The following is a 144,179-nucleotide window of genomic DNA, read 5'->3' as shown; positions in this document are numbered from 1 at the left end:
ACTTACTGCTATTTTATGAAATGCCTTAGAGGGTGTAAAAGAGTTACTAAAGCTTTTAAATATTGCTGTGATGACCTTCTTGGGGGCATTTAGCTCAGTAAGTACTAGATCAACCCACCAACTTTTGATATTGCTTAATACATATTAACATCACCATTCCAGGGAAACCTTACAGGATCAAGCTTTGCAGGGAATAATTAAATGTGTCTTAGTAATTTTGGTTTATTTTATTTCTCATATATGGTGGCTTAAAGTGTGGGACCAATGTGCTGTGATAGTACACTGTTATCAAAATTAAAAAAAAAAATAGTCTATGTTTGCGTAACTAAGACCAGTTCAATTTTGCGAGCATATGGGGCTAGTCTTCCTTCACTCTATTTCTTCTTTACATCTTCCTTCACTCTATTTCTATGGAGCCCAAATTTAAACTTTATTTACTTACAACTATATGAATGTATAATTCCTCCCATCTTCATTGCTCCCACAGATAACAGCTTTATGCAATTTTCTGTGCTCAGAAAATTAATTTATACAGAATTATTTAAAAAGTAAAAACAAAATTTCTTATAAAAGTGCTTATTAATTTAACTCATACTCATTATTCTTGATATAAAGTCAATTAAAAATAATAGCAAACATATGATCCTGCAATTCCATTTCCACATGTATATTTAAAAGAATTAAAAGCATGGACTCAAGTGGATATTTGTATACCAAAGTTCATAGCAGCATTATCAAAATAGCCAAAAGGTGGAAGCTATCTTAACGTTCATCAACAGATAAATGAATAAACAAAATGTGGTATATATATATGCAAGTGACTATGACTCAGCTTTTTTTTAAAAAAAGTGAAATTCTGATAAAGGCTACAAAATGAATGGACGTTGAATCATTATGTTAAGTGAAATAAACCAGAATCAGAGGCAAATGGCAACTATTCTTTCACTTCTCTTATGTGCATAAATAGTCAAATACATAGATACAGAACATAGAATAGAGGTTACAGGGGTCTAGAAACAGAAGGGAATGAGAAGTTGTCTAATGGGTACAGAGTTGCAGTTTGGGAATATGAAAAAGATGTGGAGATGTGCAGTAGTAGTCATGGTTGCACAAGGTAGTGAATGCACTTAATAACACTAAAGTACACATTAAAGGGTGGATAAATAGTTAATTTTATGTTACATATATTTTATCACACACAAAAAAATGTAACAGTACAAAATGACCTAGATCAATTTGTTTGTGGCAAAATAGTGTTTTTGAGCTTTTTTCTTTTATAGTTTGAAGTGGGCTTTACTATCAAAAAATCTCCTTTTAAAAATAGATTTACTTTCTTTGTGAAATATCCCTACATTCCATTGATAAGTGTTACTTTTTCTATTTTCACATATATACACAATAATAAAATATTAGATTATCTAATGTCCCTTTTCTAATAACATTTGGGTTCCTGGACTTCATGAAACCGTTGCTACTTTCTCATGGAACCATTCACTGGTCATAATCCGTTGGTTTTAAGCCCTAATATGGCTTGCACCACAACTGTATAGTGCATTGTTGTATCCGCAATGCTTAACACAGCTCTAGTCACATAATAGTTGCTTAATGAATACCTGTCTACAAAAATAAACTGACACACACTACTAATGATGGTTTTATTTCTTGCCCTTATTTTCTTGTTCTGGTCACCATAATACATATTCCTTTGCCTTTTCAGATGGAGTGTTACATTTGGTAGAAAAGAAAAAAAGAAGAGGAGGATAAAAACACTACAGACAAGCAATGAGAACCCAGTTGAGGGTGGCAATAAACAGGGTCTTCGTGAAAAATACATGGAACATTTCAAGGTAATTGTATATTATAAAAAGAGAACAAAATCTAAAACTAAGTTAAAACTGACAGATTTACCTAAACATGAAAAGTAGTTGTTCTATGGCACTCTACTCTCTCCTAGCAGTATTATACAAAAACTTTTTCTTTTCTTTTTTTTTTTTAATTGCATTTTAGGTTTTGGGGTACAATGTGAAGAACATGTAAGATTGTTGCATAGGTACACACATGGCAGTGTGATTTGCTGCCTTCCTTCCCCTCACCTATATCTGTCATTTCTCCCCATGCTATCTCTCCCCACCTCCCTACCCCGCCGTCCCTCCCCCATTTCTCCCCAACGGACCCCAGTGTGTAGTACTCCCTTCCCCGTATCCATGTGTTCTCATTGTTCAACACCCACCTATGAGTGAGAACATGCGGTGTTGGATTTTCTGCTCTTGTGTCAGTTTGCTGAGAATGATGGTTTTCAGGTTCACCCATGTCCCTACAAAGGACACGAACTCATCTATTTTGATGGCTGTGTAATATTCCATGGTGTATATGTACCACATTTTCCCTGTCCAGTCTATCATCGATGGACATTTGGGTTGGTTCCAGGTCTTTGCTATTGTAAACAGTGCTGCAATGAACATTCGTGTGCATGTGTCCTTATAGTAGAACGATTTATAATCCTTTGGATATATACCCAGTAATGGGATTGCTGGGTCTAATGGGAATTCTATTTTTAGGTCATTGAGGAATTGCCACACTGTCTTCCACAATGGTTGAACTAATGTACACTCCCACCAACAGTGTAAAAGTGTTCCTATTTCTCCAAACCCTCTCCAGCATCTGTTGTCTCCAGATTTTTTAATGATCGCCATCCTAACTGGCATGAGATGGTATCTCAATGTAGTTTTGATTTGTATTTCTCTAATGACCAGTGACGACGAACATTTTTTAATATGTTTGTTGGCCTCCTGTATGTCTTCTTTTGTAAAGTGTCTGTTCACATCCTTTGCCTACTTCTGAATGGGCTTGTTTGTTTTTTTCTTGTAGATCAGTTTTAGTTATTTGTAAATTCTGTGTATCAGCCCCTTGTCAGATGGGTAGACTGCAAAAATTTTTTCCCATTCTGTTGGTTACCGATTCACTCTACTGACTGTTTCTTTTGCCATGCAGAAGCCGTGGAGTTTGATTAGGTCCCATTTGTCTATTTTGGTTTTTGTTGCCATTGCTTTTGACGTTTTGGTCATGAAGTCCTTGCCTACGCCTATGTCCTGAATAGTTTTGCCTAGATTTTCTTCTAGGGTTTTTATGGTGTTAGGTCTGATGTTTAAGTCTTTAATCCATCTGGAGTTAATTTTAGTGAAAGGTGTCAGGAAGGGGTCCTGTTTCTGCTTTCTGCACATGGCTAGCCAGTCATCCCAACATCATTTATTAAACAGGGAATCATTTCCCCATTGCTTGTTTTTCTCTGGTTTGTCAAACACCAGATGGTTGTAGATATGTTGTGTTTTCTCTGAGGCCTCTGTTCTGTTCCACTGGTCTATATCTCTGTTTTGGTACCAGTACCATGTTTTTTTTATTACTGTAGCCTTGTAGTATAGTTTGAAGTCCGGTAGTGTGATGCCTCCTGCTTTGTTCTTTTTGCTTAGAATTGGCTTGGCTATGCGGGCTCTCTTTTGGTTCCATATGAAGTTTAAGGTGTTTTTTTTTTCCAGTTCTGTGTAGAAGGTCATTGGTAGCTTGATGGGAATAGCATTGAATCTGCAAATTACTTTGGGCAGTATGGCCATTTTCACAATGTTGAGTCTTCCTAACCATGAACATGGAATGTTTCTCCATCTGTTTGTGTCCTCTCTTATTTCGTTGAGCAGTGGCTGCTAGTTGTCCTTGAAGATGTCCTTTACATTCCTTGTTAGTTGTATTCCTGGGTATTTTATTCTCTTTGTAGCAATTATGAATGGCGGTTCGTTCTTGTTTGGCTCTTTAAGTCTGTTACTGGTGTATAGGAATGCTTGTGATTTTGCACGTTGATTTTGTATCCTGAGACTTTGCTGAAGTTGTTTATCAGTTTCAGGAGATTTTGGACTGAGATGATGGGGTCTTCTAGACATACGATCATGTCATCTGCAAATAGAGACAGTTTGATTTTCTCCTTTCCTATTTGAATACCCTTTATTTCTTTTTCTTGCCTGATTGCTCTGGCTAGAACTTCCAGTACTATATTGAATAGGAGTGGTGAGAGAGGGCATTCTTGTCTAATGCCAGATTTCAAAGGGAATACTTTCAGTTTTTGTCCATTCAGTATGATATTGGCTTTTGGTTTGTCATAAATAGCTTTTATTATTTTGAGATACGTTCCATCAATACCTAGTTTATTGAAGGTTTTTAGCATAAAGGGCTATTGAATTTTGTCAAAGGCCTTCTCTGCATCAATTGAGATAATCACATGTTTTTTGTCTTTGGTTCTGTTTTTGTGGTGAATTATGTTCATGGACTTGCATATGTTGAACCAGCCTTGCATCCCTGGGATGAATCCTACTTGATCATGGTGGATAAGCTTTTTGATGTGTTGTTGCAATCGGCTTGCCAGTATGTTATTGAAGACTTTTGCATCTATGTTTATCATGGATATTGGCCTGAAGTTTTCTTTTCTTGTTGAGTCTCTGCCGGGTTTTAGTATCAGGATGATGTTTGTCTCATAAAATGATTTGGGAAGGATTTCCACTTTTTGGATTATCTGAAATAGTTTCAGAAGGAATGATACCAGCTCCTCTTTGTATGTCTGGTAGAATTCAGCTGTGAACCCATCTGAACCTGGGCTTTTTTTGGGTGGTAGGCTCTTAATTGCTGCCTCAACTTCAGACCTTGTTATTGGTCTATTCAGGGTTTTGACTTCTTCCTGGTTTAGGCTTGAGAAAATGCAGATGTCCAGGAATTTATCCATTTCTTCCAGGTTTATTAGTTTATGTGCATGGAGTTGCTTGTAGTATTCTCTGATGGTGGTTTGGATTTCTGTGGAATTTGTGGTGATATCCCCTCTATCATTTTTTATTGCATCAATTTGGTTATTCTCTCTTTTCTTTTTTTGTTAATCTGGCTAGAGGTCTGTCTATTTTGTTGATCTTTTCAAAAAACCAGCTCCTGGATTTATTGATTTTTTGAAGAGATTTTTGAGTCTCTGTTTCCTTCAGTTCTGCTCTGATCTTAGTTATTTCCTGTCTTCTGCTAGGTTTTGAGGTGTTTTTTGTTGTTGTTTGTTTGTTTGTTTGTTTGTTTGTTTTTATCTTGAACCTCTAGCTCTTTCATTTTTGATGATAGCGTGTCAATTTTAGTTCTCTCCTTTCTTCTCATGTGGGCACTCATTGCTATATATTTTCCTCTAGAGACTGCTTTAAATGTGTCCCAGAGATTCTGGTATGTTGTGTCTTCGTTCTTGTTGGTTTCAAAGAACATCTTTATTTCTGCCTTCATTTCATTGTTTATCCAGTCAACATTCAAGAGCAAGTTGTTCAATTTCCATGAAGCTGTGCATTTCTGAGTTAGTTTCTGCATTCTGAGTTCTAACTTGATTGCACTGTGGTCTGAGAGACTGTTTTTTTTATGATTTCCGTTCTTTTGCATTTTCTGAGGAGTGATTCATTGCCAATTATGTGGTCAATTTTAGAGTAGGTGTGATGTGCTGCTGAGAAGAATGTATATTCTGTAGATTTGGGGTGGAGAGTTCTGTAAATGTCTATTAGGTTTGCTTGTTCCAGGTCTGAGTTCAAGTCCTGGATATCCTTGTTGATTTTCTGTCTGGTTGATCTGTCTAATATTGACAGTAGGGTGTTAAAGTCTCCCACTATTATTGTGTGGGAGTCTAAGTCTCTTTGTAAGTCATTAAGAACTTGCCTTATGTATCTGGGTGCTCCTGTATTGGGTGCGTATATATTTAGGATCGTTAGCTCTTCTTGTTGCAGTGATCCTTTTACCATTATGTAATGTCCTTCTTTGTCTCTTTTGATCTTTGTTGCTTTAAAGTCTATTTTATCAGAGATGAGAATTGCAACTCCTGCTTTTTTTTGCTCTCCGTTTGCTTGTTAGATCTTCCTCCATCCCTTTATTTTGAGCCTTTTGTATCCTTGCATGTAAGATGGGTTTCCTGGATACAGCACACTGATGGGTTTTGGCTTTTTATCCAATTTGCCAGTCTGTGTCTTTTGATTGGATCATTTAGTCCATTGACATTTAGGGATAGTATTGTTATGTGTGAATTTGATACTGTCATTTTGATGCTACCTGGCTGTTTTGTTGGTTAGTTGATGCAGATTCTTGATTGTGTTGATGCTCTTTTACCATTTGGTGTGTTTTTGGAGTGGCTGGTACTGGTTGTTCCTTTATATGTGTAGAGCCTCTTTCAGGAGTTCTTGTAGAGCAGGTTTGGTGGTGATGAAATCTCTGAGTGCTTGCTTGTTCACAAAGGATTTTATTTTTCCTTCACTTATGAAGCTTAGTTTGGCTGGATAGGAGATTCTGGGTTGAAAGTTCTTTTCTTTAAGGATGTTGAATATTGGCCCCCAATCTCTTCTGGCTTGTAGGGTTTCTGCTGAGAGATCCGCTGTGAGTCTAATTGTCTTCCCTTTGTGGGTAACCCGACCTTTCTCTCTGGCTGCCCTTAGCATTTTCTCTTTCATTTCAACCCTGGTGAATCTGACAATTATGTGCCTTGGGGTTGTTCTTCTTGAGGGGTATCTTTGTGGTGTTCTCTGTATTTCCTAGACTTGAATATTGGCCTGCCTTTCTAGGTTGGGGAAGTTTTCCTGGATAATATCCTGAAGAATATTTTCCAGCTTGGATTTATTCTCTCTGTCACATTCAGGTACACCTATCAAATGTAGATTAGGTCTTTTCACATAGTCCCACATTTCTTGAAGATTTTGTTCATTCCCTTTTGCTCTTTTTTCTCTGTTCTTGCCTTCTCCTTTTATTTCATTGAGTTGATCTTCGACCTCTGATATCCTTTCTTCTGCTTGGTCAATTTGGCTGTTGAAACTTGTACATGCTTCATGAAGTTCTCATGTTGTTTTTTTCAGCTCCATCAATTCACTTATAATCCCCTATATGTTGTCTATTCTCATTAGCACTTTGTCCAGTCTTTTTTCAACGTTTTTAGTTTCTTTGCATTGAGTTAGAACATGTTCTTTTAGCTCACTGTAGTTTCTTACTACCCCATTCTGAAGTCTGATTCTGTCATTTCATCACACTCCTTCATCCGGTCTTGTTCCCTTGCTGGTGAGGAGTTGTGATCCCTTTTAGGAGAGGTGTTCTGGTTTCGGGAGTTTTTATCCTTTTTGCGCTGGTTTCTTTCCATCTTTGTGGGTTTATCTACCTCTTGTCTTTGTAATTACTGTCTTTCAGATTGGGTTTCTGAGTGAGCTTCCAGTTTGTGGATGCTGAAGTTACTTCTTTTTTTTTTTTTTTTTTTTTTTTTTTTTTTTTTTTTTTTTTAATCTTTCCTTCTAACAGTCTGACCCCTCTGCTGTAGGACTGCTGAGATCCACTCCAGGCCCTGCTTCCCTGGGGATCACCTGCAGCAGCTTCAGAACAGTAAGGGTTGCTACTAGTTTCCTATTCTGCTTTGTCCCAGAAGAATGCTTGCCAAATGTCAGTCCGTTCTCTTCTTTATGAGGTGACTCTTTGGATCTATGGTGGTCAGGGAGCTGCTTGAGGAGACAGTTTGTCTTTTATTGGGGCTCAAGTCCTGAGCTGTGAGCTCCATTGTTCATTCAGAGCTGCTGAGCAGGTACGTTTAGGTCTCTGCGGCTGAACTCATAAACTGCTTTTTATTCCCAGGTGCTCTGTCCCAGGGAGTTAGGGCTTTATGAGTTTTCATTGTGCTGCCCCCTTTTTTTTTTTTCTTTCAGGGCTGCCCTGCAGTTAGGAGTCCACCTAGTGTCTTTCTGCCTGCAGAGGCTTTGCTGAGCTGCTGTGGGCTCTGCCCAGCTGCCGTGTGATCTTCCCTTCAGTCCTGTTTATATGGGTGTAGTTAGAACTGCCTCAGCTGTGGTGGCCCCGCCTCTGTTATGGTGGACTCTCTGTAGTGGCAGGTTGCCTCAGCAGCGGCGGGTTGCCTCACCAATGGCTGGCTGCCTCAGCGATGGCAGGCTGCTTCCGCAGTGGTGGAGTGTCTCAGTAATGGTGGACGCCCCTCCTCCATAGAGCCAGACCGTTCTTAGTTGTCCATCTTCCCAGCAGTCCCTGTATTATCCAAAATCTTTTGTCCAATTATGGGCACCAGATATAAAGAGAGGCATTGACAAATTCCTGAACTGAAGGAAGTTGGATGTGTTTTCACAATGTCAATTGAGTTTGACAAGTGGGAAATAAATGTTTGCAGAGCAGGGAGAGAATATTTGAAGTCCAGAGGAATTGATTACAGAGATGACCCCAAGAACCAAGGTGAATGAGGCTGTGCTTATGAGATGAACCTTCCTTTTGCACTTTGAACACTGGAATATTGCTTTGATTGTTCTGACAAAGTACAATCATTCTCAATGTTCTTAAAAACTTCTATTAGGATTCATAGGACCAAGAAGGCTGAAAAGCAATTATTGGCATCTAGTGTTCATTTCCCTGACAATTCTGTAACCCCTATTCACCTGCCCAGCCACATATTCCCATTCAAAGGTCCATGCTTCTCTCTTGCATAATCATTTAATAACTCAATTTCCTACATCCAACCATTTGTAAACTTCCTCACCTAATATTATTTATAAAGCAGTGATACAGACATAGTAAAAATCTGAATATTTTGTAAAGTTATATTAAGATAATTTAGTTATCTTATCAAGGGAAGCAACAGTCTTACTAAACTTTCTGATCAGACAGTATCTGTTATGTGTTACTCTTGGGATACAAATTTTATGAGACACTTTGGTAAATTAGTGTCTAGAAAAAAAAAAACTAAAAGCATCTGAAAGAGAAGACATAAAAGAAATGACTGAGTAGATTAGGAATGTTAACTTTGAAAAGGCAATACTTAAGTGACATGTTAGCAGCATTCAAATATTTGAATTGCTTTTCAATAGCAGAAACAGTGAATCCATTCTGTCCCCCCAAAGTAATATACCAACAACAGTCATTGAAAATTACAAAATAAGATAAATTTGGCTCATAATAAGAATGATATTTTTAAATATTTTTGATTTTCCAGAAGCAAAACATTTAGTCTTATGAGGTGAGTTCACCAGATGTTCAATGTTTTAGCCGTGATCAGATTACTACATATGCAAGATTATGAGAAATAGATTTTTAATATATTGTAAGTGGGATATTGGAGCATATTTTTGTAATGTATTTAATTTTTACTGTAACTTAATAACTTCCTATAACTCAGCAGAAACTCTTAAGTAGCTAGAAAAGTCTATACCAGTAATGAGTGATAGAACCTGAATTTTATTTGAGTTCTCTGGGACCATAAACATTTTCCTTTTAGCCACATACTATACAGCACTGGAAAACTTTAGAAAGAAGAGAAACAAAATGGTAATAGCAATTTTCTCTGGGTAATAGAATTAAATTTTTATGCTTTTACTTACATATATTTAAAACAAATTTTCTCCAGTAAATATTTATTATATTAATAAAAGTATGGCTATGTTGTTTTAAGGCAGATAAGAGAAGAATGCCTTATTTAAACTAATCCCTTCTAATTGCATATATTTTTATTATTTCATTTCAGGAATTTCTCTTCCAAATACATTATTTTAGTTTCTTTTTTTTATTTTGAAATAATATAAATAAACAGAAAAATAGCAAGATTCAAAGAGTTTCTACATCCAGGAGTTTTACTGTTGTAATTTACATTTGTTTTTTCTTCTCTCTCTTCTCTTTGTATGTGTGTGCATATATTTTATATCGGTGTGTAATCTGTCTATCTATCTGTCAATCAATTAATTATCTACCTATTGCCTTCCTATCACTACCTTTAAAGTTCTACTTCAACACCACGGGATTCATTCACATCTTCTTTCAATTTTGTAAATTTCTTTATTATTGAAAAATATGGTTCCCATGTTGTCCAAACCATTATTTATTTATCTGATCAATCATTGTATATGTGACAAACATCCAAACTACAAATGCCATTTTCTTAGTCCCAATCCAACTGACCCCTACCATGCCTGTTTCCACCTCAGTCAGGGCCCGCTCCATCTATCCCATCAAATAAGTGTAGTGCTCAATTTTGCCAAATTCTCAGCCTGTTCAGGGGCTAGAATGACGTAAAGAAGAAAGGGAGGCCACTGCTCAGTATACATTTGATTTTTATAATATTTCATATATTCTGTTCTTTAAAAAAAAATTTCAGGAACATATATTGTCCAGACGTTGGATCTTTGTTATCCAGGCTTTAAAACAATCACGTCTTTTATGATTTTCATCTCTGCTTTTCTTTTGCATTGTCATAGGGCTTATTTGTTTGTCTGTTTGTTTGTTTGTTTGTTTGTTTGTTTTTGAGACAGTATCTCCCTCTGCCAGGTTGGAGTATAGTGGTAAATCTTGGCTCAATGCAACCTCTGCCTCCTGGGCAAGGGATTCTCCCAGCTCAGTCACCTGAGTAGCTGAGATTTCAGGCAGTCACCACTAAGCCCATCTAATTTTTGTATTTTTAGTAGAGATGGGGTTTTGCCACATTGGCCAGGGTTGTGTCTGACTTCAGACCTTAGGTGATTCATCCACTTCGACCTCCCAAAGTACTGGGACTACTGGCATGAGCCACTATACCCAGCCTTCTTACAGGACTTTTTTTTTTTTTTTTTTTTTTTTTTTTTTTTAGCCAGAGTTTTGCTCTTCTTACCCAGGCTGGAGTGCAGTGGAACGATCTCGGCTCACCGCAACCTCTGCCTCCTGGGTTCAGGCAATTCTCCTGCCTCAGCCTCCTGAGTAGCTGGGCTTACAGGCAGGTGCCGCCATGCCCAGCTAATTTTTTGTATTTTTAGTAGAGACGGGGTTTCACCATGTTGACCAGGACGGTCTCCATCTCTTGACCTTGTGATCTACCCGCCTCGGCCTCCCAAAGTGCTGGGTTTACAGGCTTGAGCCACCGCGCCCGGCAGGACTTTTAAAATGTATACTCCACTCCAATAATTTGATTACCTGAAGTTTCAATTGTGTTTATGATTGCCTTCAATAATTGTATTTTAATGTTGCTATTACATGTGGTTAACTTGCAGAACTTACTTACATCAACATTCATCTCAATAGAAATGAAATCATATGTTTATATTTAGTATAATTTATGTATCTGTGTTTAGTACATATAATATGTACATGTATGTATGGTAAATATTTTAAAAATACATATTTCTTCTCCTTCCATTGCCTGGAAATGGCGTTTGTCTCAGATGTCATACATGAAAAGTCCCATTTTCTTGCATGTACTGCATTTCTCATGCTTCTTGCCTATGTTTCTGTCTACTTGTTTAAAGGCACTGTTGGTGTATTGGTGACGGCTCACACAGGCTTTCAAAGAGCCTGTTGAGCACACTTCTTTCCAACTACCTGTACATGAATGATACACTGGTTGCTTAAACAGGAACATTGTGGAAATATGGAAATAGACAAATAATACAAATGAGAGCTTGCATTTCTACAAAGCCTGTTTTTAAAAACAGTCACTAGAGTGCCACCAGATCAACACCGTTCCCTACCTCCTATTAAAACAAAGGAATTTCCATTTTTAAGATGAGTTTCTGGTCTGAAACATGCAAAGTGTAGTTCTCATTTAATTGCCATACAAATAGTAGAACAACAAAAATCCTTCACCAATTCAATAATTTGTATTTTAATTTATGTGTTATTATAATTACAAAGATTTTATTTTCATAGAAAACCTGAGAGACTAAAAAGTGGGAAAATATTTAAAATACATTTATTTTCCTGTAATTTCAAGTCTAGCAACATTTTAACTTAAAATATTTAATTAAAATTTATTTTAATGATTTTTGTATAATTATTAATAGAAGTGATTTGTTATAGTTATCCTTCCAAATGCAAGTGCAAAAGTGTTATTATCAAACATCTACTTGTAGGTAGAAAGGAGCAGGAAATTACAACATGCTATTACTTTATTTATTTTCTGTCTTTTACTTTTTAATGGTTATAAATTTCTGAATATTGAAAATAAAGTGTAGATTTTAACTTTCACAACAGGATTGACCCACATTCTATTCCTTTTAAATAATACAATAATTCATTTGTTGCCAAATATTTGGTGTAGGTGCAACAAGTATTCAGAGCTTCATGTTGCTATCATTCTGTTTGGGAATTTTCACTTTAGAATATTATTCACTTGTTTATTTTGGGAAAATGGCTTTACTTCACTTTTTTAAGTCCATCTATTCCTAAAACCTGATTCTGCTAGTAGCATTTTGTTATTGACAATATATTCAGCTTTTACATCCTAGCTTGCTTTAGGCAAAGGCAATAAAGACAGCATCAGCTGAATCATTTAAAAAATATGAAAGAATATCTCTTTCCAAACCTCTGTGGTATGCAATTTGCTTCCACATAAACAGTCCTCTTGTAAAATAAACATACCAGTTAGCATGACTATATACACAGATACTTGTTTATTCATTTTGTTTATGTCAAAATACGTGTAAAGTATCTATAAAGAATATGTGTAAGGCATATGAATTTAGCAGTTTTCCTTCTTACAATGGTCTTTGTTTTACAAGTATCTTTGGTTGGTACCACTGGGCTTTGAGTACTTTCTAAGGTCAATAATGTTAATGAATACCATGCAGAAATCTTCTTGCAGTATGTATTTCTGGATTAATTTTTTGTGTAAGTAAGTGTGTGTGTGTATGTGTTTGCTTTCCGTGTGTGTGTGTGTGTGTGTATCTGTGTTTAATAACAGAGGCATAAGAACAGGAATGAGAAGTGTTTACTATCTACAGTTATACTGCAATCAAAAGATACATGTATACAAAATAAAACTACTCTCTGATCTGAGTGCTCTTTCTAACCTTTCCCTGTAAACACTAGAAAACCTAGAAAGAAAATATAATGTTTTAAAAATGTATGAATGATCCTACCAAAAGAAAAAAAGAGAAAAAGAAAAAGAAAACAAATCTTCAGATATTGTAGATAGACAAACCAACAACAGAACTGCGGGCTTATGAGTTGACAATATGAGGCCACTGGTCAGTGTGGGAAGGGGTAGAGGAGAGTGTAACCTAAACAAAATCTAAGGTCTAAAAAAAATTATGACTTGTAACTGTATTGTATAGTGTGAGAGTAAAGATCTTGGCATAGTGGTGGGACTTACAAAAAATTGTGCCTTTAAGAAAAGGAGAATAAGCCATTACTTGTGTGGTCAGGGAGGTGGCACAAGATTTATCTCTACCCAATTCTGGATAGACAAAAGTCTACTGTGAAAAACAATGAAATAATTAAAAACCAATCGTACATCAACAATAAAGCTTAAGTCTATGTTACAAACTTTCTTCATGGAGGAGAACAACAGGAAAACATTTAACATAAAATTCATAAAGGACTTCACTAAAAATAAACATTACTAACTACTGTGAAGGGACAGAGCTACAACCCGAAAAAACATTTTGTTCATAGAAAAGACATAGAAAAGAAATATCTGCCAAAAATGAGTTTACATTAAAAACTTACAAGCCATCATGTTCCAAAATCAGTTAAGAGTAAAAAGTAGGAAAATTAGTCCTTCAGTTCTCAACTGTGTAAGATAATGGAACAATCTGAAAATGATCACCAAAAATATCTTGTACCTGACCTCTTCTTTTAGCCATCACTAACACAATCCATTCTAAGCAACTATCATCTCTTACAGAAATTATTGAGGTCTCCTAAACCGTTTTACTGCTTCTGCAGTGTCAACTATGAACTTTTCACATCTTAACAGACAAAGGAAACATGCAAAAACTTTAGCGAATTAACCCCTTTTCTCATAATCTTCTGTTAGTTTTGTTGCTCACAAATAGCAAGAACTGAGATTTTTGGCAATGGCTTAAAATGTCTGACATGTTATGCCCCCTACCTCTTGCCTCACTCATTTCATTTTCTTTTTCTCTTCCCTTTGTTTGCATCTCACAAGCCACAATGGCCTCCTTGCTATTCCTTGAGTATGTAAGGAAATTCCAGGTCTGGATCTTTGCATTTGCTGTCCTTTCTGTTTGATACACTTTCCCAAAGGATTTCTCTCAATTCCTTCAAATGTTTACTCAACTGTCTCCTTCCAAGTGAGGTCTTATTCCTATCCAGTTTAAAATACAAAATACTAACCCAATGCCCACCTCTCTCTTTACCCTTTGAGCTTTCCCCCGCTATTTTACATACTATCTAATAAATTATATCTTACACATACTTATTTCCTTTTTGTCTTTCTGCTAGAAGCTAAATTTAATGAAAGCCAAATTTTTGTATTTTTTTCTTTGTGTTTGGCAGCACCAAGAACAAATCCTAAAATATTTGTGTTCAATATATTCAATAAGCACACACTGAAACATTATTTATGCAAGAATGTATAAACATATAAATCCATATATCAACCACAGACAACTAAAAATCATCAAATAACAGTTATGATAGCAAAAATAAAGACATATTATTACATTAATGGAAAGATAATCTATTAGGAGATGGAAAAGTTATCTATGAAAATTATACAGTTTTATTAAAAGAGATAAAAGATGAACATAGAGATATGAATAATTTCCATGAGTTGGAAGGTTTTACACAGTAAATATGAAAAATTTTCCCAAGTAATCTCTGAACTCAATGTAATTTCACTCAATATACAAACATGACTTATCCAGGGTTATTATAGATAAATCCAACTTAAAATTCATACAGATGATAAAAGCAGCCATATTGCTAAGAAATGTTTGAATTAGATAAAAACAGTAGAGAGAATGCAGGATGTGTAGACCTGCTCCAACAAACATGATCTTTTGAATGAAAAATGTTTAAGATAGGTATTAATTGGGCACAGATAGAAAAATAATGCCTTAGAAGAAAAAATGAACCTAGAAATGTTTTCAGATATTTTTTAGAAATTGATGCATGTGGTAGGCAGAAAACTAGTCCCCAAAACATTCTCACGTCCTAATCCCTGCAATATGTGCATATGTTACCATATGTGGCAAAAGAGAATTTGCAGAAGTGATTAAGGTTCAGATTTTGAGATTAAAAAAATTATCCTAAGTTATCTGGGTGAGCTCAATGTAATAAATAATAAAGATCCTTCTAAGTGAAAGAAGGAGGCAGAAGAGTCAATGAAGGAGATGTGTGATGGAAGCAGAAACCAGAGTTATACCATTGCTAACTGGAAGGCAGCCACAAGCCAAAGAACAAAGGTGATCTTCAGGCAAGAAAACAATTTCTCCTTTAAAGCCTCCAGAAGGAATAGAGCTCTGCATATTTATTGATCTTAGCCCATTGAAACCCATTTTGGACTCTGGAATTCTATATCTGAAAGTTTATAAACTGGTATTGTTTTAAAACAGATAGTATATGATAATTTGTTAAAGCAGAAATAGAAAACTAATGCAGTTTAGAATAAAAAAGACATTACAAGTTGGTAGAAATGGGATGAATGATTCGATCATGAAGACTTCCTTGTGAAAAGCAAAACTTTAAAATTTAGTTATTAGAAAATATGTTTATGACGTCCAGGCAGAGAAGAATTTATTAAAGAATATGTAAAAAGTCTAAATCAAAACAATAGATCTTGGTATTCACAAATAAATGATGAGAAGATGGCATCTGTTTGTCAAAAGCCACCATATCGAAACAAAAATAAAAGCTGTAAATGGACTGTATTAGTCTGATTTCTTACTAATATAAAAAACAGCTCAAAACAGGGTAATTTATAAAGGAAAGTGGTTTAATTGACTCACAGTTTATTGTGTCTGGGGGAGCTTCAGGAACGTTACAATCATGGTAGAAGAATGCAAGGCACCTTTTTCATAAGAGGACAGGGAGGAGAGGTACTGATCAAAGTGGGAAGAGCCCCTTATAAAACTGTCACATCTTGTGAGAACTAACTGTCACAAGAAGAGCATGGAGGAAACCACCTTCGTGATTCAAATAAGTTCACCTTGTCTCTCCCTTGATTCATGGGAATTATGGTCATTACAAGTCAAGATGAGATTTGGATGGGGACACAAAGCCTAGCCATATCATGAACTAAAGTAAAATGAATAATAAAATGACAAATAATGAATTTTCAGAACATAGTAATGCATACAAAATTGAACCAAATATATAAACAAAACATTTTCAGCAGAAATAAAACAAATGACTAATGGATATATAAAAAGTTACTCAAATTCAAATTGTCATGAAAATTTGAAAGTTACAACAAAATAACATTCCATCATCTTAAATGTATACATATTTAAAATATATTAAATGAACTTGTTTTTCATAGCATAAACCTACCTGGTTAATATCTTACTTTTTTAAAAAAAATTTTTTTTCAGATGCCTATTTGATATTTACTTCTATTTTATACTGTGGTTACAGAACATACTAGAGTAATTTTTGTGTTTTTTATTTTGATATTTTGTCTTTATTATTGAACCATTTGCTTATTTTATGCCTGTGTAGTCTTTTAAATTGTATAATAGAGATTTGTAGTGTAGATAATCAAAATATGCCACCCAATATGCTCCCCATATACCAATTTGGTATAACGATTATTTTGAGCTGAAGACATTTAAGGCCCAATAGATACAGAAAGGACTCTTGGAGTTTCCATTATCTAACTAAAAGCAGAAACTTCTAATAAATTAGAACTGCTATTAATCCTTTTTCCCCAGGTAAATTTTATGAAGAAGATGAGAGGGACCTACAGAAACCTTTCTTCTCAATGAGTCCATCATATGTTTACTCTCCCACTGTTTGCTGCCCCTGAAAACCTAAATCCCTTTTTCTTTCCTTTTTACTTCTCTAGACGTTCATTGTACTTGTTTAGAATGCTATACCAAGTCCAAGTTCTAACACCTTTTTGAATAACAAATCATTGACTGCAGGTGCTCTATTTGTTTTGTTCTTGTTAATCTGTCTTTTGTCAGTGTAATTTGCCAAACCATATTTGGAAAACCTACAAGGACAAAGGAAGAAGTTTATGTTTTTTTCCCTTCAATGCAATAGATCCTGTATGTTGAAATTATGGAAAAGACTCCAAACTGGGTCACTCATGCAGATCACGTCATGGATTGGTTTTAGACTTTGTTAGGACAGGCCTAGAGGAGTCTTCCACAGTGTGGTCCTTATTCTTGAGGTATTCAGTTTTGGTGTCCTAGGTGGATGCCAGGGGTATTAACACAATTTCTATCCCTTGACTATGCTGCAATTTTAATGTATTCTAGTAAAGCTGAACATCTATAATTTTTTTCATCATTCTTGGTCTTATAGCAGTCATTCTCTACTAAGACCTGCAAATATTAAACTCAGCTCTTAGACAAAGAATAGTAGAAAAACAATCTCCCACTGCCCACTCTACTACCATCCTTCTCTCCAGTGCCACACCTCCCAGTTTCTAAGCACCTCAGTGAAAGTGAATGCTAATCTCTGCCTATTTTTCTTAGTGGCCCCACTCTGCTCTGTTTTTCTTCAGCTCCTTGCAGCAAAGTTGGGAAAATATTCCCAGGTAGAGAGGTGAACAAATTTAGGGTTTGTTTCATGAGATTCCTTTCCTCAGGTGGATTGTAGTCCTACATTGTTTTTGTTCAATAACTGAAGTTACTTTATACAGCTGTTCAAGGGCTATAGTTGTTTATGTCAGGAGGTGTAACTCTGTGCCAGAATTTACGGAAGTCAATTTATTTACTTCTGAACATATTTTATAAACTTTGTAAACAAATATTTATGTATATCTAATTTGCATGAAGTTCAGTATTAAGTATGTGATGATATTGTGGTTAACAAGATGAGTATGGTTCCTGACCTAATGGAATTTGCCAATTAGTAAATTTAATGCAGTTATATAAATATATTCATATAAGTTTAGTCTCAATGAATTATGTTGCCATTACTGAGGATTCTGTGAGTAATTTATATGATTTTCTCCCTAAGTTTGAAGGAAATAACTGATGACAAATAGTTACCTGTAAGTTTTCCCATCTAACAAAAGAACCTAAAAGAAACAGGTTTAGGAAGAAGTGCTATTTTTTTTTTGTTTTTTGTTTGTTTGTTTGTTTGTTTGTTGTTTTTAATCAATGCATGTGTTATTTTTCTAAATGTCTTTTAGGATTATATCATCATATACAGTACATTTTAATAAGATTATTTCAGTTTTTCAAGTATCATCTATTCCATTGTAAATAATAACCTACATCACCATTTCACCAATACTGATAATCACATACACAACCTTTTAAAGTATTGAATATTTAACTAAATTTGAAGCCTTTGTTCAGTAATAAAAGTTAAATTTCTTAAGCTGATCATGCTCTTTGTTTATTTCACTGAATAGAAGTATATTGTGGGCATTTCAAGAAAAAATATATTCAATGTAGTACATAAGAAATTAATCAGATTTTCTGTTCTTGTGTCAGTTTGCTGAGAATTATGGTTTCCAGGTTCATCCATGTCCCTACAAAGGACGTGAACTCATCGTTTTTGATGGCTGCGTAATATTCCATGGTGTATATGTACCACATTTTCCCTATCCAGTCTATCATCCTTGGGCATTTGGGTTGGTTCCAGGTCTTTGCTATTGTAAACAGTGCTGCAATGAACATTCGTGTGCACGTGTCCTTGTAGTATATATTCTCACTCATAGGTGGGTGTTGAACAGTGAGAACACATGGACACAGGGAGGGGAACACTACACACTGGGGTCCGTTGGGGGGAAATGGGGGAGGGGCGGTGGGGTGGGGAGGTGGGAAGAGGTAGCATGGGGAGAAATGACAGATACAGGTGAGGGGGCGGAAGGCAGCAAACCACACTGCCAAGTGTGTACCTATGCAACAATCTTGCATGTTCATCACATGTACCCCAAAACCTAAAATGCAATTAAAAAAAAAAAGAAATTAATCAGAAACATTATTTCTATAAAAAGTATTCCCACAGAAAATCCTGTAAGACTTGCAACTCTTCTTTGTTAATAATATACATATTTTATCTAGGGAGCAAAATCAAGATTAATTGAATGGGAATATCCAAGTTTAAGACTGTAATAGAATCATGACTTAATTAAAATCAAAATCTCATGATCTCCTTCAAGTGACACCATAAAGAACTATCAGTAGAGAGGAGTATGAAATTAATTAAACATCACAGTGAATAATAACCCACATATACCTTTAGTAAAATAAGCTGCAGGTTAAGAAGAAAATAGAAATTTTGCTTACTTGTGGATAAAATAAACATTTAATGTTTGATAATATTGTGGGAATATTTTTATTGAAACATACATAATTGTTTCAAGCTATGCCTAATTATTTTACTAATTATTTTACTAATGATCAAGAAGTCTTATATTACAGTATTATCCTTTATTATCTCCATATTTTACATTGAGGAATACTTGAGGCAAAAAGGATTAGAAAATACAAAACCAATATTACAATCTTATTTCTGAGTTTTTGGTCCAGCACAAAGTTATGTGACTGAATGTGTATGTCCTTCAAAATTTTCGACAATAGACTATAATTAATTATCTTAAAGTTTGACCTTGGGAAAATTGGCTATTCCACTTACCAGCTTCACTGATTTCAGCAAACTGGTTAACCTTTCTGTTTCATTTTCCTCATCAGTGCTAAATAAATACTGTTATTTATATTTAGGATTAACAAAATTAAAATAAGAGAAATAATGAAAATACATATTGTTTTTCTTTTTTCAATAAATATCCTCTCCACTAGTCTTCCTTCTCTTAGAAGAGATTTAAATACAATTGCTCACTTTTTCTTTCTCTTTTTTTCTCTCTTTCCCTCTGTTTGATGGACACATATTTATATTTTATGTCTAATTTACTGCAAGCCTAAAAATCTGCATTGCCACCTGTGTCTCTATTGACCCAATGACTTAAACATAGACTTATTGTTGGCCACATTCTTTACTGATATTCAAATGTCATCTTTCAAACTAAAAGAATATATATATATATGTTCTGTTTGCTTGGCAACTTCTCAAAGGGAACCTCTCTGCTTTATTCAGTCTTTTTTTGCTCTGGTCCTGAAATTGGTCTCTCTCAAGCCCCACTGTATCCCTTGTGTTTCTTTCCATGTGTGTATTGCTTACCCACCTCTTCTCAAAGGAATCCAATTCTACCTTGCCTCAGGGTCTAGCTTAAATTCCTTTTTGACTGACTGCTAGTACCAACTGACAGATGCTCGTATAGACATTTTCTAATTATATGTCCTATTTCTGTGTGACTGAAATATAAGTTTCTTGAAATTAGTCTATGAATTAGGGTCTTTTGGTTTCAACTAACAAGGAATTAACTTTGCTCAACTTTAATGAGAGAGAGAGAGAGAGAGAGAGAGAGAGAGAGAGAGAGAATATTTATGAGAGAATTTATTGCAAATATTTTGGAAAGCATATTATATTTATTAGATAGGTTTACAACTTGCAAAAAGGTTAAGAAACAGAGCAGATACTGTCTGGCTCCCTTTCAGGTGTAAACTCAGGATTGCCTGCTGTGTTTTGTTTTCAATTGTCCTTCAATTTCTCCATTAAAAATTCAGCCCCAGAGGGGAAAAATAGTTAAGTTAGCTGAGTTTGGATTATACTCTTTTTCCTCTATTTATGTACCAGGATAATCAGAAGACATTTTTTGACCAAGATAGCTTCCAGATCCTTTTAAACTTCTGAAATGGTAGGACAGAGCTACTTTGTTTACTAAAGCACTAAGACTGCACACAATATTAGGAAGGAAATTCTCACAAAGGAAATTAATATGTTCTTAAGAAAAAATACACTAAAAACAAGAAGAACAAACACTACTAAATGTAGGAAACAATTTTTTTGCTCATATTTTAAGTATGAGCTTTTCATCTCGGCTATAATCTAATGAGATACCGTTAGTTCATATTGTATTGCCATAACAGACTATGACAGACTGTGTAACTTAAAGGAAAAAAAAAAAAAAAGGCTCCATGTGCTGGCTCAAACCTGTAATCCCAGCATTTTGGGAGGCCAAGCCAGGCAGATCACCTAAGGTCAGGCATTCCAGACCAGCCTGGCCAACATGGTAAAACCCTGTCTCCTCTAAAAATACCAAAATTAGCTGGGTGTTGTGGCAGGTGCCTGTAATCCCAGCTACTAGGGAGACTGAGGCAGGACAATTTCTTGAACCTGGGAGACTGAGACTGTGCCACTGCACTCCAGCTTGGGTGACAGAGTGCAACTCTGTCTCAAAGAAAAATAAAAAAATTCTTAGGATTCTGGAAGCTGGAAAGCCCAACATCAAGATGTCAGCATCTGGGCATCTGGTGTAGATCTTCTTCCTGCATCATTCCTGAAAAAGGTGAAAGGGCAAGTGAAAGAGAAGGGAGGCCTAACTCACCCTTTTATCAGGGATCCACTCCCAGCATAACTAACCCACTGCTGAGATAATTGCATCAATTCATTCATGAAGGGGGAGCCTTTATTATCTAATCACTACTTAAAGGTGCTACTTCTTAATACTGGTTAATTATGGATTAAGTTGCCAATGCATGAATTTTGGGAATCAAATTTGAACCATAGCAGATGCCATTTCTGCACTGTTATTGGTAAATACACTATTTAATGTGTTTAGAGAGTGATTGTTGAGGGAACCTGGAAGAGCGTTACTAAAATAGGCAAAGGTAGCAAGGATCACTTTTAGGTGTTACAACATATTACCTAAAGGAAACATTACCTAGTATTTATTCAAAACTCAATCAGTTTATTCTTGTTAAGTCAATGAATGTGTCTATTTGGAAGTGTTGATTAGAAAGCTTATAATTATTTCAGTTTATAATCCATAGTTATATCAGCCATTGTTAGAGGCAGACTAGTAATCAATAAAACCTGACTAATCTAAGAAGATACCCTCACTTCTCCCACATCGTTTTTTTCTACCACTACCACTGAGGGAATGTGTTCTCTTTCTGAGTCCACAAGGGGGCGTAGTTTTAACGGCAAGAACTTCCCAGTGCCATGTCCCCCTGCCATCTCTCTCCATCCAGGAGATTTAATGGTTTATGTTTAAATTTTGTGGACGTGGGAAGAAACAAAAAGTAAATCACTCCAGCGGAAGTTCCAAGGAACTGCTTTCATTGGACCACTGTCTTAGAGAAGGTAGGAGTTCCTCCCAGGTGAAAAGTTCCCTTCTTCCACACCCCTTTGGACTCCATGTTTGGGTCCCCTTCCACGAACACTCATGGAAGTTGTTTTCCTCTCCTGGATTCCATCTTTTTGGATTCTCTCACTCAGTGTGAAAGTTAGCTGTTTCTTTCTCTCTCCTTCTCCTTTTTCTCTCTCTGCTTAAATAAATCACTTTCTACAAACTCTTTGGAGTTTGGCCTTTACTGTGCACAGTGCTGTGATCCTCTCTCTCATTCTTGAGAGGGCAGGAGACCAAGAACCTGGAGAAATGTCCTCTCAGTGGAGCTTAGGGCACCCTGAACCCCTGAACCCCAATATAACACCACCGCTTATATAATCTACCCTCTCACCTATTATTATAGATGAACTATTTCTACTCCTATTCAATGCCATACATTTTTCTTGGGTGCTACATGTCCACAACCTCAAGCCAACTCCAGACATGGCCCCAGCTACTCTTTCCTCTTCTGTCTTTACCAACAATGTTCCTTCCTATGGAGTCATTTTTACCAATGTATATGGAAGACTGAAAGATTCCTCCTAACATATCTTCATCTTTATCCCCAGAAATTGTAAATATGTTACCTTAGATGGCAAAAGAAACTTTCAGATGTGGATAAATTAAGGGTTTTTAAATGAGCAAATATGCTGGATTTTCTAGGTGGATCTGATGTAATCACAGAACTCCCTATAAGAGAAAGATAAGAGATCAGGCCATGTGATGTTAAACACAGAGAGACATTGAAGATAAAATGTTAATGGCTTTAAAGATAGATGAAGGGGACATGAGCCAGGGAATGCAAGAGATACAGCTCTAAAAGCTGGAAAAGGCAAACAAATGCATTCTTCCTTAGAGATTTCAAAAATAATTAGAGATTTCAATAATAATAATCTCTGTCAGTACCTTGGTTTTAGCCCTGTATGACTTATGTCATATTTCTGACATCCAGAATGTGTAAGAGAGTAAGTCTGTGTTGCTTTAGCCCAGTATATTTGTAGTAATTTGTTACAGAAGCAAGAGGAAAATAATTATACTGTAAAAGCATGCTTTTATCACTATTTGTAAAAAATTGCAAAAAACTTTACTTAGACTAAAGTTTCTCCGCTTGTTACCACCCAATTTCTAAATCCCTCAGTGGCAACAACAACAAAATCTCTTCAAAAGACTTGTTTGTTTTGTCCTCAACTCATCTCCTCCCATTCACTTCTTAACTCACATCTATCAGGTTTTCATGCTCATTTCTCATGTTAAAGTTGGTGTTGGCTTACAGATTGCTAAAGTCAGTGGTCCACAATTCAGTCTTCATCTACTCTAATCTCTTTGCAGAATTCAATAGTTTTGATATTCTTTTTAAAATCAAGTTGAGGAATAAAATAATCTTGTTTCATTAGTAAGTCATTTGTCAATTTTTCTTGATACCACTTTTTTCTATTCCTCCTAAATCTTAATATTAAAGTATTCCAGGACTGAGTCCTTAATACTATTCTCTATATAGTCTTCCTCGTTGGGCAATTATATGGAGTGCACTGGTTTCAAATGCCATCTCTGTGCCTGTAACTCACTATTTATATCTGTACCTGATCCCTCCTCTAAATTTCAGCTACATATATATCAACTTTGACTTAAATCTTGAGCAGTTATCCCAAACTCAATAAATACAAATCTGAATTCCTCATTTTCCTTTCCTACATACCACAAATTGATTTTCTAGTAGCCATTCTGGTCTTAGTTGATAACAAATGCACCCAATCCCTTGCTCAGGCCAAAAACTTTAAATTACCTTTATTTATTTTGCTCATATCCCATCCAGTTTGCCAGACTGTCCCTTCTCAATCCTTTATCACTTATGTTCAAGTCATCATTATTGCTCTTATATTGTTTGTAATAACTGACTCTTCTACCTCAATTCTCTGATCTCTGCAAGCTGATTCTTGGAAACCAGAGTAACCCTTTGCCCTACGTTTTGTGGTGTTTCCTTTTCCCTTAGAGCAAAAGTCAGAATATTCAACAGCAACCAAATAATGTATACTTCCTCCCCCATATCCTTAATTCTCTGACCTTATCTCCTACTACACTTTCATTTGCTTATTCTCGTTAATTCCCACTGCTGCCTTGACCTTTGTTGAACGTATGACACATTTCCACCTTAGTGACTTTGCACTGACTGTGAGTTTTCCCCTCCAGAGAAATACCCCTACTCATAGTAATCTACAATGTTAACCTATTTGAAGGCTTTTCTAAAATCTTATTTTGTCAATAAGACTTAATTTGACCATGTTCTTTTGTATTGCCATCTCAATTTCTACCCTACATTTATTAAAATATTTCTTGCATTACATAATGCACACATCCAGAAACAAATCTTGGCTTGGAAGGCTTTACTCAAGAAAAAAATTATAGTTCAATAACGTAAAACATATACCAAATATAATAATGCTATAATGATGCAGAAAGACCAAATCCAGAAATTTCTTTCTTACAACTCAATCAGATTTTTAGCAACAAGCTAACCCATTCATAGTCTCTTCTACCCCAAAGCCAATGAAAAGCACATTCAAGAAGAGAGCAAGTAAACAAGAATTTTCATTTTAAGTAGGCAATAGAGAGAGTGAAATTAAAAAGCTAAAGTCATCTAGTAGGTAGGAGAATCACATTTATTCTCATGTCTGTGTGACTCCAAAAGGACTTCTTACAACTGATGAAGTATAGCATCATTAAAACTCAATGAAATATTTTATGATAATGTTGATTTTGGGGTATGCATATTCTGTACACACATACACAGAATTATGTATTCTTTTCATAGGCAGGTCCTGAATGCTAAGAAGCATGCATAGTTGTGCTAAATATTTACTTTGAAAAATCCATTACGAACTATCAAGTAAATAATAACTGTCTTAAAATGCCTGCAATTAGGCATTTACACAATAATCCATAATGACTCCACTGGAGTCTTTACATAGGATAGAGTAAGTAATGCACAGCGTGTTAGTGATTAGGTATTTACATAATAGTATACAACAGCTCTGAAAAAACCGTCACAGACTATCAACTAAATAAAGCAGATTTTTGAAATATGTAATTTACTATTTACTAAATTTTGTCAACTCTTGTAAATACATGTAATAAGCATCCTTATCTTTTCACTTTTGAGAGATACTAAGCACTGCAAAACTATGCCAAAAGTTTAAACTACAACTTTAATCCTATATCTTTACTCCTCCTTATGAAATACTCTGAGACAGCTGTCTAAATTCACTTTCTCCACTTCCCCTTTCCCAATTCTGTTTTTAGCACACTGTAAGTATACTTTCATGCTTATTGGTCTGCTGAAACGAGTCTTAGCAAGGTCTCCTCCTGCCAAATCCATTATTTATTTTCAGCTCATCTTACTTGAATTATCAGCAGTTAACACATTTGATCATGTGGCTTTTCCTTGATTCAATTCCATAACTGGTCTTTAAGAACTATGTATTTTTCTATTTTACTGGCATCTCCTTCCAAATCCCGTTAGAAGACTTGTCCTCTCCCTGGCTTTAGTGTTGCAGAGTACTAGGTTTAATTATATACTCCTTTCTATCTTTAATAACCCAAAATATCTCAATAAACCCTTTGAATTTAAATACCATTTATAGTTTAATAACCTGAATTTGTACGTCTGAGCCCCAGTTGTGAGTAGTATCTGCCTAGTTGAATTCTCTATGTGGATGTTTGCTAAGTAGTGTGGTATAGGGATTAGGGATAATTTCTGCCAAAAAGGAGCTCAGCAATACAGATTAGATATATTCTGGAAACTATATAAATGCCCCATTGAAAGAGATGGTGAAAATGAAGGGGTTTGAATTCCCATTCTTGCTCATTATGTTCAAGTGAAGTCAAACTAGTTGTGACCTCTTGAAACCTGGGCTTTCTCATTTTCGACACTTCACTGATGACCCTCTCAGGGCATTATACAAAAATGTTCTCTCTACTCATCTTACCGACCAGACTTATAATGACTCCACGTTTTGAAGGTGATAGAGGAATGTGCAATGATCTTTCCATGGCCTAGAAACCTATGCTGCTACAAAGGTGCAGTAATGCAGAGATACTTTTTGTAGAAAAGACAGATTACTAATTTTTTTTCTTAACTTCTGATACACTTGATTTTTTTTTCATCTTTTTTCTTCCTTTTATTTTCTATAATTATGTAAAGTCTGCCTCATAATCAAATTCAATTCAATTTGCTGCATTGTCTGAGCAATGTACTGGCATTCTTGGGACATGGGAATTGATATTTAGTATTCTGAAAGCCTGATTCTGTTTCCAAATAAGACTCATCCAGATTAAACACAGAACTAAAAATGCTAAAAACATTACACCTGGGAATCACATCATAATATTCATAAATTAATCCAAGCTTTGATGTATTTGATGTTCTTTGGACTTTTTATTCTCAACTCAGTGTTAGCACTGAATGAGTATTCATATGCAACCATATGGTTTTAAATAGTTATAATGCTTTTCTGATTATCCAATATTTGAATATTTCTATAATTAGGGGATATGTCATGAATAAATTTCTACATATGTTTATCAAAATAGAAGTAATTTTCAAAGTAGTTTATTAGGTTAAAATTGATGCCCTATTAAGTTCAGCATATATAAACCTTTAATAATTTAATGACATTTTCTTATGAACTACATAAACAATTAAATATTTTTTAAAGCTAATAGATGAATATTGAATTGAGTTAAAATCTATTTAAACTATTATAGACAATTGTAAGACATTTTTCACACTGTTCTATGACAAGAGGTTAATGTTAAGGATCTAAAATATGAATATTTTTATTGAACCAAAATACTGCAATAAACGAATTATATTTCTCAAGTGTTTAAATATTTAAAAGATTAAGGCTATTTTATCTTTAATGCATATAAGTATCTATGTTAAAGTACTTGTAATGTTATCTGTCAATAATGTTCATTAATGAGAAATTTTAATAAATTTTAAAGCATGAAGTATTTAATTAATAACTTCATGATATTGACCTGAAAAAAGATGGGTTTGTAAATCAAAAGCACTAAAAAAATCATAAGCACTACAGTTGATTGGCTGCTTGAGTATTACTAAGACTACAATATCTCTGTTTTTCAAATTATGAATCATATTAGTTGCATGAAATAAATTTACTGGGTTCTCTCCAGCATTAAAATATAAATTAACACATTAGAATAGGGTATAGTCGAATAAAAAATATCCTAGTTTACTGGTAAGTGTAAGGATTGTTTTGTATCATTCTTGTTTCACATGCATGTGTATGTCCATGTCTGCACCTGAACCTTACATAAATGTTTTTCCTTGGTTTCAATCAACATATTTTGAGAAATATGTATTTAGGTTTTATGTATTTGTTTTATATTTACTTTCCCTGTTCCTTTAAATTGTAAGTTAATTTGACATTCTATGACAGTGTAAAGATACAAATGTTTGATAAGCAATATATAAATATTTTAAAATTATCTATTTTGAAGGACAGTTAGAGAGTAAGAGAAACTTTCCAAGAAGATATCTTCAGTTGGCCAGAATTATGACATGTGCACGTTTGCAACAATCACTTTGCAAGGAGAGTAGATTAACAAGATTGTAACACCTCTGTTAAGTTTTAACTGATTGAAACGAGAGGGTCCCAGTCTCTTGAGAAGCAAATCACTGTTAGGGAATGAACACAATTGATGTTCTACTGGAAATAAGGAAAGATAGTCAATGTCTGTTGGATTGAAGAAGGACAGTGTCTGATAAAAACAGCTGAATGATAAACATTTTAAGAGCTTCATTAGTGAATATGGTACATTAAATAAAATCTGTGCATCACTAGTATGTAGTTTAATGAGTTTTGAAATGTGTATAGAATAGTGCAATCATATAGAACATTTTTATAACCCCAAAAAGTTTATTTTTGCACTTTTGGTTCAGTACCTTCTCCTGTTCTTGTGACCAGGCTACCATTAACACAGCTTCTAGTTTTTCATATAAATGGAACCATACAGTATATATCCTTTTGTGTCTGGCTCCTTTTTAGCCTGCTTTTGAGATTTATTGATGGTTCATTTACCCTGAGTTCCTTTTTGTTGGTGAGTAGTATTCTAATTTGTGTTTATAGCACGATTAATCTATCCATTTGTTAGTTGATGTTTATTTGGGTTATTTTCTATTTCTTTCTAGTGAATAAATCTATAATGAATATATGGATATGATTATTTATTATGGGCATACATTTGTGCTTATTTGGAAAAATATCTTAAAATCAGATTGGTGGGTCACCTAATAAGTATATATTTAACTTTATAAAGACTTACCAAACTATTTCTTTAAGGAATCCTTTATTTTGAATTGCCACAGTGATATTGAAGAGTTCAAAATACTCTGAAGTCTAAAAAATATTTGTTGTTGTAAGACATTTAAATTTGAAGCATTCTAATGAATTGTGTGTGTGTGTGTGTGTTTTACTGTGGTTCTACTTTGCATTGCCCTAAGGACTAATGATATTCCATGTAGTTATAAGATCAACTGGGGATAATGACGTAGCATTTTTGGCTTTTATTCCATTCCCAATTTTTGAGTTGTTTTATTATGAAATAATGCTTTTTTACAAATAAATTTTCATATTCAATTGGAATGATCATTTATTTTCTTATATAGTTTATAACTATGCTGAAATACATTGATTCATTTTTGGGTTAGACTACTCTGCATTCTTAGGATGAATCTTAATTCATTATTTTTTTCTCCTACTATACTGCAATATTTAATTTGCTAAAATATTTTTAAGTATATATTATTAATCATTCTAATGAAAATAGGTCTGTTTTCTTTTATGTAAGGCATTTTGTTTTTCTGATTTTGAGTATGAGAATAATGTTAGCCTCATAAAATAACCTGGATAGTGTTTCCTTCTTTTATCTTCCAAAAGAGTTTGTGTAGAATTAGTGTTGTGATTTATTTAGAATTGTATAATGTAGGTATCTTTTAAAAACTGATAGAAATCACCAATGAAATTGCCTTGTCCCAGATTTTAATTACTAGGGAAGAATTTCATCTACTAAATCTCAATAATCATAATCATAACAACAGATGATAGGGCTATTCAGATTATTTCTTTCTTTTTGAACAAGTGTTAGTGTCTTTCAAGATTTTTTTTTCATTTCAAGTAAGTTGAATGTATCAACAGTATATGTGTATTCATTATAGTAATCATGATCATCAATTGTCTAAAAGGGCTCTTGTAAGATATTCTCTTTTATTTCTGATATTGGTATCTTGTGTTTTCTCTTGTTTCCTTGATCAGTTAGGCTAGAGGTTTATTAATACTATTGATATGTACAAAGAATCAACTTTCGGTTTCACTTATTTTCTTCGTCTACTTCCTATTTTATTGATTTTTCTCTTCTATCTTTATTGTTAGCATTTTGTTTACCTTAGACCTAATTTTCTCTTCAATTACTATTTTTTCAGCTGTAAGTTTATATTATACACTGCTTTGTCTTTATCCTACAAATTTTTGTTTCACTTTTAGTTTAAAATTTTAATTTCCTAATTTTCCTTTGTGATTTAATATTAAAAATATTTTCAGATTTTTGTCAATATCTATTTTAATTATATTTGGGTCCAGGGACATATATAGTATAAATATATTTTAAAATGTATTGAAACATATTTTATGGCTTAAAATTTGACTGATCTTGGTGAATGTTTTGTGTATACGTGAAAATAACACTTTTTATGGTGAAATGTTTTCTTTAAATGTTAATATATTTAACTTCATTGATAATATTTTATTATAATATTTAAAATGTTATTTTTCTAATTCCATTAACTAAAAGAGTATTAGAGTTTCCTAATATAATTGTGAATTTTTCTATATTGACTCACCTTTATAAAGATCTATCTAGTATCATTTTCCTTCTGCCTGCAGAAATGCTTTCAAATTCTCTGCACTATATTGATGATAAATTCTAAGCTTTTGTTTATCTGAAAAAAGTCATTATTTTTAAAACATATTTTCACTGTATATAGAATTGTAGGTTACAAATTTTGTATGTATGTTTGTTTTTTTCCAGTATGTGAAATATTTGGTTCTACTGGTTTCTGGATTGAATAGTTTGTGATAGATACTGTGCTGTCATTTGTACATGTGTTTGTTCCTGTGTGCATAATGTCTCTCTCTCTCTCTCACTCTCTCTCTCTCTCTTTTTTTTTTTTTAGTTTGGTTGTATTTTAGCCAAAGCCATTTTGTTTTCTTAGCAATAGAATTTAGGATTATAATTTGTCAAGCCATAGTTTTCTTTATGATTCTTCTGCTTGAATTTTTAGAGTAAACTTTCAAAATGCACACTGGGCCAAGCACAGTGACTCACACCTGAAATCCTGGAATTTTGGGAGTCCAAGGTGGGAGGATAACGTGAGACCAGGAGATCAAGATCAGCCTAGCCAACACAGTGAGACCTCATTGCTAATAAAAATAAAAATATTAGCCGAGCATGTTAGTTCTTACCTGTAGTCCCAGCCATTCAGGAGGCTGAGGAAGGAAAATTGCTTGAGCCCAGGAGTTCAAGATTGCAGTGAGCAATAATCATGCCATTGCATTCCAGCTGAACAATAGAGTGAGACCCTGTCTCAAACAAAACAAAACAAAAACAAAAATGCACACTGATTTAAATACATACTTCAAAGCTATAGTAAACAAGACAAGTAATCCAGGGTAAAAGGTAGACACATAGCATAATGGAACAGAAAAACAAAGCCACCTGTACATATATGGTGAGTTGAATGTCAACAATACGGTAAGACGGATAGACTTTTCAACAAATGATGCCAAAAAATTTTTGGACATTTTAATGTAGAATAAAGACCTCAATTGATCCTTGTATTAACTTAAATGGATCATCTGCTCAAGTAAAAATCAAAATTATATAACTTATTGAAAGAAACGTAGAAAACAACTTTGAAACCTTGAATTACTCAAATATTTCTGTAATATGACAACAAAATCATGAGATATAAAAGAAAAATGCTGACAAATTAGATTTTTTCAAGATTAAAAAAACTTGGGAATTTTTAAAGATAGTCAACATGAGAAAATAGGAGAAATAGACTCAGAGGAAAAAAATTGCACATCTAATAAAGGATAGAATAGAATAAATTTGCATATATATGTGTGTGTGTATATATATATATATATATATATATATATATATGTATATACAACATGCACACACACACATACACACACAGCCATTATAATGAACATTATAGTTAACAGGCATTATAATGAATGTGGGAAGGTTGAGATCAAAAAGAGGACACCAAATGTCTGAAGCTGAGAAAAATCTATTTAGAAAGGAAACGTTTTATAGTGATATTGGGTTTATGTCATAAATTTGTATAAAAACACTAACCAAATTATTTCCCACAGTTTTTTATTCCTAACCTATATTCTCCATTTTCCTTTAGCTGTATGAAACCTATAACCTTTCTAAGTCTTATCTCTATTTAACTTGCCTCTCACAGTTACAGTGGGTGTCTGTCTTTTGTTTTATTTCTCAGCATCAGGAGCAGGAGGTACTTGAGTCACTCTGTTGTAGCCTATAGTGTCTGAGAATAATAAACTAATGAATAAGCATAATCTTCAGGCTGTCTATATGTGCTGTTTACCCTTTCCCAGAAATTACATTGTTCTCTCTCTCCTCCTCCCCAGCTCTCTCCTTTTGCAATGCATAGATTGCAGAACTGTTCTTAAGCAAGATAAAGTGTACTCAAAAGGAGATACATGATATATGGATGACTGTAGGAAGAGTTATAAATAAAGTTTGTATGTGATCCTTTGGTCCTTTCTTGCTCTGATGTTTACATGCCAGCAGGGCTTTGGGTGACAGCTAACTTGAGCTTTGATGTTTGAGAATGTTCTTGGTATCTCTGCTATATATGCGAATTTAGTTGACTTCCTTCTGCTACTTTAGATAGGTAAACACTCTTGAACATAACCCTAATTTTCTGAGATTTTTCTATTCTGAATAATTCATATTTGCTATAGAAATCTGCCAAAAGAGTGAAAGTACAATTTTCTTCTGTGAAATTATAGAATACTTTAAATCTGCTTCTCTCCATAATTATGGAAAATTTTTTATTAGAGTGGTTAAACAAAAATCTGAAATTTTGCCTTCCAGGGTTTTGCGAACATTAGAAAAAAAAATATGACAGACACCTGTCACACTGACTATTGATAAATTAATGTTGCTTTTTGTTATTTTGAAGAAGAATTTTGATACAGCACAAAAAGTACAAATTTGTGAGCCAGATGGCTCTTAAGTTGAATATCAGCTTCTCCATTTACTAGTTGCATTGCATTTTTGAGTTTTTGCACTCTCTCTTCTAAACCAGATATTCTAGTAATTATTTACTCCCTAAATAATTGAATTTCATTTAAATACTGACATCATATAAGGAACACACAAGAGAATCGAGAACATGCTCTGTAACTGACAAATATTATTTTTTCTTCCACACCACAAGTAATTTTTTTTAGTAATCAAACTCTTGTGAGAAAGGAAAACTTAATAAAAAGTTGAATTTCAATTCACCAGACTTTAAAAAAAGATATTTGCACATGCTGCATTAGAATAAAAGGTTATATTATAATTTTTATTCTTGCCTTATAATTTTTGCAGCTAACATTTTTACCAAAATTAATTTAATCATTCTTGACATGTGTTAGTTCAGTGATAATAGAGGGGAAGAAGTTTTCCTCCTTATTCTTAATAAAAATAAAATATTCTGACATTACTGGAAGAGGAAATGTCACAAGGATGCAAAAACAACAGTGACCTGGAAGCATCCAGTAAAGGCATACATGTTATTAAATACAATATTTATTGAACAGTGATATGGTTTGGCTGTGTCCCCACAAATTCTCATAGTAAATTATAGCTCCCATAATTCCCGCATGTCATGGGGGGGACCCAGTGGGAGGTAATTAATCTTGTGGGTGGGTCTTTCCTGTGCTGTACTCATGATAGTGAATAAGTCTCACGAGATCTGATGTTTTATAGCAGGGCAAAGGGGCTCCCCTGCACATGCCCTCTATTGCCTACTGCCATGTAAGACATATCCTGCTTCCCCTTCACCTTCTGCCATGATTGTGAGGCCTCCCCAGTAATGTAGAATTGTGAGTCAATTAAACCTCTTTCCTTTACAAATTGCCCAGTCTCTGATTTGTCTTCATTAGCAGCATGAGAACAGACTAACACAAACAGGTTTATAAAAGTTGATCTGATTTTCACGGGAAGAACCTCGCTGAGTAGGTAGATGCATGGTGTACAGGATACACTCAAACCCGTAATTATTAATCTCCCTCTTTCCTATCTTTCTAGAATGTATCTGCTGTTCATTAGCATTTGGAAGAGCAACATATTTTATAAGCTATAGATACATTGTTTTCTACAAAATATTTTTCTGCATTTAATACATGGGAACAAGAAAACACATTCATTTTATTTCTGCTGACCTAAATATGAAATGGAGTTTTTAAAAAAATGTAGCTCATATTCCCTGATATTAGGTTGGCAAAACTAGGTAACTGAATAGCTACTGCATCCATATGCTTATTTCAATACAAATATTTGAATTTGTCATTATCTTTTAATACATTTTTTTAAATTTCCATGACTTAACAAGATAATTTGGAGGACTCAGAAAGCAGTGTGTCAAATCTTATTGTCTCTATTACCTGTGAGTGACTACATACATTTTTGTCAACAAGGATACGCTTTATTTACATGATAAGAAAGTGAATAATTAAATGCAGATGGTACTAATAAGATTTGTGAATGCTATATTGCATATTCAAGCATAGCATTAAACTTGAAAATATATGCTATCTTGGAGAATTGAAAGAGTGACCAGATGGGAGCACTACGGTGGGTAGGGGCTGCTGGCTCATCACTCTAGTTCTTTTACTGGTTTTCTAGGAAACTGGAGATGCATTGAAAAGTTAAGCAGGGGACCTTTCTTAGTAACATTGACAAAATGGATGGACTTGTGCAAACACATTAGTACTTATAAACTATTTTATATGTTTTTGTTATTTTCTGTCATTATCTCATAATGACATAAATTATGGCCAATCAATTTAATTTTTCATTACAAGACTTTTTTTCTCCAATTTCTCAAGAGTAATTGAGGCAAAGACTCTGGCAGAATATTTTATCGGGGTGGGAATGGGAGATATGCAGGATTACTTCAGGTGGGAATAGAAGTAAACAAACAACAGTGGAGTGCCGTAACTCATACCTGTAATTCCAGCACTTTAGGAGGCCGAAGTGGGTGGATTGCTTGAGCTCAGGAGTTAGAGACCAGTCTGGCCAACATGACAAAACCCCAACTCTACTAAAAATACAAAAAATTATCCAGGCATTGTGACATGCCTGTAATTCCATCCACTTGGGAGGCTGAGGCATGAGGATTGCTTGAACCCGGTAGGTGGAGGCTGTAGTGAGGTATGATCATGCCGCTGCACTCCAGCCTGAGTAATACAGCAAGACTCTATTTTAAAAAAAGAAAATAAAAGATGACTGTATTCCATAGAGTAATGTTCTTAGGATGGCAATTGGCAGTGGAACATCTGTTCGGAGGGTTTAAGAAGGTGTCTGTAGGAGGAACAAAAGGGAACCTATCTGTAGATCATGATAAAAACACCCTGGTTCTAAAAATGAGATATTTGAAAGGGAGTCATCTTTATTTGGGTTAGAACAAAAATCCCTATATTGTACATACTCATATACAGGTGACTCTTAAACAACACAGGATTTAGGGGAGCTTTGTAGTTGAGTCTCACAATTTCACTATTAATAGCCTATTGCTGAGCAGAAGCCTTACAGATGACAGACAATATATTAGCACACATTTTGTATGTTGTACGTATTATATACTGTATCCTTCAATAAAGCAAGCTAGATAAATGAAAGTTTATTAAGAAAATTGTAAGAAAGAAAAAATATATTTACTATTCATTAAGTGAAACTGGATCATCATAAAGATCTTCAGCCTGACGAACTTCATGTTCAGTAAGCTGAAGAGAAGGAGGAAGAGGAGGCCGTTGGTCTTGCTGTCTGAGGAGTCTCATAGGCTCAAGAAAATTCATGTATAAATGGACCCACACAGTTCAAATTCATGTTGTTCTAGGGTCAACTCTATTCTATTAATTCTATTACATATGATTTATACTTGCCATCTATATTTGTAGTCACAGACTCCTGAGCCTCCACAAACTTGTTGTTTGATGTGTTCCATGTTTGTACACAGTGCAAATATTAATTCTTTCATGGCTTATTAATGGAATTTTTAGATTTCTCTTTTAAAGCACGATGTCAGTTTTCACCTTAATAATTTCAAGTTTTAATTTTCTCATTCCAATTATTTTGCATGAGAATGATTTACATCCCAGATATATTTCTCTGTTACATTTATTTTCACATCATTTGAATTGAGTCCAAAAATTTCTAAACTTTTTGTAGTGTTTAATTACCTATCAGATTTACATGTTTTACTTTCTTTGTGTGTAATAATGGAAAAACAGGACATAGAAAAATATGGTTTCTGGTTATTTCTTCTGTTCTCTATAATTATGCTTAAATATTGTACTCTATTATAAACCTACACCTTGAAAGTAATATAAGCAAACTCTAATATATTCAGAGGAAATTGACAAATTTTTTAAGAGAACTTAACACTTCCCCATATGGGGAATAACTGAAGGAAAGGAATAGTAAACAGAAGAAAAGAGAATTCTTAAGGAGTCATAAAAAATGTACCAAATGTAGCAATACGTAAAGGTATTTATCTTTCTTTCTTTTCTTCATAGTTTTAATGTTACAACTACATGTGTGAGACAAAATGGTTAAGAGAGCTAGGCATTTTAATTTCTATTTACCTCTAGAAACTTGCATGTAAATCTAGTGTTAGGCTTTTTGTGTTTATGTGTGTGCATGTGTGTGTGTGTGTGCGCGTGTGTGCATGTGTGTGTGTGTGAGTGTGTGTGTGCGTGTGTGTGTGTGATGAGCTTATTGAGGTTGACAGCTTCATCCTGTACAGCTATGTTAAGTGACCCAGTTGGGGAGAATGACATAGCAACATCTTCTTCCTCCCTCTCACAGCATCAATATCAAGATTATCAATATCATCTTCATCATCATAAAAACATGAATAACAAGCTTGTTTCAGGGTAGATATTGATAATGGCCCTTTACCATAAGCATAATTATTAGCCAAATATGATGATAATTGTATTTTCTTGCAAGTTTTTTTTAGTATTGTGCAAGTACGTTAAAGCCACATAATCATAAATTCAAGTATAGGAGAGTCACAAAATACAAGTTAGGTATTCTAAACCAAATCTATCTACAAATTCGGAGATATGATAGATGATCAGTATGGGTCTTTTTTAAAATAAATAAGTGAAAGACAGTAAATAAATAAATCTTGCAATTTTTTTAACTGTGTACCTTACCCGTGAGACTATCATCTATTCTTCATGATTTTTGTCCAAATATTTTATTATCCCAAATATAGATCTGTGTACTTCAGTTCTACATATTGATCCTCCAAATGTGTTAATGTTGGTGGCATTTCCTTTGCCGTTATACCATCTAAATATAAATGAATGAAACGTGTAAAATCAGTAAAAATGTTGAGGTAATACCTTCAACAAGTTAACTGTATTTGAGTTAACTTGTGTTTCCTCAAAAGATCTAGCTGTATATAGGAGTAAAAATGCAGATTTAGGGCAGAAGTTACAGCAATAAACAGCCTTTTCCTGGAACTAAAGATATTTTATGGCATGCAATTCTCCTACCTTGTCTTTTTCTGTGTTATTTCAGAGTTAGAATTATGCCAAAATAACAACTTTATATCTCTCCTTTACCTCCTCATGAACACAGTTCTATGAATATGCACTATTCTTTTTCTTCTGTTTGTAAGCAAACTGTAGTCTTCATGTCTGAAATTCAGGTACTTTTAGCATAAGGATCAGCAAGATAAAGAGCTTCACTTTCTTTGTCTCTCTCTCTCTCTGCCATTCCATCACTCTTCCTCTTTATAACACATTCCTTCGAACCGTTTACTTATATACAAATAGATTTAAAAGATTTTTTCTTATTTTATCCATATAAGACAGATTTTAAAGTTCCATGTGTCTGTAATAATATTAGAATAAAAAATGATGACAGACAACTGGTTTATATTTGCAGTTGCAATCCATCGCTTCTATTTTAATGTGAGAATGATTTCATTTGGGATTTGTTTCTTTCAAGCATCAGGCACCAATTTATTTTTCTTTTGTAGATAACAAAACAGCACCATTTATGTTTTTATTTCCTAGGGGAGATACAAGGAAAAGTAGAAAACAAAATATGGTCTCATTTGGACAATAAGTACACACTATGCCAGCTGAGACCCTCTGCAGGGAGACAGAATGGGTCAGCACATTGTCTCATCAGCATTTCATTCACCTGGCTTGGCTGCAACGGAAACAGACTAGATGAGACCTTTGATAACAAATTGTATTACTAAGAAGATAGCTTTTTAACTTAGTGTTCTAGTTAAGTTTTGTTTTCAAATGTAATATTACCACCTTTAACAAATCTTTTGTGGAGGGCGGTTTCATTGATGAGGTATTTATTATCAGGAGGGAGTGTTGTACAGTGGAGAGATAATGGGGGTTAGAATGAGGCAGACCCTGGTATAAATCCTGGTTGGTCCACTTGCATTATCAGGGTAGCTACTATATTAATTTATAGTAATTGTCATTGACTTAATGGTAGGCATATGGCATGCCTGGCATAAAAATTTTACATGATTATCTCGTTTATCTTAGATTCAAAGCGTAATAAAAGCTTTGTATATGTGAAAAATATGAAAAAGAAAAAAAAACTGACAGTAGTTGAGTCAATTGTGCAGAAAGCCATTTTTGTTAAAGAGCCAAGGTAAGATTGAAATTCTAACATTCTGACTCCAGGTTTCTCTTTGATAGAAATAGTAATAGCAAATATACAACTTGATGGTTTCTTTAACAGAAGCAGAAATATGTGATAACTTGACATGATTGCATAAATGAGTAGGAATTTCGATCTTTAAAATCTTTATTTTTCTTAAGATGGTTTAGAACAAGTAGCCAGTCCCTTCATGAAAGTATTATCTATGGTGAAATGACCTTATCCTGTGACCTTCATGACAATAGTTTATTCAGTACAATTATTCCAACTTATTGATGTTAGCAATAAAGGCATATATTAATCAACTATAAAATAATATTTGAAAAACCTTTTTTTAAAGATATATATTTATATGTTTCAAGTCTCAAGTCATTCATGATTATAAAATATTTTCTAACATCTAACAAAATAAAGTAGGCAGTGAAACATTCACAAGAGTGAAAGAAAAAAGTTCACATAGAAATCAAATTCAAAACTTGGCATGCTGGACTGTAGTACTAGATTAAACGTAAGTATAGAACTAAGTGCTTAGAAGGCTAATTCAGGTTTGGTATCTCATGTAATTAATCAACATATTCATATTCTGGAAAGGTTACAGTAGGCTGGCTGTTCATAATTTTATGAGAATACTTATTACTGCTGCTTTGGAAATCAGTTTTCCATTGAAACAATATCCTGTTTCAATTTTCATGAACAAATTTGTATCTATTGAAATCCTTCCAGTCTTCAAAAAAAGTTATAATTTTTACTTGCAGTTGGATTTGTATTTTTAAAATGCATGCTGATTGATATTATTAAGATTCATCATTCTGGGACTCTTTTCAAAATAAGTGTGTTCAGCTACAATTCTATATAATTTTTTGCTAGATAAGAAATTCACATCATTGAACTTTTTTTTTCCTAATTTATACTATTATATGCCTGGTTTCATTGCTAACATTTTTAGCAAAGGGAAATGATTATTCTCCTCTAGTATGCTATGAAAAAGTAAAAATAATTCTCTTTATTTTTGTGTTTCAAATGATGCAGAGTTAATTCTTAAGCACCTGATTTGTTTTTATCTGTGACAGACTTTATGTGGGGAATGGAGAATTGAGGTAATTCTTTTGACTAGAATGACAAAAGATTCCACATACAAACATTTTTAGATAATTAAAACATTTGTTTTTCTCACATTTTGGGTATAACATCACTAATTATGTAATTATTTTGGTCTTTATAAACACCTTATCATGTTTTGAAGTTTATGTAAAATAAAGCTCATGAAATAAGTATCAAACCATCTGTAGAAAAAGTTATATAACTTCCCTTGTAAGCAAGTGACTTAATATTGTTATCATCTTTTACATACCTTATATTGTGAGTTATAGAACTTTTTCTTAAAGTTCTTTATGACTTATTCATAATTTATTCATTTGTCAATTTAAGATATAGGTCAGAGTTTATACATTTAGGAGCCAATGTTGATTTTTACTCTTGGTATTTGTTCACTTAAGCATTGTAGCTAGAATGTCAACTGGAATGTCAGATGGGTTCTGCCCCTTTGCCTAAATTCTGGAATTAAAGATGCATGGAGCAAAGCCATAGCTTTGCCACAGGGATGTACAATATTAATGAGTTAAACTTTTGTGGAAATAATCCTAGGAGGTTCTTCGATTTTTTATTACTACAACATAATTTAACTAAAGATTACTTTTAGACCTAGTGTCTCAATTTATGAACTTTAGTTCTCAATGGATTTGTATGTCTAGGAACTAACCAATACTATTTTGCCCTTAATTTCTCCTGTACTTTGCTTGTATTTGTTGACTATTGTGTACTATTTAATTTTTACAACAGTATAATATTTTATATTTTCCAAACTAAATTTTTAATAGATAATGTGATAATGCAAAAGTCACAAAGTTAGAACTGTATAAATCTAGGATTTGAATCTAGATTTAGATAGTTCAAACAGTATCCAATTTGCTATATTGCATGTACAATAGATGTTAAAGTATTTTTAATTTATTTATAATTTTTTTGTAAAGATAGGGTCCTGCTATGTTGTCCAGGCTCATTACAAACCCTTGGTCTCAAGTGATGCTACCACTTTAGCCTCCTAAAATGTTGGAACCATAGGTGAGAGCCACTGCACCAGGCCTACAATATTTGTTGAATGAGGAAGTTTATGAAAAAATAAGTGAATGTCTAATTTAATGCTGTGTACTAGAAACACAGAGAATAAGAATATAATTCCCGTGTAATTAAATAACTCATAATCTTTGAGGGGAGGCTTAAAGTCAATTTTTGTTAGAATAAAATGCAATAGGAAATGGAGAGGCATATGAACATGGTTCAAAGACACACCTGCTGAAAAATTTCACACATTATTTCTTTAGTATTCTTAACCATCTCATGGAGTAAGATATAACTACATTTATTTAAGAATTCAAGCTATGACAGTTAAAAAAAAAAATAAAACTAGTTCAACTGCCAATATGGCCAAATCCAAATTTAATTTACTCAAAAGTTCATGTTTAGATTTTTCAGTACAAATAGTCTGCTAGATGCCTTTAATAAATAGGTGTTATGATTTGGCTGATTCAAAATGCCTCATATACTCAGTTCATTTTCCTTGTAACTTTCAATATAGTCTGAGAAAAATTGTGTGAACTGTTTGCTCTCTGCCCTGGCAACTTGCATTCTGAGTCAATTCATGATGAAATCTAGCCGGAAAAGTCAGAGCTCACTTCAAATAGATGTGGAAGTGCTTTTTCAACTGCCCAGTATGATCCTATGGTCATTTTGCATCTTTATTAGCCTTAGTCTGAGAAACCATAATAATGTATGAAGAAATTTATAATATGGAAGAAGAAGACAGAGTCAAATAAAATAGATTTGTTTCTCTTTCAAAGGCTGGCCAGTCACAAGTTATTTAGGTTACTCAATCTCAGTTATCTATCACAATATTAAGGGTAAAATATGATACAAATATACTATTTCTTTGGTCTTTTTAAGCATCCTACATTACCAAATACATATCAAATAGTATTTCATTGTAAAACTGGCATAAAGCTCTACTCTTTTACTCTACTTACCATTAATAAAATATTAATATTATTGATAAATATTGTCAAAATAAAAGGCTTACTGGAAAGTGCAATATTTGATAAAATATTATCAAAATAAAATATTAATGATACAGTCAATGAAATTATTTATTGCACCCTTCATTTACCTCAGTGAGTGAATAACAACCTTCTCCCCTTAGGACAATTCAAGTAACAAATTGATGGTGTGCAATGGATGTCATGGATCAAGAGATAGTATGTGTCATGTAAGCATTACTGTCAGAAAACCTTCTCTGGAGAGTGTTCATAGTGCTTTGAGATGGCAAGTAGACTCACATTTTCTTTTTCTAAATATATTATTCTACCACCATAAATCCTAAGTTTAAACTGATTTCTAACTATGTACAGATATTTGTCCATGAAAAGGTGTATTTAGGGAAAAATGCAGTTTTAATCAGATTATTAATTCAATGTTAGAAGCATTTAAAATAAGGGTGTATTACAAAATGATAGCATTAAAAAAGACTCTCCTAAAATGAAACTCTTTTAAAAGAATTGATAATACAAATTCTGCTAAATTGTTCAAGTTTGTAGATTATTCCTAGAAAATAAGATATATTTTCTAAGGAAGAAACTAACTCTTAAAATGCTTTATTGTGTTGCAAAAGATATTTGCTACCTTGAATATCCATTGCTATGCTTATAAAGAAAGCCTGGTGATATTAGTAATCATCTCTAATATTTGCACTGAACTTTACAGTTTATAAAGATCCTATACCTGTATTATTTCAGTTAATATTAATTGAAACTTCAAGTATTAATAGATGTTCAACACATATTTCAACATGAATTAAAGCCCTCTTATTTAATGAAGAGAAAATTATTGATCTGTTTATTCTTGTTCCATGGAGCTTGAAAATTGTCTCATTTATGGTTCATAGTCTGTTTTTAGCAGCCTGAATAACACATTTATTTGGTTTTTCAGTACAGGGAAAGAATAGGGTAAGTCAATAATCATAGTAATAAAAATGACTATTTCCAGGTATAATACTAAGAACTACACAGGCATTAACACATTATGCCCACTAAAAACACATGAGATGAAGGTAGATATTATTATTTATCCATTTAATGAATTAGTATCCTAAAACTAGGAGATCTCAAGTAATGTGTTCAACTCTTACTGCTAATAAAGACAGGAATGCAACTGGAAACCCAGTTCTTCAATCAATAGGTGTGTGGGCAGGGCACGAGGAGAAAGTGTGCACTTTCCAGTAAGCCTTCTAGACAAATTCTAAAAGAACTGTAATGTTACAATCTCTATCATTCAAATCTTATTTTATTTAAAAAATGTTAAAGAGCACATTAGGCTTTGCCTTATTAAAAAATTTTAAAGAGCACATTAGGCTTTGCCCTACATCAGCACTTTTTTTTTTTTTATTGCATTTTAGGTTTGGGGGTACATGTGAAGAACATGCAAGATTGTTGCACAGGTACACACATGGCAGTGTGGTTTGCTGCCTTCCTTCCCCTCACCTGTATCTGTCAGTATCTGTCATTTCTCCCCATGTTACCTCTTCCTACTTCCCCACCTCCCCATCCCTCCCCCATTTCCCCCCAACGGACCCCAGCGAGTAGTGCTCCCCTCCCTGTGTCCATGTGTTCTCATTGTTCAACACCTGCCTATGAGTGAGAACATGCGGTGTTTGATTTTCTGCTCTTGTGTCAGTTTGCTGAGAATGATGGTTTCCAGGTTCATCCATGTCCCTACAAAGGACGCAAACTCATCGTTTTTGATGGCTGCATAATATCCCATGGTGTATATGTACCACATTTTCCCTGTCCAGTCTATCATCGATGGGCATTTGGGTTGGTTTCAGGTCTTTGCTATTGTAAACAGTGCTGCAATGAACATTCGTGTGCATGTGTCCTTATAGTAGAATGATTTACAATCCTTTGGATATATACCCAGTAATGGGATTGCTGGGTCAAATGGGATTTCTATTTTTAGGTCATTGAGGAATTGCCACACTGTCTTCCACAATGGTTTAATTAATTTACACTCCACGCAATAAGAGAGGACACAAACAGATGGAGAAATATTCCATGTTCATGGTTAGGAAGGATCAACATCGTGAAAATGGCCATACTGCCCAAAGTAATTTACAAATTCAGCGCTATTCCCATCAAACTACCAATGACCTTCTTCACAGAACTGGAAAAAAACACCTTAAGCTTCATATGGAACCATCAGCACTTTTATAATAACATTTATAGGTCCATATCATTCTTTTTAGTAGTCAATTCTTTTGACTCAGTAGTCAATTCTTCCACATAGTCCAGGATCCATTTCATACCAAATTTAAATTGCTGTAATACGCCCACTGCAACAGTATACAATTTTTCTAGTTTTAAAATTCAGCCAGTGCTTTTCATGGACATTAGACTCAATTATTCATGAAGCTTTTCAAGGAAAAATGCTAAGTCTAAATGACTTCAAAGAAATAAATGTTTTATGAAAGTTTGTGTTTCTTTCCTCTTTTTTAGGTTTTTTATCAAAATAGTGTATAGAAGAGATCTTAAGCAATTATAGTTTAGTTCACCAATATAGGATTTTCTCAGTATAAAACAAGTTTTGAGACAATAAAATCACATGAGACTTAAGTGATATTTTGCATGTATAAATAACAAAATATTAAGAGAGCCAAAATATATTTTTTCAATAAATGGCTTATGTTTCTTATGACAAAAACATCACTTAGTGGAAGGTTTGGAGAACTTCAGCAAGGCAAAATTATTCAAAATATTACTTACAAAATGCACATTCTTATCAACATAGGGTTGGTTGCATATAGTTTTTCTTTTTGTAATTTAATCAAAGTAATGAACATAAAATAAATGATAATAATCTCCCTTGTACTTTTTAGCCATGCATTTTAAAATAAACTTTTCTTACTTTATTAAATGGTCTTGAAAATATGTTAATGATTTTGTGATAGTATGTTCTGCAAATAAGTCATTACACAGTTAGTTCAACTTCTTTCTATTGGACTATGGATTTTCAAACAATTATATATTTAAACTTTTGTTTATTTTTTATTTTTTGGATGCGGTTCACTTATTGGTTAGAAAGTGTGCATATGTAAGCTTCCAAACAAAATTAAAAAATGGCCTTTCAGAAAAATGTTATTTATTTACAAAGAACATGTTAAGCCTTTAGATAATATTGCACAAATTGCATACAACATTTTAACTTCTGGCAATCTTCTGACACATATAGTTTTGTCTTCTTTGAACCAATTTAACCTGGATTGCTTGAAACCAAAAAATTTAAAACCTCCATTAAGTTAGCATTTCCTGACTTCATCTGTAGTTTACCTTGCTCCAACTTGTGTAACTTTGGCTTTGATAAAACTATAAATCATGTCAGTTTTCTGATTACAATTCTTGAATCAGATCAACTTGCCCTTCAGACTTAACTCTTAGGCTCTCTTTGTCTCCATTTTTTCCTTGTTACCAGTTTCTTGGTAGTTAACAACTAATTCCTCTCCTTCTATAAATAAGTTATCTTTTTTTTTTTCACTCTGATGCATTATTACTCTAGTCATACCAACCAAACTTAAAATATTGAAATTAATTAGGTAGTGACAAAGAGGGGGGAATCTGTAAAAGAGGACTTGTTTAATATAAGTAAATTGAAATTAAGAGTTTCATTTTAACCTTGCATCACTTGTCATTTACCTAGTTCTAATTATCTATTTTATACTGTATAAAGAACATTTGATGTAGATCCTCTTTAGCTACATATTGTTTTCTGGTTTTTAAGCATTATTATAATTTTAACCTGTATATCCTCAATTCCTTGGCAGTCAATAATCTGAACTCAGAGACATCAAACTCAAGACTATGTTCAGATAACATTCTTTCACAAGATAACTAGACACTACTGACTTTACATACATATGAATTTGGAATATGTGGAAGTTTAAAACTATTCCTAAGTATTAGGTTAATATTAATATTTGCTTGGGGCAAAGTAATTGTGGTTAACTGGATTGGTTAGCTTTTTAACCACAATCACTTTCGCATCAACCTAATATTAAATAATTAATATGTACAAAATTGAGTTTCTGATCTTCTGTCCAGAAACCTGTTTTAGTTCATATTTTTAATTTGAGTTAGTAACTCCATTATTCTTCTGGGAACTACAATGAAAAAGCCATAGAGTCATTCTTGACACCTGTTTTTCTCTCATGTTGAATGACTAATTTATTAATAATTTCCTTTGGCTTTATCTTCAAAATATACCTGTAATACGATCACTTCTCACCACCTCCACTCCTATTATTCTGGTCCAAGCTTATGTTGGTTCTCACTCAAATTGCTCCAATAGCCTCCTGAGGTTTCTATATTGATCTCTATTTGGTGTCTTCCCAGCTACATAAGTGATTCTTCTAAAACAGAAAGAAAAAAACATCAATTTGTTACAGAAAACCTTACAGTGACAATGAATCATAATAAAGCTATGAGTGGCAATAAATTCTGATTCTCTTTAACCTTTCTGACTTCTATCCTGTGACTCATCCTTTGATCTGAGTTAAAGCCAGTTGGACCTCTTTCCTCTTTCCATTAAAAAACACAAAGACACAGGGATTTTAGCTAAAAGAGATCTTAGTGAATACCTAAATTGTCCTCTTCACTTTACTCTTCAATGACCCTGCTTTATTTCCTTCACAGAACATGCAATGTTTTGTAATTATCATGTTTATTCATTATTTATTTACTACTTTGATCAACCACTATTTTACTTCTTATTCCAAGTGTGCCTATGCCTTCCGTATCAGTATAACGTAAAGAGAGTGCGGTAGAAATACCAGGCTTTCATAATACCTGTAATTCTCAACTACATCTTTAAATCAAATAACTATCTCTCTCTGCTAAAATCTGAAACTTTGGCTTTTACTCCTTGTCTGTATGGTTCACTCAAGAACACTAATAGGAAAAATTGAGCTAACATGAGTCTACTGATACATAATTATTTCCAATGACCACATGTATTGGAGTAACTATATGTGTATTTAGTTGCAGTGTTATAGGTTTGCAGAAAATATGTTAGATTTTTACCTAACACCTCTAATGAGCATTCCACAGTGTTACCTCTTCCAGGGACTGTATTAGGTTATCTATTCTTATCATGCCTTTTTATTATTGAAAATTATATATAATATATGTAATAAAATATATATGCAATATAGTAAAAATTATATACACATATATTTTTTCTGTGATAATCTGCTGATGCTTGGTAAGTTTAATCAGACCTATGTATTTGAAAGTGGGCTTATATTTTTTTTTCTGCTTTTGAGAAAACATCTATGTTCTTCAACTGTAAGAGCTAGTTTCATATTAGTTTTTCTGACATACATCACAAACTAAAAGCTAAGCAAATGTTGTAGAAATTTTGTCTGTATGGTTCACTGCTTTATTCCCAGTGCAGAACACATGATTGGAAATACTGTAGATGCTCATTAATTTCATTCATTCAACAAATTATTTAGTGAGTGTCTACTATGTGTCAGACACGGCATTAGGTGACAGGGATACAATAATTAAAAAAACAGAAAAAATAGCTTTGCATCATTAGCCTTATGTTTTGTCGGGTGAGCTAGAAAACAAGCATAAAACTAAATAAACAAGTTATGCATTAAAAATTTAGAAATAATAAGGAGAAAAAATACCAGGAATGAAAATAAGTAGTATTAAGGGAGGGATTCAATTTAAAACAAGGTCATGCATATGGTCTCTCTGAGAAAGTGATGCTTTAGTAAACACCTAAAAAAAAGGGAGAGTGAACAAGCCAAGGAAACATTAGAGGGTGAGAGATATTAAAGAAAATAGTCAGTGATGCTTATTATAGCATGATTAAGGAGATTTTACTCTGGACCACTATGAGAGACATAAGAACCACTGCAGTGGGAGTTTGCATGAAAGGAGAAAGATTGAGCTCAACTCCAAATGTAACATGGGCAAGTGAAAATTTATAGCCAAGTAGCAGGGTAAGGATCAGTGCATGGCAAGTTAACAAGTGGAAATATGGTTGTAGAGGATTCTGGGGAAGACGACCTAACAGAATTCTTGCTGAAGACGGCCAGAGTGATCAGATATCATCTAAGGTATGGTGGAGGATGAGAACCTTGTCAGATATTGAGAGTAATCAGACATCAAGAGTGGGGATTTCTCACTAAACAAACTTAGCAGTATTCCTATCTAAAACTGGATTTTATAAGGAAGTGCACAGATGGAATAAGAAGGTTTACGATCTTGACTAAAATTTAGGCAAACAATCACTCTTCATTATGGAAGATAGCATTCCAGACACACAGGGTGCAGCCAGTGTGTACAGCCAGAGGCCATGTTGGGAGATGTGACTGGCCTTAGTCTAGGATAAGCAGTGAGGCCACTGAGGCTTGTGCAAAGTCAGGGAGAATTGAGTATTAGATGAAGTTGTAATTTTCAAAACTTTGGCTTTTACTCTAGAAGTGATGGGAAACTGAAAGAAGGATTTGGACAGAGGTGACATAATTTGACCAACATGATCACATACGTTTTCATTGACTGAGTGAATATATCAAACTTTTTAATTCAAAGCCCATAATAGATGAAGAACTTAGTTAAGAAGTGAAAGCCTAATTAGTAGCAAACTAGTACTAGAACCCAAATCTGGCTCTTATCCTTGTATAAAATTGTAGGGTTTTCCAAAGGTCAATACTTGCATCTTTTATCCCCCTCTAATACACACCACATTTCCAAAGTCCCAAGAGCAAAACAAATTAATATTTTGTTATTATTTAAATGTCATCTGTTTTCAAATCATGAGCATTTGCAGACACAGAAATGTTATCTTTTGAAAAATCACAGTGTCTTCTTCAAATAAATAATCTTCCTAAATTTGCTTTTTGCCCTTTAAAATAGATTTACTTTTATATAAGAAAGATTTCAGAAGTATGTACAGTGTGGAAAAAAGAAAGTGTAATAGAAAATACTTTTGCCTAAGAATGTCAGAAAACCCCATTGTAATGCCAGCATAGAGAACTAGCCTTAAGAGCCTAACAATTATTGACCCCTATTTCTGAGAAGCAGCATTTAATTGAACTCCTCTTACTAATTCCATTTCCTGGAATGAGCAGGTGCCCTTGTCCTCAGCTCTAAATTAGCATTACATCAAATAAATGTTATTACTTTGACATCTCTTGCAAGCATTTTGTTATTGGTACTGTAGTTCATATTTAAATCTTTTATCTGTCATTTTCATTTCTTGGACAGGATATTCTAATATATTTTCTCTTACTCTACAAGAAGTATAAAGCAAGTTTAGTGAGCAGTAAAACTATATTTGCCAAGAAGGATATTGGATGAGGATGTTGAGCTCTATTCACATGCACTATGTATGCCAGGACATATGGTCGAGAAGATAAAAGGAAACTCTACTGCACCTTAATCATTAAATACCACATGTTTCTCACTGAGCAGCAGGGAAAAATACACTGAAAACCCTTGGGTCATTGTAAATGGACAGATTCCTAAAACTGTAATTCTACCTTTTTGAACAATAGAAAAATGGATTTCACCATCAGTTAAAATGAATTTGTAAAACCTGGGACTTTTTAGTTCAGTCTGGTTTCTTTTTTGATTACCAATATGGTTGCAGTTCTGTTTCACCGTGTTGAATCTATAAGTTAAAACCAGTTATCTCACTTTGGTCTTTGTTATTGAAATGATATGTGATACATCAATGATTGAAATTTCAGTGTTAACAAGATAAAAATGGTTCAAATGCTGGCTTTAGCACCTGTTAGTACTTTACTCAATCTAATACATTTTCATCTAAGAAAAGGAAGAACAATTATGATAGCTGCCATATAAATGTATTTTAAGTGTTAAATGAGAGAATCCATAAAACTCCTTGGCAGATTGCTTAGTATATAGCAAGTGATCAATATATGTTAGCTAGTAGGCCGGGCGTGGTGGCTCAAGCTTGTAATCCCAGCACTTTGGGAGGCCGAGGCGGGTGGATCACGAGGTCAAGAGATCAAGGCCATTCTTGTCAACATGGTGAAACCCCATCTCTACTAAAGATACAAAAAAAAAAAAAAAATTAGCTGGGCATGGTGGCACGTGCCTGTAATCCAAGCTACTCAGGAGGCTGAGGCAGGAGAATTGCCTGAACCCAGGAGGCGGAGGTTGCGGTGAGCTGAGATCGCACCATTGCTCTCCAGCCTGGGTAACAGCGAAACTCCGTCTCAAAAAAGAAAAGAAAAAAAAATATATATATATATATATAATATGACAAAAATGTACAAATATATATACATATATATATATATATATATATATATATATATATATATATAAGCTAGTAGTAGTAGTAATAGTAGTAGTAGATTAAGTACTTGTAGTAGGTTTTACGAGGCTTAAGTGGTGTTATTTGGTAGTTGAAATAAGTTTGTGATTTTAATAATACTTTAACTTATAAATGAGTAATTTGACATTTTAGAATAAAATATCATAAATATAAGTGATACTAGTAACAAGTCCTCTTGCCTGCTGTCTTTCTCCCTCTTCCTCTTCCTTATCTTTCTTTCTTCTTTTCCTCTTCTGGAGTTTCATGGCTATTAATGGCACTTTAGTTTTTGTTAATACACATAAGAAAAATGTCATATGGATTTTGGAATTTGTTAATACACATAAGAAAAATGTCAACTACATTTTTGAAACAGATTGCATTGAATAATTAGATAAATTTTATGAGAAACAAAGTTTATAAATTTTAAGCCTTTCAACTCAGTTTAGTTGTTTTAAAATCTTTAAAATTTAATTTTGATTAGCATATTTTCTTACTTTTATTAATTTTATCAATAATTTTTGATAATTGTAATGCTATTGTAAATAGCATTTGTTTTTGATATTTTTATTGCCCACACACAAGTGATTTTCTATATTGACATATACTTTCTATATATCTATCAACTTTCTATATTTGATAGAATTGATTTTTCTGTGATAATCTTATCTCCAAGATGACTTAGCATGTCTCTTGGAGATAAGATTATCTCCAAGATGACATCTTTATTTATGTTAGTATATTAACTATACATATCTTTTAGGTTTTCTATAAAGATGAGCTATTTTCCAAAATAACAGCAGCCTTGTTTGTCCTTTAAGTCTCTGAAGCTCTTACTGTTTTCTTATGGTACAGCATTGGCAGGACCCTCAAGTTTATTGAATAGATGTGTTGAATGAGTACATTTTTGTCATTTTCCCAATTTCAGAGAAAAGACTGTCAACACTACATTATTTTTAAAAGACTTGCTTTACGAAAGCAACAACATTTCCTTTTGTTTCTAACTTATTTATCCAATTAACACCTGTTAATAAATGCTTTTCTGCATATATTGAGATAATCATAAGATATATCTCCTTTATTTTGTTAATGCGTATGTTACTTGAATATCAGATTTAAACCTAATTTGTACATTATCTTTTGGATTTTTTGATCCTATTTATTTGCACATATACATTGTTTTGTTAGTTACTGCTCTTTACTATGCCTTGTTATTATCATCTTAACATAATTCTAGATTTGATTTGGAACTTTTTAAATAGTTTTTGTATCTACTTTCACTAATGATATAAATATTTGATTTTTCTTTTTAGATTTTTTCAAAATTATTATAGTAGTCTCCCAAAATGGGATGTTTGGTTTACTTTCTTTTTCTCCTTTCTAAAATACTTGTGTAATATTATATATTTTTTCTATTTGAATGTTTGGTAGAGTGTATTAATAAAGCCATTTGGACTGGTTATTTTCTTCATAGAATGCTTTCAATTAATGACTGAACTGCTCTTTTAGTTCCACATATGTTGAAATTGCATGCTATTATTTTTCTCATATTTGATAAGTGGATTTTTTTATTGTATTTAAATATATTGGATTTATTTGCATATGAGATTTAAATTCTTTTTTTTTACAAATAATGCCCCTTTGTTTTATTTCTTTTAAAAAACCATGTACGATAGATCTCTTTAACTTATTCCTTCTATTTTCTTATTAACTTCTAACACATCTTAGATGCTGTCTTCTGTTGGACCCATGATATTGGAGACTTAAAGAGTTCTCTTCATTTATTTTGATCAGTTTGGGAGAGCACTTTCTGTCCCTTGGTATTCATATCATGAAATGGGGAAAGTAGTATTCATAAGAATAGTATAATGATTAAAAATTATTTAACATAGAACTTATTTCATGGAACTTAGTAAGTTCTCAATATAGGTTGCTTCATGACAAGCACTTCTATTATTATTAATTCTTCATATATTTCACAGTCTTACTAGGATCTTCTGTAGCAAAAAATAAGAATACACATTTAAAAGAAATGCATCACATGGGTGCTGCCTACAAATTGGAAAAAGATGAAGTCAATGCACAAAAGAGCACCAGCGCCTCAGAAGGCTGTTTCCTGAAAAGCTCAATTACTGTACTTTTCTCTATTGAATCTGTAGATTATGAGATAAAACAGCAGAATTTTGATGTGCTAAGGAGGTACAGCAAACTCACTGTAGGCTGTTACGGTAATGTGTACTTAACTCCAGTTAATTCTGTTCCACTATAGAGTGATGGATAGCAGAAAAGAGAGAAAGATACCTAGAAGATATACCTGAGAAATACCTGGGAAGTTTATGGAAATGGGTACTTCTTCCTCTCTTTGAACAATCAATTCATTCATAACTCCAATGTTACCCTGAGCTACTGGGAGAAGTGTTAAAAATAAACCTGATTTGCTCTTAAAAAACAAACAAATGAAAACAGACAATGGGACACATTTTATTAATAAGAATTAAGACAATATATGGAAAAATATAGATTTCAATACATCAAATGTGTTAGCAGGTGTAGTTGATTAGATAAGTCAACAACATGTTTACACTCACCATAAATGCATGCAAACATATACACATGCATATTTGGTAGATTACAACAGTAATATGCATCTCAGTCTATTTGGAACTTCTATAACACAATATGTGAGACAGGGTAATTTATAAAGAAAATAAATGTATTTCTCATAGTCCTGGTGGCTGGGAAGTTTAGGATCAAGGCTTCATCATTTGTTGTCTGGGGAGGGCTGCTCTCTGCTTCTAAAAGGGTGCTTTGTTTCTGTGTTCTTACATGGCCAAAGACAGAAAAAACAAAAAGGGCTTGGCTAGTTCCCTCCAGCCCTCATGTAAGGTCTCTCATTCCATTAATGAGCATTGTGCTCTTATAATATAATCACCTCTTAAGAGCGCTATCTGTTAATACTGTTGCCTAAAGGATTAATTTTTAACATGAATTTTGGGAGCACATTCAACTGTTGCAGTGTGAGAGGAAAGGCTAAATTTATTAATGTTGATTTCTGTAACAAATACCATCTTTAAAATAATAATAAAAACTCATTTAGTATCATTTAAATTCAAAAAGTATGTTTTTATTTTCAAATCAGTAATCAAAATTTCATATATCTTCTATATAAAGACTTCCTTACATCTTCAAAAATATATATTTTTTTTCTTTTGGCCACCAACTATCATCTTCTTATATATTAGAAACACACCGTGGTTGCAAAGGTGTCTGCCCAAAATCCAATCCAGTCATTGCCCCAATTCAAAGTTTTAAGTCATTAGGTGATATATAGTCCTCTCCTCTTCCAACGGTTTGTAACCCCAAATTTAGAAATTTTCTCTATTCCCATTTTTTTATTTACAAATTGTCAGGTCAATGCTCATGAATTTCTTGTAAAATATGTCTAAAGGTGAAGGTAGAAGCCAATGTGTATTATCGCTACAAATACTTCTCTTAAAGCTATAGACAATGTGAGCTGCCTTAAAAGTCATGGCATGGCAGGTAATACTTTTTTTCTTTTCCTGCCTCAGGTTTATTTGTACAAATAGCACAGGAGGACCCCAGCCCCATGCAGATGGCAGCCCCCGGGGGGTCGCACCAGTCCTTCTGTCCCACGTTGGCAGACAGAGATATCTACTCTGAAGCTTTTTTAGGGGCCTGTGCACCTTTGGGAGCCTGAGCCGGAACAGCAGTTGGAGCTGCGGCCTGAGCCTTGGCTTGATCCTTGGCCTTGGCCTTGACCTTTGGCCGCAGAGCCTGAGCCCCTTGGCAATGCGTGCACAAGCACGCTTCCCAAGCTTGGGGTGGGCAGTGTAGGCAAGTCGATCCAGCTTGCAGCTGACGCCCTTTGGGATCTTGGGCTTAACCTCCTTGGGCTTTATGAAGGCCGTGATGGCCTCGGCACGTGCACTCACGGCCTTGGCACGGTTGGCCTGCGTCTTCTTTAGGCCCTTCGTGTTGTGCTTCTTGACAAAGCGCATGTTCCTCAGGAACTTGGGGTCCACCCCTTTAAGAGATTTGTATCCTTGTGATCGGGGTTTCTTGATAGCATTTCTGTGCCATTTTCGGGACTGGTTGTGTGTGCTGTGGTTCTTGGACTTGGCCCTGTCTGCACCTAAGCCGCAGTTCCCGAAGTGCCTAAGACCAGACGGCAGGTAATACTTTTGATGAATACTGTATCACTATATATGACAGTTTTACATATCTTTGGCCTCCAGTATGTTTTTTTTTTGTTTGTTTGTTTTCATCTACCCTATTATGCAGCCAATGTGATGTATTTTAGGAGTTATTTTTATTCCTTCATTTTGTCCAGTTCTGTATTACTTAAAGTAACATCAGAGCAATTAAATCTATTCCCTGTAGTCTCTGTGGCTGAAGTCAGTAGAAGGTCATTTATCACTCATCTAAGGAGTAAAAGGATGGTTCTGGTCAATAGGTTGGTCCCTTCTTATCAGTGCTTCATGATCTCTTGTTACTTTCCTATAAAATCTCTACCATTGTAGATATGGTGGCTTTCAGTTGAAGGGCAAGTAAAAGAGAACCATACATGGGTAATACCAGTGAGCCTTACTAGATGTGGTATACATTATTTCCATGAATTTCATTATCTAGAACCAATAAAAGTGATCACCCAATTACATAGCCATAATTAACAAAATATAAAGGTTGTGAAGAATAGATTTGTTATTTGTGCAACATAAAGATAAGAAGTGTTTAGTGAACCATTAACTACTCTCTTCCAGAATAGCCTTTTTTTTTTTCTTCTTCTTCTTCTATTTTTTTTTTTTTTTTTTTTTTTTTTTTTTTTTTTTTTTTTTAGCGTGAGACAGAATCTCCCTCTGTTGCCAGCACTGGAGCACAGTTCGGTTCACTGCAACTTCAGCCTCCCAGGATCAATTAGTTCCCTTGCCTAAGCCTCTCAGGTAGCTGTGATTATAGGCATATGCCACCATACCCAGCCAATTTTTCTATTTTCAGTAAAGACAGGGTTTCACCGTGTTAGCCAGCCTTGTCTTGAACTTCTGACCTCAAATGATCCACCCTCCTAAGTCTCCCAAAGTGCTGGGATTACAGGCATGAGCCACTATTCCCAGCCTGCAATAGGCTATTAAGTTCTAGATATTTATTTGAGATGTGTAAATTTTAACCTAGTGGCAATATCAGCTAGATTGTAGCTTCTGTAAAGGCAGAAATCATGTCTGACTTTCATATGATTATAAACCTAGTATTTAGCATGTGCTATTTTTAGTCATTATTTCAGAATCTTCCTAAAAGTGGCTACTATTGGAGTAGTTGCTTGAGAGGCAAAGGGAAGGGGATCAAAATGTATGTGAAACTAGATGAATCATGGGACTAGGGATATCATTAAGATTTGATGATGAGTAGATCACGGACATGGTAAGGACTGGTGTTCATGAAGAGATGAAAAGAAGGAATAGGAATCAATTTGAAGAAACCCAAAAATCCATTTCTTTACTTGTGTAGAGTTTTGTGTGCACACTAATGATGATTTCTACATATAAATCATTTGTTTGTTTTTTTAAAATTATTTTGTAAACTTTCTTCTAATACGTTATTAACATCACTTGAAATTAGTGACAGTCATTTAAAAGTTATCACTTACTCATAATGGCTATTTCAGATCTGTGTGTATATATATACACACACACACAAAATGCATATATATATATATATATATATGTGTGTGTATATATATGCAATGAACACTTTCAGTTGATTGAAAATTCATACAATTTAAAACCTTAAATGAAAATGAGGAAATATTTAAACTCACATATTATTAGCATAAGCACTTGAAGAATGAGAAACTGTTAATTTTATAGTCATTGATAATTTTTATATTTCAGAAACAAAACTTTCCCTTTTAAAATATAAATAATACAAAAATTGCACCATACAACATCAACTTGACACTTTTCTCTACCCCAAAGTTCATCAAGCACAATGACTTCATGTGGTATACTATAAGGCATGCCAATCAACAAGGGCATTGCAATTCACTGATAAGATAGAGTACCCTCATTAATGGGAAAGGAAGCAGTAATTCCATAGCTTTGGGAATTGTTGTAACATGGAGAGCCTGATATTACATTTTTGTCATACATATTTTAGTGCATCTTGGCAGCAAACACATTGTTTTATACAGCAAATTATTTGGAATACTTGACTTCATCTGAGGTGAAATGAAAAATGTACCTGAACTCCAGAGTGTCTGCCATGTAATTAGTTCCCTTGCTGCTGGGATGGTAGAATGTGAAATTATGGCTCATATATCTGTTGAATCAGTCTTTCTGGTCCAATCTTAGTATTATTACTACTAATCCTTTTCTCTTTCCTTGGCTGTTCACTGTCCCATGAGGCTTTTCAATCAAGAGTCTTAATAAAAGACTGAGCAGCTCCATATGGCTGTGCAATGGTGAATGTATAATGGGTTATTGGGAAGAATATTCAGAGAGAAGAAGACTAATAGATTCTGTGACTTCAAAAGCCATAATTTCAAGTGACAATTAGAGGAAATCACACAAGAGATTTATGTCCAGTGGTACAATATATTCTATATTTAAAAATGTCTCCTAAAATGAAGGATGAATCCCATCCAGGTTTTGGGAGAAAGAAAACAAAACACCATAAATCAACTTCATTCATTTGCATCTTAATGTCAAAATCTTGTCAATAACTGAAATCAAGTTCTTAATATGGATGTTTCAAAAGTCTAAAACAAAAAAAAATAGTGTTTTGGAAAATTTTATGGGCCTCTAACTCAGTGAAACCATATAGCTGTTAAATCAGACAGACATGGCTTTGAATTCTGTCACCTAGATTGTATGTGAACTTGAACAAAAAATTACTATTTATATTTTCACTTTTCTCATCTGTAAAATGCAGATGTAAGAAATAATTTGCAGCAATTTTAACTATTAAGGTAATATTTATAAGACTTTTCCATGCACTACTCAACACAGTGTAGCTGCTCAATATATTGCAGTTATTCTTTTTTATATATCTTAAATTCAAGTGAAATTGAAATTAATTTAGGAAATTCTACATGCTATGAAACAATCTTTTGCCATGCGTGGATGGGCTTCTCTACTGCCTGCTCTTCTGCTCCTAAGAACCTCTCATTTGGAATCATTTGTGTGTCTGTGGGTGGGGTGGGGGGGACCCTGATCCCTGCACTGGGTTTCTACATCTTGGTTTACACATTTCAACTTAAGACCTGCTTGAATTAGAACCAATTCCCTGAATCCTAGAGCAAAAGTAGAAGTTGAAGTCAAAAACCCTGAATTCTGTTCATTATAGTTTGGAAAGAAAGATGTGTGAAGTGACCACAAGATTTGCCTTAAAAAATGTAAAGTGAGAAAAGACATGAATTGTGTGAAATGAACTGTGACAAAAAGAGGAACAAACAAAGGCAAAGCAACAGCAATCCCCAATAAATATGTCCATTAATAAGCTAGAATGTGATTTTAAGCAAACAAAAACAATATTTTTGAGCTACAAGTAGTCTTATGATTCTCTTTTGTTCTTTTGACCTAAGTCTTTTGTCTAAAAAAAAAAAAAAGCGTATTTAGAGTAACTGTTTAATTTAGTCTTCCTAATTTAGTAGTGGGAACCACCTAATTCTCTCTCTCTCTCCTTTTTTTTTTTATATTTAAGTCAAAGATGGTGAGTTAAATGTTAAGAGAAATATACTTGTGTATTTTCTAGACTCTCATGCTTTTGATAAACCAGTATTTTTTCTATAATAAAAAGTTATATATTACTGTGTTGTTTTTTTGTAGCCCTAAGTTGAATGATGAAATAATAAATATATATTTATGAGGAAAAATATGTTGGCTTTAAATGTAAGTCAAATGTGTAGGGACATTAATATTCCAATTATAATATTCATAGAAAGAAGGTAGGTTGTGAAATAGGTGTTGTGCAGTTTGAAAAAAATGATGAAAATTAAAAATACTTTCTTTAAAAAGACTGGCATCTAACCTATCAATGGGACTCTTATGAAATTTTAATTTTGTACTTCTTAAGGAAGATGTGCTACAAAATAAAGTGGGTGACAGATATGCTTGTACTGCTTTGTCCTTACCAAAATATATTCCCTCTTGCCTTATATATAGTGTACATAAAATATTCTAATTTTATCTCATTGTCTACCTCTTCTATAGAAATGCACTAGTTTCTTCTGTTTATATGGCCATGCTTTTAAGATAGATTTAATTATCTTCCTTTTCTCTATTTTTTTTTTCAAGTCTTTTCTCCTTTGGTATTCTATATGTGCATGGAGACTATTGAAAAACATAAAAAGTATTTTTAAAAAAGCAAAGCTAAGTTTTGCTTTTTTAGAGTAAGCAAGAACTATATTGAGAGTCTTTGTCATGTCTCAAATTGAGGAAATTAGGGAAGAATTCATGTTTCTAGGAATAGAGAAGGTCTTAAAAATTGGATAATTGGTTGGAAAAAGTGAAAGTTTATGATAGAGTTTTGGGTTGTTCAATTCAGTGAGGCAAAAGTCTTGAACTGAGCTGCCATGATGTCAGTATTAGAAAATGATTTAAAACATTTCAATTCATCACTTTCTAGAAGCATTTTCTAAAGTAAGTAGTTAAGTTTTTTGTTTTTTTGTCCCAGTATTGTTTAGCACCTGAAAAGGAAAATTGCTATGAAGAAGAAAGCAAACTAGTATAACATATAAAATGCTTAGAGATACAATTACAGATCACTATAAAGTGGGCAGTGAGAGGATGCAGGATATATTGTGAATATTTTGGCTTTTAGAATATTTTACTGTATGAATGGGTGAAAACAAGGAAATGAGAATAATTGTTTAGTCAAATGGTTTTAGAGACTGAAAATTGGAAGACACATTTACTCAGAGCTCATTTGTTTTGAAAGTGACAAAATCTGTATCCACCTAGCTCACTGTGGTGGTTAATTTTATGTGTCAACTTTAGTGGGCTATAGGGTGCCTACATTTTTCATTAAGTATATTCTGTGTGTCTGTGAATGTGTGTCCGTATAAGATTAACATTTAAATTAATAAACTGAGTAAAGAAACTTTTCCTCCCCAATGTGATTGTGCCTCATTCAATCCATTAAAGGCCTGAATAAAACAAAATATGTGAGTAAGGGAAAATTTACCCTCTCTGCCTGAATTTTGAGCTGAAACATCCGTTCATCTTTTTCTGCCTTTAGTCTCAGTCCCAGACTAGAACTTGTCATGGTTCTCAGGCCTTTGGACTCACACTGGAGCTATATATTGACTCTCCTTGGTCTCCAGTTTGCAGACTGCAAATACTGGGATAGCTATATGGTATAGGCAGATACTAATATTATAAACATAGATATAGATACACATGTACACAAATCTTATTTGTGCTATTTTTCTATAGACTCCTGGCTAATACACATTTTTGTAATGGGAGTAAAGTAATAGCCATCTTAGTCAAGCCTGGCTGCTGTAATAAAAATGCCATAGACTGGGTGTCTTAAATGAGATAATTTTATTTTTCACAGCTCTGGAGGCTAGGAAAACCAAAATTAAAGTGCCAGCAAAATTTGTTCCTGGTGAGGTTTCTCTTCCTGGTATGCAGGCTTTCCCACTTATCCTCACATGGTGGGAAGAGAGAGAGAGAGAGAGACACACACAGAAAGAGTACAAGCTCCCTAGTGTCTCTTCTTTGAAGAATTACAATCTCTTAATGAGTGCTCTACCCTCATACCCTCATATGAACCTGATTATCTTCCAAAGTCCCCATCTCCATATACCATCACTTTGGGAATTAGGGCATCAGCATATGAATTTTGAGGAAGCAGTATATTCCATAGCACTCACATGAGAAATTTTATAGAACATAATGTTAAAGAATATTTTCCTAGAAGCAAAAAGAAGTATAAAAAATTAAGCACATCTGCTTCATCTAGACTCAAAAGTTATGAAAACCAGAAGATACTCTCTTGTCTCACTGGGATTCTTTTCCTCTCACTCAGTTTATCTTATTCTACCTCTTTCATCATCCTGTTACTCAACATCATCTTATTGTTTTCCCTTGACAGATTGAATATGACTTTCAAAAAACACTACCCACATATATACAATTTTCTTGTACTTACCAGAGAAATGAAACTGATTTCTCAAATTAGTCTTCTTTATTAGAGGTATAAGTGTTAAGAAGCTATGCAGCCTGAAAACTTGAGTGTATTTGAATATTGTGGCACCTTCGTCAAATCACCAACAGTTGGAAATATGAGGTCAGATATTCCACCTAGACAAAAGAACTCAAGAGCTAAGTAACAAATAATAGATGTGCTGAGTATAGATAATGTGCACATTAGTTTCCGTCTAATTGCAGATGTGAGAATAAATTTTACCTGGCAGAGCATTTATGGATTTGGAAGATCTTGCAGAGATAAGGGTCATACACAGCATGCACAAACTGTCAGAACTGAAGCAAACTCTTCAGTTCCTATCTAATAATTTTTTGGATACCTTAGATTTAATCTTATTCAATCAATTTATTTTACAGTTGAAGTAACAAACCAGAGAAATAAAGTGTCTTGCTTCCAATTTAAAAACAAAATAGTGAATAAAAAGAGATTAGAACCAAGATCATGTGATATGTGGGATAACTCTCATTCCAGTACACCATGTGTGATGCCAAAGATGTTTTAACCAATTCATATGTGTATATCCAAGTGAATGCTTATGATGTGTATACATATGCACATGTGTGTACATGTGTGTGTATTTTTACATACACATTTCATTGGCCATTTTATAATTCGGATAGAGATTTAGATAGGAAATATGCATATATAGAAAATGTAAAAGACTAATTTTATCATCCTGTAATTGGGTGAGCACTCCAGGTATGATGAAAGCTTTGAAACCATATATTATTTTAGAAATTAAATCCCATGTTTTAAAAACATTCATGGCAAAAAGAAAATAAATTGAATATAAATGAGCTGTTAAAAATATAACAGGACAAAATCTTAAAGAAATAAAATAAATATAACAAAGAAAAGTATGTCTAAATTGTTCCTAAAAAAAGGTTAATAATAATTATATATGTAAACTCTAACAAAAATATTAAATTTCATTTTTAAAAACTGGGTAAATGATGTAAATATATAATCCTCACAAGATAGTCAAATGGCCAGTATCTATGAAAAAAATGTTCTCACTTGCTGATAATCTTGGAAATGCAAATTTTTTTAAAAAATATGGTTTTATGTATCAAATTAGCAAACAAATATAATACCCATTATTGAAAGCATCACAAGTTAGTTTATTTCCCCAGCGCGAATGCTATCTGATTCAAAATATGTTTTTATTTATCAAATTAGCAAACAAATATAATACCCAGTATTGAAAGCATCACAAGTTCATTTTTTTTCCCCAGTGCAAATGTTACCAGCAAAAAAAAACAAAAACAAAACAAAACAAAACAAAACAAAACCTCTTACTCTTTTTTCTTTTTACTCTGAATCTGCCTATTTTTGGACTTTGTATACATTAATCTGTTTCTTTATATAGCTCTTTTTGCTAAATAACGTGTTGATTAGATGTATATGTATTAGTGCATGTAATGCTATTTTGCATTCTCCTAAAATTTTAAAATCTATTTAAATTTTCAATGCAATTTTATGTATAGTTTTTTGAGTTACTTCTTTTTTGTTGTTGTTCTGAAAATAGTTGCAATTAACTTTCTTGCATTTTTTTTTTTTTTTTGGTAAAGAAGTGGATGGATTTTTATTGGGAATATCCATATGAATGAAATTGCTGTATCATTGGTTTGTATAATTGAGATTTAATGATTTCTGAGGTGGTTATGCCAATTTTCACTCCTAAGAACAGTGTATTAAATTTCCTGATGTGTCACATACTCTCCAAAATTTGTTTTATTTTTAACATTATCAGTTTTCATGTGTATGTAAGGGTATTTAATTTCGGTTTTAATTCACATTTTACTGATTATCAAAGAGGATAATCATGATTTCATAACTTTATTAAAACTTTAGTTAGACACTCTCAGAAAATACTTGTTCAAATATCTTAGTGAGTTTTACATTGTATTGTTTCTCTTATAAATTATTCAGCACATGTATATCCATATCCATGCCTATTATTTACCCAATTATCAACTGATAAATATAGCTATCTTTATACATGTTTAACATTATTTACATATCTAAGAGATAGATGTATTTATATATTCATTTTACCTGATTAAAATACTTTTATTATATTTTTATTACATTTGTATGTGTATAGTATTTTTAAATATACTTGTATTTCCTTGTATTTCACTCCCTAAGTTTGTTGTTTGATGGAAATAAGTTTGTAGTGGTAACACAATGTTATCAACATATATTCTTTCATCAACTTCCCCTTAGTTAGAAGCAAAGAAACCATGCAGCCACTGTAAGTCTAGATAATACAAGAAAAAATATGATGGCTGATGAAGTTGAACGAGGCAACATCTTAACCTGTTGTTATAAATATTGCATAATTTGCAATAACACAAAGTGATATGACCTTGCGAAAATTTGTTAGTGCCCCTTCTGAGTCTTGGAAGGGGTTTATGTAAGTGACAAGCCCTGATGATTAAGCTTTATTAGCTTCATGGTTCATCTGCCTCTTTTCAGTGGCAAATATATTTACTTTGTTATATCTCCCCTAGATGAATAAAAAGTCTAGATAATAAGAAATATTTCATTTTATCCCACTGTTGTATTCCCACAACCTAGAAAAATATGACACGGAAGAGGCCATTATAATTGTTGGCTAGAAGAATTAGTGAATATAATAAACAATAAAAATAGGGGTCAGGAACAGAAAGAACCCAGCGGATGAGGCGATTAATGCCAGTAAGAATTTTGTATCCAAAACAGATCATAGAGAAACTTATTACACTTTACATTCTTTTGATATTAATAATTACATTTCACTTTCTTAAACCTATTTTTCTCTTCTGTAAAAATGAGGTAATTGCACTGTATTAGTTTGTTCTCATGGTGCCATCCAAAATACCTGAGACTAGGTAATTTATAAAGGAAAAGGGTTTATTGACTCACAGTTCAGCATGGCTGGGGAGGGCTCAGGAAACTTATAAACATGGCAGAATATGTCCTCCTTCACGTGGCAACAGGAAGGAGAAGTGCCAGGCAACAGGAAAAAGCCTCTTATAAAACCATCAGATCTTGTGAGAACTCACTGTCACGAGAACAACATAAGGGTAATGACCCTCATGATTAGGTAACCTTTATGGGAATTATAATTCAAGATGAGATTTGGGTAAGGACACAACCAAGCCATATCATGCACTAACAGCTAAGCTCTCTTCTAGCACTATGTTTCATTTCCTAAATATTTTACTACCAGCTGGAAGCTATCATTCTTCATTTCTTCTGGTAATAAAATATTTTAAAAACCACTGAAATATTTTATATGACGTTGCAATAAAATTAAAAGACATTTATATGAATAAGTATATATCAAAAAATTGCAGTAAGTTCTAATATATGTAAATTCTTCAGTAAACGGTAGTTAAGTTGGATATGTTACTGGACAAATGAGCCAAGTATAGTCAAGTGGTGTTTGATGCTCATCCCATAATGAAGTTTAAAGTCGTTGATAGAGTTTATAGTCCTTCTTTCTGAAACAATACTGCAGGAAGGTTTTCCCAAAGGGCAGGGAAAAAAGAAGACGAAGAAGGTAAGTTTACTTCAGGTTAGATAATTCATTTCCTGAAGCAGCCAGAAATAAAATAGCACAAGTTAATTTAATACACTCTCTGATCTATTTTCAGTCAAGTAGAGTCAGTTAATGAGAGAGCAAGGCATGAAGAGGGAAAAAAAAAAAATTCAGACCAAGTTATCTTTTCTTTCTACCTGAGGGATTGGGTTTAAGAAAACCAGCTGAGCATGTTTTTCTATATGTAATACACTGGAAAAGGAGTAGGTAAAATGCAGGAATTATTCAATGGGCTTTTTACTGTAACATGAAATTAGCTCTCCAAATCAAGTAATTTTTGGAATTGAAACATTGCCCTACTGATGCAGAAGTGGGGGGATATGATTCATGTGAAAGTAAATTCTGGATTAAAACCATTAGTCATGAATACCACTTAGGCATTCAGTTTCAAATAATGTCGACTCTTCAGAGGTTGTCTTTATGGAAGAAATAAACATTTCTGTAATAAATTTAATAGTTTTCATTGACTTCATTTAAATAACAATATGATTTACTTTAAAAGCTCTCTTGAATAAAATTGAGATACTCTCTCTTATAGAGTTATGTTGTCACTGTCATTTTTTAGGCCCCATATACATGCTGTTAATAGTCTGAATATTGGTAGCAAATAGGAAAATACATAAATAGTATGATGATCAGATCAATTGTTCTTAACTGCAAGTGTAAATGCAGAGATTTTATGAGCCTAATTCAGCCCCTGAGCTAATACCATATAGTACTCATAATCATTCTCAGGGATTTTGAGTATGTTAATATTTGGTTTTGGTTTGTTCGAAACTGTAATGTCTTTTGTGACCAAATAATTGCATTAATTGTCTTTGAATGTATTTATTCATTTAACTTGTATTTTTTTAATGTCTACCACTTGCAAGCCTTGGTCTAGGACCCCAATTTAAGATCTGTCACATGGTTTCATTGTGTTTTGTATTTCTCTAAACCTCATATTCCAGCCCAGTATTCTAACTAATGGTTTAGTGGTGTCTAATCCAAAACTAAAACACGACAACTGATATCTTACTTTTAATGCATTTAGTTAGCTAGAACATTTCAGTTTTGTATTTTATATATTTGAGTTTGTGTAGATATTCTTAAATCTTATTCTTTCTTTATTATACTTTAAGTTTTGGAATACATGTGCAGAACACGCAGGTTGTTATATAGGTATACACGTGCTATCATAGTTTACTATACCCTCAACCTGTCATCTACATTCGTTATTTCTCCTAATGTTATCCCTACCCTAGCCCTCCAGTTCCTGACAAGCCCCAGTGTGTGATTTTCCCCTCCCTTTGTCTATGTGTTCTTATTGTTCAGTTCCCACTTATGAGTGAGAATATGCGGTGTTTGGTTTTCTGTTCCTGTGTTCATTTACTGAGTGTGGTGGTTTCCAGCTTCATCTGTGTTCCTTTAAAGAACATGAACTCAACCTTTTTTATGGCTGAATAGTATACCATGGTGTATATGTGCCACATTTACTTTATTCAATTTAACATTGATGGCATTTGGGTTGGTTCCAAATCTTTGATATTGTGAATAGTGCTCCAAGAAATATACATGTGCATGTGTCTCTATAGCAGAATGTTTTATAATCTTTTGGTTATACACCAAGTAATGGGATTGCTGAATCAAACTGATAAAAAACTTCAGCAAAGTCTCAGGATACAAAATCATTGTGCAAAAATCACAAGCATTCCTATACTCCAATAATAGACAAATAGAGAGCCAAATCATGAGTGAACTCCCATTCACAAGTGCCACAAAGAAAGTAAAATACTTAGGAATACAACTTACAAGTGATGTAAAGGACCTCCTCAGGAAGAACTACAAACCAGAGCTCAAGGAAATGAGAGGGGCACAAATAAATGGAAAACCATTTCATGCTCATGGACAGAAAGAATATTGTGAAAATGATCGTATTCTCCAAAGTAATGTATAGATTCAATGCTATTCCCATGAAGCTACCTTTGATTTTCTTCACAGATTTAGAAAAAAAAAAAAAAACTACTTTAAATTTCATACTGAATCAAAAAAGAGCCATTATAGCCAAGACAATTCTAAGCAAAAAGAACAAAGCTAGAGGCATCATGCTACCTGACTTAAAACTATACTACAAAGCTACAGTAACCAAAATAGGATAGTACTGGTACCAAAACAGAACAGAAGAGAGGCCTCTGAAATAACCACACACATCTACAACCATCGGATCTTCTACAAACCTAAAAAAAAAATAAATAAACAATGGGGAAGGTTTTCCCTATTTAATGAATGGTGTTGGGAAAACTGGATAGCCACATACAGAAAACTGAAACTGGACCCCTTCCTTACACTTTATACAAAAATTAACTCAAGATGGATTAAAGACTTAAACATAAGACCTAAACCATAGAAACCCTAAAAGAAAATCTAGGCAATACCATTCAGCTCATAGGCATTGGCAAAGACTTCAAGACTAAAACACCAAAAGCAATGGCAACAAAAGCCAAAATTCACAAATGGGATCTCATTACACTAAAGAGTTTCTGCTCAGCAAAAGAAACTATCATCAGAGGGAACAGGCAACCTACAAAATGGGAGAAAAAATTTGCAATATAGCCATCTGACAAAGGGCTAATATCCAGAATCTGCAAGAAACTTAAGAAAATTTACAAGAAAAAAACAAAACATCCTAACAAAAAGTGGGTGAAGGATATGAACAGACACATCTCAAAAGAAAACATTTATGTGGCCAAGAAACATGAATAAAAGCTCATGATCAATGGTCATTAGAGAAATGCAAATCAAAATCACAATGAGATACCATTTCATACCAATTAGAATGACAATCATTAAAAAGTCAGGAAAAACAGATGCTGGAGAGAATGTGGAGATATAGGAATGCTTTTATACTGTTGGTGGAAGTGTAAATTATTTCAACCATTTTGGAAGACAGTGTGGTGATTCCTTAAGGATCTGGAACCAGAAATACCATCATTTTGTATGCTTTTTAACAAAGAAAGCATAATTATTGTAAAATCTATGTCTTAAAAACTCAGTATCTGTGGGTGTATTGGCCAGGATTCTTAAGATAGACAGAACTAACAGGAGGTATGTAAATATGAAAGGGACTTCATCAGGGAGAACTGGCTCATGTGATTACAAGATGAAGTCCCACAATAGGCTGTCTACAAGCTAGGGAAGAAAAAATCCAGTAGTGGCTCAGTCTGAGTCCCAAAGCTTCAGAAACAGGAAAGTTGGCAGCACAGCCTTCAGTCTGTGATTGAAAGCCCAAGATCCCCAACAAAACACTGGTGTAAGTCCCAGAGTCCAAAGGCCAAAGAAGCTGATGTCTAATGTCAATGGGTTGGAGGAACAAAGGAAGAATCCCGTACGGGAGGAAGAAGGTAGCCAGAAGACTCAGCAAGCCAGCTTATTTCACTTTCGTTCATCTGTTTTGTTCTAGCCATGCTGGCAGCTGTTGGATGGTGCCCACCCACACTGAGGCTGGGTCTTCATCTCTCAGTCCACTGCCTCAAATATTACTCTTCTCTGGCAGTACCCTCATGGACACGCCCAGAAACAATACTTTACCAGCCATCTAGGCATCTGTCAATCCAATCAATTTGACAATATTAACCATCACAGTGGACTTATTTATTTTACTGTTGGATTTCCAAGAATATTTCTTACCTCTTTGTTTCAGTTCTGGGGTGTGTGTGTGTGTGTGTGTGTGTGTGTGTGTGTGCGCGCACACACAGGCACTGAATAAAGGAGTATATGTATGCTGAGTATGGGGATAACTACAGAACTTGATAAAATAATTTTCTTTCAAAAATATGTGCTTTTAATTCTTCTGTTGTTCTTTGGAATTCTAAAAATCAACCATATGACAATCTAATTTCAAGAGAAGAAATGATGAAAAGTTGAGCTACAGTTTTCTGCATATGGCTATCCAGTTTTCCCAGCACCATTCATTATATGCTTTTGAGTACCAGTCTATAGCTGGACAACATCCCTTTGTTCCTCAGTTGTCATAAGTAAAACTCTTTTCATTTTTAAAGTAGGCTTCCTCAGAATCAACCCATACCTCCAGAGGAAAATCTACTCCCGAAACCAGACTTATCTCCCCAGGCTTTTGTCTAGCCCTGAATCTTGGTCATTTTACCCTATCTTGTTAGTTGTTTGCCTTTAAAAAAATAATTTTCAAAATTTTATGCTGCATTGTAAATTTTTATTTTCATATTTCTTATTGCTTCTTTAAATTGTATTCTGTTATAATGTTGCTCTTTAATTACATACTGAAGGACCTACTGAAACTCTGTTACCTATTTATATATAAAGAGAAATCATAATTTTAAAATAAATTATATTTTTACATCACTTTAAGATTTACAAATAAAATGAGAAGATAGAACACAGAGTTCTCACATATCCCATAACAGATTTCCCTGTTATTGGCTTATATTAGTATGCTACATTCATTAAAATTAATGAACCAATCTTGATACATCATCGTCATCTAAATTTCATACTTTATTCAGATTTCCTGTTTTTATCCCTTGTCCTTTTTCTGTTCCAACATATTAGCTGATACTATATTGCAATTTGTTGTCATACCGTCTTTGATAACACTTAGACTTTCCTGATGGTTTCTCAGACTTCCATTATTTTGAATATTTTGAGAGTTTTAAATAGTACTTGTCCACTATTTCCTAAAGTACTCCTATATTGGAATTGGTATTTTTTGTTTGTTTGTTTTTGTTTGCTAGAGTCATAAAGTTTGGGAAGGAAAACCACATAAAAGTGCCATTTTCATTTTATCATATCAAGGACACATCCTATTAACATGATAAACCAGTGTTTATGTTGAGCTGGATCATTTGGCTGAGGCAGTGTTTTTCAGTCTATTTTACTGAAAGTTCATTATTTTCACAAGTTCCATACTGTAGTCTTTGGATGGATGTCATTGTATGTGGCTTACACTGTAGTCTTTGTAAAGACATCATCACATGCCGCTCATACTTAGTATGTGAAGAAATAGGCTCCAAATCCTTGAGGTAGAAGTCTCTAGATAAATTATTTGGAATTCTTCTGCATGAATAATTTCTTACCTTATTTGTTTATATCACTATAGATTTGTGAATATTTTATACTTTGGGTTATAGTTCAGTGCTTCTTTATTTATTTTGTACTCATGTTGTTCCAGATCAGGCCTTTGGGAATTCTTTCTTAAGACTTTTTGACATTCCATCATCAATGTAAATATTCTTTAAAATCCTTCCTTATTTATGGCACTACAAGATGTTTTAGCCTTATTTTGTATATTTCCTGCTCCTGTCCTAGAATGAATCATTTCCCTAAGGATTCTGGTTTCTTTATTTAGAGAATGAAGAAAACAGAATCGTAGCATTAGATGGGCTTGTTGCCACTAGGCCAGCATTGGTTCTAGAATCTCTAAGCTGACAGAAGAAGGAAATATATGCATTTATGCTAACTCATATATATACACATATATACATATCTAGAAATTAATTTATAATAATTAATTAGAAATTAATTTATATGTAGTCATTTATATTTATATTAAGCAAATCTAAGTTCATCATGATGTCTCCAACTGCAATCCATAATTATATGGATCATTCCAGTCTTCTTCCCTGGCTGATCAGTATAGTAACATTCCCAAATTGAGAAACTTGACTTCTGCCATCCAGCATCCATTTACTGAAATTTTCAATTTCAGTATACCTGTATAATCTCTTGTTCTACTTTTAAATTTTGTTACCTTGGCAATTCAGTTTTATCCTTTGTACTACTATAGTCAAATAGTAAACAATTAGCTACAGAGACAAAATCTTAAGGGATAAATTTTGATTTTCACACTTAAGAAAATAATTCATTGTTTAATTATATGCGTTAGTGCATGTCAAAATTTTAACAAACAAAGAAAGCCGAATTAGTGTTGACAGGATTTTGTGATAATCAATAAAGGGTTTACTAGAACACAAAATATAATTTAAAAATAGATATTTTTGCATGTTACATTTTTTGATATCTAGTGATATTACATACTATATTAAGTAGTTAAATTTAATCTTTTTATTTATAGAATCCAAAATTTAAAAGCACAGTCAGTAATAAAATATTTTTCACTACAGCATAGAACTAAATAAAGATTTACTAGTATAAATGTATTTCTACATTAGGAGTCATTTAATTAAAATCAATTATTATCTATTCAGCAATGTACAAAAATCCATACAATGAAATTACCTACCAAAACAAAGTCAAAATAGCTATATTAATATATGGCAAAGTAAACTTCAAAACAAGAAAGATTATCTTATTTCTTGGCACAGAGGAGGATATTACCTGTCTGTGTGTGGTGGATAATGCCTTAATCCCAACTCTTGGGTGTCTGAGGCATTTGCTCTGCATCAACCACAGTACTAAATATTGTTGATTTAAAAAAAATAGCCATTCTAATATGTATATGGATTTAGCTTGCATTTTTTGTTGAAGATCTTCTTCTGAGATTTTTATGTTATCCATATATCCACTTTACAAAAGTATTGACAAACACATTTCACTCATTTTTTAAAATTTTGCTACTTGTTTTCTTACTATTGAGTTTGGAGAATTATTTGTATAGCTTGATGTAAATCCTTTGTTGGATGTATGACTGAAATATTTTCTCTACATCTGAGTTTGATGAAGTCCAGTTTTTCAGTTATTTCTTTTATGGATTGATTTTTGGTGACACTTTAAAAAATTTCATGCTTAATTCTAGTTCATAAAGATTTTTCACTGTTTTGTTTTCATAGTTTTATAGATTTATATATTATATTTGGATCTATGATCCATGTCTAATAATTTTATTTTTTAATAATATATGAGTTATATATATTTCAGTGCTTTTAAGAATATATATGTACATCCATTGTACTAGGATCATTTGATCAAAGGACTATTACTTCTCCATTGAATAACATTGGAGCAGGGAGAATTTCAATGCAGTTGTTGAAGAGTATGAGAAAGCAGACAAATGAAAGCAATCTATTTCCTGCACCTGCCTTGGACAGCCAGCAAGTCATTCCTTGGAAGGAGATCTACAAAGAGGATCCCATTTTTTACAACATCTCCCAAATTCCTTCTCCTGTCATTTACATTCCACCATAGAAACTCTTATATAACCCTTTTCATTCTATGAAAATAAAAAATGATTTTCCTTTTAAACTGAAATTTCCAAAAAATACAGTTTGGCATGAATACATTGGGGTCAGGGTAATCAGAAGCTTAGTATGTGTTACAAATTCCATCTCTTATGTGTTCCAGGCTCCTACCATCATGGGGAACACATGACTTAACATGTCAATAGACTACTCTACCATGCTCTTTTATTTTTAAACAATAGGGCTTGAAAAAACATTACCTACATTCTCTGCCTGTATTACTACATCCTTTTGCAACCATGAAGGAGACATCTTTCTAGTATGTACATCTTGTCCTGAATCAGTTTTCCACCAGGACAAATATGTCCATGTGAAAGCCAATAGGGTTGTGTGAAGCACAGTCTCTTAAGAACATCAGTGATAGGCTGGATAAAAAAATGTGGCACATATACACCATGGAATACAGCCATAAAAAGATGAGTTCATGTCCTTTGCAGGGACATGGATGAAGCTAGAAACCATCATTCTCAACAAACTGACACATGAACAGAAAACCAAACAATGCATGTTCTCACTTGTAAGTGAGTGTTGAACAATGAGAACACATGGACACAGGGAGGGGAACATAACACATTAGGGCCTGTAGAGGGGTGGGACGGTAGGAGAGGGATAGCTGTGGGTGGAAGGATTGGGAAAGGATAACATTAGGAGAAATACCTAATATAGATGATGGGGGGATGGATGCAGCAAACCACCATGGCACGTGTAGACCTATGTACCAAACCTGCACATTCTGCACATGTACCCCAGAACTTAAAGAATAATAAATAAATTTAAATTATACTTAAAGTATAAAAAATAAATTTTAAGAAAATAATATGTAAGGGCAGTATATATTAATAATGATTCCCTTCCTTTTTACAAAAGAAGTTTCTATGAACAATTTTCTTTATTCAAAAATATTCTTTTAATCCAGAATGTTAAGCCTAGGTGAAAACATATTTTGGATCTGAACAATCATTTAATTTGCATTAACTAATTTGAAGAACAACTATCTTTGGCTTAATGTCAACTAAATCAATACTCATTCTTATCCAGTGTACAGAGTTTTTTCCTGACCCAATATTTTAGTGTGTACTCATCTTCAAAGTAATTTCCTTACTCTATGGTCTCAGGAACCAAGATCTCAGATAGCAAGAGGTACCCACCATTTTTGTTGCTGCCCTAAAAAGAAAAGCCATTATCTTTTCATTTAGGATCCTGGATGCCTGTTGTTAAAAACGAAAGAAATAGAACCTGAGTCTAACTTCCTTTTGGATCAAGGTTGGCTTCATTTCTTTTTATTGCTTTGGTTGTCAGCCATTTTAGAGGTCCCTAGAATTATACCAATATGCAGTCCAGAAAATTTTAAGTGGACAAACTTGTCTTCACTTCACACTGGTCACCACAGATGTCTGGCTTCAAACCTGTATTATCCATGCAGATGCAGTTTTGATGTGAACATATCAAGTTTGGACTTAAGTATTTTTGTCTTATAGAGAAGATTCAGTTTTCAGCTTCCAGAGATGTACCATGTATACCTACTAGTTCAGGGTCTTCAGGAATCTAATGTGCTCTCTCAGAGGCAACTCAAATTCATCTTCTTGTATTTCTGCCATTAAGCGTATTTTACCCCTCCAACCTGACAAGCAACTAGCTATATACCTGTCACTTATCCCTTCCAGCATAATTTCCTCTCAGAGTCTAGAATTCATTAAAGACATGTGGCAAGAGTCCTCAGAGGCAAAGAAACAGAGACGTGTGAGGACAGAAAAAGATACCTTTCATTCTGCCTTTCTCCAGAGAATCTGAGAAGGAAATACTATTTGTAACAAATTTTACCATTTTCTCATAATAATTGATTGATAAAATAATTTTTCTGTAGCTCACCTTTCTTCTGTCTTCAGTGTACATTCATCACTAGTTATTTATTACTTCATATCAACATTACTAGAATGCTGCTATGTACCTCTTACCTTACTAAGCACTTTTTAATCTCTTTTAATCCGCATAAAAACTTGATAAGATAAATTTGACTATTATTTCTGTTATAAAGATAACAGGAAACTGAGGACAAGACATTTGAGTAGCTTATCTAGGATTATATAATGAATATGTAATGGAAAGAGGAATCTATACTCTTAGCCATTGCAGTAGACTACATTGTTACACCCTAATTTTTAGCGAGTCACTAGAAGGGAATTGAATAAAATCATGAATCCAAGAAAAAGACAAACTTTGCTCATTACTGAGAACCTTTAAATGAATATACACTTTCATTCTGTTACTGAACTGTGATTAAAACACCCATCCAAAGTGTTCAAAGGAGATGCAAAATGAAAGCTTACCAAGTTTATAAAGCAGGAACAATGGCCGTCAGATAAAACTAACCCTATCTCATCTGCATCATTGTACCCAAGTCCCTAAGAGAATTAAGTTATCATCAGCCATATTCACAGGAAAGTAATTACCTAGGTGCTTGCTAGTTCTACAGCTGGGAGCCAAGGAGAATCATGAAAAAGTTCTCCCCTCCTTGGCCAGGGAGCATACCTTGTTGTCCTCTCTAAGCTATAAACAGAAACAGAAGTTCCTTATTTCCCCTGTTACAATATTTTTTAGATAGAAGTATTTATTAAAAGTTTTAAGAACTTTGGACACCAACCAGAAGGCTTTCTTGTAAACATTGTATTATTAAGCTTCCCCAGCTGCATATTAAAACCTTTGTGGTCCACAGAGATATATCTGTGTTCCAGCTGCACTATGTAACAACAGTGGCAAATTTTGAGGTTTAATTAAAGAATACTTATCATAGATGCATGGTACGAGAATGTTGGATGACAAAACCCTGGTGTTGTGAAATTAATTATGTCACCATAGTGGACCCAGTGCATGTGGAAAACTTGAACCCAGAGAAACAACTCATTAATCTTCACAAGCTCTCCCTAGGTAAAGGAGTTATTTTTTGCATTTACAACAAGCCTTTAAGAGGTAACCTCTGAGGGACTTTTCCCCCTCCTTATATCAATTGTTTATGCTGCAGAAATAAATTAAAACTAAGAAACACTAAATTTGAACAAATGCACACAGTTTTAGATAGCTCTGCTCTGCAAAACCCTGTAAAAATACTTTTCAAAAAAGCTTTCATACAGCTTTCAGCTACTATTTATTTGGCACATACAGTGAGGCATCCACACACTGAGAGTCGTTCCTGTGTTATTTTTAATAGTATAATATTTCTAAATTTGATGCCACTATCCTTATTCTGTAGATAGAAAAACTGAGGTATATATATTGGCTATGTAACATACTTAGTCAACAGCTGTGGAATCTGGTTATGAATTCAAGCTCTATTAGTTAAAACCTACTGTAATACCCAGAGTTGTAAACAAAGCTAACAAGCAAATAGAATATCGGTTTTTCCAGGAGACAAGATGCATGAGAAAGTTGATGAAGTATTAGTGATTAGACACTTAAAATGCTTCTGTTTCAGATGATTGACTTGTCACTGAACTTGTTTTACGTTTTTACCCTTAAAAATCGCTGAATAGTGTTTAAATTAAATTGTAAACACAATAAGATCACAACATTTGTTAAAAACAGTTATGTACTGATGAAAGTATAATTCTAAATTTGGTAACTGTTATAACTCATGACATATTATCTCTGGACAACTAACAACACATAAAGAAGAGGTAAAAATTGAGAGACAGTATGTTTCGTCAGTTTTGTTTTTTTCACCTGTGTAAGGAGTTTTGGGAATTTAAATTCAATGGAATCCTAGGCTTCTTAACAACATTGAAGGTACTGCTAAATGGTGAGATAAACATCCCTAATTTATACCTATCTTCCACAAGTAATGCATATTTTCCCATCAGCTTCCATATAGTTAGCATTTTTATTAGTTACCATATATAGAATAGTTACTGAGATCACATGTATTAGACTCAGGATCTTCTTATTTCTTGAAAAACAGGAATATGATAGCCTATGACTCACAGTCAGGGCTGACATGCATCAGATTTGCTTCAATATATTTTTAATAGTTTTTCATAAGGTCCATTCTGATTTGTTAAGCCTACACTTAATCAGCTGTTAAATATTTACTACTTGTGCTTATAATTAAAATAATATAGAAAATGGCATGCAAACAATACTCTTCAATATAGCATTTTGTGTAGACTATTGTCATAATGTTTAATGTGATATTAGAAATTTTGTGTTACTTTTTTCCTCCCTATGATACTATGAGATCTCTGTAGGCAGATAAAATGTCTTATCAATGTTTTTGCTCTTATAGACTTACATAGTGTTTATCATATAGTATGTGTTTCATAGGTATAAATTGAAGTGAACGTTGAACTACACAAAATTTAAGCATGCTGTAATCTTATATCTAGGAATAATTATTACAAGTCTATATTTTTATGAATATTAGGATTTTCAGAATGAGGTAAAATATTTTTAAATAGCAGTCAACCTTTATTTTTAGCTTCTTTTTGTATGTATGCATCCAATTTTAGAGCATTGTGAGCTTACGGGAAGGTGTCCATACAGGATGATAAATTTCCTAGCATAGCAAGGAGTCTTTAGTAAGCTACAGTAAATACTTATAATAGTATGCTGATTGTGGGATTGAATGTGACCCTGTATTCTAATCTCCCCTTTCCCATTTATTTCCATTTTCTTTGTGTCATCAGTCTTATATCAGTTACATTTTCAATAAACATATATATGATTTTTAAAAACGTCATCCTGTATGGAATCTATATATGACAATACAAAATACTTAAGGACAGAACCTTTATCCCCTTCATTGCTGTGTCACTGAGAATTTATGAAACATGTGGCACATGGAAGACACTCAATGAGTAATTGATTATAAAAGTCTTCTGCCAGTTTTTCTTGTTAATACATTTATGAGATTCCCAAGAAAACGGTAACTTATTTTACAAATTCAAACTTAGTTATTCTGGTCAACGATGTTTTTCTATACTTCCCAAAACTGCTATTCACTTCCCTCTAAGTCACTTTCTGTTATTTTGAAACTGACATCTCTCAAGTTGATGCTACTTTACCTCTTCACCCCAATTATGAGCATAGACATTCTTTCAAATCTGTGTCCTGTATATGGAGAACTTCATGTTGGTATAAACCTTCAGAATTGCCTTTGTAGCCTCTAAGTTTTAAATAAAATGTATTGAGCTACTTCTGTATATTTACACAAGAAAGAGCACATACACTATAATAAAATTCCGTTTCTTCAAATTGTTTATTAGTTAAATATAGTGCCGTTGCATCCAGGGAATCAATGTGAATCACAAAAATACCAAGACATAGTGAAGACAAAGTTATTAAGTTTGTAGTCACCTTGAGATTACAGCTGTGTAGAAGAATGGTGGCTCCTGAGCTGGAAGATGAACATGTTACTCGCTTTAAAATGCTTTCTGTTTATATGTTTATCATATATTAAGAAATAACTCTAAATATGCACAGTCATGCAGCCCATATCCCTGCTCTGCTTATGGAGCAGCCATTCTTTTGCTTCTTTACTTCTCTAATAAACTTGCTTTCACTTTATGGACTTGCACCAGATCTAGAACTCTCTCTTGGGGTCTGGATCGAATCCCTTTCTAGTAACAGTACTGCCACTGTCATCATCAGAAAAATCTTCATGTGAGAAAGATGTCAAGCTCATGCTGGCTGATACAAAGTTTGAAATTTATTATTGGCAATATATCCTCAGTTGTTTGCTTGAAATGACATACTTACTTCATTCCACTTTCAATAAAATGTCTGTTCAGTATGCAGGCCTGTGTAACTATAATTTGTTAGTAATTATTTCAAGAATTCTATTTCATGTAAGAAGCAGCTAGTTCAGCTCGTAACTCAAACAATTGACTAACTGGTTTTCTTTGGAACAGCCGTCGTACTTCAGTGTGCAGCGGAAGCGCTGTATGCATACTTCCCACTTCATCACCCAGAACATTGATATGTACTCAAGAGTTGAGATTTAATCAAATTAACACTTCAAATAATTCATCAAGAACATTCTTTAATAAAACTGGCATTTTATTTTTGTGTGAGTGTGAGGTGATAAAGAACAAAATGACTACCAGTACAGTTTTAGACCTATGCCGTGATTTATGCTAAGATGTCAGTAGTTTTACACTGCATTGCTTTTCCTCCACTGTGTAAATTGCTGCACAATACAAAAGAAATAAAAAGCAAAAAAGTCTTAATATGCATATTAATAAATTATTAACTTGGCCCATTATAATGAAAACAACTCCAGGGGTCGAGGGACCACACTTTGAAATCTCCTTCTGTAGACTACATATTGATGGTTGCTTTGTAAAGAAGACAGCCAGCACACTTCCAAGTAATATAAAATTTTAAGATCGAATCTATTAAATGGCTGTTTCTTGTCTCAGTGTATCTAAGGTTTAACAAATGTTGAAATGAACAATAAGAGTTACAAATTTTGGAAGAGTCAGTGAATTAAAATTCCAGGAGGAAGTTTAGCAAGTAACAGGGAAAAGAAACCAGGAGAATCATTGAAGAAATCTGCTTAATTTAAAAGTTGAATTAAAAAAAAAAAAGCTTCCAAAATTCTAAGCACTTTTTACGTTATTTCTTTAAGCAAACTAATCATTATCTTTTAGTGAATCATTGATTTATAACATAATTATTTTGCTTTGTTTCATTTTGTTTTCCACAACACAGAAAATCATTTGAGTTTAATGATTTTCTTCTCTTGCACTTTATATATGTATGTGTATATATATATATATATATATATATATATATATATATATATATAATTGCATTTTAGGTTTGGGGGTACATGTGAAGAACATGCAAGATTGTTGCATAGGTACACACATGGCAGTGTGGTTTGCTGCCTTCCTTCCCCTCACCTGTATCTGTCATTTCTCCCCATGCTACCTCTTCCCACCTCCCCACCCCCCATCCCTCCCCTATTTCCCCCCAACGGACCCCAGTGTGTAGTGCTCCCCTCCCTGTGTCCATGTGCTCTCATTGTTCAACACCCACCTATGAGTGAGAACATGCGGCGTTTCATTTTCTGCTCTTGTGTCAGTTTGCTGAGAATGATGGTTTCCAGGTTCATCCATGTCCCTACAAAGGACGCGAACTCATCGTTTTTGATGGCTGCGTAATATTACATGGTGTATATGTACAACATTTTCCCTATCCAGTGTATCGTCGATGGGCATTTGGGTTGGTTCCAGGTCTTTGCTATGGTAAACAGTGCTGCCATGAACATTCGTGTGCATGTGTCCTTAAAGTAGAATGATTTATAATCCTTTGGGTATATACCCAGTAATGGGATTGCTGGGTCAAATGGGATTCCTATATTTAGGTCATTGAGGAATCGCCACATTGTCTTCCACAATGGTTGAATTAATTTACACTCCCAGCAACAGTGTAAAAGTGTTCCTATTTCTCCACTTCCTCTCCAGCATCTGTTGTCTCCAGATTTTTTCATGATCGCCATTCTAACTGGTGCGAGATGGTATCTCAATGTGGTTTTGATTTGCATTTCTCTAATGACCAGTGATGATTAGTATTTTTTCATATGTTTGTTGGCCTCCTGTATGTCTTCTTTTGTAAAGTATCTGTTCATATCCTTTGCCCATTTTTGAATGGGCTTGTTTATTTTTTTCTTGTAGATTTGTTTTAGTTCTTTGTAAATTCTGGATATCAGCCCCTTGTCAGATGGGTAGACTGCAAAAATTTTTTCCCATTCTGTTGGTTGCCGATTCACTCTACTGGCTGTTTCTTTTGCCATGCAGAAGCTGTGGATTTTGATTAGATCTCGTTTGTCTATTTTGGCTTTTGTTGCCATTGCTTTTGGCATTTTGGTCCTGAAGTCCTTGCCTATGCCTATGTCCTGAATGGTTTTGCCTACATTTTCTTCTAGGGTTTTTATGGTGTTAGGTCTTATGTTTAAGTCTTTAATCCATCTGGAGTTAATTTTGGTGTAAGGTGTCAGGAAGGGGTCCTGTTTCTGCTTTCTGCACATGGCTAGCCAGTTTTCCCAACACCATTTGTTAAACATGGAGTCCTTTTCCCATTGCTTGTTTTTGTCAGGTTTGTCGAAGATCGGATGGTTGTGGGTATGTTGTATTTCCTCTGAGGCCTCTGTTCTGTTCCATTGGTCTATATCTCTGTTTTGGTACCAGTACCATGCTGTTTTGATTACTGTAGACTTGTAGTATAGTTTGAAGTCTGGTAGTGTGATACTTCCTGCTTTCTTCTTTTTGCTTAGAATTGACTTGGTTATGCAGGCTCTCTTTTGGTTCCATATGAAGTTTAAGATTCTCACCCTTTGCACGTTCACTGGGAGCTGAAGTCCTGAGCTGTTCTTAGGTGGCCATCTTCCCAGCAGTCTTGAGTTTAATTATTTAGTACTACTTAATGTTGTCCAAGATACACTACTGAAATTTTAAAAATTTATCACGTGTATTGAGATATTTTTAAAATTTCAAAAAACATTTTTATAGAATGGCTGCATTCATAGATTGTTTTTTTTCTTTCTGTGTAATAACAACGGCCTATATCAATACATCATGTATATTTTATATCACTGAATAATCTAAATCATCCTTTCTTATGACATCATATAATTTTATTTTATAGACATAATATGTATTTTTACCTAAATAATGCAGTTTGAAAATATGTTTAAATAAACAACGAAGAAAATTTACAATAGAAAAAGTAAAATTTTTCCACATGCATGTAATCATATTTTTTCTGATTTAAATTCAAGAAAACACAAATCAAAGAGTAATGCATTCTATTTTTATTTATATGAACATTTTTTTAAGCCATGACATTTATTGTTAAGGAACAAGAAGAAAATAAGGACTCTCATAAACTGGTTCTAGGAATATAAAATTTTACAACCTTTCTACAGGGCAGTGTTGTGTATTCTGTGATGCATACAAAATGTTAAGATATACATAGCTTTTCATTAGTTTATTAAATAATTCCTCAACAGATATTTATTGTTATGCTATGATTGTATGTATCTATATATGTAAAACTATATGGTTACTGCCCTAATGCATTTAAAGTCTTATATAAAAACATGTATATGTATACCTATATAATATAAATCATTTTGAAGGATGCTCATATGATGCTGTAACAGAGAAGAGAATAGTGAACAGAGATACCTCTCTGAGACCTGTAAGAGGTGAAGGAGCCAGTCATGGTAAAAAGCCTTGGAAAAAAATTTCTAGCCAGAGGAAACATTAATGCAAAGTCTCTAGGGTAGAAGAGTTTCCAAACTTTGAGAAACTAAAAACCTAATAATATAAATTTAGAAAAATAGGCAAAAGTGAAAGGAAATGTAGATCAATGGAAAGAGCTTGGGCTCTATTCTAAGTCCTGAGCATAGCTGAGGTCTTCCTTCTACTTGCCCTTCTTCTTTCTTCTAATGTTTACCCAATAGGAATGAAAAAAAAGTCCCTCACTTTTCTAAGGACTCGAGCAGTTTAGTTCTCTGACAAGTATAGTGTTTTCCAGACATGACAGTCATATCTTGGAGAAATTCTCTGCTTTATCCCTGCCCATAAAACAATTTCCCTGTTAATGACACTATGTAGGAGACTGTAATGTAATAGCAGCTATTTCTAACTAGTATTATTTGTATCACATCCTTACACAATTATTTTATTTTATGAATTGATGTAGAGCTAAAACTCATGTGAACAGAAATGGCATGATACTGAGCAGATTTGAACTAGTTTGCCACATATTGAATTTGTGACTTTCTGGTGTGGCTGTCATGAGGGTGCACCATGCAGAATGCCCTCTCAGAGAACCTGCTGCTCCCTTTCAAAGGTCATCACTGTGTCCTTAGGTTTTGATTCTTTGTTGTTGTTCAGAGTAAAATATACAAGAAGAGATAAAGAAAATGTCGAAAGATGTTAATAATTGATATACACTTTAATATTTTTTTTTATTCTTTCAACTCTTCTACAGGTGTAGGTTTTAAAATAAAATTTGAAGGGAAAAAAAGTTTTTTTTATTTACTGCAACTTTGGATCCATTGTAGTGTTCATGCCCAGGCATGACCAAGCAGCAGCCAGGCAATGACTGAGCACCACAGGGGCACTAAGCATGGCTATTCCTGCCAAATGTGGACTCCTCTAATGAGTAACTTGACTTTGTAGCTTCCATTATCCCAGGTGAGACGTTCTCAGAGATATACTGCAATCTGAGGCCCCTCCTACCAAATTCTACTCATTGTCCCTTCATTCCTGATTTTGGGAGGCTTTTTACAAGCTCCCTTTCACTTTTTTCCTTCACTGACTTTTTCCCCAAGAAATAATGTCTGAAGTACTCTCTTCTTGGCTTATTCTTCTCAGAGGAATCATAGCCCTTCAGTGTAGGGAATGAAGATCTGAGCTACATGCTGAAAACAAGAATGAGTCAAAAGCCTTTCCATTCCTTTCCATGCCCATGTTACCCCACATGTTGGCAGGTATGTTTAACACAATTATGTTTCTAAATTTAATGCTGTCACACTTTATAGTTACTGAAAATTTAGTGTGAATATACTTAGTTCAAACTTTATCCTGTTTTCCTCCTAAATGTATATATGGATGTATAGAGTGAAAGATGCAAGAGCTGATATTACTTGGACAGCTATCACCTTTTAAAATTATAATATTCTACTAATTTCTGAGAATAAGTTGGTATACTTTTCTGACCATGCAAATACATTTAAAGTCTGTGTTTTTTTTTTTTTTTTTTTTTTTTTTTTTTTTTTTTTTTTTTGTACTTTGATGATTGTCTCTTTTATATTTGCTGATACTGGTACAGCTGCGTATTTCTTTGATTATTTGTATATTAAATAAAATAGAATATTTAAGCATCAAGTAAAAGTCAAAATACTTTGGGATCATGATATCACAGTTAGTGATCTAACACAATAATCAATTTATATTTTTTTCCAAATATCAAGAATATTAGGCACTTTAAATAAAGTATAGAACATATTTATAGTGCAAAGAGCATATTTCTTATATGAACAAAATAATCTAGATATTATTATTAGAATTTTGAATGTACTGCTAAAACAAAATGGTCTAAAGAGCAAGATCCGCAAAGTCCAACAACACTGATAATTCATCAAATAATTACTAACACACAAACATACCCAGCAACATTTTTAAGATATGTGGGAGTAATAACAGAAAGTAATAGAAGGCATAGTCAAAACCACTTACAATATAATGGTACAAATGTGTAAATGGAAGGATAAGAGATAATAAAATTAATAATTGAAATTTTAAAACACTTTTGAAACCCGGATTAAAGAGCATCTGAGGATACTGGGGAAACTTTCAAGTAACACTATCAAGAATACAGTTTCAGCCGAGTAGAAAATTCAAGTTGTACAGGATGAGGAGGAAATGAATATAGAGAAAATTCAGTGAAAAAACTTGGATAATTCCTAGTATGCAAGAAATTTCATTCCCAGTATGAAAAAAAAAAGTGTAAAATAAAGTGCCAGCTATGAGGTGGAAGGAAAGTAAGCTATATGTTTTAAGCTTTAGGACTCAGAGTTTGCCCAGTCTTTCTCCTGACTTCATTTTATTGTATGGATATAGTCCATAAAGACTAACTGATTTTCCCAGGTCATATGCCTATTTAAGATTAGGCTGCTGTTTTAGGCATGAAGTCTTTGCCCATGCCTATGTCCTGAATGGTATTGCCTAGGTTTTCTTCTAGAGATGTTGTGGTTTTAGGTCTTATGTTTAAGTCTCTAATTCATTTTGAGGTTATTTTTTTATAATGTATAAGGAAGGGGTCCAGTTTCAGTTTTCTACATATGGCTACCCAGTTTTCCCAACACCATTTATTAAATAGGAATATTTTCCCCATTTCCTGCTTTTGTCACATTTGTCGAAAATCAGATGGCTGTATATGTGTGGTGTTATTTCTGAGGCCTCTGTTCTGTTCCATTTGTCTATGGATCTGCTTTGGTTCCAGTATCATGCTGTTTTGGTTACTGTAGCCTTGTAGCATAGTTTGAAGTCAGAACAAAGAACAAAGCTTCCAGCTTTGTTCTTTTTGCTTAGGATTGTCTTGGCTATACCAAAAGCAATGGCAACAAAAGCCAAAATTGACAAATAGGATCTAATTAAACTAAAGAGCTTCTGCACAAGAAAAGAAACTATTATCAGAGTGAACAGGCAACCTACAGAATGGAAGAAAATTTTTGCAATTTATCCATCTGACAAAGAACTAATATCCAGAGTCTACAAGGAACTTAAACAAATTTACAAGAAAAAAAAAAACCCATCCACAAGTGGGCAAAGATATGAACAGACACTTTTCAAAATAAGACATTTATATGACTAACACACATATGGAAAAAAGCTCATCATCACTGTTTATTAGAGAAATGCAAATCAAAACCACAATGAGATACCATCTCACACCAGTTAGAATGGCAATCATTTAAAACTCAGGAAACAACAGATGCTGGAGAGGATGTGGAGAAATGGCAATGCTTTTACACTGTTTGTGGGTGTATCAATTAGTTCAATCATTGTGAAAGACAGTTGGGGATTTTTCAAGGATCGAGAACCAGAAATATTATGGGTCAAAAGGTATTTTTGGTTCTAGATCCTTGAAATATACCCAAAGGATTACAAGTCACTCTACTATAAAGACACATGTATATGTATGTTTATAGCAGCACTATTCACAATAGAAAAGAGTTAGAACCAACCCGAATGCCCATCAATAATAGACTGGATAAAGAAAATGCAGCATGTATACACAATTGAATACTATGCAGGTATAAAAAAAGATGGGTTCATATCCTTTGCAGGGACTAACAACATTCTCAGCAAACTAACACAAGAACAAAATACCAAGCACTGCATGTTCTCATGTGTAAGTGGGAGTTGAAAATAAGAACGCATGGACAGAGGGAGGAGAACGTCACACATCAGGGTCTGTCAGTGGGTAGTGCTAGGGGAGGCATAGCATTAGGAGAAATATCTAATGTAGATGACAGGTTGATAGGTGCAGGAAACCACCATGGCATGTGTATACCTATGTAACAGACCTGCATGTTCTGCACATGTATCCCAGAACCTGTTCTTCCATTTTATCTTAGTGTTTGTTCTATTATACGATGGTGCAAGAGCCTAACCTGAAATATTATGCTCCAAAGTTATTTGCATTATAATAATTTTTATGGCAATTGGTGTAACATAAAGTATGTTCTTGGAGTATCATGTAAGCATATAGAATCCAACTATAGATATTCTAAAATTCAGCAATATTTCATCTCTTTCTCCTTCTGTAATACACAAAGTTGACTCGTCCTTCAGTATTTCCTTGCCTGATGATCAAAGCTAACTTTTCAGGTTTTTCTGTTTGGTTTTTCATGTCATACCTCAATGTATTGCTGCCTTTCAGAGGTTGGATATGAGGAAAGGATCTATGTGCCATGACTTCTGTAAATTCAGATGTTGGTTGGTCTCTGGACGGCCTTAACCAACCCACTTTCTCTCCCCTCTCTTTCTTTTATAGAGTTCTGAGAATAACTGTAGAATGTGTTAACAGTGCAAATCCTGAGATAGGGAAGAACTGCCCAGGACAGTTCACCCTATCACCCTATCCGGAGATAGGGACGAACAGCCCTGGACATCTGTGCCTTGTTTCTGTCTCTCCTAGAAACAGGATGTCCTTCAGAGTTTTACTCAGTGAGTCACATGGTCATGTAGCCCTGAGCAGGCTGCCTTTCGGAGTACCTCATCCTCAATGCAAGTGGGGCATATGCATTCCACACTCTGTCCACCCCAGGCAGCTTTCTGAAGACTGGGGGACCAGTTCACAATCAGTCCTAGGCTTCTGTTGTCTTTTGCAGACTATTCATACTTAGTAAATTTGCTTCATGTATCTTGCGGATAAGTGTGTCTTGTTTCACTGGACTGAAATTGTTAGCCAGTGCACAGTGAATTTGCTCCTCATCAGGTGATTAAGAATATAAAATTCCAATGTAACACAAGTGAAGAGGCACCAGAATCAAAGATAAATAATTGACAATGGGGTAATTTTAAAATGTATTCCAAGAGCTATTTCCTTTAGCTTCAACTTAGTGTAACTACATTGAAATGAAGTTACAATTTAGAGAGTAAATTTGGCTTGTAAAATTTTGTGAAAGTCTCTCTTTAACTAAATTTATCTGTGATTTTGCCTGACTCATACCACATGGGGCATGTTACCAGTGGAGGGTTCTTGAACAAAGAATTGGACAAAATGCACAAACAAAGCAAGGAAAGAACAAATCAACAAAAGCAGAAAGTTATTAAAAATAAACTCCATGTGTGGGAGCAGGCTCAAGCATAGGGTCTCAAGGGCTCGCTGCAGAATTTGGGGAATTTTAAATACACTGTAGAGGTTTCCATTGGTTTCTTGGTATATGCCCTATGTAAGTGAAGAGGAGGAAGTAAAGTTACAAATCACTTACTTAGCAAACGCCCTATGTAAATGGAGAGGGTATTTCCTGTCATAGCTGAAGTGTGAATCGGCCTTATGTTCCCTGCCTCCAGATCCTATTTTCATGCCTCAGGGAGAATCTTGCAACCATAAAATTTCCCAAGTTTCTGTCTTCAGTAGTTATTGTCATTATTTACACTGTGTCTAGGGCTACAGAAGCTCCTGTGTCTGGTTCTCAAAACACTTAAAACATAAACTGAAAAAGTTTGGAGTCACTTATCTTCTCTCTGCATCTGCAAATTGATAGAAAAAGTGCAGCAAAGAACAGAATTGAGAATAGACATAATAATATAAAATAGTAAATTCTGCTAATTTTTAGTCCCGTACCCTATCACTAGTACATCTGATTCATCTCAGCTTTTGAAACAATTTGGTCACTTAGCCACTGGGTCATTTGTTTAAGATACAATTCATTTCAAAGAAAATGTCTTTTAGTTTATTTCTTTAATGCTCTATAAAAACTTGAGATATGCTTCTGAGGGAATTGGTTATAGAAATAATTATTTAAATCTGCATTATTAAAAGACCTGGAATTTTTTCTAGAGAAATTTATTGTAACATTTTATATTATAGAATAGTATTTCATCCTATAGGATAGTGTTTTCCTAAACTATAGATGTGTTCTATACACAAGGAGAGTCCTTGTAATTTATCTGTTTTGGCTAAGAAGCAATCATTGTGTGAATATAGCCATTACTGAAACATGGCAGAGTATTCAGTGATACAACTATACATGTTGGATCATTTCATTTTGATATGTAAATATCTATTTCTATATATTAATTGTAAATAGAGCTCAACAGATTTAAATGTAAAAGAAGGGATCCTTATTTCAGTTGCCATTCTCTTTTTTGTCATGACGTAAGTTACTAAATTCCTACATTTATTATGTTGTAAATGTGGTGAATAGGAAAATGGTATCTTCAGAGACTTGGCAACATATTAAGCATCTCAATTTTTGTATATCAATATCTGACAATATAAATAATTTTGCATACTCAAAAGGGACACTGTGGTAGTTCAATGCCTTGTAATTCCTTTATTCCTGCATGAACCAATGTAGGCATAGTCATTTATGACAGAAGTATAGTCTGCTTTTGGCAACCATACTTCTTCAGGAAGAAAAAGACTCTGATTGTAAAGATGATTAATTGTTCTTTTATAAGGCTTTATAATTGACAAGGCACAATTTAATATATGTGATCTCTTGTAATCTTTATAACAGGGCTATGGTTTAGTGATGAGGAAATAGAACTAGCTATTTGTAAAACCAGGATGCAGAGCTATGCATTCTGAATAAGTATGTGACCAGTATAATTTTACCTGCATTGTGATGAAGGAAATAGAAATAAATTGTGATAACAAATAGAATGAAGATATAGATTAAGTAATTCTAATTTTAATCATGACATATAATAACTGTAAATCAAGCTTTTCTCTAAGCAAATTATTATGTGGTATAATAATTAATGTTTTTAGGGATTAATGAGTTTTCAAGCTCTGCACTTCAATGCTAAAAAATAGTATCTAATAAGATTAAATTTAATGAAAAAATATTTATTTCCTGTTTTTATTTATGCAAATGTATGTGGTGCATGAGAAGACTTTTAGATGAGTTGACTTTTAGATGAGTTGAATGCACAGTGATCAAAGGGGGTTAGGTAGGTTGTTATTACCCAAGTCCATTTTTTTTTTAAGTATAGTCATCTTACTGTGCTATCAAACATTGAATTTATTCTATCTTACTGTATGTTTGTACCTTTTAGCACATTTATTTTCATTTTTTGTTCTCCCCTCTACTCACACTTCCCAACGGCTCATCTATTTTTCCACTCTCTGCCTCCATGTGTTCAAATGTTTTTAGCTCCCATATGCATGAGAATATAACTAAATGCAGGTCCAGCCACTCAGCAGTTTCAGAGCCAGATAACAAGAGTGAGGTATAGTAGGAAGAAAGTGACTTCATCAAACCCAGGAATGAAGAAGCGGCCAGAGTTACATCCAAAGTAACCACTTGGAATTTCTCGGGAGAAGGCACGGGTTTAAAAAGGAAAACTTGATATAGGAGGCATGGGGGAATTGTGCTGAGTACAATGTCTATGTGTCTTGTTTTGTGGCTTATCTTGGGCTTCATTTCACCTGGAGTACCCACTGGCATCATCTCAAGAGTGGCTGGGTAGTTGACTAGCTGACCTTTTTCCAGGCTTAGTAGTCTGTGTATTTCAAGATTAGCCCGCAGACCTTCTAATTAGGCACATAATTAGATACTAGCATACAGTTAGATAAATGTGAAGGAAATATATAATGGGAAAGGGAGGCATGTGAAGTCTATTTTAAGGTTAAGAACAAAAAGTTTCTGCAGTTTGCTTCGAGGTTAGATGGAGACTAGGAAGAAAAGTGAAAAGGGGAAAATGTTTTAAAATGCATTCTGGAGTTAAGCTGCTTACAATAACATGCAATGCTTGACTTTTAATGCAATCTTTATTTTACTGAAGGTAATGCTCTCCAGTTTCATCCATGTTGCTGCAAAGCACATAATTTTACTAATTTTTTAATGGCTAAAGACTATTCCATTGTGTATTTATATTATGTTTTCTTCATCCATTCACCCCTTCATGAACACTTAGGCTGATCCCATATCTTTGCTTTTGTGAATAGTGCTGCAATAGACATAGGGTACAGATACCCCTTTGTTATATCCACTCCTCTTTTGAGTAGGTACTGAGTTGTGGGATTGCTGAACTGAATGATAATACTGTTTTTAGTTTTTTGAAAAATATTTATACTATTTTTCATACTGGCTGTACTAGTTTACCTTCCTTGTAGCAATGTCTAAAATTTCCCTTTATCCACATCCTTGCCAACATCTGTTTTTTGCTTTAAAAAAAAAAAAAAAAAAAAAAAAAAAAAAAAAAAAAAAAAAACATTTCCTTAATAGCCACTCTGACTCAAGTAAAATTACTTGAGTCAGATTTTACTAAAGTAATATCTCATCGTGGTTTTGCTTTGCATTTCTGTGATGATTAGTGATGTTGAGCTAAGAAATATTATTTGATAAAATTAATTTCTATGGTGTGAAATTCTAAAAGTGCCAGAATAGACATTAAAAAGCAGTTTATGAAATGCAGAATACTATATGAAATATCAGAATTGGAAGTTTTGATGGCTAATACTGAGTGTCAACTTGATTGGATTAAAGGATGCAAAGCGTTCATCCTGGGTGTGTCTGTGAGGGTGTTGTCAAAGAATATTAAAATTTGAGTCGCTGGGCAAGGCAGACTCACTCTTAATCTGGGTGGGCACCATTTAATCAGCTACCATCAAAGTTAAGATACAAATCAGGCAGAATAATCTGAAAAGACCAGACTGGCTTAGCCTTGCAGCCTACATCTTTCTCCCATGCTGGATGCTTCCTACCTATGAACATCAAACTAAAAGTCCTTTGGCTTTGGGACTCAGACTGGTTTCCTTGAACTTCAGCCTGCAGAGAGTTGTGAGACCTTGTGATTTTGTGAGTTTAATACTTCTTAATAAAGTCAGTTGTAAATATGGATATAGATATGCATAGATATATATCCTACTAGTTCTGTCCCTCTACAAAACCCTAACTAATAAAGATTTTTGTAACAGTAGTGGTTCTGGAGTAACATAATATTAAGGACAGAGTTTTTCCATTGGTTTTGAGATTTCTAGAGTTGGGTATTTAATATGATTAGACCTCAAAATGCTAAGGACTCTACTATATGGAGTGGCCGATCTGCAAAGAATCACACACATATATAAGTATATGTGGATATACATGCATATATAAAGGGGAGTTTATTAAGGAATATTAAACTCACACAATCAAAAGATCCCACAGTAGGACATCTGAAAACTGAGGAGCAAGGAAACCAGACCAAGTTTCAAAGCTGAGGAACTTCAAGTTAGATCAAGGGCAGGAAGCATCCAGCATGGAAGAAAAATGTAGGCATTTTCTACTTGTGCCACCTGTTCTGTTTCTTTTTTTTTACATTCATAATTAATTTTTGATAGACTTGAACATTTAAAAGTTTTATTGAATTAATATATCTAAAGAGATGTACACCAGTGAACTTGGAGATTTTGATGTATTAATACAAAACAAATCAAGGCAATAAAAATTCATTTTAAAATAGAAAATTATCAGAAGCCCAAAATGCCTTTTTGTAATCTCTAATCTCGTCCTCCTCTTTCTCTGCAAAGATAACCACTATGTTGATTATTAATACTACATATTAGCTTTGCCTGTGTTTTACACTTCTATAAATAGAATCATAGAGCAGATATTCTTTTCTGGTCTGGTTATATTTTCTCAATATTATGATAGTACAGTACATTTTTATGCTCATGTATAATTGAAATTAGCTAGTGTCAGTGTTTATGGAATACAGTTATAATAATACACTTATTATTTGATTCCTCTAATGTTTATAAATATTTGGGTGGTTTATGCTTTTGCCTAATACAAACATTAATTTTTCAATATTCTTACATATGGTTTTTGTTACATATAGGCATGAAGTTTTTTATTGATTCTCAGCGGGGTGATTCTTCCCCTGCCCCAGAAGACATTTGACATCTGATGACATTTATGTATATTACAACTGTAGGGAGTGGTTACTGTGGATGCATAAGTGGGGAGAAAATAAGGATGTGGAAAAACTTTTTTGAGTCATAAGACAGCCCCTAAAACAAAAAATTTTTCTCCCCAAAAATGTCAATCATGACATGATTGAAAAACTTGCTTTAGGGTGTATATTTATGAAATCTTGAGATCTAGCAGATTAAGTCCTCACATTTCATTCTTTCAGTGTATCCTGCTCTGTTACACTTTATATTTCTATATAATATTTAAATCAGCATTGATTTTTTTATTAAAATGACTAGAAATTTGAAGATTACACTAAAGTCATAGATCAGTTTGTGAAAATTGTTGTCTTTGAACAAATGAGTATTAATTCTATGACTCTATTGTATCCTTCAATTTATGAACATTAAAAAATTCTCAACATTATTTTAAATTTCTTTCAAAAGAAATCTAAATGGTTGGTTACATTTGTGCCTAAATATCTGATGTTTTATGATATTTAAAAGTCATCTATTTTAAATTGTATGTTAAATTTTTTATGCCTTTTTTTCCTAATTGGCCTTGCCCCTAATTTATTTCATAATGTATATGTTAAGCTTAACATCTTCTAGGTTTTATTTTCTATGAAAGTTATTATGTCATATGTGAAAATGTCGTTTTATAAATTTTTTCTTGAACTTTTTATTGTCTTCTGGTACTAGGCTTAAAAGTCTAGTAAAATATTAATGCAAACCATTTTAGGAGGCATACTTCTTTTATTTTTAAACATTATAACTTTTGATAAGTATGATACTGATTCAGTGTTTCAGTATTTCATACGTTTTTCTCTCTGTAATTCAATCTGAATGTTTACTTTTGACCTACAGAGCAATTAATCCTATTCTCAACTAAGTGTAATCTGCTATTATACCTTCTTTTGAGCTCTTCTTTCAAGATTTTACATATTATTTTTCACAATAAAATTTTCATTTGCTTTTTCTTTATCGCTTTCAGTTTTCTATCAAAGTTTTTCCTCTAACCTGTTGATATCTATGAAGTCATAGAAACTACTTGATTTAAAGTTTGGGACCCTTACCACCGTTATATGGATCTTAAGGAGACTCTTTGTCTTACCTGGGTTTTCTGTATGTGATAATATGATTTTGTCTCTTCATATGCTTGGTTAGTTTTTCTATTATTTTGTTTTGTTTTTGCTGAGTGACAATTATTGCAGATACAATATTTTAGAGATAACTTGAAGTTTGGTATGAGATATTCCTCAGAAGGATAATTAAGTTTGCTTTGCCAGGGTGTTAGCCTAAGGGCAATGATCACTATAATCAGGTAAGAGATTAAATAATTGGAACTAGAGGTTTAGTGTCTGTGAGGACCCATCTATTTCCAGTTTTCCCTTATTCTTAGTAAGTAGGCCTTCTGAAACCAACTTAAAATTTTAGTTGTTACCAAGGACTTTTCTTCATAACTAGATTAGCACTTTAATTTTTGTTCTCCAAGCCCTGTCAGTAAGAAAAATGTTCTGTGAGTTTCTATATATTATAAATATATATCAAATGACAGCTCTTATTAGAGCTTATGTTAATATTTTAGTATCAGCCACTTCATAAGTACATGTGGCTTACTCCAACGTAATTAGGTAAAGTGTATGACTTTGGCTGAGAGACTATCTCTAGGCCCTTCTTAAGTGAGACTATGCTTACTGATACATAATATTTTCCTGAAAAATAATATCTCAATAACTGATGGGACCAAATCTGCATTTAATAGACATCACACACTTTAATTTTGAAAGGCACAATGTGCCAAACAATGGAATGAGGTGAAAGTTGGCTTTTTAACATTTTAAATGTACATAGCCATATAAATGCATACAGTTATATGTTAAACAGCAACATTTTCTCTATTGAGTTCTCAGTGTTCAGAATAGAAACCAGAACAAATTAAAATTATGTAATGAAGCAAAGATGTTTTTCTCAGCCAGGAAATCATTTGCCTTGTTTTCTTTCCCCATGATGATTCACATCAGAAAAAAAGATGTAAAACTGCTAATATGAAATTAGCCAATTAGAAACAGAATGTTGGAACCCATCAGTTTATGTGTGTTGCTTCCAGTTGTCTTCATATTTGCTTTAAAAATATTTTGGCAGAGAAAAAGCTGTCATTTTTCTCCGGTTGATTCAATCTTATATCACTTCTCAAAAAATAGATGAAGCCGAATCTACCTATATCCTAAAAGTAAACTAGTGGTAAAGCCTTGTTTTTTTTCAAGTTGGTTATTTTAAAAAATATATTTCCTGTCTTCTATCTTAAGCAAATGTATCCTTTTCTATAATTTTTATAGTGGTAGGTGACCAAATTCCAGTTATCCATAATTACATACTTAAATTGAATAAATTGTTTTATATTTTAAAATCTTAACTTTAAACATCTACAGGTCTTGAAGGACTGTATGCTCATATTGGTACCTACTGGTGACATATGCTCATGTTGTTATCAGTTACCATCTATGTGTAGAGTAGCATCGTATTCTGAACTGAGAAGTTGCCTTGTCTGTGAAGTATTTATGATCTTCTATTCCTGTTACCAGAAAGGGGTCCTGATCCAGACCCCAAAAGAGGGTTCTTGGACCTGGCACAAAAGAGAATTCACATTTATTAGGAAAGCAAAGAAATAAAGAATGGCTACTCCATAGGCAGAGCAGTGGCATGGGCTGCTCAACTGAGTATACCCATGTTATTTGAGTATATGCTAAATGAGGGTGAATTATTCATGAGTTTTCCAGGAAAGGGGTGGCCAATTCCCACAACTGAGCATTCCTCCCCTTTTTAAACAATATAAGGTAGCTTCCAGACATTGCCGTGACATTTGTAAAATGTAATGGACTAGTGGGAGTGTCTTTTAGCATGCTAATATATTATAATTAGCATATAATGAGTAGTGAGGAGAGCCAGAGGTCACTTTCATCACCATCTTGGTTTTGGTAGGTTTTGACCAGCTTCTTTCCTGCAGCCTGTTTTATTAGCAAGGTGTTTATGACTTGTACCTTGTACTGACTTTTTATCTCATCCTGTGACTTAGAATGCCTAACCTCCTGGTAATGCAACCCAGTAGGTCTCAGCCTCATTTTACGCAGCACCTATTCAAGATAGAGTCACTCTGATTCGAATGCCTCTGACGTTCCTGTCAGTAGTTACCTTTATATTTCAGGAATGAGTCAGTGTTCCTCATGGTAACATTGAATCTCAATCAAGTTTGAAAATGATTATCCTCAAACTAATCAGCTAGCAGTGTGATAGTATTACAAAGGATATATGCATAGCATCTTGACGAAAATTTCCATTTCTGGAAAAATCCACTATTTGGGATATGGGTATTGTAGACATTCCTTTCTATAATATATATTTCATGAATTTACCAAAGTGCATCAATGAGATGAATTTCATCTAATACTCTTCTTCAGATCTGTATAACGGTTGTCTCACATTTCTCCTATATTCATTTCACATTGCCAACTGCTTTCTACACGTATGTGGATAAGTGATTGCTACTTCTAGATCACATAAGTGAAATTAAAGCCATCTTTTTTCACATCATCAATAAGAAAAGATTAACTTCTTATTTTTCTTTTTCTAGCAAAGCTACCAATATTCAATTAAAATCATTCAATCTTACTGGGCATGTGAAGCACAAATAATTCTTTAAGATATATTGTTATCTTTGTTTCTAATCATGCAGCATGCAATTTTATGTCATAGGGTCAGCCTTTTCTAATTGATGGGCTTAGGAAATTAAGGCATGCAATGCTCATTTGCCAGAGAATCTCAGCAGTATACAACCTGAGCTTTATCTTGTCACTGGACACATGGTTCTCCAAAGATGCATTTATTTTCTAGAAGTCCTGTGGCACTCATAAAAATTTCCAGAGTCCTTAAGATGCAATCATAAATAATGAAGTACACTGTCAATTTTTGTATGTGAGCCAGATCACAAGATATTATACAATGATTCACCATGATCTTCACTTAACAGTGTTAAAAATGGCATGGAAGAGCTGCTATGTATTCATAGAAGCATACTACAATTTTTTCTTCTCATTTAGGTAGACTGTGTTGTCACTACAATTAGTGCTTTATTCACTGACTGATCGAGATTTAACAGGATTTTTAGCATCATGTATTTTATATTTTTCCTTTTTATTATGGCCTCTCTGGGATAAATTACCTATTCTACATTGTAGAACACAGTGGACAATATATGTGGAAATTGAGTGAAATCCTACTGTGTGCAAAGCTTTTACATTCTAGGAAATTTTCTCTCATTAGCATATTCCACACTAGTAAATATGAAGCAAAATAAAATATAAGATTATTAATTAAGAGATAATTAACTATATTTCTTGTAGCAGGTAATAAAATGGTGCTATAATCTACATTATAGATCTTAAGAATATGACTCCAATCATAAAAATATGAAAACAGAAGTACTTTTTTTCCTTCTAGAATTTAATGCAATGTGCTCTGTAAAAAGAACACAATCAAAAGAAGAAATGACTAAATTTATGCACTAAAAGGAATTTCACAGTATTCTTCTCTGAGTTTCAAAGAATTTTCTTTTCTTTTCTTTTCTTTTCTTTCTTTTTTTCTTCACTCCTGGTGATCACGAACAGTGAAAAGCGCCAATAATAATAGAGGCACTTGCACTGCTGCAAAGTTTTAAGTGGAAACTCTTGCCAACAAACACCAGCTGTACTGTGATCTTTTACTGCTGTCTTATTTCACTATTCAACAGCTTCCTTCTTTTCTATCCTAACTTGGAATATGTAGTGAGAATTTCAGATCTCAGTAGATATTTTGGAGTGTCTTAAAAATTATACAGTTGCTATGATAAGAAAATTTTAGATAAGCAACAAGATAGAAAAAAGTAAAAGTCTTCATAGCATTGATTTAATTACTTCCACATTCAAAGCACAAACAGAGATTCTATTTGCATCAAATCTGTTAAAACAATGATCAGTTCTGCCAGACATTATTAAATGTTAAATGGCTGTGCATGCTAACCAACTCCATAAGATGTCGCTGCAGAACGAAGACCTCAAACCACTGATAAATAGACCAAATGACACTTTTAAAAATCCAGAATTTTGATAAACTTTTAAATCAAACTTTCTGAGAATTTCACTAAGATATTGATTTTATGATCCTTATAATAAAAACAACATATTTATTTCCTCCTCCTGCTGCCTAATTTGGTTTTGCACTTAATATTTAGACATTTCTTTCACAATAGAGAAGAGAAAATTTATATTTGCTTATTATAACCACAAGAGGATTTGCTAATTCATTATGTTGAATAATTTTATGTTAAAGAAGCATATATCCTAGAATCTTGAACCCGTTTTCTCTTCAATTATATGGGATATAATTTTATTTTAGAAATTACAAAGGCAAGAAATGGAAAGTAAACCATTAACACTTTTGGATTCCAGTGTATCTGACCTACTGGATTGCTCTTGAACAATAAGACAGTGCAATGCTGAGTAAAATGAATATGGAAAACAGAGGCAGAGCACATACATTCTTATTCCCAGGCTCAAATTCTTAAATTCTGTCATTTCTTGTGACCTAGTCTACATCTTCTGACTATGAATCTCCTGACTCGGAATCTCCTGACCATGAATTTCCTGCCTTCTTTTTTCTTACAGAAAAAAAAAGATAAAAATACTAGAGCAGCAAAATAAAAACAAATATCATGTATTCAGGCAGCTTATAATTCAAGATTTTTCACATCTGAACTAACCTCTGTGAAGTTGGTGAGTCAAGTTTAAAATCAATACTTTAGTAGTCAGAATTTGTTCACACGGTTCACACAAAATATAGGATGGAGACTTAATAAATCTGACGTTAATTATAGAATTGTAATTCTTTCCTTTAAACTCCCTTCTTAAAACATAGAAGGCACTGACTAAAATTTATTTTTCTTTTTAAGTGTTGTGAATTAATAGATGTTACAAGCAGTCCTTTCCTAAATATATATGTGATGAGTCTCTTATTTTCGACTCTTTTCTTACTCTCTGCTAAGCTACGGAATGCCACTTTTTACCATCGCATTTCTGGCCATAACAAGCCTGCTTTTTAGAATCTCATAAAGATTTTTTTGATTTTTTCTTCTGCTGACCTATTTAAGGTTGTTTCACAACAACTATACTCATCAAGATTTCTCATTGTAAAGCAAAGAAGTATTTTCTCATTAACTTAAGAAGAAAAGAAATTTACTGAAATGACAACAGAAAGATCATAGAAAAATGATATTGGCCAGACCTTGGAAGCCTAAGGCTGGATGATTGCTTGGGACCAGGAGTTTGAGACCTGTCTGGCAGAATAGTGAGACATCCATCAATCTCATCTCTACAAAATTTGAAAAATTAGCTGGGCATGGTGGTGTGCACCTGTAACCCCGGATACTCAGGATGCTGATGTGAGATAATAGCTTGAGCCCCTAAGGTTGAAGTTGCAATCATGCCACTTTACTCCAGCCTCGATGATAGAGAAAGATGCTGATTCTCAAAATAATAATAATAATAATAATAATAATAATAATAATAATAATGAAGGAGCATCCTGGGTGAGAATATCCACAGAGGTATCATGTAATCATGCAGAACAATGGTCTTCTCAGGACCCTGAAAAGCTGGTCCCTGGAACTTCTACACCACATTCAGGTGCCATCCTTATTCCCCCTCTGCCATTCCTTGGAACTCCAAATCTTTTCCATCATCCCAGATAGTTTGAAGGATCTCTACCTTTTCAGTACTCTCTAAAAATGTAATGCCTTATACTTGGGAGCCTATACTTGGTTATACTTGGCTCACTTGAGAGAACTGTAGAAAACCAACTCTTAATTTTCCATAGATGCTCAGGAGGTAAGTCTGAGCTCTGCTTCCATGACACACTTCTAAAAGCCTTCTACATAAAAGATATAGTTAAAAAAAAAAGAGACAGAGAGAGAAAAAATTCAAAATGAGTAAGGGATTATTAGATATAAGAGAACAAAGAAATAAAATAAAACATTTTTTGACAACCATGTGGCTTTAAGGCTAAATATCTTTCTAAGACATCTACCTGGCAAGAGGCCCTTGTACAACTGAGTCCTTAGTAAAAGGCTACAGAGCATATTCTTTTTAGTTTGTGGATTCTGAATAGTAATTAAGACTTAAAATTCTGTTAAAATTTTTCAGGCTTCCATAGCAAGTGACCATCACCGTATATAAATAAAAGTTACTATGCTGGAATTAATAAAGGTTGAAGTGCCCTGTGTCTTTCTTCTTGGACTTTTGTAGGCAACTTCACTTTTTCACACCTTGAATCTGGGGCCAAAGCTATTACTAATGTGATTGTGCCCAAGTTCTAACTGCTAGGAGGCTGGGAAAAAGTTTGTTTTCTTGTTCTAATTATATATTTAAGAATAAGGCACAGATTAATTAAACTCAAATAGACTGGGAATAAATATTTAAAATATTGTCTTTGTTTCCTTAAATTCTTATATTTGATAGAGCTTGATCATTTAACTTAAAAGTTTCCATGGATTTTATTTTATACAGTGTTCAACAACATATTTGTGATAATTGTTTATAAATATTTTCAACTGTAAGAAGTTCTCTATTATGCACATGAATCCTATTTCTATATAAATTTTACTGATGGTTTGCAATTTAGACCTAGTTTTATTTAAAAAATTAATTGACACAGTTGTATAAATTTATTGTATACAGCATATTTTGAAATATATATATGTACACACACACACACACACACACACATTGAGCTAATTCATATATTTATTTACTAGCAGTGTTACATTTTTTGTGGTAAGATTATTTAAAATCTACTCTTGTAGAGATTTTTAGACTACAGCAGATTGCTATTAACTATAGCCACAATGCTGTAAAGTAGCTCTGTGGAAGTTTTTATCTTATCTAACTGAAATTTCATATTATTTGACCAACATCTAGTCAAACCACTCATTCCCCATCTCAGCCCCTAGTAACTACCATTCTACTCTCTACTTCTATGGCTTCAACTTTTTTAGATCTCTCATGTAAGTGAGATCATGTGGCATTTGTCTTTCTGTCCTGGTTTATTTCACTTAACATAATGTCCCCCAGGTTTATCCCTGTTGCCACAAATGACAAGATTTTCTTCTTTTTTAAAACTAAAAAGCACTCAATTGAGCATAGATCAATTTTTTTTATCCATTCATTTATTGATGGACACTTAGGTTGATTCCGTATCTTGGCTATTGTGAAGAATGCTGCAATGAACATGGGAGTGCAGGTATTTCTTCAACATACTGATTACATTTCCTTTTGACATATACCCAGAAGTGAGACTGCAGAATAATGTGGCAGTTCTATTTGAAATGATTTTCCTTTTACTTTTAGTTGAACTGTAACAGTTGTACATATTTATGGAATGTAGAGTAATATTTTAATACTAGTATATAATGTGTAATAATTGAATAAGAGTAATTAGCATATTTCTCACCTCAAACATTTATCATTTCTATGTGTTATGTAAGTTCAAAATCCTGTCTTCTAGCTTTTGGAAAATATAAATTATTGTTAATCATATTCACCCTGAAGTGCTATAGAACACTAGAGAACTTATGTTTCTCCTGTAGCTGTGACTTCAAATCTGTTAACCAAATGTTCCTTATGATTTTCTGCCCCCTTCTATATTTTGAATTTTTTTAGAAACTTGCATACTGTTTTTCTTGGTTTGTTTGTGTTTTACTTGTTTTTTTGTTTTGTTTTGTTTTGTTGGTGACAGAATTGCACACTGTCATCCAGGATGAAGTGCAGTGGCACAATCTCAGCTCACTGTAACATTTGCCTCCTGGGTTCAAATGATTCTTCTGCCTTAGCCTCCCTAGTAACTGGGATTACAGGCACCTGCCATCAAGCCTGGCCAATTTTTTACTTTTAATAGAGGCAGGATTTTGCCATATTGACCAGGCTGGTCTTGAATTCCTGACTGCAGGAAATCAGTCAGAATGGTGGGAGAAATTACAGGGAAGACACAAACCTTCTTGGAAGGCCAGGAGGTTTTGCAGAGCTTCAGGAAAGAATGACTTGAAGGCAGCTGTTCTTACCCTGAGGCAAAGGGAGAGGAGTAGGTACAAGCGAATGTAGGGAAATTTATCTAAATAGCATGTTTACTCATGTTGTCCTAAAACCAGCCTTTGCTCATCCACACGCATGACTGCTCTCTGAAAGGGAGACAACAATGTTAATTACTCACAGATTGTCTTGACTCCAGGCTTTCAGCATTATGTCTGTACTGAGTACTGAATAAAAGCAAGCAGTACCAATTTATTAAGACTGCTCACTCTGGGCAGTCCCCAGCACTCTTTCACTGCATACTTGTGTCTAAGTACTTCTTTCATCTGTTACTCAGTAAGAGTCTAAAAAATTTAAAGAATCTATAAATAAATTTAAAGATATTCATGTTTATACTTTTGAAGAATTAAATTTTCATATGACCCAAAGTGATCTATTGATTTTTTTTTTTTCCCCTCAGAGGTTTCCAACAGATTTAATTTTGCAGACAACTGGTTTGTAGCTTTTGAGGACCAACATCTGTATCAGTAGATATGACCCTTTGGGTCATATGAAAATTTTGCTGCAATTCTCATCAAAATTCTGATGACATTTTTCACAGAAATAGAAAAAAATGTAATTTATAAAGCCACAAAAGAATTCAAATTGACAAAGTAATCTTCAGTAAAAGGAACAAAGCTGGAGGCATCATGGTACTTGACATCGGTATACACTACAAAACTATAATAATCAAAATGCTATGATACTGGCATAAAAAAATGGAGAGGTAGGAGAGTTAGACCAACAGAACAGAATAGAAAGCCCAGAACAAAATTCATGTTTTTAAAGGCTGCTTATTGTTAACAAAAATGGCAAGAATACACAATGAGAAAAGAATAGTCTCTTCAATAAATGATATTAGGTAAACTGGATATCAACAGGCAGAAGAATGAAATTAGGCCCTCATCTCATATCACACACAAAAGCCAACTCAAAATTAAGTACAGACTTAAATGTGAGAACCAAAACTAGAAAACTATCAGAAGAAAATATAGAGGAAATTCTCCATGGTATTGGTCTAGGCAGTGAGTTTTTTGGATAGGACAAAAAAGCATAGGCATCAAAAGAAGAAATCGACAAATAAGATTACATCAAACTAAAAGCTTTTATACAGCAAAGGAAACAGTCAAAAACATGAAGACACAATATAAGGAACAGGAGAAGTTTTGCAAGCCATATATCTGTTAAGGGATTAATATTCAAAATATATAGAGAACTCAATAGCAAGAAAACAAATAACCTGATTTTAAACTGAGCGAAGGAACTTAATAAGCATTTCAGAGAAGAAGACGTACAAGCGGTCAAAGTTTGTGAAAACAGCATCACCAATCATCACGGAAGTGTAAATTAAAACCACAATGAGACATTACTTCACACTTGTTAGATTTACTGAGTACTGAAGGTCAAAATCTTCTTCAGGCACCTGTGGGGACTGTGTTAAGGCTTTCCCATCGCTGTCTGGAGCTTCAGATTCAAAAGCCCTCCCTTCACTTGTGGTAATAAAAATTGTTGACATTCTTAGGGCAGAGTTAAACAAGTTCACCTGTTCCTCCATGTATTGAATAAAGGTCAGCTAAAGAAATAAAAATTATTTCAAGTGATTTATTTAGTTTTCAATTTTCTCACTGGAATACTACATGGAAAAAAAAAAACACTTTGAAGTTGCTTCTTTCTAAAAATATTACTGTACCTATTGCCAGAAAAAGAGAGAAAAATAGATAATCCTCTCACTGGGAAGACAGTAGCACAGGAATTCATTATGTGTGGTGCTTTTTTCTGTCTTCCAATTAAAGGTCTCAAAATTAATAGTTGATATTTTATTATATAGGTCTTTGTCCTGTGAAAGGAGGGAGATTATGTGTCCTTTCCTGTAAAATAAATAAATAAATAAATAAATGAAGGGAATAAAAATGTTAAGTTGTGTCTTAAAATATAAGACTCAATTTTTTATAAACCTTGCTTTGATTCATCTTAAGTTTTTGCTCATTTTTCAAAATAAAAAAAATTGCTTGTTGTTTTATTCACATTTACACAACTCTGTTTCTACAACATTCATCATCCTTGTCATAAATATAAGCCATGTACGTTTGCCTTCTTAATACTTCCTATTTCGTTTGAAATTAGATATAATGCCATGGAGCACTGATAGAAAAAATATAAGAATTTAAGGTCTTCTAATTGCATTAGAATTTAAAAACTAGTAAATATGATTTGAAGTTATTAGTGTATGCAGCAGCAGAGGTGATGCTGATCAGTTACCAGACTTTCAATTTCACACTACTATAGTACATTCTTTGGTAAATTTAATGGAAGAAAGAACAAACCAATCAGAAGCAATCTAATGCAGTCAAACAAATGCCTATTTAATCAATGCTAGTTTCTTAAAAGATGCTAATAACAATGCCACGTGTTAAGTTTTTGTGGAGTTAGGAGTTAACATGATTATGTTCCTGTGGGTCACCACATGTTGTCCTTGCCATCATCATTGTTTCCTGCAGAAATAAAATGCCTAAGGGTTACCACAGGCTGATAGACATAGCATGCCAAATTACAGGCTGCATCACACCATCTGCCAAACCACAGATTCTTAGAGTTTTTCTACAACACTGCAGAAAAAAAAAGTCTTATGATTATGAGTACTTTAGAGAAGACAGGTATTTTCTGATTTACTCTCTGGAATTGTTTTTATGGAACTGATAATAAAAGTACATATGACAAGGTGTGAGTGCCAATGAAATCCTATTTAGGGGAACTATCTAAATGCCCAGCCCTGAAGAACTCACTAAGTTTAACAGAAGGACATCTGGATTCAGCTAGTGGCATTTGTTCTATTCTCATTCTTAATTAGCATCAAGGAGTTTAATTAGAAGTTTGGCATATGAAAATCATAGGGATTCAACAGTTAGAAGAAACGAAAGATGTCTCTTGTCCGGCTGCTTCATTTTTTTTTTCGCAATAAGTTGGGAAAAATGTGGGGAAATGGGTAGACTATTAGGGCCTAGAAAGTACAGAGCTCAAATGAAAACATAGATGTTTGTAGGCCTGATCAAAAATACAGACACATAGAGAATATTCATTAAACATATTCATCTTTTTTAAAAAATAATTGTCCACTTCCTACAAATTCTGGTGATGAAGAATATGCTGAGCAAAGAAATACCATGAATAACATAGATCTTCATTAGCATGCTATTTTTTTTTCTGTCTTCTCAGAGCCCCTCCATAAAATATGGTGCAACACAGTCAACTGATCGAAGTTATTTTTTTTTTATTCATTCAGTAAATATTTTTGAGAAACATCTATGCACCAGAAACCTATACTGGATAGGAAATAAAATCTGAAGGATGTAAGAAAAAATAGAAATATCTTGTAGCAGATTAATAACATTGATAGAGAATGGTTAGCTATGTTACTACATATTGTGTTAAAAATTATATACCAATAAAACTGAGGTCTCTGCTATTAATTCAAGCTTTTCTGAGCAACTGCTTACATGACCATCAATACACACTGAGGAAAAGTGATCAGATGGAAATTAGGAATTCTGTATTCTAGTCTTAGTTTTGCTAGTACATTAGCTGAGTGAAAAGGGACAAATCTAATATCAGTTCATTTGTTTAAGCATTGGCTAAGTTATATAATTTTAAAGGATTTGTATGTCTCCAATATTTATTAACTTTATAAATTTGATGTGTTTGTACCTAAATATATCAGGGTAGCCAAAGTTATATAAAAATATAAGGCTTTAAAGAGAGACCCCTTTTCATAGCTTATTAAGATTTTTAGGTTCAACTTCTGGCTTAACTACAGACACACGTGCTGTTTTTTTTAATTTTTGCTTTTCTTCTTTCCCTCCCTCCCTCCCTTTTTTTCTTCCTTCCTTCCTTCCCTTCTCTTTCTTACTTTCTTTTCTTTCTCTTTTTTCTTTCTTTCTTTCCTTCTTTATTTTTCTTTCTTTCCTTCTTTTTCTTTCTTTCCTTCTTTCTTTTCTTCTTTCTTTCTTTTTCTTTCTCTCTTTATTTCTGAGAGGGAATCTCTCACTGTCTTCCAGGCTGGAATACAGTGCCACAACCTCGGCTCACTGCAATTTCCGACTCTCAGGTTCAAGCCATTCTCCTGCCTCAGTCTCCCGTGTAGCTAGGACTACAGGCACTCCCAAAGTGCTGGGATTACAGGCATGAGCCACTATGACAGGCCAACCTGTTTTTATTGCACTTAACTTTCTTCTGTGTTTCAGATATTGAGTTTTTTACAAATTGAAGGTTTGTGGCAACCCTGTGTCAAGCAAATCTATTAACACCATTTTCCCAATACCATGTGCTCACTTCACGTCTCTGTATCACATTTTGGTAGTTATCACAATATTTCAAACTTTGTATTATTTTTATATCTGTTATAGTGATTTGTTATTAGTGATCTTTGATGTTACTATTATAATTATTTGGGGACATTACAAACAATTCTCATATAAGATGAACTTAATGGAGAAATCCACGTATTCAGACTGCTCCATCACATAGCAAATTCCCCATCTCTCTTCATAGACACAGCACGTAAAAATTTTGCAGGTCAACCACCATACAGTGTCCTCATATGAAGTGTTCATATGAAAGGAAGAGTCACAATCATTCATTTTAAATCAAAAGCTAGAAATGAGTATGCATAGTTGAGAAAGGCACACTTAAAACAAAACAGGTCAAAAGCTGAGACTTTTGCACCAGTTAGCCAAGATCTGAATGCAATAAAAAAGTTGTTGAAGAAAATTGAAAGTATTCCTCCAGTGAATACATGAATGATGGTGAGTGCAGTAGCCTTATTGCTAATACAAAGAAAGTTTGAGTCATCTGGATAGAAGATAAAACCAGTCACAATATTCCCTTAAGCCAAAGCCTAGTCTAGAGCTAGGCTCCCAATTCTTCAATTCTATGAAGGCTGAGAAAGGTGAGGAAGCAGCAGAAGAAAAGTCTGAAGCTAGAAGTGGTTGGTTCATGAGATTTAATAAAATAAATTGTCTCCATAACATAAATGTTTAAAGTGAAGCAGCAAATGTTAATGGAGAAGCTGCAGCAAGTTTTTTAGGTGATCTAGCTAAGATAGTGATGAATATGAATACTCTAAGCAACACATTTTTCCATGTAGAGAAAACACCCTTCTATTGTAAGAATATGCCATTTAAGATTTTAATTGCTAGAGAGAAGCCAAAGACTGGTTTCAAAGTTTTCATGGATAGGCTAGTTTTCTTCCTAGGGACTAATACACCTGATAAGTTAATACCAGTGATTATTGAACATTTTGACACTCCTCAGGCCTGTAAGATTTACACTCAATCTACTTGGCCTATACTCTATAAATAGAAGAGCAAAGCCTGGATAACAGTGCCTCTACTTACAGCACACCTTATTGAATAATTTTAACTCAATGTTGAGAACCACATCTGAGAAATAAAAGATGATTTTCAAATCACTATTCATTGGCAATGTAACTGATTGCCCAAAATCTCCGACAGAGATGTGCAAGGAGATTAATTCAATTTTTGTGCCTACTAACACAACATCCACTGTGTAGACCACGGATCAAAAAGTAATTTTGAGTTTCAAGTCTTATTTCTTAAGAAACACATTTTATAAGGCTATATCTGTCATGAGTAGTGATTTCCCTGAATGATCTGGGCAAAGTAAATTGAAAACATTCTGGATAGGATTCAAATTTCTAGATGCCATTAAGAACATTTGTAATTATTAGAAAAAAATCAAAATATTAACATTAAGAAGAGTTAGGAAAAATTTGATTCCAACTCTTAAATATAACTTTGAGGAGTCCAAGACCTAAATGAAGGAAGTAATGTGGTGAAAACAGTGAAAGAACTAGTGGGAAGTGATTGGATTATAGGGGTGATTCTAGAGATAGTGAAGTGAATTCTCATGAGATCTGATGGTTTTATAAGTGTCTGGCAGTTCCTCTGCTCATTTCTCCTTTCTTTCACCTTCTGAAAAAGGTGCATCTCTTTTGCCTTTAGCCATGATTGTGAGATTTCTGAGATTTTTATCATTATGTTGAACTGTGAGTCAATTAAATCTCTTTCCTTTATAAATTACCCAGTCTTGGGAAGTTCTTCACAGCAGTGTGAAAATGGATTAATACAACATTAAATGCATGATACGCCATGACCAAGTGACATTATTCCCAAAATTCAAGAGTGGTCCTAAATATACAAACTAATTAAGGTGATATACCACATTAACAGAATGAAAAATTAAAAATCACATTATCATCTCAAAAAATTGACAAAGTTCAACAAATTTTAAATATTAAAAACCCTCAAAAACATAGCAAACTTACCTAAACATAGTAAAGACAAAAATATATTAAATATTCAGCTAATATTATACTCTATGAAAAAAATAAAGTTATCTAAATCAGAAAGGAAGAAGTAAAATTTATCTGTTAGAGGATGACATTATTTTTATGTATCAGATCCTAAAGGTAGCACAAAAACCATTTGCTAGAACTAAAAATAAAGTTAGTAAAATTATAGGATTCAAAACAAACCTACAAAAACTGGTTGCAATCAATAAACTATCTACATAGGAAATTTGAAAAAAAAATTCACTTATAATACAATAAAAATATGTAGTATATTAGTCTATTTTCATACTGTTATAAAGAACTGCCTGAGACTGGGTAATTTAGAAATGATAAAGGTTTAATTTGCTCACAGTTTAGATAAGTAGGGAGGCCTCAGGAAACATAATCATGACAGAAGGCAAAGAATAAGCAAGCATCTTCTTCACAGTGTGGCACCAGAGAGAAAGAGAGGGAACACGGGGAAAACTGCCACTTTTAAGCCATCAGATCTGATGAAAACTTCCTCACTATCATGAGAACAGCATTGGGGAATCCACACCCATTGTTCAGTTACCTACACCTGGTCTCTCCCATGACATATGGGGATAATGGAGATTAGAATTCAAGATAAGATTTGGGTAAGGACACGAAGCCAAACCATATAATTTAGAAATCAACTTAAGGAGGTAAAATACTTGTTCACTGAAAATTTTTAAAAATGAAAAACTTAAAGGCACAAATCATTGGAAAGATAACTTGTGTTAATGGACTGGAAGATTTAATATTGTTAAAATGTCCATATTATCAAAATGAATCTACAGATTTGATGCAACTCCAATCAAAATCTCAATGCCACTTTTTACAAAAATTCCAAAATTCATTTGGAATCACCAAAGGTTCTTAATAGTTAAATAATTCTTTAGGAAGAAGATAAAAACTGGAGGCACTAGACTTCTTGATTTCAAATATATTATAAAGCTACAGTATTCAAACAGTATAATTCTGGCATAAAAATGGTGTACAGAAAAATGGAACAAAATAGAGAGATCAGAAATAATCTCACTAGTGTACAGTTCACAGATCTTCAACAAGAATGCCAGAAATACAGAATAAGAAGGGATAATTTCTTCAGCAAGTGGTATGAGAAAACTTCACATGACAAAGAATAAAATTAGGCCCTTGTATTACACCATAAACAAAAATCATCTCTTAAATATGATACCAAAAGCGTAAGCAACAAAAGCAAAAATGGATGAGTGGGATTAAATTAAACTAGAAAGCTTCTACACAGCAAAGAATAACAATCAACAGAGTAAAAATGTAACTGTGTATCTATTAAGGAGTTATATCCTAAAAATATTAAGAACTCCTACAACTCAATAGCAAAAAGCCAATTAACCTGATTTTTTTCAGTGAGAATATTCCTTGAATAGACACGTCTCTAAAGATGATATAGAAATAGCCAACAGATGTATGAAATGATGTTCAACATCAATAATAGTCAAGGACATGCAAATCAAACACCAGTGAGATATCACCTCACACTTGCTAGAATGGCTTTCAACAAAAATTGAATTAAAGACATCAAGTGTTGGCAAGGATGCAAAGAATTTGGAATTCAGTATGCTGATTCTTTAAAACATTAAAAATAGAACTATCAAATGATCATATGATCCAGAAATTCTGCTTCCTTTATATATCCAGAAGAATTAAATCAGTATGTCAAAGAGATCTGTGCTCCTATGTACAATGCAGTATATAGATATAAAATTATATACATATATATATATATATATATATATATATAATTTTTAATTACACTTTAGGTTCTGGTGTACCTGTGCAGAACATGCAAGATTGTTGCATAGGCACATATATGGCAATATGGTTTGCTGCCTCCATCCCCCCATCAGCTATATCTGGCATTTCTCCCCGTGTTATCCCTCCCCAACTTCCTTACCCACACTGTCCCTCCCCTAGTCCCCCCAACAGACCCCAGTGTGTCATGCTTCCCTCCCTGTGTCCATGTATTCTCACTGTTTAACATCAGCCTGAATGAGAACATGTGGTGTTTGGTTTTCTGTCCCTCTGTCAGTTTGCTGAGAATGATGGTTTCCAGATTCATCCATGTCCCTACAAAGGACACAAGCTCATCGTTTTTATGGCTTCATAGTATTCCATGGTATATATATATATGCCACATTTTCCTCGTCCAGTCTATCATCCATGGGCATTTGGGTTGGTCCCAGGTCTTTGCTATTGTAAAAATTGCCACAGTGAACATACATGTGCATGTGTCTTTATATAGAATGATTTATAATCCTTTGGCTATATACGCAGTAAAGGGATGGCTAGGTCAAATGGAATTTCTGTTTTTAGGTCCTTGAAGAATCACCACACTGTCTTCCACAATGGTTGAACTAATTTACACTCCCACCTACAGTGTAAAAGTGTTCCTATTTCTTCACATCCTCTCCAGCATCTACTGCCTCCAGATTTTTTAATGACTGTCATTTTAACTGGTGTGAGATGGTATCTCAATGTGGTTTTGATTTGCATTTCTCTAATGACCAGTGATGATGAGCGTTTTTCCATATGTTTTTTGGCCTCTTATATGTCTTCTTTTGAAAAGTATCTGTTCATGTTCTTTGCCCACTTTTGTGTGGGTTTGCTTGTTTGTTTCTTGTAAATCTGTTTTAGTTCTTTGTAGATTCTGGATATTAGCCCTTTGTCAGATAGATAGATTGTGAAATTTTTTTCCATTCTCTTGGTTGTCAGTTCACTCTGATTGTTTCTTTTGCTGAACAGAAGGTCTGCAGTTTAACTAGATACCATTTGTCTATTTTGGCTTTTCGTTGCCAGTGCTTTTGGTGTTTTAGTCATGAAGTCCTTGCCTATGCCTATGTCCTGAATGGTTTTGCCTAGGCTTTCTTCTAGGGTTTTTATGTTTTTAGGTCCTTTGTTTAAGGCTTTAATCCATTTGGAATTAATTTTAGTGTAAGATATCAGGAAGGAGTCCAGTTTCTGCTTGTTTTTGTCAGGTTTGTCAAAGATCATATGGTTGTAGATGCGTGGTATTGCCTCTCAGGCCTCTACTCTGTTCCATTGATCTATATCTGTTTTGATACCAGTACCATGCTGTTTTGATTATTGTAGTCTTATAGTATAGTTTGAAGTCTGGTAGCATGATGCCTCCAGGTTTGTTCTTTTTGTTTAGGATTGTCTTGGTAATGCAGACTCAACGTTGATTCCATATGAAGTTTAAGGTGGTTTTTTTTTTTTTTTTTTTTTTTTTTTTTCCAGTTCTGTGAAAAGGGTTGTAGGTAGCTTGATGGAGATATCATTCAATCTATAAATTACTTTGAGCACTCAATATTGATTCTTCCTAACCTTGAGCATGTAATGTTTCCATCTGCTTGTGTCCTCTCTTATTTCCTTGAGCAGTGGTTTGTAGTTCTCCTTGAAGAGGTCCTTTACATCATTTGTTAGTTGTATTCCTAAGTATTTCATTCTCTTTGTAGCAATTGTGAATGACAGTTTGTTCTTGATGTGGCCCTCTTTTAGTTTGTTGTTAGTATATAGGAATGACTGTGATTTCTGCACATGGATTTTGTATCTGGAGACTTTGCTAAAGTTGCTTATCAGTTTAAAGAGATTTGGGGCTGAGACTATGGAGTTTTCTAAATATACAATCATATTATTGGCAAATAGAGACAACTTGACTATCTCCTTTCCTAATCAAATATGTTTTGTTTGTTTTTCTTGCATGATTGCTCTGGCTGGAAGTTCCAATACTATACTGAACAGGAGTGATGAGGCAGGGCATCCTTGTCTAGTGCCAGATTTCAAAGGAAATCCTTCCAGTTTTTGCCCATTCAGTATGATATTTGCTCCAGGTTTGTCATAAATAGCTTTTATCACTTTGAGATACCTTCCATTTTTACCTAGTTTATTGAGAGTTTTTAGCATAAAGGGCTGTTGAATTTTGTTGAAGGCCCTCTCTGCATCTATTAAGATAATCATGTGTTTTCTGTCTTTGGTTCTGTTTATGTGGTGGATTACGTTTATAGACTTGTGAATGTTGAACCAGCCTTGCATCCCTGGGATGAAGCCTACTTGATCGTGATGGATAAGCTTTCTGATGTACTGTTGCAATTGGTTTGCCAGATGTTTGCATCTATTTTCATCATGAATATTGACCTGAAGGTTTCTTTTTTGCTGAGTCTCTGCTGGGTTTGGTATCAGGATGATGTTGGTCTCATAAAATGATTTTGGAAGGATTCCCTCTTTTTGTATTGTTTGGAATAGTTTTGTAAAGAGTGGTCCCAGCTTCTCTTTGTATGTCTGGTAGAATTAGGCTGTGAACCCATCTGGACCTGGGCTTTTTTTTTTTTTTTTTTTTTTTGGTTGGTAGGCTATTAGTTGCTACCTCAACTTCAGCCCTTGTTATTGGTCTATTCAGGGTTTCAACGTCTTCCTTTTTGAGGTTTGGAAGGATGCAAGTGTCCACAAATTTATCAATTTTTTCCAGGTTTACTGGTTTATGTGCATAGGGTTGTTTGTAGTAATCTCTGATGGTAATTTGTATTTCTGTGAGATTGGTGGTGACATCCCCTTTATCGCTTTTTATTGCATCTATTCAATTCTTCTCTCTGGCTAGTGGTCTATTTTGTTGATCTTTTTAAAGAACCAGCTCCCGGATTTATTGATTTATTTGAAGGGTTTTTAATGTCTCTATCTGCTCTGATCTTAGTTATTAATTCTTCTGCTAGCTTTTTTTTGTTGTTGTTTGTTTGTTTGTTTGTTTGTTTTTTATCTTGCTCCTCTGACTCAATTTTGATGATAGAATGTCGATTTTAGATCTTCTCTTGCTTCTCACATGGGCATTAATTGCAATAAATTTTCCTCTAGACACTGCTTTAAATGTGTCCCAGAGATTCTGGTACATTGTGTCTTTGTTCTGGTTGGTTTCAAATAACAACTTTATTTCTGCCTTCATTTCATTATTTAGCCAATCAACATTCAAAAGCCAATTGTTCAGCTTCCATGAAGTTGTGAGTTTCTGAGTTACTTTATTAATCCTGAGTTCTAATTAAATTACACTGTGGTCTCAGAGACTGTTATGATTTCTGCTCTTTTGCATTTGCTGAGGAGTGATTTACTTCCAATCACATTGGAGTGATTTAATTCCAATTACTCCCATAATTGGAAGTAAATCAAGCAGTGTCAGTGTGATGTGGTGCTGAGAAGAATGTAATTCTGCGGATTTGGAGTGAAGAGTTCTATAGATGTCTGTTAGGTGCTTGGTCTAGGTCAGAGTTTACATCCTAGACACGCTTGTTAATTTTCTATCTGGTTGATCTGTCTAATATTGACAGTGGAGTGTTAAAGTCTCCCACTATTACTGTGTGGGAATCTAAGTCTCTTTGTAGGTTGTTAAGAACTTGCTTTATGTATCTGGCTTCTCCTGTACTGGGTGCATACATATTTAGGATCATTTGCTCTTCTTATTGCATTGATCCTTTTACCAATGTTGGACTGCCTTGGTAATGGTGGACTGCCTCAGTTGTGGCAGACTGCCTCAGTACTGGCAGGCACCCTTCCCACCACAGAGCTGGACTGTCTAGATGTACTTGCTGGAAAACTCTCAATCTAGAGCCTTTTAAATTACTGGTCTTTTTGGAGGTGGGACTGGTGAAGCCAACTCACCTGGCTCCCTGTTTTTGTCCCCCTTTTTTTTTCAGTTGAATAGTGGTTCTGTCTGCCAGGTGTTCCAAGTGCCAGATGAAACAGCCACCCAGATTAGTGTGAGTTTTTGTGCAGAGACCCACTGTGCTGGCTGAAACAGCCATGCTGGAAACTCATGACACTTTTCAACCTGGGAATCTCCTGGTATGGGCAATGAAAACTCATTTGGAAATGCAGTGATCACTCACTCTCTGAGTTTTTTTCACTGGGAACGGCACTCCAGAGCTGTTCCTATTCGACCATCTGGGATCCTCTCCCACTGCGGTACTATTCATAAAAACCAAGACATAGAAATAACCCTCTCCAATGAATAAATGAACAAGAAAAATGTGATACACATGCAAAGGAATGTTATTCATTCTAAAAATGTAAAGAAATCCTGCCATATGCAACAACATGGATGAAACTCAAGACAGTATACTAAGTGAAATAAGTCAGTCATAGAAATACTGCATGATTCTACTTACATAAGGTATCAACAATAGTCAAACTCATAGAAACAAAGTGTGAAATACTGATTGCCTGGAGTGGAGGGGAAGGGGAAATGCGAAGTTGCAAGTTAATGTGTATAAAATTTCAGTTAATTAAGATGAACAATTTCTAGCGATCTACTGTACAACATTGTGAAAATACTTAACAATATTGCATTGCATGCTTAAACATTTAAGAGAGTAAACAAATGAAAACATTTTTAATTTTGTTTTAGTATGAAGCAACATGAATTATATATCAGAAATTAGATAAATTAACTTGTCATCCTTGTTTTTGGCTGATGTTATTTTCAGAGTATATAATATCTATAAAGATTATTACATTGCCCTGTAAAGCAAACAAACAAAAAAGGTAAAACTATTAAGTATGGACAACACACAGAAACTTGGAATTGCATCAGATGACTTAATTATTGCTAGACTCATGTTGCCTTTTCCATTTTTATCAAAAATCTTGTATACATTTTTGTTTTATTTGGAAAATGCATAATCTATTAAAAGAGTGTATAGGATAAATAAAACCTGCTAATCATTTTGATCCTTTTTTCTGCTTCTAAAATATAACAATATTTATTAAAAAAAGAAAAAAAAAACACTTGCAAAAAAAAAAAAATCCTCTATCTCATCTTAAGGGGAATGTTTAAGTAGATCATGATGTTTCATGGTGAGAAAGAGCAAGCTATATTGTGGCCCAGATAATTTTTTAAAAGTTCTATTGGCAGCAGCAGCTATAGAAATACTTCTTCACAATCATGAAAGGTAACATAAAATAACTTTGCCTCGCCGGGCGCAGTGGCTCAAGCCTGTAATCCCAGCACTTTGGGAGGCCGAGGCGGGTGGATCATGAGGTTGAGAGATCAAGACCATCCTGGTCAACATGGTGAAACCCCGTCTCTACTAAAAAATACAAAAAACTAGCTGGGCGTGGTGGCGCGTGCCTGTAATCCCAGCTACTGAGGAGGCTGAGGCAGGAGAATTGCCTGAGCCCAGGAGGCGGAGGTTGCGGTGAGCCGAGATCGCACCATTGCACTCCAGCCTGGGTAACAAGAGCGAAACTCTGTCTAAAAAAAAAAAAAATAATAATAACTTTGCCTCACATATGAGGCATTTTACCTTGTTTGATGGAGACAAATCTGACCTAAGAATTAATCAAATAATAACCATTTTTGAATGAAGCAGACTCTAACACTCCTGAAAAGATTCCTTGCAATCATCTTAGCTAAAGAAAAAGAGAAAGGAGCTCAGAACACTGGCAGGCAACAGAAGCAAAATAAAAATCATTAACACTCATCAAGTCATCAACACATCTTACCTTGACTAATTCAGAAGTTACAAATATATCCCAGTCTATATTATTGCCCACTTAAAACATTTGTCAAAATATCTGTCCCAGTAATCTATTCAAAATGAAAATTAGAATATACTCCTATGCTGCTTTTACATGACTTTTTATAAAATCTAAAGTATTGAACCTAATTCATAATATAAAGCCCTGCATGATCTGGTGTCAGCCTAACACCATTGTTTGTCTCTTTCCACTCTCTTCCTTACATACTGTGCTGAGAAGGCCACACTGGCATTTTTAGTGTCCTTGCATTCATCATACTCTTTTTGCGTCATGGCCGTTCTTGCTTGAGGGCTTTTGCAATTTTTTTCCTGTTGTTTCAATGGTCTTTCTTCTGGCTTTCTTTGATGACCTCTCTAGCAGATCTCAACTTAAATGTCTCATCTTTAGAGAAACTTTCCCTGACAAACATATCTAAACTATTTTTAGACACCTTTATGACATTTTACCATGTTAATGTTAAATATTAGCATTTTCTGAAGGGTTATTTATTTACTTATTATTTGTATTTGTCAGCTTTGCAATAGTAACTGATAATCTAAAGTCACAGTGGCTTATGACAATAAAGGTTTATTTCTCTGTTGCATTACATGTATGCTACCAGAAGCTGCATTTATGATCCTATGGCTCTGTGGAAATCTGTGGGTAAGCCATAGCTCTTTTCTGTGAGTTATTTCATTTTAGGCATCAAGTTGAAATCTTATTCTTATGCAGATATGTATAGCCTTTTAACAGAGCAAGAGAGACTTGTGACACTACTGAAAACTTCTGCTTAGACATGGTTCACATCATATCTACTCATATTCCATTGTTCAGAAGAAGCCCCATTGCTAAAACCAGAGTGAGATCAGAAGATATCTATCTATATTTCTCTCTATATATATTTACCTGTATCTGTATCTATGTATGTACATCTATGTCTCCCATGGGATACAAGGTCACATCACATGGAAAGAGATGGAAATGTATAATCATCTTTTAAAAAAAGAGAAAAATGAAAATGTACAAACAATCATATAATCTATCGCATGGTGTTTTAGCTACTTGAATATAAATTCTACTAAACCAGGGCCTTTTCTCTATTGTACTTTGCTCTAACTCTAGAACCTAGTAGAATCTGGCATACATATTTGTTTAATCAATATACATATGAAAAGTAAATAATGACTGAATATGTGATTGTTTCCTGTGTTTCCATCATCCTGCAGTCCATAAATCTGTCATCCCATTGCCAATTAGACAAAGATATATGGTGGCTTCATTGGCAGATAACTTTTACTCCCAAATGGAGGGTGAAAATGAGTATGGGAGCAGATTCCAGGAGGTGAAATTCAGCTAACCTTGCTGCCATTGCTGCCATTGCTGCCATTGTATTGTATATTAAATGGAAAATACAATGTGGTAAGTAAGCCATCATGAATAAATAAGGCATTAAATATCTACCACATGCAATATGTAGTTTTAGTAACCAATCTGGCCTATAATGATTGCCATGCATTATCAAGTTCTTACAGTGTGTTAGATACCATGCTAAGCAATTTTCCTATGCTGTGTCTTATATAATATTTATATTAATTGTTTGAGATGTATCATTCTCATCCAAGAGGAAAAAAAATCAAGTAAGGCAAGTGAACACAACAGACAGTAATATGAAGCAGAACTGAGATTTGAACATAGATGTCTTAATTTGAAATGAACCATTGTTTAGTAATGTTGTCTGTTTAATCATTTTAGCCATGATTCTCAGTAAACTGACACAAGAACAGAAAACCAAACACTGCATGTTTTCACTCATAGGCAGGTGATGAACAATGAGAACACTTGGGCACAGGAAAGGAAACAACACTCACTGGGCTAGGTGGAGGGGTGGAGGAGAAGAGAGTGGAGGGAAGAATGCCTGATGTAGGTTATGGGCGGGGGTAGGGGGATGGAGACAGTAAACCATCATGGCATGTATGTACCTATGCAACAATCTTTCAGGATCCAGGATGTGCACATGTATCTCACAGCCCAAGTACAATTAAAAAACAAACAAACAAAAAAAATAGCTTACAAGGTAAAAAGAAAATGATTTATTTAACAATGATGTGATTTTTTTGAAAGAGAGATTAATAGTTATATAAAATTGACAGGAATTAAGAATTCATTTCTGATACTTCTCTATTACATCCAGTTGTACTTACTCATGAACACAGTGTCTGCTTACATACTTATACTTGAAAAACTCTACCTTGTGCTAACTCATCCTCTGTCCTTTGCCAAACTTTGGGGCTTCAAGAAAAATCCAGCTGTCTCTAACATATACATATTTGATTATATGCAAATATAACAAAAAATAAAAACAACAATAAAAACAAGGAAAAAGAAAAAGACTAACATACAATGACTTGAAATATTCAAATCTCATCTCATTGTAGGTAAAGCAAATAAAAATCCTGAATGTTATTATTTGCTATCTTGAAATAGGCTATATCAGGTTCCAAAAATATTTAATATTTAAAATGTATAAAAAAAGGTAACCAATTTCTTCTTCAGATAATTTATAAAAGAGTTTCTGTTCAAACCAGATTGTCAGCATGTTTCTTTTTACACTTGAATACAGAGAGACAGACATACAACTTTTCTTGGGATGTATACATGGTTTGCCTCTATCAATATTAAATGCACCCATATGATTTCCCATTTCAACAACTTCTTTGTCATGTGGTTTAATTGGAAAGTGGAGTTTCTTTTTATATCTCTCTCTTTCATTAAAATTTTATTGCAAGTAAATGTTTTGCCTACTGTAGTAATGACAATGTCTTGAAAAGAAATCATGGGAATGCGAATTATTGGGTTTATGGTCAGTAATGGTGGTGGCTCACTTTTTCTTGCGCTCTTCAGAATCTATTTAAAAAATTTGATGGTTGTCTCTATGGAGGAAAAAAAAAATCCACAATGCAAATGGGTGTTGACCTAGTGAATCCCTTAGAATTTGCTAAGTAAAAATGACAAATGACATGGCAAATCTTTGCTTATCTGAATATTTAAGAATTTTATTTTGCATTTTCCAACTATTTTTATTCGCAGATGTTTGGAAGGAAATTCACACAAAAATATTTCAAAAAAAATGTTAGTACTGATCTTCTAAAAACAATGACAGTTTTTTTCTAAATTGGCTTTATTCACATGTACTCAGACAAATATGAAGAAATGGAGAAACATTTTGAGTTCCTGTTACAGACTGGGTATTTTGTATATCCTACATCATTTAATCTTCTGAAAGAATCCTCCTGAGTAGGTATTTTTAGCTTCATTTTGTGCAGATGAGAAAAATTTGGCTCACAGAAGTTATGTTATGGGAATACAATTACACTAGTCTAATCAAGGCTCCACATTTCCTGTTGACAAGTATTTCAGTGGTCTTAGGAGAAATGAGTCGGCAACTGTTTTTAGCTCGTGCTCCAAATCATCTGTGTCATAGCAACATAGAGTAGTCTAAGGTGAGCTTAGATAGCAAAATTGCATCTTTTGATGTTGCAAAGAAAATAAATTTTCTAATCTCTTGGTTGTAGTGAGAATGTATTGGCTCTTTTTTCTACCAAAGAAGTATAGCTCATAAGTATGACAGAGAAACAAATCAGTTAAAAAAAAAAAAAAAAAAAAAAAGAATTGTAATTTCAAAGGGTTCAAATAAATTGAAAATATTTTAGAAAAATTTCCGAGAAAATGTAACAGCAGCAATATAAGTGCTCCTTACCTTTTCAGAGCCTTCCTTATTTTTGTCCATCTTAATAGATGATAAAGTGAGAAAGAAGAGTAGACTACAAAAAAAAAAAAAAGTGAGAAGCATTTTCCTTTCATACTGTAATGTTTTAGTGAAATATAGTGATGAGCTTCTGTAAAGCTTGGGGTAGAAAGAGAGTATGAGCAAGACTTTGAAATGATGTCATACCAGGATTGCTAAAGTGGTATGTAACATATGTAAACAGGCCAAGCAGACAAACTTACAAAATGCCAACTTACTTTAATGCCAAAGCCCTGGCATGTAAATGTGCTAAATACAGAAGCAAGGAAGAGAGTTTCTATATTGCTTATCACTGAGGTAAAAGAGGATCCTTTTACTTAAGACATCCAAGTGGAACATGCACCTCTTGTATCCTCAGAACTGGAGTAGGTGAGAAAGGTAAAAGTGTGTTTTTGTCGTTGTTACTGTTTTTTGTTTTTGTAAGGTTCCAAGGCATTCCAAATAAGAGACAGCACTATAAATATTACATTATATCTTGGCTTTTGAGTTTTTAGCACAGGGCTATTTCTACCATATTAACATTAAACTTTAGAATGTGAGTCTCCATAGGGTTACCATACTAGAATATTATACATGATCATCTCCTACACAATAATCTTAATATGCCATTCTTTTTGTTCTAGAACTGCTTTTATACCTTTAATGATAATCATTTCAAACTAAGTCATCTATTTTTTATCACTTCATTCATTCGCCTTTCTTCAGTCATATGCAAGTTCATTTCCACTGAAGTTCACTTTAAATACCACTATTATTACTTAATTCATTGGGCACTTTCAAACTATGACAGGAGATAAGAAAAGTACATGAATAATTAAGCTGTAAGATAATGTGTTGTAAGTGCAGATGAGAGATAGAAATTACATGTTATCTGAGTGTGAAAATAGTTTATTTGCCAAAAGAAATGATTAGGAATGACATCAACAAGAAAATAGTATTTGAATTGCACTTAAGAAAAAGGTGATCTATACAATGCCAGCATTGCAAGCAGAAGGCTTACAGAAAAAAAAAAAATGAAAAAGAAAAATATCCAGATCAACTATGTATTTCTGCCTTGGTCTGAATTAAGAGAACAGAAAGAAGTAAAGGGACAAGAATTGAAAGTTGTTTGTGACTTCAATCTCCCATTATATCTCTAAAATATTAGCTCTTATTGTGTAGGATTTAAAACAGAGAAACACTGTATTTCTGGATCTTTGCAAGATCTTTGAGCCTAGAGGTTTATTGCTTAATTCTTTTATTCAGCAACAACAAAATTATAGGTTCTTGTTATGGAAAGAAACATACCAAAAAAGATATGGTTCTTGACATGAAGGAGATCACAGGTTAGAAAATGGAGAGATGTAAATAATTCTAAATATTATACTAATGTTTCCTAGAGACAATATAAATACAAAATGCATGGGAATTTGGAAGGGCATGTGATATAGCTAAAGATAAGCCAGATGGAGTCAAGTGGACAAATGGTCAGATAAGAAAAGTAGGAGACCCATTATGAATTTAAATAATAAGAACCTGTGATCAGGCTATTGCAAAAGAAAATGAAATGAAGATATAGCTATAAAAAATTATGTGGGAGGTCAATTGGCATTAGCATTTCCTGTGCAAGACTATGATGTGCCAAAAATAATCCTGAATAATTCAATTTAGGTAGGTATCAATATACCCTGGTTTTGGAAATGTCAAATTCATTTTTTAATAATTGCATAGACCTAGACAGGTAGAAGTCACTTGGAATTATAGATTTATATCTAGAAATGAGAAAAAAAAAACAGTTCAAGAGAAATATTTTTAGTTATCTAGAGTTGTTATTTGAGTATGGTAGAGTATGTAGATTATACATCCAAGAAATAAACTACAGAAAGATAAATAAAGATGATCAAGAATAAACTCAAGCCTATACATATCAAGAAGGCAGGAACAAGAAAAAAGATTTAACAGAGGAGAGAGAGGTGTATAGTGAAATGACAATATTAATTGTTGATTGAAGTAAATTTTCAAAAAGTAAAGTTTAAGAAAAAGGTGGTATGTAATTATCAGAGTAAAGTTACGCAGTGAGGCCTCTCAAGGTAGAGATGTGAAAAAGATTTGGATATTAACTGATTTTTTTAAATGTTGAGAAAAGAAGTGCAATGTAGTGAAAGAGTATTCTATTGCAAGAGGTTCAGAATAAGTCTACGGTGGGGTTGTAATGTTAAGATACATAGGTTTCTTTGAAAAATAGGATAATGAAATAAAAGAGTGATATAGGTAAAAAGATTTAGACTAATCACATGTCTAAATTGTAAGGAACGTACTTTTCTAATAGGAAGAATAATAATTGGAAAAAGTGTGTCTTCTGAAGTATAGAAGATATCTGAGTATATTTGTCATTTATGTGTAAGGAACCAGTTCTGAGGAAAAAATAAAGACAGAAAGGACATAAGAAAGAAAGCAAACGGCTTCGATTTCAATGAAAAGCTCTAGATAACTGTCATGGGCAATGCATTTTCACCTTAGTAAGACAGAGATAAAAATAATTGCTATAAAGAAGTGAGAAGACAGTTACAAATTTATAATTGGGACAGTAAAATGACTTAATTGTCTAATTGTGTTACTTTCTTGGAGAATAGAGGTCACATTGGAAAGACCGTTTATAGCATGTAAGATGAAAAGTAAAGTAGAGAAAACAGGGAATCTGTTGAGATGGATTTGAGAGACAGTACACTGACTTACTAAGTGAAAATAGGTATTATTATGTAAGTATTTTTAGAACAGGGCAGTTCTGAATGATAAAAAGGTGCAAGATATAAGTATACAAATGAGAAAATCCCATAAAATGAAGGCAATCACCTTATTGAGATGGTTGAGAAATCAGGATAAAGACTATCTATAAATAAGGGCTTTCAGAGTGGTTGAGAATAGAAGTAAACTAAGAAAAAAATGAAACATGTGAAGCTTGTGATTAAATTATTTTATAAATGGTAGTCTGTGTCCTTAAATAGGTGTTTTATATAATTTAGTGTGCTTCTTAATCACTGTAGAAAATTGTTAAAACCTCTTTAAATTTAGGGCCATTAGGTTTTAGGGAGAACCTGACCACTTAATATTTAACTAGAATTATCCAAGGACTCTCGATAGACTGAAAACAATGAAAATCACCATCCTTGATTAAGTATATAATATAAGTGCTTGGGAATAAATGATGAAGGAGGAAATGTTGAAATGAAGCATATGTCATAGACAAAATGTTTTAAAGAGTTTAGAAAGCACATTTCAGATCATTTTAAAAGCAAGGAAAAAAATATTTAGATATTCCATGTGATGATCCATAAATAGTTTCAACTTTGGATTTTGAGTGGCCCTGGAGCCAGTCTTCCTATGTGTGATTACTTGGAATATGACTGCCAGCTGTGCTGTCCATCAAGTCCCACCGCAATGTTAATTTCTCAGGAACAAGGAATATTTCTTTGGTGTCTACAAACTCTTAGCCAATGGCAGAATCTTCCTAAACATTAGCTTAATAGAACTGAAACGTCTCATAGTGACTCCAACCAGAAAATAAAGGCCAGTTCTACTTGAATGGTCATTATTGGAAGAGATGTTTAATTTGCTTATACCTTAAATTTTATTTTAGTGAGAAAATTAATATTTCAAATTGGTAGCAATTTGTAGAGATGTAGGCAGCATGTCAATTAACATGAACTTTTTTGGTTTAGGTAAAGTATCCAGAATATCCCTTTAGTTCATACATATACAAAAAAAAAAAAAAAAAATCCACTCATGATTCTTAAGAAACTTAACTTGATACTTGTAAAATATGTCAGATTGAGATATTGATTATTAAGAGCTTTTTCTTAAAAAAAATTAGTTGCCTCATGGGGGAAGAATGCATATGGTTTAGAGGAAGATTATAATTGATATTAAAAATAATTTTACAGATTAAGCAACGAGGATGACATATGTTGAACATTTCAAGATGTATCAAATCCCTGATCCTTAAGTGTAAGACACTACTTTAAAGTCATGGTAGTAGGCTACAGGAGAAGGAGAAAGATATACGAGGAGAGGTGGGAGTAGAGAATCAGACAGATAGTCCTGAAACCAGAAATGGCCAATTAAGAGGTAACAATGTCTGGCTTTTAATTTTATACCTTTCTTTTCTAAGTTGTAAGTTACCTAAGCATCATCAAGCAGTTTTTTTGCTCTCACTAGTTTAGGAATTAAAGGAAAATGCTATGTCCATTTTCACAAGCAAAATATGCAGAAAGAACCCATGAAGGCATGCCTGTAGCTAAAGGAGATAACCAGAAATTATGAAGAGCAGTTTGAAACAAAAATTCAGAGGAAGACATGATAAGAAATAATTGAGACTGCAGGCATTTTCTAAGAATTCTCAGAAATCTTCAGAGGGATAAATTTTTGTGCAACAGATTGGGAACTTTAAATTATGTTAATTTAGATATTGAAGGATAAGATGTGCAGAAACATTGGCACAAAGGATATACATTTTCGGGAGCATCAGCTAAAACTGCCTCTTCTAATATGCTGCTACATATACAATTTATGGACAGAAACACAAACTTTATACATTTCAAGAACACAAACAATGTTTTCAAAGTAAAATTTCATCTGACAGTTTTTTTCATCTTCTATTTTCATCTGACTCCAGTGGTTGACTTACTAGGGACAATCTTACATAACCTGACTTCTCTTTCCACCCAAACTCTCTTGTGGAATACCTAGAAGGATACCACCAGAATGGCCAAATGGCATAATGACCAAAACAGATTAAAATATACATGAATAACACATTTCTATTTTAAATATTTTTTAATTGGGATAATGTGCCTCCACAGGAAGTTATTAAAATACACTTACTGTATATTACTAATTAATTCTGAAAAATGTGTTAGCATGTGATTGCCAAGTTTCTGTAATTTAAATAAACTTCTAGATAATGTGCTAATGCAGAGAAAATCTCAGGAGATAATCTTAAGGATCAGATAATATTACATAATTAAAATTTTCTAGGTATGTAACTATAATCGTATATATAGTTGCATGGATTGATAGATCAATCTGATTATCATTGTGTATGCATGGATGTGTATGTGTGTAACAATGTGTATATTGATCAAGTCTATAAATTATTTGAGTGGAAAATTTACCATTAGATATTGTATTCAGTACATACTTAGAATTTTTGTTAATAATGATATTGTAGAAAACACCGGGAGCATTTGGAAAGTTATACATATTTGTTTTTTGTTTTTTTTTTTTTATTTGTAGTTCAGTCTATATCCATAAACAATAAGCTTTATATGTAAAGTTTTTCTTCCTAGAGTGAGAATTAGCAGTGCCTTGATTATTTCTTCACCATTTCCTAAACTTCAAAGACTTTGTCACCTTTGTGTTACTAAGACAATTCTCACTCTAGCCCTTCTCTTTCTCTCTCTGTTCCCTTCTCTTCTCATCCTTTCCTTTCTCTTTCCTTTTCTTGACTTTTTTTGAAAAAAGTTCTTTTTTTTGAAAAGACTTAAAAAAAAAAACTTGAATGACTTGCAGAATCTGGTGCATATTTCATTGTTCACACACACACATGTATATCACAGGATTACAAGGTCTCACAATAGGCCTTTACCAAGCTGAGGAGCAAGGAAGCCAGTCCAAGTCCCAAAGCTAAAGAACTTGGAGTCTAATGTTTGAGGGAAGGAAGCATCCAGCTTGGGAGAAAGATATAGGCTGGGAAGCTAACCCAGTCTAGCCTTTTCAAGTGTTTCATCCTGCTTTGTATTCTAGCCTTGCTGGAAGCTGATTGGATGTTGCCTACCCAGATTAAAGGTGGGTCTGCCTTTCCCAGTTCACTGACTCAAATGTTAACCTCCTTTGGCAACACCCCCACAGACACACCCAGGATCAATACTTTGCCTCCTTCAATCCAATCAAGTTGACACTCAGTATTAACCATCACACTGAATATTAAAAACATTTTAGTTCTCTTTTTCTTTTTTATGTTGTTAAAATGTTAAGAAAAAGTTATTGTATTAGATACATTCTAATTCAACTCACCAGAGCGTTAGGGAGAACTTTACTTAATCTATGGGTAATGTTCTGTAGGTTAAAGTTGATCTGAAAGATTTTTAGCTAAAGCAAAAGCTGCTTTATTCTCCAAGTAGGTGTTAGAAATTTAACAATTTGAACAAGAGAAAACAACCAGTTGTAGGAAACGTAGGCTAGAAAATAGCTCTTAATTTTATTTTAAAAAGGTATAGTCAGTTTAAAAAAAAAATAAAAATTTGTTAAATATACAGATTTGGGAGATTTTTGGGTTTGTTTTTGTTTTGGGTTTTGGTTTTTTTGAGACGGAGTCTCGCTCTTGTTACCCAGGCTGGAGTGCAATGGCGCAATCTCGGCTCACCGCAGCCTCTGTCTCCTGAGTTCAGGCAATTCTCCTGCCTCAGCCTCCTGAGTAGCTGGGATTACAGGCATGTGCCACCATGCCCAGCTAATTTTTTGAATGTTTAGTAGAGATGGAGTTTCACCATGTTGACCAGGATGTTCTCGATCTCTTGACCTCATGATCCACCCTCCTCGGCCTCCCAAAGTTCTGGGAATATAGGCATGAGCCACTGCGCCTGGCCCTGATTTGGGAGGTTTTTAAAATTCAAAAGTTTAAGACAATTTGATTGTAACCTTTCAATATATCTAGTTTTATATCATCTGAATATTCCATTTATTCTGCATTATGAACAATTGCCTAAAATGTAACTTACTAAAATTTTTTACAAAGGAGCATGCATTATTCAAACACGCTGTATTACACAGAACTTTATTTTACCAATGTTTTTAATCAGACAATAAAATGAAATAGAATGCAAGAATATAGCAAAGTTGTCAGGTATGTGTTTTCTACAGCTAGACTTTTTGAGATCAAATGCTAGCTCCTCCAGGATTTGGACAAGTGACTTAAGTTTGTGCTTACTTTTCTAATCTACAAAATAAAAATACATCATAGAGTGAACATTAGAATAAAATACACATTTTAATTTAAATGTTCAGGATAGAATCTGGTGCATATTTCATAATATATAAAGGTTCCTGAAATGAGTTAGAGTGGAGAACAGACCTGAAGAATCCTCGAGCAGACAAAGCTAGTTAGGCTTATAAGTGAACTTGGTCTTGCCTGGTTTGCAAATACAGTGAAACAACTTGAGCTATTTCCATAAATAGTTGTATTAAAAAACAACAGAACTTAAGCTCAATCAATCAGAAGCAGTCAGCAAACTTACATAACTCTCACCTTTCCTGCAAGATAGATCAAATAAGGTAACTTTAATATAGGAAACAATCTAATATTTTGTTCTGCATTCACCATGTAAAAGCCTGTCCCTTGTGTTTCTTCATTGGAGCCTTTACACCATTTCTGTTTTGGAGGTGTCCAACTGATAAATTGCTGTTTACTCAGATAAACTCTCTAAAATGTTACTTGACTTCAGTTTACCTTTTTAAAAAAATGCATTTATTATTTTTTATTTTAACCTAAATCCTAAAATGTACAAATATAATTATCGAAGGGGAACAACTAAGCAAAACATTAAAGAGAATTGCACTAATATTGAAATGCACTAATATTGCTTTGCAGAAATGCTCAAGTTTTTTTATGACTGGGCTTAAAGACGTGACCAACCCTATAGCATTTTATTTAAATGTGTGCCATCTTCTACTTTTAAATATTACTTCCTATGCAGGTGTGCATTTAATATAAACTCTTCTTGGTATTCTCAAATTTATTTTTACTGATCAAATTTTGCTTGCTCTGATGTCTTAATTCTTTAGTACTTTATTGATGTTAGATTGATAAAATAATCAAAAACAAATTTATATATATATATCCTCTCCTATATTTTAACTGGGTATTTCAAGGGACAATGGAGTCATATACCATTTAGCATCTATTAATTTATTTATTCATTATTTCAAATAGCACTAATGTAGTGCTGATTATGTGCTGGAGTTTGTATTGCATTTAAGGAAAATCATCCAATTTCTTAATTTATTTTATGAAAAATTAAAGGATCCAGGAATAAAATATATAAGTTACAGCACATAAGCAGTAACTGTCTTTTTAAATCTCCTACTCTCACTTTCACCAAGATTGTCAAAAATTTTATATTCTGACCATCTGAAATGTAACTTTCATGGTGCCCATTGTCAACAGCAAAAGTTTAAGCCCATACATTCTCACTGTAGAAAACACATTCCTGACCATTTTGCTCTATTGGAACATTATTCAAGTGGTTTATCTGCAAGAATAAATTTAACTAACTAGTCATATCTATACTATATAGATATGACTAGTCATATCTATACTATATCTTAACATAGTATCATAACATCTTATATTGTTATTTTATTTCTCCATGTAAATGTATCATATGATTATTTTATTTTTTTTATTTCAACAAGAAAACTGTTGATGCCTAACATTCTCCTAAATAGTCATAAGCACTGGTAAAATCTGTAAGGTCATTTTATTTCAATCATATACCTGTTTATTTCTGTATAGTAAGAGATCACAGAAAATGCGTACAATTTTTATTCAGATAATTTTCCTTTAAAGTATCACTTCAGCCACTAAACCTGTTATAACTATTATTTTGATAGGCTATATTTCCCCATTATGTAGTTGAAATATAATTTACTTAGTACCCCTTATAATGGTGTTTTAGATGAAAATTATCTGAATTATGCACAAACTATTTAACAATGAATTGAATTACTTAATTGGGAATATGCTATTATGACATTTATTCAAAATTTTTTAAATGTGAATTACTGAGTTAAGCTTTGGAATCTAAATCCCCAATGAAAACAAATAATGTTTTATTCACTTTTTATATATAACGTTTTTCATACACATCTTTGATTAGACAATAATTTAATATGTTAATTTTAACACTTTCAGCATTATAATGCTGATATAAATGGATATAAAGACAAGTTGTGAGCTTAGTATAGTATATTCAACATGTCCCTAGCTTGGGGTTAACTGTGAAAAATAGATCCCAAAGTTCTATCCATTTTGGTTGTGCATAAAGAAGGTGAAATAATAAAAGGTAAATGACTTCTTTACTTCTCTGTACTTCTGCTGTCTTTTCTGTCAAGTAGGTATAATAATAATGATAATAATTCTCACTTTCAAAACCATGGAAGTTTTGACATTTTACACTACTTACAAGCTAACTCTTTGTCCTGTCATAGTATCATTTATCCTGTGTGTTAGTCTATTTGTGTTGCTATAAAGAAGTACCTGAGACTGGGTAATTTATAAAAAGAAAAGAGGTTTAATTTGGTTCAGGGTTGTGCAGTCTGTGCAAGTATGAAACCAGCATCTGCTCAGCTTCTGGTGAGGCCTCAGGACACTTATAATCATGGTGGAATGCAAAATGGAAACCAGTACATCATATGGCAAGAGAGGAAGCAAAATAGAGTGAGGGAAGGTCTCAGATACTTTTTTAACCATCAGACTTTGTGTTAACTACCACAAAGGGAGTATTAAATAATTTATGAGGAGTTCACTCCCATGACCCAAGCACCTCCCACCTTCGGCATTGGCAATCACATTTCAACATGAGATTTGTAAGGGACAAAATTTCCAGGTCAAAGACTAACAATGATTTTTTATGAATAAAAATAACAGTAGCCAGATTATCACCATTTTTGTTTGTTTCCTGAACCTTGATTTTTCACACAGCTATGCAAAAAGCCACATGACCCTAATACACCAAGGAATATATTGCAGGAGACAAACCTTGATATTAGATAACCTGAATCTTTTATAATAGGCTATAAGCATGCCAACTTCTTTAGCTTTGGAAGGAGATATTATCTATATAAACTGGAAAGTAAACATGTATAATCCTTGCCCTATAGAGAGACACTATCTCTGTCTTCCAAGGCTGTGCTCTGCATAAATATACTTGAAAGATAATTCAGAACGAAGGACAGTTCTTCAGTTGCAAGATAGACAAACATGACAGACACATAATGAACTGTCTCTCAATGTTTTTCTCATAAGTTTTCTATAAGAATTAAGTTTACATATGTCGATGTGAGTATTTACATGTAACTTTAGAATAGTTACTATCATATTAAGAATACAATGAATATTATTATAGTAATCATTATCCAATTCATCCAATAAGTGTTTCAAAAGTGCATTCAAAGGAATTTTAAACTTTGTTTTCAATCAAATAACCACATAAAAATTTAACTTAGAGAACTAATTAGGGTGACCATTTTTGAGTATATATTTCAAAGGTAATGACCTAGTCTTTGGTGAACTGGAAGACTTTCCCTGAGGAAGTCATTTTTTAATTTGAGATCAAAAGCATAAACAGAACAAGGCAAGCAGATTTGGGAATGGTGAATATTCCAAGCACAAAGAATAAGAGTTTCTGTATTTGGAAGGAGCAAAGTGACATCAACAATAAAAGCAAACAGATGTGGCTTGAGTGTTGAAGCCTCTAAAAGAGGTCAAGTGAAAGGCTGGAGATACGGATTAACCTTGATTAGGCAGTATCTTTGCGAACATGTCAGTATTTTGATATTGATCCTTTGATCAAACTAGTGGTATAAGCAAGAGAAAGCATACTTCTGCTTCCATGCCAAATCAACCAGTATTGCAATTCAGTTCTTTTTATATACTTAATCACTATTCACCTTCATTCTTCACAGAAAACCAAGTGAATAATAAACTGTGGCTCTTTCTCTCCCCTGAAGACTCAATAAAGTTGAAGTAAATATGTTCTCCATGAATAATGTAAACACAATTTTCAATTTTCAGACAAGTTTAAACCTAAGAATACTGGAGGAAAAAGAACTGCAAAGTGCTGATTATTTTTTAGAATTACACGTGAATATTGTTTTTAAATACAAATTACAATGCTTTCTATTTGAAAACATTGAATTACTTGTAAAAGAAAAGAAAACAATGAAGGGTCTATTTTGGTGAAGTACACACAAGATGAAAATGAATTTTTCAACTGAGTTCCCACTTTTTAAACTTTATTGAGCAGTAAAGAACCATACAGATTGCAAGGAAACTGAATGAACAGGTTCAGGAATAGGGTTCAAGCTTTGAAACAATTGTTAACTGTAGCAATTGCTGAGCAGGCTAAATTTTCAATTTGTTTTAATGTCTCTAGAGGCCAAGGAAGTTTTATTATACGAATTTCCATCTATAGAGACTTAATTCTCTAGAGTAATATTGGGGAGGGAGTATAGAAGAGGAATTTACACTTTTATTAAATAAATAGGCACACGTAATTTGAATGTAGAGAAAGAGGGCCATACATAATCCCTTTGTGGTAAAATATGGGAATTTTATATACTATATGGCATCCTAAGGGTACAGGATATTTACTAGTATGTTATAATCTAAGAGTACAGAAGTAAAATAAATTATTATTATTCACATTTTAAACCTTTCACCTTGCAAGTACTTCATGACAACCAGCCAATAGTTTTCTGAAACGCTGCCACCATTATGAAGAGCATCAAGACTGCTATGAAGATTATAGAAGAATAATAAATGACTAGAAATCCATGATGATATCCTAAAAGAACTATTAATGACATGTTTTTTGGGGTAACCATCCACTCACGATAAAAAAATGTAGTGGTGCTGATGTTTCTAGATAAATACACTCAACCACAAGGGAACTAGTTTAATATAAATTAATAAGTCAGCAAAGAAAAATGGAAGGAAACTAGTTAGCCATATTATAAGAATACAAAGCTAACAGTTTTAAAAAGCTTTCCAGACTTCATCCATGTTTGAGATACAGTATATATATTTTACTCATGAGGCTTTTGTTACAATTCTTTGTAGAATGACAACAAGCTTGACAATGTGTAGGTGAACTATCAAGTGATATCCTGCGGTAGGTATGCTACTGACTTTTAAAAAAAATACTTGTTAAAAATTATGTCATCTGACCATAGATATGTCAACAAACCAGATAAATATTATAGGGCTATAAAGTATTAATTGTTGATTGTAATTAATAAAATATCAGATATTTATAGGGTGCTAATATTAGGCTTGCTCCTGGAAATATAAAAATATAAATGAAACAATATTTATATTTTAAAAAGATACTAATAGGAGGATAACATGAATATACAAATAACTATGAAATCTAGTGATTAAAATGATACATCTTCAGAATACTTCATTTACTTGTGTTAGCCTCATGTTCCTCATTGGTTCAAAAATCAGAATTGTTCCTACTAGCATATTATTAATATTAAGGTATACTTTTAATATCTATCTTATTAAATTTATCAAGCTGTAGCTTTATATCAAACAAAATTTACTTTCTTGTTCTATTCAAGCCATTTCAAATGATGTTTCAATGTATCATGCAGTAGCCCCTCTCCTTTATCCGGCTAGAGCAGCTCTGTCTCAAATGTCTCCAAACCCTTCCAAAATTTCACTTTCAATTGCCATGCCTGTTATAGAAAGCAGACTTAACCCATAGAATTTTCACAGCCTTATATACTGCCCTTCCCTTGACTGCAGGTAGAACCTGTAAATAGGATGCTATATCACTATTGCGATTAAGTTACTTGCTCATGAGTTGACTTTGAATTGATAAAAGATCATCTGGAAGGACCAGACTAGGTGAGTTTTTGAAAGACACACTGCGTCTAAGGCCATACCGCCCTGGATGGATGCCTGATCTTGTCTGAAAGAGGCATTAGGTCCTTTCTGAAGTCAGACAAATCCAAAGCATGAGGGGCAATGGGAGCACTCATGCCACAAACAACTGCAGGCTGCCTCCAGATGCTGAGGGTGGCTTCAGGGCAACAGCTAGCAAAACAATAGGGCCTTCAGTCCTACAACCATAAAAACCTGAAAACTCAACAACCAAATGAACTTAAATGAGAACCCTGAACTTTAGAAAAGAACATGGTCATGCTGAAACCTGGATTAAAACTTTTTAATATCCAGAGAACCTAGTTCAAATATGTACAGGCTTTCAACCAACACAAACTATGAAATAATAAACTTCTTTTGCTTGTAGTTGCTAAGGTTATGGTAATTTGTTATGTAACAAAAAGTTATCTAAAACACTTCCTATCACTAAACCATCAGCAGACCTTCCAGACTATTTGGTAGCTATTTCTTTTCAGCTCATTCCTATTTCTTGATTTGTCACCTACTCAATCCCCAAGCTAATTTTGCTGTGCATATCAATCCTTCCTAGTTGAGTTAGTGGCCTGCTAGCCATTCTTCTCAGGGGCTGCAACTTGGTTAATTTGTCTCATGTTTTTATGACCTTCCAGAACCTCTTCCCTCAAGAATAAATCAAGTTGTCATTTTTCACCATCTTAGCACTGTCAGAATGAACACTATTAAACAGTCAATTTCTAACAATGGATGTTGTTGTAGATGCAGTGAAAAAGGAATTCTTATACACTGTTGATGGGGATTAAATTAATATAATTTCTATTAAAAACAGTATGGAAATTTCTCAAATAACTAAAAGTAGACCTAATATTTGATCCAGCATCCCAGTACTGGGTATCTACCAAGAGAAAATAAGTCATTATATCAGAAGGACATTCACATTTTTATGCTTATTATAGCACAATTCACAATTGCAACAATAAGGAATCAATCTAACTGCCCTTCAGTCAATGAGTGAATAAAGAGAATGTAATACACACACAGAGAGAGAGAATGTAATGCACACACACACAGAAACACACATACACCACAGAATACTACTCATTCATTAAAAAAAAAAAAAAGAAGGAATATCTTTAATGAAACTGGAGGCCATTATTCTAAGTGAAGTGACTCAGGAAAGAAAACCAAATACAGCGTGTATTTTTACTTATTAGTGGGAGCTACACTATGAGTATGCAGAGGAAGAAAGAATGATAAAATGAGCATTGGGGACTTAGAATGGGGGAGGGTGGGAGAGGAGTGGGGAATGAAATATTACCAGTTGGGTACAATGTACACTAAAAACCCAGATTTTGCCACTGTGTAATTTATCAATGAATCAACGTAACCAGAATCCACCTGTACCCTTAAAAATATCAGAATTAAAATAAAAGTTCTTATCTCTGCTAGGGGTCTAGAGGTTAATGACAGCAGGAGATGTGTATGTATAATTTTGTATTTTTGTTGTGCTTTGGTCATATGGCTTGTGACTGTACAGCCCTACTTAAACCTGCTATGCAGTTTCATCTTTTACATTTTGAGAGCTACTTACTTCAGTATTACTCTCTCAGGGACTTATTTATGCTTCATTTAAGTGTTAATATTGCTTTTATTGTGACTATTTTTGTTACAGTGATGAATCTAGATCCACATTTTTCTGGTTTCTTTTTAGATATTCTAAATTCAGAAGTTTTTAAAATAAAAAACAAAAGAGGGAAGAAAAGATGTAGGAAATTTCAATCTCTTCTCTTTTTCTCAATTAGTTTAAAAGGCCTAATTCACACTCCTCCCTCTAACACAGTTCATTTGCCTGCTGTCTAGTTCTCTCTCAGACCATAGTACCCAAATCTCTGATTCTCCAAAGCCAATATTCTACTCCAATTTTTTGAACCTTAGCCAAGGGCTCTTTTCTTCTCCCTCAGGTATCTCATAGCTTTTGCTATGTCGAGCAATCTACCTCACTTTACTAAATCTTTTCCTTTCTTCTTAGTTTTTCTGATCTTATCTCTTTCTGTTCAATTTTAGATTCTGTGCTCCAAAATTGAAGCAATCTGTCTGATGTTCTTCTGGAAAAGAAAGTGGGACACTGTGGGGACAAGTTTCTTGAGCAAAACAATGCTGTGTTTTCTTGTTCATATCCAGAAAAGAGAAGTATAGGCTAGTAATAACCTATGGATAGAGATATTATTTTATTTTTTCCTTTCCTATCTTAGAAAATTTACTTAAATATTTCAGATTAATATTTGCATTTGTAGGTAAAACATCCTTAACCTAATAGACAATGTATAACTCAAAGGATTCAGGTTTTCAGGTTTTGTTTTGTTTTGTTTTGTTTTGTTTTGTTTTCAGATGGAGTCTCATTGTGTCACCCAGGCCATAGTGCAGTGGCATGATCTTGACTCACTGCAACCTCCACTCCTGGATTGGAGCAATTCTCCTGCCTCAGCCTCCTGAGTAGCTGAGAATACAGGCATGCACCACCCCACCCAGCTAATTTTTGTATTTTTAGTAGAGGTGAGGTTTCATCATGTTAGTTAGGCTGGTCTTGAACTCTTGACCTTGTGATCTGCCCGCTTTGGCCTTCCAAAGTGCTCAGATTACAAGCATGAACCACCGTGCCTGGCAAAGATTCAGGTTTTGAATCAATGTGTCTGTGATACTTTTTGAATGTGGTAGAGCTCTTGGTAATGCTTTTCATACAGTGAAACAGGAAGTGTGTATTTTCTTCTCAATTATGTTCATGTCATGTACTGCTCAGAACATGAATATAAGTATCATGTCTTTTAGTATATTTGTAGAGAGCAGGTTACCAGCATGGACCAGAGAGAAACTGACTTGGTTTGCAGCCACATTCAAGTAACCATATTTCACAAAATCTTCCTCAAAAGTCTGACACTACCTGAGACTTTCCTAACCGGAACTTGGTCTTAGTTGTAATGTTCCAGTTTGAATTCTACATGCAAGTTCCTGCTGATAGATAGTAATTAGAATTTAGAATTCATACAAAACAGGGAATGAAGTAAAACAAAAGTAAAACAAAATAATATCAGTGGGCAGTGTTAAGTATAGTATTTCAAAGGCACTTATCTTTTCTACTTTCTTTGAAAGTGTTTAGCTAGTAAAACTGCTTTTGCAAAAATTAACCAAAAATGAGGACAGTGAGAGAAATGTAGGATGACTGACTCCGTATTTCTTCCGGCCTCACAGGCTAGCTTTCCTCATTCATTACTGGGTATAGACCTAGCTAACTATGGGAGGAATTTAGTTTATATTTTAAGGCAAGAATAATAGCCCTTTTTAAAACTAAACCATCTTTGTAAAATTAATGAAAGACCATGAAGTAGGATTACAAAAGGGGCGTACGTTCTGCCAAGATGTAGGCATAGATTCTACAATCCCTTACTGCTCAAGAGTCATGTGGCCAAAGGTCACAATATGTGTGACTTATCCTATTGTTCCAATAGGTGACATGACAATTTTGTAACCTATTGTTAGTCTTTTGGGATGTTTTTCATACTTTTGCATTTTTTCAAGTGTCAAGTGACTGACCCTACCTGAATGCATAACTTACGACTCAACCAGTCCCGTGTAGCCCCAGCCAGAGACAGACTTAGCCCAAGAGGACCATTTTCCACACTCTCATGATTCAATCCCCAACCAGTCAGCAGCACCCATTCTCTGGTCCCCTGCCCTCTAAACTGTCTTTGAAAAACCCTAACTTCTGAGCCTTTGGGAAGACACATATAAGTGATAACTCCAATTCTTCTTCATGGTTGGCTTCAAATCAATTAAACACTTTTTTTTTTTTTTTTCTGCAATACTGCATTCTCCATTAATTGGTTTTGTCTATACAGTGGGCAAGAAGAAATCAACTGATTACATCAGTAAACACTTAGATATCCAAGTCTGCCTTAGTAATAAAACAGATATTGGCATAAAACAAGAATGATAAAATTCTTATTATCTGTCTAAAAAAGAAAAAAATGAAATATCAAAACATTGCACTGATTACACAAGAGCGATTCAATCTAAATATGAAATTATGTTTTACTTTGTTTAAGATGCTGATGAAAAGAAGCAAATGCAGTAAAATATTTAAAGAGGTTGGTTCTGAGAGAAATATAAGTGACCATGAACCAAGGTACAGTCTCAAGGGGTCCTGAGAACATGTGCCCAAGGTCGTTGAGTTACAGCTTTTTTTTCATACATTTTAGAAAGACATAAGACTTTAAAACAGGACAAATCAAAGTGGTGACTTACAAGTGATAGGTGGATTGAAAGACTTTCTGACTGGCAATTGGTTGAAAGAGTTGTTATTATTTAAAGACCTGGAATCAATAGAAAGGACTGTCTGGTTTAAGATAAGGGTCTGTGGAGATAGTGATTCTTATTTTGCAGATGAAGTATCATAGGTGACCACCCATAGAGGCAATCAATGGCAAATGTTTTTTATACAGATATTTAAAAGGTGCTAGACTCTCAGCTAATCTCTTTAGGATGAGAAAAAGGCCTGGAAAGAAAACCAGATTCCCTACAAAATGTAAATATCCCCAACAAGAAACAGTTTGGCAGAGCCATTTAAAAATATGTCACAAAATACATTTTGGAGTAATACATTTTAGGGCCTGCTATCTAGGTTTCTTTGAAGTCCTCTTGGCTGAAAGAGGGTGTTCACTTGGTCAGTTTGGGGGTAAGAATTTTATTTTTGGTTTACAAATATGTTGATTTCCATATGTATTTGTGTATAAACATACATGCATACATTTGCATATATGTATATGCATGATATATGTACATATAGGTATTATATGTATATGTATAATGTGCGAGTTGGTGCATTAGCTATCTATGTGAATTACACACAGGATGGCAGAATACTGTGTGTAAAACAAGTAAGCCTGCTGGGTTTAATAATCACAAACAAAAAGTCTCTTTCAATCTGCTACTAACAGCATTTTTGTATCTTTTATTAGTGAATGCATAAAGACTTCTTTGAATTTTTAAGATCCATTGCTGCTGCTTTTCTTATAAGTGTTGGTACAGTAATATTCTGACTGACCTGAATTCTCTGTATTATTTTAATATTGCGCAGTTCCCCTTTCTACTACTGAGAGAGTGGACCAAGGCAAGGGAGTTGTAAGATTAGTAATTGCTATTTCTTCTTAGAAGTGCAGGCAAATATATGCTTTTCCAAAGCATCCCATTCTGGAAAACACCTCTATGTTGGATCAAATAAATCTACTAGCTTGCTTTCTTCCTGCATTAAACAATATAGTCCACTATTTGCTATTGTACTGGGATACTCTAATCATCTCCCTTCACTTGAGGCTGCAGCTTTTCTCAGAACTGATGGCTCTTCAAGAAGTATGTTATCTGTGTATGTGCCCACAGTAAAAAGGGGTAGACTTTCAAGTTCTTTTATACAAACAATTCATCTGTGTAAAATGTATCAGACAATATTTTCATTTCTGAACTCCAATCTCACTTTTTTCATGGCTTAAAGTTACTGCTTAGTAGATTTATTATCTTATTTCTGGTGTACTGATGGTTCTGGGAGTATGACTGGTGGATACTTAAGTGTGTGAGTATGTGTGTGAAATGAAAGTGTTTTTAGCATTATCCACAAATCAATAGCAAGTGTGTTTGTAGCAGCAATTGTCATTTCTACCGTCTGGGTATCTTTATCTGACAGCCTCTTCAGTTTGAGTTGTATTTATTCTTTTATTTAAAAGGTGCCTTGGTTGTATCATTTGGCCATATATATAGCATTTTTTAATTTGTAAATATCACAATGCTATCTCACACACACACAATTGCATCATTATGGTCCGTAGCCTACAAGTTTTACTCAGTAGTGAGTCTCTAGATAGTTGTCAGGCCTCTGTATAAGTGCACTTAAATATATGAAAAGCTTTCATATGAATAGTTTTGGTTTTAGTAGCCAGAAAACCCTAGGTATATTTCCACTGCAATATATTTATTAGACCTTGGGAAAGTTACTTACATCAGCTTGCCATGTATTTCTCATCTGTAACATGAGCATAGTGATGAGTGACTATCTTTCAGTTTCAGTTATAATATCATAAAGAGAAAATATACAATAGAAAGTTACAAATAAAAAGTATAAGGCCTCTAGCAAGAAGTTAGAAGATACAAGAGAAAGACTTTACAATTACAGTGAGAAGTCCTCTTGACTGTGTTGGGAGACAGTTGTTTTTCTGCACCTCTTTTGAGCTAAGACACTGATTTCATTTGTACCAGAGAAACTTTTCACAAATATATAGATAGTAAACAGTCATAGAAGGTAGAGAGAATGCCTCTCTTTGTAGCAAATAACAGATTTGTTTACTGTCCAGTATGATAATGATAGTATCGCCCTCAGGAAAAAATTACGCAGGCTTACTGTTCGTTATAAAATATTTGGCTTACTTAAGCTTGGGTCTCCTCCACTGTAACACAATGCCTTACCTAAGCAGATCTCTCATGGCTCTTATTGTGTCACCCTATAGATATTAGAGCTTGACGAACAAACATAAATGTTGATACTCTTGGCTACTGCTGCTGTTGTAAGAAACTGACCTTTATCTCTGAGCCCAGAATCTCAAAACTTCTACCAACATCCATGAAACTGTAGCAGGCCTACTTAATAGCACGTAAGCAGGTTAAATCTTCAAACTTAAAGATTTTGGCAGAGTGTGACAAAAAGTCTAAGTTCAACATTAGTGTTTATGATCAATATCTCTGAATTAGAACAAATCATTTAAACTAATCAGGTATTAAGTTTTTCACATTGTGGATAAGGAATTGACTTAATGCTTTCTAAATTATATCAAGATTTAGAAACTATGATACAAGAAATAAAATCCTTGGCAAATGAGGAAAGACATAAAAAGAGATAGAGTTAGACTTATTGAACTTTCTTTTTAATGGAATAATTGAAATATCATTTATTTGATATGTGATCTGGAGAAGTAAATTAAATATTTAGATAAATTTTTAAATGTCATATTGTTATTAGAGCTAAAGGTTTTTGATTTAATATTTCATTCAGTTTATCATAAAAACAAGTCTGAGACTCAATTCTGTCAATCCTGGTAGCATTTATTCACAGAGTGACATATAGGAGGCACTAAAATTGTACCATGTATTTGATCAATTCCAAAATCTCTTTCATTTTGTATTATAATGGCTTTTTAAATGAAAAGTGCATTCAAATAAATTGTCAAAATATTTTATTAGCAGTATTCAGCTCAAACTACGGTCATGTTCAGAAATAAAGACTACTCAGAGTAAAAGGCAAAACAAAAGCAGGAAACAGAAACAAAAAACTGATATCAATAAAAATATATGGCAAAAATGGTATATTAAACTATCAACAATAAAATAAATATACATTATTTGAGCACTATAGTTATTTGACAGAGATGATAATATTTGATAAATATTTTTATATTTAAATATTTAAAAAAAAACTAAATATTTGATAATATTTATCAAATATATCTGTCAAGGAGTTTTATATTTTAAAATCTTTGGAAATATAAAGCTAAAAGAGATTAAATGTAAAAGGCTGATTAAAATAAACAGCAGAAGAACACATATTCTTTTCAAATGCATACAGAAATTTTGCCAAGTTAGGCCATATTTTGACTCTTATTATAGGTTTCAATAAAATTAAAAGATTCAAATAATATAAACTTGTGGGTAGCACCTCCCATGGGCACGGAGGAAGGAGAACTGTCCAGACCCCAGGCACAATTAGTGCCTGAAGAATATCTTAGTTTATAGTGTTATTACTAAGCTATTTTCTTTATACAATCCTTTATATATACTCATATATTGGTTTATAGAATTAGTGCCTGAAGTATAACTTACTGCTTACATATATCTAGCTTATATAATCATATTTAATATTTATGTCTAACATAATTAGTTCTATATAATCTTTCTATATAATCATATAAGTATTGTAGTCGGAGGTGTACTGACACATTTAGTGCTGATTTATATAATCCTTCCATATAACCATATAGTAGTTTGTAGGAGGAGGAATGCCTCGAGAAGTCACAAAGCAGAAGCAATACGTGGGAAAACAGCCGGACCAGGACAAAAATCAAAGACTCAGGCGGCGGCGTCCCTGCCTGAAAGGGCATATGCTGTATGGCAGGCTTGGAGCAAGAGCCTCTCCTCCTGATAAAGAAGTTGTAGTACCTTGCATCCAGTTCCTGTGGAAAGTAGGCCTTAGGACTGAGATCCTGGAAATAACTGAGGGAGAAGAACCCCTCTGATATGACCAGTCATGGTAGCTGTACACCATGTCAGTCTTTTCTTGCTTCTGTGCTAGCTCAAATCATCCTCCCATAAATATCTGAAGAAAAGAGCATAAGTCTGTCAGCTCCCACTGCATTGTGTTACAGTATCCTTCCATTAGAAATCCTTTGAAGTCTCTAGACCCCAGAGAAGAAATGTTGTACATGACACCTGTTCACACAGCCCACCTCTTTGCCTCAGTGACGTAATAGGGGTGGACCCCTTTTCTGTAGTACTACTGCACATGGCACTGCCCCCTCTGTGCATGACCCACCTTTCTGTCCAGGTGACATTAAGGGGTGGCCTCCTCGCTTGTCACTCACATGATTATGTATGCCCTATCACTAAGCCTATAGATAATTACATCACTTACAACCCTTCACCATGCCTGTACCTAATAAATACAGATGCTTCTGCACATTCCTGGATCCTGCACTTCAGCACAGCGTAAGGGACACCCCACGACCCTGTGGGGCCAACAGCCCTACATAAAGTATGTTGTCTGATCACACTATATTAATATTCTGCAAATTGATTTGTAGATGCAATGTAACCCAATGAAAATCCCAAAAGTCTCTACAGATACTGAAAACTAAATTGATTCTAAAATATTTATAAAAGCACATAGGAGCTAGAGTAGCCAGAAGAAACTTAAAAAGGAGATTAAAGATAGAAAACCTATGATCCTTGATTTCAAGACTTATTAAGCTATGACAATAAAGAAAATTTGGTATTGGAGTAAAGATAATAAAAATGATAAACGGAGCAAAATAAAGGGCCCAGGAATACACTCACATGCATATGATAAACTGATTTTGAAAAAAATATATTAAAACAATTCAATGGAAAATAAATACCTTCTTCAAAAGTGATGCTAGAATCTTTGAATAGTTCAAATTGAAAAAAAAAAAATGAACTTCAACTCTTATCTCACATTGTATAAAATATTAACTCAAGGCCAGGCGCGGTGGCTCAAGCCTGTAATCCCAGCACCGTGGGAGGCTGAGGTGGGTGAATCACGAGGTCAAGAGATCGAGACCATCCTGATCAACATGGTGAAACCCCGTCTCTACTAAAGATACAAAAAATTAGCTGGGCATGGTGGCACGTGCCTGTAATCCCAGCTACTCAGGAGGCTGAGGCAGGAGAATTGCCTGAACCCAGGAGGCAGAGGTTGCGGTGAGCCGAGATCGCCACGTTGCACTCCAGCCTGGGTAACAAGAGTGAAACTCCATCTAAAAAAAAAAAAAAAAAAAAAAATTAACTCAAAATGTATATCTAAATATAACAGCTAGGATAATCAAACTCATAACAGCAAGCTTCTAAAAGGAAACCTAAAAGTATTCTCGAGGAGAAAATCTTATTGACTGTAGTTTGACAAAGATTCCTTAGATACCAAATGCACAAACTCTTGAAGTGATAGTAATAAAATGGATTTTCTACAATATGAACATTTATTTTCTTACCAACACTGTTAAATAAATGAAAATGCAAAGTGCAGATTTGAAGAAACCATGTGAAAAAAAAATACCTGACCAAGATTTTGTGTTTAGAATACAGAGTCCTCTTACAACGTGATAAGTCCAATAGATTAATATAAAATGAGCAATTAATTTAAACAAAAACTTTATCAAAGAATCTGGAGTCAGCAAACAATTGGGAAAAGGTGTTTAACATTATGCCTTATTAGGAAATATAAATTAAAGCCACAATGGGTTTCCACTTCATGCTCAATTTATAAAATTAAGAAGAAAGCTTATCAAGTGTTAATAAAAATGTGGAACAACTGAAAATCTCAAACACATATAGTAGGAATACAAGTGGTACGACCACTTTGTATGACTCTTCTGCAGATTCTTAAAAGGTTAAACATACACCTGTCATATGAACTACCTATTTCACTAATAGATATTTACCCAAGAGAAATAAAACATCCATATAATGACTTTCACATGAATGTTTATAGCAGCCTGACTTGTAATAGCCTCAAAATGAAAAAAAAAAAAAATCACAATATCTATCAATAGGTGAAGAGATACAAATTATTGGTACATAAATACAACAGGACACTACTGAACAATAAGAAATGTCATGTACACCATTTGTGGATAAGTCTCAAAATAATGATATGGTGTAAAAATAATGCCATATTTTGGCTTATGTTTTTATGTCATATAAAAATAATGGTATGTCATATCAAAATAATGATTAAAAAGGCATAAAAAGGAATTAAAAATACAGATGACATAACTCTATTTTTTAAAATTGTAGTAGATTCAAACTTGTTTACAGTGAGAGAAAATAGGTTACCTTAGGATTAGCAGGTGTGGGAAGGATTGGAAGGCTCTTGAAAAGGCTGGAAGAAGTAATTGCAAAATGGTACAGGACACTTTGCAGTGCTACATATACTCATTGTATACATAATTATACATTCTTTGTGCAGTTCTTATTTGCCAATTACACCTTGATAAAGCTGGATACAAAGAGGAAGAAAGAATATTCTATATATGATATCTTGTGAGAATCAAGTATATCTTATTCAGAAGAGAATTGACTGCAGGGCTATGTAGATTCTTCTACACTGCTCATTCAGGGGGGAAGTATGTCCAAAATTAGTTATGTAAATTAACATTTTCTAGTATTGTCCAGACATCAAGGCAGCTGAAAAAAAATTAAAAATTTTAGGACCATCTCTTAGGTATAGACCTCAGGTTAGAAGTTTATAATAGGTAGCTGACTGGCTGCTGGACAAGTATTTCTCTTAAAAAAAAAATCACCCCTACATTATAGCATTATAGATTAAAATTTGTGTGGATGCTTTCTCATTCCTGATAATGCCTAGGTATTCTAAACTAAATTATAAAACAAGATCATTCATTACATAATTTTAATTTACCTTAGCCTTGTTTTCATCTGCTCAATAAAAAGTAATGATATTTAAACCACTGTGCAGATCAAAAGAGATAATTTATTAAAAGCATAAGTGCATAGTAAGTATTCAATACTTATTATTATTTCATAGAGTCTAAACTGCTATAATATAGCAAAGAAAATCAGCTCATGAAATATTATCTTTCTGCAATTCCCAGTTCTGGCAGTTTCCACTGTTGTCCAGGGATTACTTCTATGGCCTCAATGAGGGCAATTTATAATGAGGAAGGTATGAAAGGTTTTTTTTTTTTTTTTTTTTTCCTCATTCTCTTTTCTTTCTGATATAGAAAAGAATGCTACCTCTATTATGCTCAAAAGAAACCAACCATTTATTTTTATAGTACAGTGGTTTAAACTTGGCTGAATGTTAGAATCAAATGCGGGAACTTTTAGAATGCCTGTAACTGGGCTCCATCTCAGAACTTAGCATTTCTGAGGGTGTGGCCCCTGCATCAACATTTTGAAGAGTGTTCTGAAAACGTTTAATGTTTAATGATGGTTGAGAATGACCAAGTAATAATTTCTGTTAAGAGCTTGGTGCCTACTATAGAGAGGAACACACACACACACACACACACACACACACACACACACACACACAAGTGATGTGAATAAAGTCAGATAAAATGTTAAGTTTTTTGTGACTTTTAGAATCATTATTTTCCCCTGCTAATAAGCTGTCATTTTCCTGACATGTTCTGCTTCTTGACTCTCTGTAACTTGTCTACATATTCTGAAGAGTTAACTACAGGCATAATAGATTAGATACGTTTTTGACAGTGTACTTTAAACTATTTATTAAATCTATTAAACCATACTTACTGTGAGTACATGAAACCCCAAAATAAAATTAAATCAAAAAGAGTCAATCCTGGGGACTGGTAGCAGATGCTAGCCATTCTACTTAATTGTCTAACAGCATATGTAGAGAGAGACAATCTCCAAGGCAACTGAGACATAAAGCTACGTAAAGATTTGATTTTATGTTTGCTATGCTTCGAATGCTTGTTCCCTCAAAATCTGTATGTTGAAATCTTAATCCCAAAGAAATTGTATAATAAGGAGGGCCTTGGAGATATGATTAGGTAATGAGCTTGGAGCCCCTCATGAATAGGATTAGTGCCCTTATAAAAGAGGCTCCAGGGAGCTACCACACCCTTTATGTAAATCAGAAAATGGGCCCTCACCAGACACTGATGCCCGCACCTTGATCTTGGACTTCCTAGTGTCTAGAACTGTTAGAAACAAATTTCTATGTTTTACAAACTACCCAGTTTATGGTATTTTGTTAAAGCAGCCAAAATGGACTAAGACGATATTAATTGGGGTCAACATCTTGAACTGCACAGTGAAGAAGAAAAAACTAAAAAAAAAAAAAAAAAAAAAAAAAAAAAAGGAAGTTGTTCTAAAGGATTTGTAAGTTTAGGTTAATGTAAGATGTAATGGTAATAATTTGTAGAAATTACTTTTGGTAATGTCTTAAATTTAAAGGCCAAATCAGAAGGACATGGTGGCTCAGGCCTGTAGTCCAAGCATTTTTAGAGGCCAAGGTGGGCTGATTGCCTGAGCCCAAAAGTTTAAGCAACATGGTGAAATCCCATCTTTATAAAAAACACAAAAATTAGTTGAGGGTAGTGGCCTTTGCCTGTAGTCTCAGCTACATGGGAGGCTGAGGCAGGAGAATCGTTTCAGCCTAGAAGGTCAAGGCTGCAGTGAGAAGCACTGTGATTATTCTTTATAAAGGAGTAAAAGCAAGCAAATTGCTAAATTTTAAAATTTCCTTTGTCCAATTAACAGCCAACACATAAGAAAAAGATAAGGTCCTGTAGAAACAATGTAGAATTGCAAAGAGAAGATTATATTGTGACATTGAGTACTTCATTGTGAGAAGTGTGTTTTACTCTTCTAAATCCGACCTCACAGACATCATCTTCATGAGAGATTATCCCCATAATTTCAGTAATAAATTTGTCTATAATATTTTCTACGTTGTCATTGTGGGAATAGTCTGATGTATAATACCTCGTTCTTTTAACATCGTAATGAGAAACCCACTGACCAACTCAGGCATTGTGTTGTTTATTTATTTTTTTTTTTGAGGGGGGATCACAAACTACTCAAAAACTTAGTTTCTTAAAGTTAACAATCATTTATTGAGCTTGAATCTGAAAGTTAATTTGAGTTAGGCTCAGTCAAGTGATTTTTCTGCTGTTCTCATCTATTTATATGTGGTCAGCTTCTGGTCAGTTTGGTAGATCTGTTATAGGAGGTTAGATGACAACTGGGCCAGCAGGAGCCACTGGGCTCAGCTTTCCTTATTTACCTGTCTAATCCAGGCTCATTCATGTGATGACATAATTTCCCCAGAACAGCAAGTAGAGATAAGTCACAATGTCCAAATGCTTTTTAAATCTAAGTATTCTTTGTAGTTGACAATTCCCCATGAACATGACCAGTAAGGATTCAGTGAGTGGAGAAAGAGACTCAAGAAGGGGAAAATTGTGATCATTTATGCAATCTCTAATATTTCTCCTTCTGTAAATAGTTATTTACAAGTATTTTCCATGCAAAATATATTCACCACCCTCCCTAGACTCTCAAATTCTCATTCAGGATTGGAGTCCAGGTTCATATAATGCACTCATGTCCTGATACAGCTTCTCTTCATCCAAGAAAACTTGTTTTCCACTCTGAATAGGTTAATACCTCTCCCATTTCTTATACCTCCATGCTGCCTTTTTATTTATTTATTTTCCATTGGCTAGAGTACAGTTTTATTATTTATTTTACTGTCTGATTTTATTCTAGAATGAATACAAGGGCAGGATCAGTATTTCATATATTTCTGCATATCCAATATTGAGGGTCATGTTCTATAGACATTTTTAAATGAAAGAATGCATGAATAAGTAAATGCAAACAATTGATAACCTAATAATTCAAAGTCATTCCTTGTAAAATTTACAGTAAGCTATGTTTTGCAAGAATAATTTCCAAAATTCAGCCTTATAGAATAAAAAAGAGCTGAAAACTCAAAATGATATTAAAATTAATCTCTGCTTAGTTTTTTATTATGCCATTTTCAACTTTGCTTTGTACAGCTTAGTAATTCAGAAATTATTTTTAAGTTTGCAGACAGAAGAAAAAGAATTGATTATTTTAGAATTTATCAAAGGTCCTACTTGTAACTTTTACTAATTTCCAAAGACTTTATTAAATCAATATTATTGTTCAGGTCATTTTTGGCCATCTGTCATCACATAAGGTCTAAAAACAAATGCTAATTGGTAATACAGTAAAGCTTTTTGACTGTCTTCCTGCCATTTTAAACCAGAAGGCTCAGGAACACTGAAGTTAATTTGAAAAGACTAAAAGAGATTCAAAACTTAAAAACAACCTTGGGTAAGTATTTTTAATGTAAAGCATTGGTGGACATCTCTTTGTGTGTCAGTGCATGTTTGCAACTACAGCTGATCCTTAAACAACATGGATTTAAACTGGGTGTGTTTATTTATATGCAGATTTTTATCAATAAATATATTGAGATTTTTTTGGAGATT

The 144,179-nt window shown here is 33.7% G+C and overlaps 2 pseudogenes; both read right to left on the bottom strand.

Annotated features, from left to right (window-relative positions):
- Window positions 1-42,458: 42,458 nt before the first annotated feature.
- On the bottom strand, window positions 42,459-42,534 carry LOC120363797 (U7 small nuclear RNA; annotated as a pseudogene).
- A 10,759-nt stretch (window positions 42,535-53,293) lies between these two features.
- On the bottom strand, window positions 53,294-113,145 carry LOC141583831 (large ribosomal subunit protein eL29-like; annotated as a pseudogene).
- Between the last annotated feature and the right edge of the window lie 31,034 nt (window positions 113,146-144,179).

Source organism: Saimiri boliviensis, chromosome 3 (genome assembly GCF_048565385.1).
Source record: "Saimiri boliviensis isolate mSaiBol1 chromosome 3, mSaiBol1.pri, whole genome shotgun sequence".
Classification (NCBI taxonomy): Eukaryota; Metazoa; Chordata; class Mammalia; order Primates; family Cebidae; genus Saimiri; species Saimiri boliviensis.
This window is presented reverse-complemented; position numbering and strand designations above follow the sequence as displayed.